General features: G+C 32.5%; 9 protein-coding genes across 16 annotated transcripts; 3 read left to right on the top strand and 6 right to left on the bottom strand.

Moving 5' to 3' along the window:
- Positions 1 to 4,668: 4,668 nt before the first annotated feature.
- LOC130629611 (TNF receptor-associated factor 5-like) lies at positions 4,669 to 10,495 on the bottom strand. The gene is made up of 7 exons (XM_057442871.1): positions 8,614 to 10,495; positions 8,452 to 8,489; positions 8,260 to 8,364; positions 7,971 to 8,135; positions 7,119 to 7,196; positions 5,693 to 5,767; positions 4,669 to 5,615 (listed from the first exon to the last, which is right to left on the bottom strand). Exons 1-7 carry the CDS (start codon positions 8,768 to 8,770, stop codon positions 5,091 to 5,093), a joined length of 1,143 nt encoding a protein of 380 aa, XP_057298854.1. The 5' UTR covers positions 8,771 to 10,495; the 3' UTR covers positions 4,669 to 5,090.
- Positions 10,496 to 10,624: 129 nt separating this feature from the next.
- LOC130629609 (TNF receptor-associated factor 3-like) lies at positions 10,625 to 22,903 on the bottom strand. The gene is made up of 9 exons (XM_057442870.1): positions 22,475 to 22,903; positions 22,134 to 22,185; positions 21,946 to 22,050; positions 21,037 to 21,201; positions 18,695 to 18,772; positions 18,459 to 18,533; positions 15,859 to 16,690; positions 14,516 to 14,649; positions 10,625 to 13,745 (listed from the first exon to the last, which is right to left on the bottom strand). The coding sequence occupies exons 1-9, from the start codon at positions 22,630 to 22,632 to the stop codon at positions 13,689 to 13,691; spliced, it is 1,656 nt and encodes a 551-aa protein (XP_057298853.1). The 5' UTR covers positions 22,633 to 22,903; the 3' UTR covers positions 10,625 to 13,688.
- A 1,256-nt stretch (positions 22,904 to 24,159) lies between these two features.
- Positions 24,160 to 37,199, bottom strand: LOC130629605 (TNF receptor-associated factor 3-like). Of its 3 annotated transcripts, XM_057442859.1 has the most exons (7): positions 36,695 to 37,184; positions 36,303 to 36,354; positions 35,327 to 35,431; positions 27,478 to 27,639; positions 27,208 to 27,285; positions 26,977 to 27,051; positions 24,160 to 26,491 (listed from the first exon to the last, which is right to left on the bottom strand). In XM_057442859.1, exons 1-7 carry the CDS (start codon positions 36,850 to 36,852, stop codon positions 25,550 to 25,552), a joined length of 1,572 nt encoding a protein of 523 aa, XP_057298842.1. In that variant the 5' UTR covers positions 36,853 to 37,184; the 3' UTR covers positions 24,160 to 25,549. The 3 variants fall into 3 exon arrangements, with proteins under 3 accessions (XP_057298842.1, XP_057298844.1, XP_057298843.1); XM_057442861.1 differs by lacking the exon at positions 27,208 to 27,285 and having other exon boundaries at positions 36,695 to 37,199; XM_057442860.1 differs by lacking the exon at positions 26,977 to 27,051 and having other exon boundaries at positions 36,695 to 37,190.
- Positions 28,832 to 34,902, top strand: LOC130629608 (uncharacterized). 2 transcript variants are annotated; one of them, XM_057442868.1, is made up of 2 exons: positions 28,832 to 29,702; positions 34,878 to 34,902. In XM_057442868.1, exons 1-2 carry the CDS (start codon positions 29,173 to 29,175, stop codon positions 34,885 to 34,887), a joined length of 540 nt encoding a protein of 179 aa, XP_057298851.1. In that variant the 5' UTR covers positions 28,832 to 29,172; the 3' UTR covers positions 34,888 to 34,902. The 2 variants fall into 2 exon arrangements, with proteins under 2 accessions (XP_057298851.1, XP_057298852.1); XM_057442869.1 differs by lacking the exon at positions 34,878 to 34,902 and adding an exon at positions 33,535 to 33,673 and having other exon boundaries at positions 28,968 to 29,702.
- Positions 31,247 to 33,462, bottom strand: LOC130629604 (uncharacterized). Its single transcript, XM_057442858.1, has 2 exons — positions 33,226 to 33,462; positions 31,247 to 33,073 (listed from the first exon to the last, which is right to left on the bottom strand). The coding sequence occupies exons 1-2, from the start codon at positions 33,460 to 33,462 to the stop codon at positions 31,247 to 31,249; spliced, it is 2,064 nt and encodes a 687-aa protein (XP_057298841.1).
- Positions 37,200 to 37,814: 615 nt separating the features above from the next.
- On the bottom strand, positions 37,815 to 44,227 carry LOC130629607 (TNF receptor-associated factor 3-like). Of its 2 annotated transcripts, XM_057442866.1 has the most exons (7): positions 43,436 to 44,227; positions 42,283 to 42,334; positions 40,731 to 40,835; positions 40,133 to 40,297; positions 39,827 to 39,904; positions 39,163 to 39,240; positions 37,815 to 38,942 (listed from the first exon to the last, which is right to left on the bottom strand). In XM_057442866.1, exons 1-7 carry the CDS (start codon positions 43,597 to 43,599, stop codon positions 38,058 to 38,060), a joined length of 1,527 nt encoding a protein of 508 aa, XP_057298849.1. In that variant the 5' UTR covers positions 43,600 to 44,227; the 3' UTR covers positions 37,815 to 38,057. The 2 variants fall into 2 exon arrangements, with proteins under 2 accessions (XP_057298849.1, XP_057298850.1); XM_057442867.1 differs by lacking the exon at positions 42,283 to 42,334 and having other exon boundaries at positions 43,436 to 43,539.
- Positions 44,228 to 44,365: 138 nt separating this feature from the next.
- Positions 44,366 to 73,351, bottom strand: LOC130629606 (TNF receptor-associated factor 3-like). Of its 4 annotated transcripts, XM_057442865.1 has the most exons (9): positions 73,190 to 73,351; positions 55,720 to 56,146; positions 53,995 to 54,176; positions 53,870 to 53,921; positions 52,922 to 53,026; positions 52,741 to 52,773; positions 50,965 to 51,039; positions 50,807 to 50,881; positions 44,366 to 50,521 (listed from the first exon to the last, which is right to left on the bottom strand). In XM_057442865.1, the coding sequence occupies exons 3-9, from the start codon at positions 54,150 to 54,152 to the stop codon at positions 49,622 to 49,624; spliced, it is 1,398 nt and encodes a 465-aa protein (XP_057298848.1). In that variant the 5' UTR covers positions 54,153 to 54,176; positions 55,720 to 56,146; positions 73,190 to 73,351; the 3' UTR covers positions 44,366 to 49,621. The 4 variants fall into 4 exon arrangements, 3 of the variants coding, with proteins under 3 accessions (XP_057298848.1, XP_057298846.1, XP_057298847.1); XR_008981992.1 differs by lacking the exons at positions 55,720 to 56,146; positions 73,190 to 73,351 and having other exon boundaries at positions 44,366 to 48,825; positions 49,043 to 50,521; positions 52,579 to 52,773; XM_057442863.1 differs by lacking the exon at positions 55,720 to 56,146 and having other exon boundaries at positions 52,579 to 52,773.
- Positions 73,352 to 77,048: 3,697 nt separating this feature from the next.
- LOC130629603 (uncharacterized) lies at positions 77,049 to 92,498 on the top strand. The gene is made up of 4 exons (XM_057442857.1): positions 77,049 to 80,720; positions 83,035 to 83,073; positions 84,182 to 86,655; positions 87,046 to 92,498. The coding sequence occupies exons 1-4, from the start codon at positions 77,540 to 77,542 to the stop codon at positions 91,624 to 91,626; spliced, it is 10,275 nt and encodes a 3,424-aa protein (XP_057298840.1). The 5' UTR covers positions 77,049 to 77,539; the 3' UTR covers positions 91,627 to 92,498.
- Positions 92,499 to 116,011: 23,513 nt separating this feature from the next.
- LOC130629602 (uncharacterized) lies at positions 116,012 to 117,059 on the top strand. The gene is made up of 2 exons (XM_057442856.1): positions 116,012 to 116,154; positions 116,591 to 117,059. Exons 1-2 carry the CDS (start codon positions 116,052 to 116,054, stop codon positions 116,797 to 116,799), a joined length of 312 nt encoding a protein of 103 aa, XP_057298839.1. The 5' UTR covers positions 116,012 to 116,051; the 3' UTR covers positions 116,800 to 117,059.
- The last annotated feature ends 5,881 nt before the right edge of the window (positions 117,060 to 122,940 follow it).

The following is a 122,940-nucleotide window of genomic DNA, read 5'->3' as shown; positions in this document are numbered from 1 at the left end:
ATTGAAGAAGTTTCCAGACAAAATATTGGCGCTAAAGTAGGGTTTTTTTCACAGTAAACTTGACATTGTTGTTGTTTCTGTCTGATGCATTGTTTTTATTGATTAAAGAAAAGACTCCGTCAGAGTACAATGAATCCAAGCTTAAGTTAGCTACAGTTACACTCGTTCATTCTCTGTGGTTGAGAGCACTGATACCTTCATGAACAACTATATGTAAACAAAAGAGTAATTGAACCGTAAATATTTATGATTAAATGCATATAGTTTCATAAATATTACTTGTTTTTATCACAAAATGATGGAAAAGGTATCGCAACAATTTCTCCTTTTCAGAAAATCAATAAGTTTACTGAATTCTTACCCAATCAGGAAAAAATATAAGATTTTTAGCACATATCTCGTGTAAATAAGCCAATCAAAATGCGAGAACCATTTCATTAATAAATGTAGAAGTAATTAAGGGATAAGGAAAGGGATTACCTTGTCTTTCCATAAAGTAAAATTGCCATATTGCAGGCCATATTTGACCAAGAATTATTTAGTTTATTAATTATGATGAAGACAAGGTTCTGTTTAAATCAAAAATTAAATCAAAAGTTTAAATCAAAAATCAAAAGTATTAGCTTCTTACTTTACGTAAAATATATCTTTTAAAGATAACAACAACAAAAAGTGCATTTCTTGCTCAAACTATTTTAAATACGATCATCTTTTTAAACAATTTCCTAATACTTACTTATCTACACCATGGACGGAAAATTAAATACAGCTAACTTAATGAAATGGTAACTCCAAGTTGCTCATCTGTTGATATAAGTTAATGTAACCCAACCATGCAAAAATTGTTATCCGAATCGTTAAATTAAAACTGATGTTGTTGTAGATAAAAATTCAAGTTGCAGTACGCAGAAAACGATTGGTCTCATCGTTGAGACTGTTTATGGTGCATTTTTTCTCTCGTAAAACGTTTTTTTTTGTACGCAGTACATCAAATCACGGTTACCCATCACATATCTATATAATGTAAACTTTCAAGTTGCACTTTTTCTTTCAATGCACCAGTAAAAACTGGCATGCTATCTCACATGTTGTTTGAACATTTTGGATGAAGTATCTAGGTTTGATGTCAAAACTGTATATCAATAAAAAAACTAGCTCCATAATAAGAAAACTATGCAACTTTCTACTCGATCACTGTGCAGTCGCACGACATAAAAATTTATTACATTGCTTTGTAGACTCAGATTTGTCTTATAGAACAATGTATTAAAATTTACTGCAGTTAAGAAAGTGAAAGATCAATACAGCATTGACGTTATACAAAAAGACAACAAACACTTTACTTCTTAAGTAATTATCATTGAAATCATTTTTTTCTTCAAAATTTGATACTCTAAAACATTGACCGTGCTAGTCTCCATTTTTTATTTCTTTATTGTATTTTGTTTTAAGTTTTTAAAAAGTTTACAGCAATTTTGTTTTTAAAGGGCTGGTCTTTAAAGGTATGGTTCAGACCACATTCTTCTTGGAAAATTTCAAGTAGAAAACTTTTTAAACCTGCGCATTATAATTATGGATGTTAGTTTTTTTGTTTTTGTTTTTTGTGACACTTTAATTTATTCCTTAATTTTCATTATCTAGACTACAAAGACTCCTTTAGATTTGATTAATTATAATGGTTCATTTATCCTAATGTCGTTCAATACGTTTCCCCAACTCAAGACTTTCGTGTGATTATTTAACTGCTTCCTTCGCCTATGATCTTTTTTTCTCATGTTCATTTTGTTTTTATTTCTGATTGAATTTATATTTACGTTTGCAAATACATTTAGTATTTACGCATTTTTCAGCATTAGAAACCATTGTAATTTATGGATGCGTGAAATATATGTAGATTACTAAAAATAATATACCAACTGGTGGCCTTGCGGTAGAGCGTTCGCCTTCTGTACGGAAGGTCTTGAGTTCAAACCCCGACGGAGTCATACCAGAGACTATAAAAGTGTGGATCGATCCTTTCTGGTTAACGTTCAGCATGAGAATAGGATGAATATATCAGGCGGTTGTCTAGTTGAGCGGTTGTTGTGCTTGCATGCCTTCCGTAGCTCAAATGGTAGCTTTAAATACACTAGGACCCCCTTTGCAGGGCCCTCATTAATAACACTTCTAATAGGAACTTAAGAGGTTATCCTGGTAGTAGTAATAATAATAGTTAATAATCATACTACACAGGTGACAGGTATATATGTTCATTTAGGCGTCCAGGCGAAAAAACTATTGACTTACTTTCTTCGAAGGAGAGGCGAACAAAATAAATAAAAATTTGTGGCAGCCAGAAAATAATTTTTAATCGAGAAAAGAAGTTATAGATTTCTTAACCCTAAAATCTAGAAGAAAACTATATAATATCTTAACTACAGCTTTACGAATTTTTTATGGTTATTGGGTAAAAAGAAATGAGTTTTAGGTGTACTTACCAATAAACTTTAAAAATAAGATTTTTGGCTTGACATAACTAAAAATATTTTTCTTACTATCGTAGTAACAACATTTTATAACCTTTGTTTAAACTTTTAAGTTAAGGGATGACCAACAACAATATTTTTTCAAGTTTAGAGTCCCTTTTCCACATCATACCACGAGCAACAAAGTCAGTTAAGCTAAGATGGCACAAACATTTAACAACAAATCAAACACGCACTCTTGTGGAGGGGTCATTTTTATTTACGAATTTTTATCTTTTTTTATCTTTTTTACTCTTAAATTTGTTCAATAAGTTAAGTAGTATAAAGTAATAAATATTTTTTTGTCACATGTTGTTCAATATTTTTGATCTTCAACTAACTTTTTCTTGTTCAATTATTTTATATGTATTGACCTGTGACTATCACAATAAGGAAAATGCATCTCATGCTTTTTAATGTCTTGCAAAAGTGTAAAAATACTGAATTATAAATAATGCAGCCCTCACTAACATGTAAACAAAACCGGACTGTTTTACAATTTGGGTCTAGTGAGTTGTCGTTTTGCAAAGTTTTACGTGAAGATTTATCGTTTCAGTGCGAAAAATGTCAATTTTTTTAACTCTACGAATATTTCAATAACAAAACGTTCTTAGTCTTTGATTCAGAAATATTTTGGTTATAAAGGGTGTAACATGTAAATTGATTTACTATGGAGCAGACCAAACTAGTAGGTCTGGTCGTTAAGTGACCGGTCGTCAGTGGCCGTGCAACTGCACGGTTTATCTTTTAAGGTGACGTCTTTCGCAGCTGACCAAAGAAATAAATAAACACTGTTTTTAGAAGGGCTTGTAAATACAAAGAAAAACTCATTATACTTCGTTATTGGTTTCTTGTTTTCAACTTGTTATTATGACTTTGCAAACTATTAAAAGAGTTCCCAACCTTCTGTCTGCCACTCTAGCAACGAAGAATAAATTTTATTTGTTTATTAAAAAATTACCCGCTTGTTGGCGTGTTTTTGTTATCAACAACGTGTTTAGTATGGCTATTGTATGAAGGAAACAAGAGGCCTTGTGACTCCAATTTGCTATAATACCACAAAGCTGGACCAAGCGACACGACCAGCATTTCAAACTCTACAAAATAAAATCAGCTACTGAAGAAATTTCTAAAACACATTTTGTATATTGACGGCCTTTCCTTACGACAAAAAGGGTTATAAAAGGTGCTATGAAACGACGCTGCTGGTTTTCGGCTGTTGGTTTCCTACATATATTTTATCTCTAATGATAGCATTAATAATAGATGAAGTGAGCTTAAAAAAATGAATTATTGTTTCGGTGAGTTATTGGAAATTGCACTGTATTATTAAATGTTCGCGGTATTTGCTGATGTTCTTAAAATTCGAAATAAAGCACAAAATTTTACTCCACTTGTTATGTGAAACCTAGTGTAAGCCGACAGCATTTCACATCGGCTTAGGCAAAAGTTAAATTTTCATGCGTATATCACTTTTAGTAAAATGGAGGTCAAATAACCTGGAAACAGGTGAAAAAAACTGTCTTCTTCTTCTGCACGGGTAAATAGGAATCACCTGGGATTAAATGTAAAGCAATTCCTAAACGCTGCTGCACTCACTTTTGTTTTAAGAGCACCCAATTTAGTTTGGAACTGTTTGGTTGATTACCTGGTTTTATTGTAATTTAGGAAAAATTACAATTAAAATGCTGTTTGTCATACTGTATTTCCGCAAACCTTTTTATGACCTCAACATAGTCCGCTAATCTTAATTGATGATATAATCGGAAGTTAAAAATTATTTTATATAGGCATTCTGAAAGTAATTACTACCGTCAAAAACTGAGCAAAGTTTATTACTATCAGGTTTGAAAATTTTTGCTTGTTATCATTATCATATCACTATTTGTAAAAATTAATACTTCTGCAAAAATGACAATATATTCACACATAGGAAGAAAAAACGCGGGTGATATATTTTATGCTTACATATTTCGTGCCAGCGAAAAATCATTCTAAAAAGTTATACCAGCGAAATCTATCCGCAAAAAGTGGAGTCATATAGTGGAGATATTGGTAGTGCTATAATTCTTGCAACGGTTATTGACATGACATAACAGCAGTAGATGGAGTCTCGATTCCACTGCAAAATACAAGAACAATTTTAAATTCAAATACAAACTAATTTGTTTAACGGTTGGTGTGTATTAATATTTAGAGGATACATAATATCATACGTTTCATGTTACACAAGTCGCACGAGTAGTTTATCTTCAATAATAAAATCTTAGATTTTTAATTCCGCAATTCTAATTTTAAATGATAGGCGATGATGTTCAAATAGCATTTGCCTTTTTTCCATTCTCTTGTTGTAAACATGATATTTCTTTTTCTTCCATTTGTCGATTTCCTTCAATACAATAAAAATTGTTCCGGGTCTTGTCTGAATAAAGCAAGTTACAAATTCATCATCAAAGACTTTAATGTACCGATAAACCCCTTTGCCGATTATCACTTAACAACCACGTTTTAACTTTATAAAAGTAATTGGCACCAACAGTATACTTAAAATCAGGTTTCATCATGTTGAATATTGCAATTAATCTACTATTCAACATACCCTTTTTGCAGATCTGCAATAAATGTTTTCATTTCATGCTTAATTGTTTCCCAAATGGAATTAAGAAGTAAAATATCCTCTTTTATAATTAATATATTCTTTTCAAATATTTTAAAAACTTCATTTTGAAGATCTTGGTAACCTTCTGTGTGATTCCTACATTTTATTGTTTCATTTAAGTGATTTTTCAACCATGCGATACTTTTGATAAAAAGGTCAAAATTGCTGTCGAAGGCTTTTAAATGAGCTTTAAATAATTTCATGAAATGGTTTGAAAATATGTCGTTCTCGTTCAATTCATTTTTTATATTGACAAAAAGTTTGGCCGTGTACCACTTTAATTTTGCTTTCTCCTTCTCTGACGCTTGTAATTTTAGATCATTGATTTCTTTCTTCATTCCCTGCATGAACTTCACAATATTGTCCTTCATTTCTTGAACTTCTTTTAATGTTAAAGATAAATGATGTTGTGACAAACTGCGACCATAGTCCAGCATATAATCTCTGGTGAACTAAAAAATTCACAATTGCCTGGCATCATTTAAAAAGCGTAGTTAATACAACGTAGAAATAATCAATACAAACATACCGTAGAATTACATCGAAACGATGAAAATTCACAGGCAACAACTTCTTTACAGCAAATATTGCGACGAACTTCCACCTATAAAAATCGAAAACAGAGGTGACGCCTTTGTCACCAATAATTGCTTCTCATTTAGAAATACTGTAAAACAAGAAAATAAAGAAGTTAGGGAATCATCTCTTAAATTAATTTGCTATTTGCGTCTGTCTGCGACAGGCAAAGTCGATTATATTTTCTACAATTTTCTTTAAAAGCGCCTATAAAAGATCTCCTAAAAGGCATGTGCTGTATTTTAAAAACCTTTTTTTAGATTTTTAATTAGCGAGAACAAATTATGTGATAAATGAATTTCATGAGCTAAAAATTTTGCTATTGCATTCTAATTTGCCATGACGAAGTTTAAAATCACAATGGAAGTAATTGCTTTGTTATAAATCAATGTAGGGGCAAAACACGGCCAATTAATATTATTGTATTTTCAAAAAAAACTCTACTTAAAAGAAAAATAAAAATGCACGAAGCTTTTCCTAACAGTGTTACATTATGAAGTGAAAGAACATTTCTAAGCTAAAAACATATATACACATCTCTGGAAATAATTAGTTTCAAATCAAAGACAGTCTCAACGGACGATCAAAATTAGGTCTCAAAGGAAACTCTGCATAAAAAAAATTGCAACAATGGACTAAATAAATAGATAAATAAATCGTAAGCGATCGTGGAATGCTATCAAAAATTCAAAAAACGGTTAACAACATGTGAAACGAAAACTTATTAATACCGTTTCTGAAAAGTAATAAACTTTTAACGTCCAGCTGGTCATTACTTAACAGCTTTTGAGTAGAAATATAAAATGCCTCAAGAATTCTTCTTTCTCTTGTGACCGTACTTGCTTTAGCAAGTATAGACCAGGTAAGTTCATGATTTGGAGTACGGGCTCTGTTTTATCATCAGAAAAATTGTGCTCCCTCCATCTGATGGTTACATTGCGTTTGGTTTCACCCATATATTGTCAATTACAGGAACAATTTCCTTTACAAATTACGTTGCTTTGTAATCAATAGTGTCTTCAAGTTTGAAAAGGGATCTTATTTTGGAAGTTAATTGTTGGCAAAAAATTTCACTAAAATTTATTCCGCAAAATAACATTATTGAATAACTTTTTTAGCTAGGTAGATTCCACAGTTTTAAACAACTAGTTTATTATAAAAATGCAGCAACTGAGTGCGTCTGCGATAAGATAAGGCGATTTAATTATTTACGATTTTTCTCAAAGACAGCTGTAAAATATACCGTATAAAACTTTTTATAAAGTTTTACCATTTTTAATTGGACAGAACAAATTAGAAGGGAATTTTTTTGAATGCTTATTTATCGTGGCGGTATTTAAACTGTTAAAAATAAACATATAAGAGATAAACATTGTTACCATTTCCCGTTCCATTGTTTCCATTGAGCATTGGTTTGAGCAAGGGACAGGATATTTCCCACATGTAGCACAATGATCCTAAATTAAGATATTCTTACAACAAATGGTAAATTGATAAAAAAAGGTAAGGAAAAAAGTCTCTACGTTCATAGAGAATGCACTTAACCCTATTCAGGCCGGGCTATTTGGGGGCTCCGAAAAGACGGGGGAAGGGCCCCTCCTTCAAAAACAATGAAGGAAACATGGTATCGTATTGGAACTTGGTACACATGCTGATGAAGTCATAGGAACATCATTGGGATAAAAAAAAAATTTGAATGACATCATTTCGTCAGCGATGACGTCATCACAAAAAATAAAGATTGAGTATATGAAAAATTTGAAAAATTAATTCAAGACATATAGTAAAAGATTATGACCCATAAACATATAAATATGTTTAAAAACCTATAAGTAATACGTAAAATGAATGAATTTCTTTTTCTTTATGATGCCACCTGTTGAAAGATGTGTCAACATGAAAATAGGTGTGACGTCATATTAAAAAAAAAATTATATTCGTGGAGCTTAATAAATCTGATGAAAAGTCAGAAAATTTTAGCCCATAATATGACGTACTTTAAAGGTTATCACCAAAAAAGTGAGAGGGGGGGCTTTTTAGCCACACCCCTCCCCCCCGACTCGAATAGGGTTAATTGTGTATTTTCTTTTATTCGAAATTATGGCATGGAGAATTGTGATTTTAACAAAAGTTTCTGATGAATTACGTCCGAAAGACATTTAAAAATCAGTTCACTTCCTTGAGAAAGTTATGTTTACGCACATAACATATAAGATGAAAGTAGAATTTACCTTTAACTCGGACATAAGGCATGTCGATGAGCAATACATACACAAAACAGTTTTGAAAGTGCATAACTCTTGATGATCAGGCAGCCTGTGACGTTCCATAGCCTCTTTGCAATTATCAAAAGTACAATTAACAAGCTGGAAATGACATTCTTTTGTAAGGTGATCCTATAAAAACACATTCGAATGCACTTCGAAGTAATTTTCCTTTCATAACATTTCCCACAAACAAAAACTAATAAAACGTGTTACACATTTGCTTACTACAGACAAAATGGGGTACAAATTCTACCTGTATGTTACTTAGTTCTCCAGTCCACGAACAACCTCTCTCGAAATAACCACACTTTACTTTTACCGACATATTTATTCTGTTAATAATAGTAGCTGGTTGTATCTATAAATAAAAAAAATACATAAAAGTAGATAAGCAGAGTGAAATTACGACAAAAATTAAGCAAATATATGTTAGAAAAATCCTTACGTTATCTATTTTTTGACGGCAACTCGGACAAATGAAATCTATAACCCGAAAAACCATGTAAAACAATTAAAAAATGTAAAAAAAAATCCCAAAGTTTTCATGTTCTCTGATTTCTGCAATAAAAAAGTATTAATTTTAAATAACTGGCAGATTGATAAGCACCTTTCTTATTCTTCAATTCCAGATCTTGTAAACAGCTGTAACACATTCCATGTCCACGTGCAAACTGCATTGCCTCCTTCATTAAGTTTAAACAAACGCAACAATATAAATCTGGTATCACTTCACCGATAACTTTATATTCATATCCACCAGACATCTTTGCTTTATTTTTCAATTTATTTTCTTTTTACTTTTATATGGTATTTTCAGCAGCAATTGGTTAAAATTGTTTGAATATCAAGAAGTAGACGGGAGAAACACAAAAGATAAAACATTTTGCCGCCAGTTGGTATATTAAATCATACATTACGACACTCCTGTATACTGGACGGTAAAAGGTTTTACATAACTTTTTACATACTTTTTCCACAACTAGTAAAAACTAATGTGCGTCAAAATATCCAAATTACAACACTTTATCTAGCAGTTGTACACTGTAAATAAATGTACTACCACTTGGATGTGGATTTTGTAATGAAATCCATTGAAAAAAGATGCAGCATTGGAAGATATCAAAACTAAGGACCTCTTTCAATTTGATTAAAAAATCTGTGTCATGCTTGCAAAAGTTTTAGCTGTACTTTAATCTGGTAGATATAGAATATTTTTACCATGATTTCATCTGAAAGTTTCTTTTTTCATTTGAGCAAACCTACTGCAATAATTATCGCTATATGTGTAGTTGCATGTTTAGAAACTGCTTAATAGATGTTTCAACCTCGCATAAATTATAATTATCAACATGGAGTCAACCAGCAACATCGCTTGATATTTTCGTTTTAACATATGAAATTAACGTATTGTATCTCAATCTTGGAAACATTTTTTGAGACGAATACAATTTTTTCTTCATTTTTCAAATATCAACAAAGGTCAATGCGCTGCAACAATTAGGCTTCTTTTGCACACACGTATGCCAGGCAGACAGCGTTAAAAATTTGGTAGTCACATTCTTTAGCAGGCCTGCAGATCGAAATAATCCACAACGGAGCTCGAAAATAGTCATGGTTTCGTGAGAGACAATTAGCACATTTCAGAAGTTCGAACTTAATCAAATAGCGTATGAAGTCCTAAGTAAGTCCACTCTGAACAATAACAAGTTCAAAATGTGAGAACCTAATATAGAAATAGCATACGGAATTACTTGTGGTGGCGAACTTCGAAATTAGCTCTCTTGTCTTAACATATATTATATATTGACAAGATTGTAGGTATAAAATTAACTGTCAGTCTGTATTATTGTTAAAGCTTCTCTGTTTTTAATTTCTTAAGGGAGCTGAGTCAGTTAGGAGGTGTCTTATATACACTTCAGCTAAAACACGTGTCGGGTTCTATCTAGTTAATGAACGTTACTTTTGTTACTAGTCGGTGGCCTGTAGATAAACCCACGCGTTCGCCCATGTGTCTTGCTACTGCGGCATTATTTTGCGTAAAAGAAAGATATATGCGGGTATTATAATATGGATAGAAGAAAAATAAATAAATAATGACCAGATTTTTTACTTTCAAAACTTACTTATATTCTGGACGCTATATTAGCTGTATAGATTTTCCTCAAATTTAAAATATACAGTTGAATAAAGTAAGAAAAACAGAGCTTGTATTTTTTTACTTGTAAGCTAGCTAAACACAAAAGGAGGAAATTCTATAGTGTTTGTTTACAATATTAAAATTCCAAATTGTGTTAACTTGCGAACCAATGAAGTCGTGGACAAAGAACATTCATACCTTGTACAATATATATCGATTCATTAAACTACCATTAAACTACCATGAATTTCTGGTTTTGGTAATCCGTTCTTTCAGTTGGATTGTAGTTTAATGGGGATATGTTAAGGCCACATTGAACGACTGGCTTGTTATGAGGTTCAAAAGATGACATTCCACTGCCATAAGCTTATGACGACTTTTGTGTAAGTTAGTCAAACACAAAATGAACAGCTTTTTTGTGGCTCCTTTAATAAATTCAATCAATGCAATAAACTCTATCAGTATGTTATTAAAAACAACATTTCATTGTTAGAAAGATTTTAATCTACACTTTCAACAAATGTGTACAGTCATTAATCACAATAGAAAAGTTTCTTTAACAATACAATCAACAAGGAAACAATTATACATATTCATATACATACATCGCAGCTAGTTTTTTATGAAAATTCCGCATTAAAAAACATTCTAAAGTGCATTCGTTTATAATGAATATTATAATACTTTCTCTGTGCAAAAAAAGAGAAGAAAATATTCACCAACAGTAACAAAAATAGCTATCCTTCTCTATACGATGCTTTTAATTAATACATTAAAAACTTTAATGAAGTGGTCCAGTGCATTTATTGGAAAGTTTTCTTCCTATTTTAACTTATTCTATTGCTACACATATCAAAAGATATAGAAAGTTTGCGTAACGTACCAAATTGAACATTATGTGTATGTGTGCAAATGAGATGTTGTAAAACATATTTGTTATTGGTTTGAGTACATAAAATTAGTACACTTTGCTGCATTAGCAACAACCACAGCAACAGGCGAAAACGGAAAGAGATAAATGAAATACTTTCTACTGGGTGATAGTGCTTACATAATTTTGAGAGGAAACTTCCTAAAGAAGATAATACTGGGATTTACTATCTGCACTTTATCGAAGTATGCTTCGAATGCTTATATAACAGTTGATTTCTTGAAAAGCTTGTTTTGTTAGTGACTTAATCCGTAGACTGAGGCGAAATACAGTCTGGAATGGAAAAATAAATATCCCTATTAAATAACAGAATTACAAGCAATCAAATTTTTTACTGGACCAATCATTAAAAAATTAGTTATTTCAAATGTTCATGATAAACACGCTATCGATAGCTAATCTTCTTCGTCTAACTTTATATTCCAATATTTTTTGTGAACAAAAAAGAACAATTTCGCATATTCACGCTAGAAGTCTTGTTTAAGCGCCAAATTAATTACATTTGTCAAAAAGATATACTGTTTTGCATCAAAATACCTGAAGTACAAAACTACGATAAGAAGTTCACTAATACGTTAAAAGACTTAAACCTCAAAATGTTAAAAAGTTTTAATGTCATTGCTTTTAATATAGCAATTAACAAACCTAAATTGAATACACAAATAGATATCAAATTAATTTTATTAAAAATGGTTTTATTTCGTAACAACGTATTGTATTGTTTCTTTTGGTCTCATCTCTCTTCTACTTACAAAATTAATTCTTTATTATTAATAACTAGTCGATAAGGCCCGTGTAAAAATTCACTTAGGCAAAAGGCCAATGAAAAATAGGTTGCTTTAGATGTTTTGTTGACGTCAGTAGTGCATATACAAAAAAAGATGTTCTTAAAATCTTACACAAAATGTCAAATGTAAAATCGCATTAAATCCTCCACACAAATCTTACACAAAATCAAAAAGAACAGCTTGCAAGGTGTAAAATCTAGTTGATAAAAAGTTACAACAACGACACTAACAACATCCACACTCACCAATACTCACAAAACCGACAGTAAGAACACCAGTTACAACACCGACAGTCACAACACGGATAATAACAATGTCAGAAATAACGCATCTAAAATATGTACATCTTATAAGTGGTTATGTTGAAAACCCTCAGTATTTTATTCTGAAGTGTCAAAAAGGAGGCCTGCAAGAGTTAGCACAAATCAACAAATATAAGTTCTTTACACATTTTAAATATTGTCTTCCCTTAAAAGATTTACAAAAATATGAAAACGCCATATAGTTTCAAAAACATCAAATTTAAATCTAGAAAAATCACTCATTGCGGTTGGATACCATCCTCTCCCACAAAAATTTACACAAAATGTAAAAATCAACCAGTTAAGAACACAAAAATTTTCCTTTTTAGTTCCGTATTGCTCTTTTTCCAACAATTTTAAACCTAAATGTGAAAAATCAATGAGTAAAGAATAAACTTGAATCAACAAAGATCATTATTTTGGAAACATTGTAAACGGTTCGTAAACAAAAGTTTACACAAAATGTAAAACAGATCGGTTTTTGAGAAACACATCTAAATCAACAAAAATAATTTCATTCAGCATGTCGTACATTACCATTACCCATCAATCTTCCACAAAAAGGTTGTGAAACACATCAAATTTAGAAAAATCAGTCATTTCCGGGCATACAGTCATCGCCCATTAGATTACAAAATCAGAAACAAAACAATAATAAATAACTTAACACACACACTTTAAATTCTATAAAATTCGTTCCACTTGTCATATTGCACGTGGTCCCCCTTATAAAGTGCACAGGCAATGTAAAAAAAAAATTATAAATGAATTTCAGCGTGACGTCATTTGTTTACTTTTTAGCGGTAAGCTCCTTGGCTCTGGCTTTTGCGTGGCAGGAAAAAAGGATTTGGTGAAGAAAGGTCTTTTACTGTGAATTTCTTCTAACGGGGACATCGTTGGGGTTATGAACTATTATCGAGTGTAGGTTGATGCCTTCTGATTTATTTGAATTCATTAAGAATGCCTTGTTTAAAGAAATGAACTGATAATTACTTTGCTTCACCTAGCACCCCAATCTTTTTCCCTGCCATGCAAATGCCAAAGCCGAAAGAGCTTACCACTGAAAATGTAAACAACAGAATTCATCTATAACCTATGGGCATAAAAATACATCCTACTATCCTGCAAAAGTTCAAGTCTTCGAACGATTTTGTAGGTAGCTAGCTAGCTTGTTACATCGTAATTCGTGCTTGTAAAAGAAGGGAAATTTGGAAACTATAGTAGTTAGATTATTAAAAAAGAGGAAAACAACAGAAGTCATAGGTTAAAGCTAGCATGGGATGGGGAGCTGGACTTGGAGGTTAACATTAGCTAGCTAACAGTAGCTAAGACACCCAGTCAAATATACTTAAACTGGGAAGACTTAGCTAAAACTAAAGCTAGCTATTTATGCTTAGTAAAACACATATAAAGAGAAACAATAGTAATGTAAAATTAATAACATTACAGTTCAACAAACCAAAGTTTTCCGTTTTTCAGTCAGCCAACAGCTTTATGTAGCATTTTGAATTTTAGGACAAAACATTAGTAGTATGCGAGAAATGCGAGTCTGCTTGCTCCACCGACATAAAAACCAAACGTCTAAAAATATCAAAGTTCTTACTATTTGTGATTTCAAATCCACTTTAAACTCTAGCCTTTGTTTTCTACTTCTAACTTTACTTTACATCTAGCTCCACTTCTCACTTCACTTTTCTACTTCTTCACTTGGTCTCTTTTCTTTTTAAATACATAGCTATGCTTTTTTAAACCACTTTTTTTCCTTTCTTCAAGGTAAAGGGATCGTTTTTCTGTGCTTTTTATGGTGGCCTTTATTTTCTACTTCTAAATTTACTTTACTTCTAGCTCCACATAGCTCAACTTTCACTTCCAACTTCACTTTTCTACTTCTTCACTTGGACTTTTTTCTTCTTAAATATGCTTTTTTGAACAACTTATTTTACTTTTTTTCAAGATCCTTCTTTTGTGGTTTTTTTTGGTGGCGTGAGGACACCATTTTTCGAAATTTAGCCGTTAAATTTATTTTAGCAAATCAAATTGAGTCGTTTTTATCACGTGATGTACAAAAAAAGTAAACCCGCTGGCAAAATGGACATTTTAAAATATAAAAGAAGGCATCTGCGCTTTGTTTTGTCTGCATTATACCTATATTTTCTGCTTTTTCTAGGCGCAAAATACGTTTTCGGTGCACACGTGTTCGTCGCACAGCGCATATGAGTAAATTAACGCCTTTCAAGAACACAAATATTTACTAATAAAAATTCATTCTTTCATAAACTTTAAATGCGCAACGTGCAACGTTATGGGGTGCCTGTTTAGTAATGATAACTAACAAGTATACAACCATTTACAATTTGATTCATCAACTTTGAAACATCTACTCTTTCCTGTGTAGCATCAATGTCGTAAATTTTCTCTTCCATTTTCGAATTGTAAATAATGAAAGACTTCACAGCAGGATTAATTTTCTTCCAATAAAGGAAGCCTAAGAAGAAAAATTTTTTTATATAAAACGTTTACTTCTAAGTTCAGTCTACATAGCATTTCAGAAGTAGAAGAAGACAGCTACAGTAACAAAAATACCAAGTCTAACTAATGTTTTGATTGACAATATAAAAACATAAAACAGGGTGCCGTAAATTACCATTCTCTGCCAAGTGTGGAAAAAAATCGGAAAAATGTACTTTAGTTAAACTTAAAAAACACAAAAAAAGTTAAGGAAAAAAGAAGAGATAAAGGTTGTTTCTCACCAATATAGATTGGTTGTCATAATATATTTAAAAGGTCTTTTAGTGTATTCTACGCCGCATTAGCTACATTCCAATGCGTAATACTTCCGCGGGCAGAAAATTTCGCGAGAAAAGAAAATTTAAAATTTCGAAATATAACTTTCACAATTAACTAAAAATAGGACAAAATAAAATACAATTTTGATTAATTTTCAGATTTTTAGACTTGCACATTTAAGTAAACTTTTATTTAAAAATCTAAGCAAATCAACCGTCTTTGTGACTTACAACCATGGAAAAAATATTCTTGCGAAAGCGAGAAATGGTATCCCTTTTCCCCTTAGTCAATATTGGAGCTGTTCTTGTGAAAATTTCGTGCAAAATCAACATTGAATAGGGGGAATTACTACTAAAACTATTTTCGGTGATATATTTTCCTCATTCTTATAGAATTAGTTTGCGGTCTCATGAAATGTGGCATAGAGAAGAGAAAATGTTTTTAATTGGTCTCGTTTTAAGATGATTACTCGACAGAAATGGATAATTATTAGAAGTGAACTTTAAAGAATTAACTTTCATTTTGCAACAGAAAAAAAAGATTATCGCGATTTTGTGTTTAGAAATGTTCCGAAGAATCGCAAAATTTCTGCCACGAAAGTTTTTACTTTAAAAGTAAAGCAGAAAAGAAATTATAACAAAAATGCTTTTTTGCCGACATTAGCAATATTGTGGTTCTTCATTTATAATTATTGTATTTATGGTGGTTTATTATTAATACCTTGCTTATATTTCGTGCATCAATACTAAATTTTGGGCTATAAATATTGATAACGTCCACAAAAACATGTGTTAGTATTACTGTTAAGTTTTCATAGTTCTTTTTATATCTTGTGTTATTTTCTTAGTTATTTTGAAGATCTATTTTCAAAATTTGTTCTCACATTTAAACATTTATCTAAACTTACCAGGTGGGCAAAATGATATAGATACATCTTCATTATCGACTAAAACTGCACCGGATAGCGGAAATCTTTTAAAGAGGTTAAGTTTGTAAAAGTGTTCTTTCCCACATGAATACTTTGTGTTTATTTCCATTGTGTTAAGCAAAGAATGAAATCTTTTATCGCATTTCAAAATTGATTCAATATGTCTTTCCTGACCTTCTTCAAATATTTTTCTAAGTACTTGATTAAACAGTTTTTCTTCATTTATCTCAAAAACAAACACATCTTTCTTCAAAACCAACATGCATTTTTTTAATTTTTTCCTAAATTGATTTGAAAACCTCTCTCTATTTGCAGTATCTTCTCTCGCTGCTATTCCTTTTAACTCATCCCTTAACCATGGCAACCCTTTGTTTATCAACCCCAAATTTTCATCAAATTCTTTTACGACATCATCAAAAGATGGCTTTAATTCCTCACACACATTTTCACTATTTATTTCTAACTTAAACAGATCTAGAAGTTTATCTGTGTACCACATCTCTTCCTTCGCAACTCTTCTTATTTCTTCCTTTCGAATACATTCAATTGTTCGGCCTGCTTCAAGGTTTTTAAGACTTATTTTTTGGATTTCAGCTGACATTTCACTAATCCTCCTTTCCGTAGTGGCCGTTTTGGTCATTTCTTCAGTTTTCATAAATTCAATTGTTCTGTTTGTTTCCAGAATTTGTATCTTTATACTTTCTTCCATGTCTTTCATTTTTACTGTCATTTCATTAACGCTCTTTAGAGTTAAAGACAAGTGATATTGAGAAGCATCCTGACCGTGTTGCAGCAGATATTTCCTGGAAGACTGATAATAAAACACATCAATAACCTCATATAGTTTAAAATTAAATTGCTGTAAAAGAATGCTGGGCGTCAATACAACTGAAATTCAATGCAAACATATGTCAGTGATATTATATGATACTTTGTTGTTTTTTTTAAAAGAAATTCAAAAAAATGTGCAATCCGCATATGCTTCTTTAAAAAAAGATTAAATATTAGTCAGTTAAAAAAAAAGGAATTTAAAAAAACGCATGGCTTTAAGTGAGGAAATCTAAACCTAGTTGGTAAAAATTTGGTAATATGGTAAGGTGTGAAAATTCATCACAAGTTGTTCTCATAAGCAGCACAGTAAATTTTAAACTTGGTATTGCATAAAAATCCATTTGACTTGCTTTATCAGATCACATTACTGAAACATTACAAGTCGATCAAAAATATTCTGCGGAAGAAACATATACGTATAGTTCGTTACTAGTTAATTGCACAAGACGTCCTGGTATGACACTCTGCCCTAAAAGTTTCTTGTTGACATTATTCCTCATATATAAAGATACTGAAAGTTGTTCAGAACCAACTGATCACACTTTCGCTCAATTTTAAAAATCGAGATGTATAGAAGTACTTCATCAATACATCCAAGGTTTGTTCTAAAATTTGGCAAACTTATCACCAATCTCCGAATCGGACAGTGAAAAAATTGATACTTTTTCACTGTCCGAGACTCATATCGTAAACAAAAACTTGTTAGATGTAAATGATTTATACAAAATGCAGGGCTACGCATTTGTGAAAAGAAACTGAGAAAATAGGTGGCGTGGCAATGTATATATCGAACAGCATAAAACTTATCAGACATTTTGAACTTGAACACAACAGAAAAACACAACTTTTACCCATGCCGAGAATAAGGCACATATTTTCCAAAAATATACAGTATTCACGGCATCAAAATAAAAATGAGGCAGAAATTCTCTATTGAATAGGGCTACTTTAGGTTAAAGCAATAAACTAGGCAGACGTAAGAATTATCTTACTTTCTAGCTAAAAACTGTGCAAGCATTAGAAGCTTATACCAAAAAATCATATCATTCAAATCTACTCTTATTGAGTAATGAAATAATTTTGCTTTTCAATACCTAGTTGCAAATTAACATCAAAAGTTGCTTCGCGTGCTTTTTTGTTGCACCTTTTTTACCTCTCGTTTTTTTAATATGTGAATTCAATTAAAGGTAAACAAACAGATACCAGTCACAGTTGAGCATGTCCAAGTCCTTGTAAGCCCAAAGATATGATTTAAACTATGTACACAAAATAAATATTTTAGAAAAACCTAGAAAATCTTCCCTTTTCGGTTTTTCCAGGCAAAATTTTAGATTTTTGTAATTAAAAAAATATGTTATAAATCATAAGGTTTCCAAAAGAATAGGTGGATGTTTCGTGTTTAAACTGAAAGCAATATCCATGTTTTCTCGAATATGTAAAAGACGTGGTTGGACAGTTTGTTATTGATGTTTGTCTTTAAATGACAATAATAGAGTTCCTTTCTCTGTTAGTTTATTAAAGCTGGGAAATACGGTATGAAAGTGGAATCTCAGACTTACAATGGTTAGAAACATTTACTTCCATTTTGGGATTGTGACTGCTTATTGTTTGAATTACAAAAGCTTTTTCTTACAGTGTCAATAACGCCCTGATCGGATAATCTTTAATTAAGACCTACACATATATTACTTATGTACTATATACTCTAACAGACAAACACACCAACAAAACCAAAACCTAAAACCTACCTCAAATTGACACCCAAATGATGAAAATTCGCAAGCAATAACTTCATTACTGCAACTTTTACGATGATCCCCCACCTAAAATATACATCACTAAACAGCTCAAAGTAACTTATAATATTTGAAATGTATGGCAAATATCAATAAAACTGCAGTTAAACCTTTACTTGACCAGTGTAAAATCATCTTCAAATAATTTCCAAAACAGCTAATTAAGTAATTTACTAAATCTGATATACCATGTTTCTTTCCATTTTTTCCAATGAACAATTGTTTGGACAAAAAACAGGATATTTCTCACAGGTGTTGTAATGATCCTAAATGAGAAAATATTCAATGAATGCAATCTTGTTGTCGAGTTGATTGCAACCTTTTATTTGTTCTTCCATATTGAAAGGTAAAAGTAAGTATTAATGTGCATCTCCATTTGACAGATTCATAAAATGTGTAAACAATACTTAATTTTACTTCTCGGTCTGCAAAAACAAAAAAAGGTAACATAGATGCACTGAATGTACACTGAATTTACAATGAGTGTACAAGAACATAGTTTCAAAAATGGATTTATAGAAACATAATACTCCTGGAAATATAACAATTGTTTTGCATGTATTACACAATCACGAATCCGTACTCCTGTGATGACTCTAAATCAATCAAAAATCAGACATACAAAAAATATATTTCTAATTAATGCCTAGCTTATTAATCATTTTATTGTCACCTAATTCTTCTGGAAACAGCAATGATTTTGTTTAACAATAAGCATAGATAAAGCTACGTAATCACACTTAAAAGATGTATCTGCAGATAGATTTATGTCTTTTCCTGCAACCTTGTGAATTTAAAACATAAGCCTCAATCGCACGCAACGCAATTTCTATCTGACCACAACTCGCAAAATACTAAAAGAAACTTTCTGCAACAAAAAAATTTTGTATAATTTGGTAAAAATGGTATGGTACACATTTTAGGCATATGCAACGTAACAAATCCCATTGCATCCGCGGGGAAAAAATGTGTCCCGGAGGTTTCATCAGAAGTTGAAAATTGGTACTTCAATGTTTTGATCCTACAAATGTTTTCTTTCAGCCACATTTAGAAAGTTTTAAAACTCTTATTGCCATGTTACAAAAAGGGCCGTCCTAATCACGTGTAGCAGTAGGTAAACAGATCGCCTTTAACTGAGCACTGAGGGGGTAAGAATTTTGGGTCAAATACAAAACAAGTAAATGAAATCATAGGAAAATGCCTTTGCCTTGTGGTCGCCAATTATGCTAAAGTAATGTTTATAACACGTTCTTCCACTTAATTCATTATGTCCAAAATTATTTAAAAATTACAGCCATTTAATCTAATGGAGGAAATTGTCAATAATGACAGAAGTCAGTTGAAGAAAAAGAATAGAAAAAGGAAATACTTCTAACTCAGGAATTATAAATCTGAATTTGATACCTTTTCAATACAGAAGTGAATAGCTGTTCTAACTCGCCGATAGTCATAGTCATGCTGGGTATATTTGGTAAAACATACTGGTATTGTTAAAACTGTGTATTCATACTAGCCACGTTCACTATTAACCATAATATAAAATTATGGTACATTACTTAACATAAAAAGTAATAAAATGTGTAGCTAGATACATTTCGAAAAAAACCCAGCTAGAACAGTTAAGAGACATATTTCCATAAGCTAGCAAGCTAAATTGGTTTATCAAAGATTTATACAACGCTGTAAAACCCTGTCTGAAAATGTAGACACATATGAAAAACAAATATTTGATAACTACAGACTAGAAGATAAAAACGTAAAAGGAGACCTCAAAATGTCTACCAGAAACTGGACTTATATATATCCAAAGTACAATCTGTACTTTTAATTTAGTGACAATCAGATACTGCTAATAGGTATATGGCATGACCCTTTGTGGCAATACAAATAACTACGGAATCACATATTAAACATAGCATTACATCCCTGAGGATATTTAAATAACAGTACAGGGGATAATACTGTGATTAAATATGCATATATGGTATTATATAGTTACAAATCTCTTAGTTTTAAAAATTAGCTTACAGCGAGTATTTTAAATATTTGATAAAAGAGAAGTGATTATAATAAGTAAGGCAACAGCCAGGTAATTTAAGTAAGCTAAAACGTTTAATTCATAAAGAATAATACAGAAACTTTAATTGATTTATTACAGTCTGAAAATTATTGATTTATTTATATACGCATTAGTATGAAAACATATAAACCCTTTCGCATTTAGTAACTATGCGATCGATGTTATTACGCGTTTATGATCACATGCATCGTGCAACTAAATACAATGGTGCTTCTGTAGGTGAAAAGAAATTGGGAAGTTGGTTATTACAATGGCAAATTTGAACTTTCCGGTTGTCAGTTAACAAAGAAAATAATATCAGGGTAACTTTTTGTCATACTTTTTAGTATTTTTTAAATGGTGATCTTAAAACAAACAACGACACACCTTAAGAGATAAGCTCATTTTATCCATCCATAACTCTAATTGAAAAAATATACAGAAATCATGTAGTGAAGCACAAAACCGTACCTCCATTTCCAATTTCAAACATGCAACCGAACAATACTCGCATGTTACAGGCTGATACAAGCATTCTTCTAGATGACCACATAGCATATGACGTTCGATTGTTTCTTTACATTGTTCAAATGTACAATTTACAAGCTGAAAATTGCACTCTCTTTGAAGGTGGTGCTAAAAAAATATTTCCACAATTGATAATTAAAAAGCTTTTTAGTAACATTTAGCGCTATTAATGATAATATTAACCTTTGGTACAGTACTTTATTCCAGGAAATATAAATTTTTGAAAATGGATTTATTGATAAAACAATAACTTACAAGGAATTAAATTAAAAAGTAGAATATAAAATTCGTTTTAAATGTTAAATTACAGTTCTTAACTCTAATTTCTTCAGAAGTTTTGTTTTACCTATCAGTAGCCTTTCTTTAAAAAGTTTATATATACTTCATTAACTAAATAATGGTGAAGGATTCCTTAGAAAAAAAGATTGATTGGTCGACAAGCCGCAGTATCACTTCACTAACTGTCATATATGTGCGAATAAAGATTATACAGAATTATTTTCATGTTTATTTTGAGCTAAAGGGATAGCGTTCTAAATCCAAAAATTGAATTGATTTAACTGTTTCATCTGAGCTATAACGCATTGATTTGCACAGAGTTAGCGACAGTTTTTATTCACTCTACACGAGTTGTGTAACATGAGTTGGGTTTTTTGAAACTATAGCGTTAAAGGAGCTGAATGGCGACCAGCTTTAATTAAAATTTTTAGAATTCGCGCTAATTTTTTGCCTTGTTAATTTCTTTGAAAAGAGTAAGTGTTTTGGAAGCAATTGAGAATAAACAATTTATAACAAGAGAAACCATAGCAAGAGAATCCTAGCACAACCTAATTCTCAACAAAGGACACCTACCGGCATATTACTGAGTTCTCCAATCCAAAGACATCCTTTCATAAAATGTTCGCACTTTACTTTGACACCTAGAACGATTCTATTGATCGTTTTAGCAGGGTTTACCTAAGAAAATGCGAAAACATGCATAATTATATGAAGCACCCATATTCGTTGAAGTGAAAATTCAGGTCTATCAGTATTCTTACACGTTCACTATGGATTTCTTGCTTACAACTTGGGCAAACAAAACCAAAACCTCTAAACAGAAAAGAGAAAGGAAGGAATATAATGAAATCAACATTGTAATTATGCTAAAGGATTATGCTTAAGATAGATATTTACACTTCTCCGTGTTGGAAGGAGTGTATGGGTTAAGACAGCTTTGTTTCCATGAAGCAAATAACTGTTTATTGGATGCATTATAGCAGGTGGTAGCACAAATAATTATAACTAGTTAATTATATTCATCAGATTTTGACACTTTCTTTTTCAAGTAAGGTTTTTTGTCAACTATCCAATGCAATTTATATCAAAATATCTAATCTACCTTTCTTTGCTGCTTGCTTCGAGATTTTGCAAACAAGTTTGACACAACGCATGTCCACATTCTAATTCCATAGCGTTCTTCAATAAATTCAAGCAAATAGGGCAAAACAAATCTTGTAATGCTTCACCCACAACTTCATATTCGTATCCACCAGACATATTTACTTATGTTTTTTGTTAGTTGATGCAGCTCTTAAAAATCAATATATTGCTTTGTCTGTTAAATTGCGAAAAAAGGTTTATACAATAAAGCTTAAAAATGTCTATTACATTATTTTATTACAACTTAGTAATAAATGTTATACATTGCACGTATTGCGTAATGTTTTTTTATATAATAGTTATGGATAAAAAGTTTTTTCTTTATTGTCAGGTCATTGCTGATGTCATCAAAATTCAAATGACAGATCTTTCCTATTGTTTTCCACGGACCGACTTTTTTTGGTATGACGACTCTCATTTTATGATCTAAGCAAAAGGAGCACTACCCATCTAGCTGCTAGGAAAGCCAAAATTAAAAATCCGTAACCTAATTTTTATGCTAAAGTTTCCTTGATGCAAACAATATATATGCAATATAAAATATCATAGAACACATTTAATATACTCATGTTGTAAGGATCATGGTCATTAGACTGGCTTGTATATTGAGGACAGATCACAACGATGTACAGGTTCTTGATCAGTCCTTTCGCATTTTTTTAATATTCAGTTAATTAACATCTTACAAAATCATCACACAAAGAATTAACCACTGACGAAGTAAATCATTTTCACAGTTAGAAAGAATTGACAAATCAGAGACACAAAATTAACAGATAATATAGAGGTAGTTGAGTGAATTATACCTATTGATGTACCTACTTTACAAAAACTGATACTATGACAACAATTGAAGTCCAAGGGAAAGGAAATTTAATACCACAGTGAATTACCTTTTCAGGGTCTTATGCATGCTTTAACATTTAATCACCGTGATTAATAACGTACGAATCAGTGGTATTAGTCGTAGTGTTACATCCTACTAGACAGCATTATTGCAAAACATCTTAGTCAATTTAAATGGCAATTTAACAAAAACAACAACAAAAGAAAAAAGAGGAAAAGATCGGCAGGTATCTGTAGGGGGGGGGGGGGGGGTGTAATAGCAAGGGGGTCGATATTTTTGGAAAAATTTAAAAACGGGGAAGGGGGGGGGGGAGTGGCTGGTAATAAATGGGACAATATCGATTTTTGTAGAAATCCATAAAATGGGGGGATGTCATTAACGGGGTATTTTGGTTAGATTTGTTTTTCTTACGCCAATTTCGAACATTTATCTCAAGTGGAGAATGTGTTCGAAATAGTTTGAGTATTATACCCTTGCATTGCAATAATAATCAAAAGAACATAGCAGTTTCTTTGTGTTTCTTTGTGATCATAATTATGAATGTTGAAACAAACATTGATTAACACTGTTATATAGACATAAGTTTTATTAAAAGACGTTGTTCCATTTTATTTCACCTGCAGAAAGTGATGTTTTTTTTCAAAATCCTTAAACGGGAGGGGTTGCTAAAAAAATTGAACTCTACAAAATCTAATCATGAAAGGCAAAAAACAATGTACACTGACCTATTTACTGAATTGTACTAGACATTCAATCATATTTGCGATCAATTTTTAAAAAACGGTTTAAAAAAAGGCTTATTTATAATAATTAATTTCTTTCAAAATAATATAACAATTTGGTTCAAAATATTTTATATTTCTCTTACGTTAACAAAAATTGAATAGTAAAAAAATAAGGCTAACAATATTATAAAATAGAATGTGAAATAAGTAAATTAATTCACGCAAAACCCTCACTATGAATGCAAAACAATCACCTAAAACGATTTTCCAGCTTTCTTAATAGCTTTCAATCAGTTTGATAAAAAGTTTAAAGACAATATGCAATGATATATAACAATGTGCGAGGAAATCATCGATTTAACCATAGAAATAGACATGTCATTAAGGTGTGCGTTAGATATTGAAAAATAGTAGCATTACTTTATCTGGAAAAACAGCTAAGATATTTTCTGCTTTGGCGTTATATACTCACATATCATAAACATACCATGCATATATAGCAACGAAGGTCTAAACATGCTTCTGTAAACAGCAGGAAACCCTCAATATAATTAAAGAAATAGACATGTCATCTCAGGCGTGAGTTAGAAATTTAAAAGTGGCAGCAAGTTGTAAACAAACACAAGACAGAACAGTGAGAATGAAAACAAAGTTGTGAACTTTATGTCAAAGCAGCTAAGATATTTTTTGCTTTGCTCTTATATAATCACATATTATCTTAAACATACCATGCATATAGCAACCACATCTAAATAACAGGTCCAACGAACTTAGTAACACCGTCACGAGAATACGAGATTTCGGAATTAGGACATCGTTTTTTTCGAAAATCAACAATAGTATGCTAATCCAGAAATCGCATATGAAGTGGAATAAGTCAAAGGTATATCTTAGTAAGTCTGTACATATATTTACACAGAAAATACCCTGTAAGATTGTATATAAAACTCTGGTAATAATAATCGGTAGTTTAAATTTTCCTTAACATAGCCATATAAAAATATAAGATGAATTTAAAACTTCGATAATAAATGTTTATAGATGCATCATTGAAACACAACAAGATGCAATCTATTTTATAACTATAAAAAAATAATAATAAGCATATTGACACAAAAATAATTTTATAAATTCTCAGACATACTGAGGTTGTTTAAAATCTTCCTATTGCAGTGCTTAGAAAATCGCTACCTTTTTCTGACTATAATACAATTTATATAGATAAAATGTCACAGATTACTGAGCAGTACCATGTTCCACAAAATATTTCTTTGGTAACCCTAACTTCTTCTTGCTTTTCCATAAGATGAACCAATATGAACAAATGTGAACTTTTGTTTTCAAGATTTCAAAGATTTTGTTATAAAAAAAATATTCAATTTTCTGCCTAAGCTATTTTTATGATCTCAGCACAAAGAAGAAAGTTATACGCCTTATGTATTTACACTTTTAAATGTCAAGTCTAATAGATTAGTTTGAACAAAACTATATCATTAACCACATAACCATTTTCTACCAAAGCACTGTAAAGGAGCTCAAATTGATGCTTCTTTGCACTCACTCTAACTGCAGTGATAGTATCTGGTGAATAATAATGACATAATGCGAAAGATTTAGCCGATACGACTCTATGCCATACCGACTGTAAATCAATGTACAACACATCATTTGATTTTACAACGGATAAAAGACCAGGAACACTTTTCTTTCCCTCTTCAACTTTTACTTTTACGAACACATCTGTCAAATCATCAAACGACATACTTGATAACATTCCGGCAAATCGTTTTTCGTAACAAACTTCAGCTTTCAGTTCATTAAGTGCTTCAAATTTCTTTTGCAATTTTGACATGTCTGCTTCATGACATTTGATTACAGCTGATCGAATTTCATTATTCATGTTTTCCGTTATATCCTCCTCTTCCGTTAATACTTCATTACATAACTCAATGATGTCAAACTTAGCAATCGAGTCTAACAAATTCTTTAATTTACTAACAGCCAGGTCTATAACATCTTCAACAGAATTTCGAAGCTCATCCAGTCTGTCATTTACAACGTTGCATTTTTTGTCAAATTTCTTTAGAAGATCTTTAATAATGGAATGGGCTGACGATATCTCTAATTCCATATCTGATCCTAACTTTTCAAAATTCACGATTCTGTGAATAGCAGAATGAACTAGCTGAACACTTTGGTTAACAATCTTTTGTTCTTTTTGTTTTTCAGACAGTATTAGTCTGTGTACTTCCTTTTTTAATCCAGCCAACTCTAAGGTTGCATTGTTCAACTTTAATTTTGTGTTACATAGTTCGTCTTTAGTGTTAACCAGCTCTTTCATTAGCAAAGCCATGTGATTGTGTGTGTGTTCATTTAAGTGCTTTTCCATATCCTTCCAATAAATCTAAATCAAAGATGCCATTTTTTATCAGGTCACAATACTTTTGGGCTTATTCATTTCTCCTTTTTAGATGCCACCAAGATTAGTGACAGTTTAAAAGAAATCAAGAAATTAACGTTGGATAGGAATGATAATTTTGTTAAGTTATGGGCAAGGATTTTTTAATTTTTAATGTCTTTGTAACAGCAACAGAAGTATGCTTATAAAAAATTGAAATCCATTGAGGGTGATGGTGCCTATTTCTTATTTATTTCCTAATGGATAATGTACTCACACGAAATTATGGTGACTAGATGTTAAGTAGATCAACAGACTCACACCCTGGATGTACTAAGCCAATATAGTTAGGTCTGAATTCGTGGAATTGCTAACAGATGATGCAAATCCACAAGCAAGGCTGTGTCTAAACACCTTTATCTGCTATTTACAACAATGACATTATATAGAGAAAATATCTTTCCCTTCGAGAAAGCGTAAAGTAGGTTTACCTCACTGGTGCACCCAAGCGTTGCAAATTGACATGGAACAATTCGATTCATACATTGAATTACATGGTCTTGCAGCTGAAGTCATATAATAAAAAATTATGTATGTAGTGTACGTCCTAAAATCTCTATTTTAAGATTACAAAATCTTACTTTACATGCATAAAGCTGTAACAATTGCAATTTTAAATTTAAGAAAGAAACAATAAAAAACAAAATACAATGATGCAAAACCTTAGATCTTTCAATCGAACCAATTGGACATGCATGCGGACAAGGTATTGGATACATTTTGCAATGATCATAGTGACTCTAAATCACAAATTTAGTTTTGTTAGACTATATTATTAATTTACCTACACTTTTGACTCCAAAGCAAAATTAAACCCATGCTAAAAGTGGTGAATGTTGTATGCGTGAAATTAGTCCATACTGTAGTTAATGCACTAATAATCAAAATTCAATGCTCAGGAGAAACTACACGACAAATAGTAATTTACTTACTACATCGTTAAAACAATACATATCTTTACAATATGCACACTCTGTCAATCTATATTCACAGGAAACTGCATGCTCAGCCATTTGATATCGGTAACATACAAAATCACAACCATTGTTTGCACATCGATCGTCCTCATATTCACACACTCCAGCTAAATGGTCCTAAAAGGGCAAGTGTATGAACATTCGTATATGCTATTGGGCATGAATTGCATCCTAGTGCGTATATCCTGTTACGTAGATTTGTGTTTAAGTAAAGTGATCCCTAGTGGTAAAAGGCTTTAGCGCAAAATGATAAACAAAGATAACAAGCTTCAAAAGTATACATTTCTTAAATCATTTATTTACCAGAATGTTAGTAAGCAGGGAAAGGGGGGGGGGGGGGGGGGGGTGATAATGTAGCCTAAGATACATGCCAAATAAAGAACTTATTTGGCATGTATCTTAGGCTTTACACTTTATAACCTCGTATAGCCATTTTTAAATACAGCGGCAGACAAAAATTGAAACTTCTTGAAAAAAACCAAACAAAATGTTATTAAATGTTTTGAAAATCTGTATCGGTATTGTCAAAACCTGCTCAGCGTATGGTCACCTCAGGTAATATTTCTTGGTAAAGATAGATAAAAACGTGTTTTTGTAATTATAAACTAATAGCTACAAAAGTTACAAAAATTTGCTCACTAACTTTAAAAATCACAAACATTTTTTAAAAGCGTGTCAGTGAAAACAGATTCTGCTAAAAAAGGTGGATAAGTTCAATGTTTTAAACAACAGTTCATCCTTCATCAGTCTGAATCTGAATCTTTTTCGCTGCTTGTATGCTGTGATCAATGTTTGTATTAAAGATGAAGTTATTTATATGTATACCAAGGAAAACATTTAAAATTTCCGACATTTACAGATTTTAAACTTAATATTTTACCAAAACTAATTTATAAATTGAAATAGATAAACATCGTAGGAACACAGTATCAGCCGTTGCTTGTATATTTTTATATATATGCTTATATCGTGACAGAAAACTTTTGAGTAATGCATTTTTTTGCAATTCTTCTGTCATGTTACTTCCTCATATTTATGACCATCATAATGGTTGCTAAAGAAGTTACACTGTACTGCATAACGCTTAATAGCTTTAATAATAGAGGATTATTAACCAATTACGTTGCTTATGCCTATTCTTTTAAACAAATTATTAATTATTATATTTCTCTATAAGGATGGCTAAATCATATGCACATATTTTCGTTTTGATTTTATTTTCTTTGGTTGATTTTCTTCATCCAACCTCGAACCCAGGGTCTGTAGCGTTTTTTGATATGAGGATGAAACGCGTACGAGGCCCTGGTACAACAGACTGAAATTCGCCCAAAATTAAGCATGCAGAGAAACGTAATGTATGCGTGACGTTTTCGATCGAAGATGGTGTTCTAGTGGCGGGAGGGTACTTTAGCCAGCGCTACCTATAGCTACACTGTAAAATTACAGAGTAAATACAACCCTTAATGGCTTTCTAGTCATTTTGTGGTGTATGATACATATAGTATTGTATAGTGGAAACAATCCACTAACTATAGGTTTTTGTGATTTTCTGGGATAGCCACTTTAAATGTTTATTATTATTCTTATTTTAAATATTATAGAATAGAATTTCTAAATTTTACATCTACGTCAAAAATAACAGATGATGCAATGGAACCCTTCGCAATTTTGGAGAAAATTCAAAGATCTCTGGAGTGTCGAAATTTTCCTGACCTTAACTTTAAACCCAAACAAGTCAAGTGCTTGGAGTCCATAGTAAGAGGACAGGATGTCATTGGGGTGTTTCCAACAGGATATGGGAAATCTTTAATTTTTCAACTGTTACCAGATGTCATGAGAAACAAAGACGAAAAATCTTCAATTGTCATTGTAATCACTTGTTTAAACGCAATTATGGAAGATCAAGTGAATTTTCTGAAAAAAGTAGGAATGACTTGCTACATCCTACGTGACTTAAATTTTGAGGAGAATGCTGTACAGACGTTGTTTGAGGATATCTGTCTGAGTGATAAAACAGAAGATGTCTTACCATCATTTGTATTGGATGGTCATTGTGACTTCCTATTTTGCCATCCAGAGGCTATATTGAGTGAGAGAGGAAGAACTTTGATGAAAACGAAAATTTATCAAAAAAATGTCAAAGCTTGTGTCATTGATGAGGCTCACTGCTTGGACACCTGGTAAGTACTACTTTATTTATATAGGTATATATATAGCTACAACTTTAAAAAAGTTAAATATTATATATATATGTATATATATATATATACAAGAATAATTTCTCTAATAAGGAAATATGCAATAATGTAATGTTAATTGCAAAATGCTAATAAAATAACAAAGACAAGAATATCTGTACAACAACTGAATAACAAAAATGTATATATATAATATAAAACAGATATAAAATTATATATAACTAACAAAATTATTATATATAACTAACAAAATGTTAATCCTAAAATATATATATATTTCTTTATCTTTAAGGGGAAAAGAATTTCGCAAAGAATTTGAAAACTTGGGAGCAATGCGAGCTTTTTTTAGAGAGGTACCTTTTATCGCACTTACAGCTACCGCAACAGAAAAAACACTGGCTAAAATAAAACATACACTTGGAATGAAAACCCCAACAATAATATCTGTTAATCCAAACAGAAAAAATGTATACATGTGCAAAGAAAAGAGAAAAGTTGGTGAAGAAGGTATTGAAAATATCATCTTGCCACTTGCAAAGGAGCTAAAATCACTAAAGAAAAGTTTTCCTCAAACTATTATATATTGTGGATTGAGGTTTTGTGGGTATATATACAAGTTAATAAAAAATGTATTAAAGGAACACATGTATGTTGAAAACATAACAAACCCTAGCAATTGTTTAATTGTGCAATTTCACGCACCACAAACAAAGTCAATGAAAAACGAAATTCTCCTTGAAGTTGCAAAAGAAGTTTCAAACATTCGCGTTATAATAGCAACTTCTGCGCTTGGTATGGGTGTTCATGCACCCTATATCGAACAAATTTTCCATATAAGTCCACCAAGTACCATCGAAGACTATATGCAGCAATTTGGACGGGCTGGTCGAAGAGGGCAAGAAGCATTGGCAAGATTGTACTATACCGGGCATGATATCAGGAGTAGGCGTTTAAAACAAAATAAAGTTGATGAACATATGGTGAATTTTTGTACTACGACACAATGCCTTCGTAAAGTATTGATGATTCACTTTGGATATCATTATCAACCCCAGGATCAATGCTGTAGCAATTGTGATTCTTCACTCTTGAAAGAACCTAAAAAAGAGGAACGTATTAAATATAGAGAAGTATCAGATGAGAGTTTAAAGAAACTATCAGATGAACTTGATAATATACTGGCAGATCACGACCAAGCCACACATGATGCAGCCATGGAGTTTTATAACATTGTGGATACAAGAAACTTGGCTGAAAAATTTTCAGAAATTATTATTAACATTGAGTATGTCAACGATGTGGAAAGCTTGTTAGAATATCAGTTGTGGGATGAATTTGTTAGTAGCAGAGTTTTTAAAGTTATTGAGAAGTATACCACACTGAAGTAATTCCATAATACACAATGTGAGGTAATGTTACTACATACATTAATCAATTTTAGTTTTCTTATATATTCTACTCTTAGCTTATTATGGAATTATTTTTTGTGTGTAAACTAACCTGTGTGTGAGATATATATACATTTTTTACATTCCAGAAACTTGCTTTTTATGCTTTGTAAGCCATTGATGGAAATGATTAGTGTCAAGGTATAACTGAGGGCTTCTTTTTATATTTCTAAATGATGGATGAAAGCGTCCAGGTGTATATTCAAATGGATCTAATTGTAGTAGATCATTGATCATTTGTAATTCATCCTCATAAGGGCTTGCGGTTGTGTGTCTTGAACTGTTTTTTGGTACATTTAGAACTTTGTCAAGGTTTTCTAGAAGTGCCTTGATTCCTGTTGTTGCTTTGCAAATTGTGCTGATAGATGTTAAGGATTTGTTTGCACCTAATCTTTTTACTACATTCTTACTAATGTTGTTGGAAATCTCTTGAGCTAAATCATCTTCAATATTTCGACCCATACCACCCGTCCAGTTACAAAAAAAGCCCCACTTGAGTTGTGCAGACAAACGTGGTGTTGATAGGCACTCTATTTGTGCTATGGACACAAACATCTCCAATGCATACTTGCTGTGTGTATTAAATGACTTGAATATGGGCATAAGCAATTTTTGATTGGTCAAATTTCTTTCACCATCACCTTCCGCTGCTGTATCTTTCAGTTGCAGTAGAATCATAGTTAGATATGACACCAACAATGCATAATTTTTTATATAATCTTCATCTTCACCTGGTTCAGGAGATTGCCCCTTCTGAAAAATGTAATTGTCAACAAAAGATCCAATGGATTCATTGTAGTAGCTCTGTATTTCAGTTGTTTCTTTGTGACACATATTTGAATTAAATTTATTCAATGTAGGGTAACTATCAATGCTGGCCATTCCAAAGTGTTTCATCAACCCTACAACAATATATGCTTTTCCAACACTTATTAATAATTCTTCGCAACCATCGTACGAATCTAAGACTTTTGTTGGAGTTACATTTCGACGGTTATATTTCTCTCTGAAGAATTTTAATGTGCCTTGTTGATTAAATGAAGTGCTGTCGTATAACATACCATAACATCCCTGTAGAAAAGATGCTTTACAGTGCCACATCACTGGTTTGAACGGAGAGCAGTGCTCAAACCTGTCAGTTGGTGTATGTGCATCTGCAAGTAGATCCTTAGCACCAGCAAACCTTACACGGGTCAATTGATCTCCCGCAAAAGGAATTTTCATTTCTCGCATAGGATCATCTTCACTTGACTGAAAATGTGCTCCAGGTTGATCAGGTCTAGATGCATCGTCTTTAGGAAAAATAGGATTTTCAACCTCCCTTTCGTTTATTCTGCCACTTTTTTTGTAGATCTCAAAAATCCAATTTTCATATGTTCTGAGGATTTTCACACAATCATCATATTTCACTTCATTAGCATCAATAATTGGTAAACTGATGATAACTGAACTTTTTGCCATTTCATATGAAAATTCATGTTGGATGTGTTTAGGTATTACCTTTTTCAAAAATTTGAACTTCGGAAGGTATTCAAAGCAAATTCTGCCAACTAAAACCATGAAATTATTTCTCAGCCTTGTTAAATCATTCCTATTCAACAGGAAAACGCAACGATTACAATCATTTAAATTACGAATTGGGGCATCATTGGACAAATGGTTAAAATCTACTCTATTAATGTAAAGATTTGAGGCAAATAAATGAATATGTTCATTTTGAAGTTCCTTGGTCATGTGGCCTTTTAATACTCGCAAATCCCAATTGTCACCAGTACCACGTAATGATTTGTTTTCCTTGACTGCATTAACTGCTTTGTCACAAAAATGTCCTCCAATCAAATTCAACAGGTATGAACGGGAGGTGTATGATAGAGCTACTCCAAGCTTGTGTAACCTTTGCTGAAGCTAAACAAGAGTAAATGGCCTAATAACATTTATACTCTGCTAGTTTTAGAAAAGGTTTGATAAGTGAAAATCATTTTTAGGACTTGTGAAATTTGGTTATTTTCTCTATGCTAAATTTTTGCCAAAGTGCTAAAAAAGATACAAAAGATTACCTTTTTACTTGCACCGCCTTCTATTAGTGAAACTGTGTTAAGTCTTTGAAAAAGTGATAGCTTTTCCCATTTAATATTCATTAGGATAGAGTATATGAAGCAAAACTTGACTTTTGCAACTTCTGGCAATCTATCGGGGCTAAGTTGTAATCCAGATGTAGCAGCAAATACATCTATTAAAAATGGCTGAGATACCTTCAACTCATTCCAAATTGCCTCAATACTAAAGTTATTCATATCTTCAAATAATGTCCCATATAAAACACTACCATTCTTTTTCTTGCATAATTCTTTTGACTTTCTTAATAGATGCTGTGATGATACATTTTTGTGAGAAGTAAATGCTGGGTATGAGAGATGAGATATTTGCGATTGTACTTGGTATTCTTAATTTAACTTTCTGATTGATATGGTCAACTTGATCTTCACTTAATAGTCTTGATTGAAATACAAATCTGTCTTTATGGTACACAGACTTATCATATTCCACTGTTGAATTCTGTGATGTGCTTCCTGCTTTTTCATAAACCAGTTGTTTTTTTGGTGACACTATAAATCAAGATAGTAAATTTGAAGAATATATATAAAATATAAAAAAGTATACATGTATATGCATAGTATATATAAAAAAGATATATGTAATTTTTAAAACATAGGTAAGAAAGAATGTATATTTTACCTCTGAGTTTCTTTGTGGTACATTTTTGTTCTGGTGACGATATTACCCTTTTCACACTGCAATTTTTCCGAAAGCTTATCTGTGCATTCCGACACAAAATCTTAAATTGTACAAAGTTTTCAATTTTTCTTTCACATTTACGACAGATTATATCATTTATGTTATCAGTTTGCACAATTGTGATACCCACAGTGCCTTGTATTTTCTCTTGAAGTTGTTTTGATGTTCCAATATTTCCAAAAATTTGACTAAATCGTTTTAAGTCAGTCTCAGCACACAGTCTACACACTTTATCACATTCACTATAAACTTTATGTGGTGTGATATTTTCTTTCCCTTTGCCTAAAAACAAAGATTTAGATTAGTTATTTTTTGTATATATATATTTCCTTTTATTTATACAGCTAGCTATACTTTATTTCCTAAAATATTTTTTAATGCTCTAGCTAGTATTCTTATCCCAAAAAATTGTCAAATAATATCCCTTGAATTGTGACATAAAAAAGATTACTTGTCATTGTTGTGCATCTTCAGGCTAGCTAACAGTATCTAGCTAGTTAGCCAGCATACATACTAAAAAAGTTGCATCTATACCAAGTTTCTGTTTACTTTTTAGCATGTGAAAACAAAAATTAAATTGCAGTTTTTTTAAAAATATAAGTATTGTGTCCCAACAAAAGGTGAGAAGTACCTGCTACTTTCGTTAGCAGGACAGATGTTCATCGCACCATTCCATTTGACTTGTCAGCTGCCTTTTTCCCATCAGTGAAACAACAAAAATAATGTTTAAAAATTTTGAACAGCACCGATAAATTTGTAACGATGCAAGGAAAGTCAAAAATAACGTGAATTAATAAATATTTTCTTCATAAACAAGTTACCAAAAAATCTGCGTAATGCTCATCGCCATATTTGTTGTTACTATAAAATACTGTGGTTGCAAAAAATACTTCTGCATTTATTATCTTTTTAGCATAATTTAAAAAAGCCGTATACGCATTCTCATTGGTTGAGTAAGTCTGTTGTACCAGGGCCTCGTACGCGTTTCATCCTCATATCAAAAAACGCTACAGGCCCTGGGTTCGAGGTTGTTCTTCATCTACAAAAAATTGTACATATGATGATTTTGTTCCACTACAAAAAACAATTTTTACATATTTCATGAGCCTTATATACATAATCTTAAAACGAACACCAACTAAAAAAAATATTTTTTAAAAACAAATGCGATAACTCGTAGAATATACCAATCACAAATCCTCGTAGTTTGATAAATTTAGTCAAGGATTTATTAAAAACGCTTTTCGCACGCTATTTCAGTTGCACTATAGAATTGAAAAATAGAGTGGATATATTGTGTTAATTAGGCAATCAAAACAGAGAAAAAAATTAACCACTTAAGTAGAAAAAAGCTCTACTAACTTCAACATTTGAAAGAGAACCAACCCAGCCACAACCGTCACGGTGATGAGCGCACTTAACTTTTACTGCTTGGATAATCCTGTTAAACATCAAGGCAGGATGTATCTATAACAGAAGTAGATGTAGACATTTTGAATGTTTACAATAAGTGGAAAATATTCTAAGCATAAAAAGTTCGAACAAACGAAACGTCGTTTAACGTTTATTTATTGGAAATTTTAAACATCTAAAATTATCACAAACTTTCATTTTCGTATGTCATTATCAAATTTGTTAACCTTTATTAACAACCCGAAATTTATTTGAAAATTAGGTTAAAAAACGTGCATAATTTGTTTTAAACTGAAAAATTTAGTCTAAAAAAAACTTGTGCAGAACTTTTTGCACCTAATGTATTATAATATAAAACAAGTCTCTAATTTTTAAATAAATCAGCTTCACACGAATGGTAGAAAATACAGAAATGCTCTAATATTCACAGTTGCTACGATTCATAAACAAGCATTAGTTTTAACAAAAAACTACAAAAAAACAAAGGACGGAAAAAGCATAAAACATATCCTAGAAGACCTTTTCACATACTAATACTTAATGATGGCCAAAAAAGATGCAAAAAAATTCATTTGATAAGGTTTATGACAACAAGGTAAGTAGATGTGAATCTTTCATGTTTATTTATGGTCATTATGTCAAAAATAAAAGAATAAAAATAGTAAAAAAAAAAAATCTCCAGTGTCCTTCGAAAATCGATTCCTCAAAACTAAAATCTGAATAGCACTCACAAAGGACAATTAAACAATTTAAACACAATGCAAAACGAATCAATAAAATATGAGATTTGTATGAGAAATACTGTGGCCGAGGAAGAGAAAAAACAACATAAGATCTTCTGAAGCTAAATTACAACATCATGTCATGAATCAGGTTTATCATTTAAACAAAAATAAAATAAAATTAATAAAAGGATGACTCCCACCTTATCTTTACTTATTTTTGCTCGACAATGCGGACACATTAGTTCAACATTTCTAAATTTTAATAAAACATATCAAGTTACAATTTAAAATTAATTTCAAAATCATGAATTTTACATTCTTGAAATAAGGTTCAATACTGCAAAGGTGTGTTACAATATAAAATACTGTCTTTTTCTAGACTTTCTCTTAAGTTTTAATTCCCGATTGGTATGCTATGCAATTAGCTCCGGTAGAACAATATTACCTAAGGAAGCAGAAAACACCCTGAACACAGCCAATTGATATTAAGATTATGAAATGCGAAAACTGATGTGAATCACAGTTGCAGCCCTAGCATCATATTTTAAGCCCTGATCCTACAAAGATTAATCTCGACAATCTAAACACTTACCTTGTGTTTGCACTCTCAGAAAGAGTACGAAAGCATGTTGCACACATTCCATGACCACACTCTAATTGCACTGGGTCTCTCATTAGTTTCATGCAGATGGCACAATAAACATCTTCAAATGGTTCACCAACCACTTCGTAATCGTAACCACCAGACATTATAATATGTTACTTATCTAAAAGGTTAATAAGAATACCTTTGTAATTATTCATTATAAAGTTATTTACCTAAGAAATCCTCTACAGCTCATCCTGGTACTGCTATCAACAAAGGTCCTGAATAGGGCGTCCCAGTGCATTTAAAGCTCCCATTTAAACTATGAAAGCCATGAAAACACAGCAATCACTTAACTAGCCAATTGAAGACATCAATTCTACTGCTATTCCGCAAAGTAAGCTGAAAGGATGGATTCACACTTTTATAGTAACATGAATTAGCAGAATTTGAACTCATAACCGTTCTGACCAGTAGCGAACACTTTACAACAAGTCTACAAGGCGTAAATATTGTAAAAGTAAATTAAGCGGCTTGGAATGAATAAATCCTTAATAATATACAAAATGGCTATTACTTATTAAACTATGTTTTAAAATATGACACTCCTTGAAAACATATTTAATTTCACCTAAGACTGGTTAAAAATCAACAAACATCTCATTTTTTTATCAATTTTCTCTCATTTGCAAATTAAGTTAAAAATAAAAAAATATATATATCTATAATATAATGCATCAAAACAACAAAAATTATTTCTTTTGATAAAAATAAATGAAGTTAAGATTTATTGCTATGTTGATTTTCAATATTGGCAAAAAGTTTTTAAAATATGAAGAAAAAAATTACTTATTATTCCAGCTATCAGCTTCTTGTGTAAATAACCTCTGTATAAAAGCATAACTTTAACTTATTAATATGATGTGCCATTAAAGAGTAATAAAAGTAGAGTTCGATCAGTCTTTTTTTTGTAAAATACCACTATTTGATACTATTTGTTAGGATTAATTAAATATATACCGTTCTAATTGATATATAGGAATGTTCTTAGGAATAGTAAGATATCAATCTAAGTTATGCATATTTATTTAGATAGATAAATAACTTTACAAATATTATCTAGATATTTTTAAAATTGTTCAAAACCCTTCTAATTTAAAAAAGAAGTTTTCACTCCACTAGGTAAAATTTCTGCATAGAATAAAAGTTGCATCTTCAACAACCAAAGATAGAATATACCTTTAACTTTCAGTAGTGCTGTCTTCTTTCTAAGACATACAAAACATTTCACCTATTGGAGGTCAGAACTAAAACCAAATGATACACACAACACTAATTTTCTATAGAACAATAATCAGATTAGATTTTACTAATGGAATAACTTTAAAAGAAATACATCATGTTCGATAAAACGTTGGGCCTTCAGTTCATCCACATTTTCATCAAAGTGAAACAAATCAACATCTTCTTCATATCTTGCTTCGATGATTTCATTAATGTTTTGTCTAAACATACCTAACCTTTTATAGTGAATACAATCCACATGTTTTTTAGCTACCTTTTGAATTCCAAAGTTAGTTGTGTCCAAAATACATGTAAAAAGGCCTTCCTCATATTCAATTTCCAAATCACACTTACAAACGGCAAATGTTTTAAAAACATAAAGCTTTTGTAAGTCCATTAATTCAAGCATTGCATGAAATCTTTCATGAGGACAAACAGTAGGTAATTTCTTTAAATTTTCTTCTAACTGCATTCGCAAATCTTCTTTGTACAAATTAAGATTCTCTGATGTCACTTCGTTAATTGTTTGCCATGAAGACAGTGGTGGAAATATTTCCTCTTTCATAGTTTCAATGTGTTCGGTAACCAAACAAGGGGGTATATCGTACAAAAAACCTGTAACAAGATCTCTAATTTTCGTTTTCTCGTGTTCAAGAAAGTCATGCAAGCTCTTTAATTCACCTTTTAATAAACAAAAATCTTGATCAAATTGGCTCACAATGTCAGCAAAGTTCACTCGACATTCATGAACATTTTTATCAATTCTTGACATTATTTTTTTTAATTTGTCAGGTTCAACAACCTTTTTTATCACACAAATAATTTTTTCAGAATACCATGTTATTTCTGCTTGAATATGTTTATCAACGTTCGCTTTTACCACTTGGAGTCTTTTGTTTTCAGACATTACAATTTCTAAGTGGTACTTTGTTGAAAGTTGTTTGTGCCTTTCCAAGAATTCACGATGAATCTAAAGGAATGTAAGAAGTTGCTCATTGGCCAGTATTCACACCAAAATAAAACGAAGTCAGAAAACATGATCCCTCATGCAATTTTGCCATTTTTATACTACTTGTTAACCCACAGCTGCTATCCTGAACTCACAGATAGAAAGTTTGGTATTATAACATGGGAACCAATTTCGTCTTTTATTATTATATGGACGTGTGAGTGTGCAATAAATTCCTTACTTGTGATTTACAGCCAGCAAATGCAAATGTACAGGGAACAATTTGATATTTACAAGTCGTATTAATGTGGTCCCTCATCTATAAAGTAACAGTAAAAAGTAATGTGAAGACTTTCCCGCAAGTAATGTAACAATAAATTTTCCCATTAAAGGATAAGATGAAAGAATGTGCCCCCTTACCCCCACAGTAGGTTTTGAATTAAAAATAATAATTCAAACTTTTTTTACAACATAGGATAAATTCATTAATTAAAAATTTTTTATATAAAATTTAATTCAAAAGAGTTCCAATATTAAATAAATTCATGATTCTAGGATTACATTCTTGACATATGGTAGTAAGTTCAAGCTTGAACAATGTTCACATTTCACATTCTCAGATTACAAATATGACATATATTATATTCAGATTAATCCTATAAGTAACAAATGTAATGCACCGGTCAGACTTGATAGTCCAATGCTTGACTTTTATCCTTAAATTTATGGCGTTAAGATTTTTTTGTTAGATAGCAGATACATATTCATCGCTAAAACCAATTGCAGATTACCAGGGTGCTTAAAAAGCCTAGTTAGAACAGGGTTGGAATATAATACCTAAACTCTAACTTTAAAAATAAAATGGCAAGTAAAGTGCAATACTTTTCATCCTGTTAGCTTCATACCTGTACACGAGGAGCTGTGTACCCAGAACAACCATTGGGACATGGTAAGATTAAAAAGTCACATAATTTAAGATGTTCCTAAACAAAACAAAAATGAAATTATTAAACACACACAAGTAAAAAGTCTGAAACAACCACTTAAGCAATTTTAAAGCTAAAAAGCCCTCAACCCTAGGCCTTACAATAAAAATAGGGTTTCTTGTAATAAATAAAATATACCTATTGAATAATTCTAAATCTAAATGTATTATTAACTAAGTTTTAAAGAGAAAGAAATGTATAAAAATCCAAAAAAAAAAACAATACCTCTAAATCTTTAAAAACGATAGGCTTTTCACAATGTCCGCAGTTGTGTAATCTGTAAAGACACTGCCGTTCATGCTCATCTAACAAACGACGCTGTAAAGCCATGTTGCAGCCTTCATAAGGGCATGTTAGCAACTCATATTCACAATTTTTTCCTAAATGATTCTAAAGAGTAACCATTGTAATAAAGGGTCAGGAGGATTTCGTCGTTTATAATCGTAAATGATGTAAAGTACAAATGTGTTTCGAATAGTTCCACAGATGTTGTCATTTTTATTCTACATATTTTGATACAATAAAATTATAAAAGTACTAAAACCTCAACAAGATAATGTCTACAAGGGAAATTCTTCAGCACAAGAACTGGAGTAGTAGCAGGTTGTCTATTTAAACTACTGCTGTGCCTGCAAAATGTTGCTTATTGTAATTTTTTACAAATATTTCATTGTTCAAACATAACCAAACGCACCAAAATTTGCGAAAAAATTTGCGGCAATAAAAAAAGGTGAAAAACATAGTAATTACATAATTAACTTTACTAATCGCATATAATTATTTCTTTTGATGAAAACTTGCCAGTTTATAGGTAGGTTAGTACCTGCACTTCGTCGACAGTTCCATTCCATTCACAACCTTTGCTAGCATGTTGACATTTAACTTTTACTGACAAGATTACTCTGTTTATCATTTTATCACAAAATACCTGCACAAAAAAATATATATATATAAAAAGTTGATTGAAAATATTTCGCATACAGAAAAGGTGAGATCCAGAATTCAGGGACTGGAGTGTGGGACCCGGACGCAACTCAAACTTTTTAATTCAATATATTATGAAAACCAGGACTATTATGAAAAACAGGACTAAGAAAGAAGACAAGTGAGTAGCAAAGAAAGCTAGCATTATTTTTCTTGCCACAGGGAAATCGCAATAGCTGAACTTTGATGTTTTCAAAGAAAGCTTAGCTAACTAGACTGGCAAGTGACAGACTTTGTATTGTGAAATTTTTGGGTTACTTCTGAACAAGCTATCCCCTTGTTCCTTAACCTACTCTCTATATACCTTGATGTTTTTATTCTGTAAAATTTAATTGTCATTTTTTTAGTCATACTCTTCCGTACTTTTCTTTAGACAACAATGCTGCCTTACTGTTTCCTAATGAGCATGATCCTGAGCAAAAATTTTAAGAAAGACCTAGTCTAGCTAGCTTAGCTTTCATTCGACTTCAGGATATTCGAATTGTGTACTCCTAATGATATTCTATAGGTAGTACTAAAAATAATCCTGCGTTTCGGTCGTCATATGAACATGGTGAAATACATTAGAATAGCTTTGTGCATCTTTTTATATATTTTTAAATGTCACAATGCAAAATGGAACACCAGGTGTCACCTTTACCATATGCGAAGATACTATTCTGCTCTTGGTAATATTCGAATTTAAAAAATTTAACCTGCGTCTCCGCAACAAGGTCCCAACCTAAAATTTCCTAGGATTCCAGGCCTCACTTTTTCCATATGCCAAAACATTCATCCAATAATTAGTAATACAGATTTTAAAACATCGAATCCATGTTACAAAATAAACAATGTTGGAAAAAGAATACGTGTAATAAGGCCATTACAAAAACAATTTTTGGAATATACCTGCTATACATAGGAAACAGAAAATTCTCAGGCAACCTATGTACATGTTATAATACATGTAATTGTGTGTTATTATGGTAAACTTTCAATGTTATAAAAATTGCAAAACTGGTAAATGCCAGGTTATTGTGCCTATATTGTGAAACACTTGATTTATAAAAGGTCGGGGAAATGGAGTTTGCAATTTCGCACTACATGTAGTGCGAAAATACAACATTTTGCTGTGGGCCTAACTCACCCGAGTTGGTCTACTATTACACATTTTTTATATTTTTTTATTGATTTCAATCTGCCTACAAGCCAAGTTATTTTTCCAAGTGGGATGGGAAATTTTTTAATTAATAACTCCGATAATCCACTGCGTTCAAGACTGAATTTTCAAACCTCTAATTTTTTAATTTTTCATCAATACAAAGTATGAGAAAGTGATGTCATTTTATTTATAGGCAACTAGGACAGTTCATCGCTTAAATTTGTCATAGTTTGTACGAATTATTGCCTACCTCATCTTTCTCTAATGTGGTCCTACAGATTGGACATTGTATGTCAACATACCTAATTCAGAAAAAAAAGGATAAAAAGAATGAATAAAAAAAGTATTTTAAACCACAAATTGTATTGCCAATAAGCCTTCCTTATAATGCACTTTTTTTTCCTTGTTGCAGTCATGGTAAAAAATAGGAGCTTCTATAGTGCACAAAATTATAAGTTAATTAGAGACCAGAAGGAACACTGGTTTATTATTCCAGTCCCAGCTTTTAAATAAATAAAGCTGGTTGCAGCATGTGGTAAACCAGCTGTATATAAACTTGCAGCATTTATTAACTTTTTATATAAGCCTGGTGTGTATCACTAGTAAAAACTGATTCATATCAACAAACACATGACGAGTGCAGTTACTGTTTAATTTATAATTTGAGAATTAACATGATTAGATGTATGGACTATGACAAACTTTAGGCAGACAAGCAATGGAAGAAAAGAAGAAGAATATAAATGTATCACATTTTGTTAAATTAAGTGTGCAAAGTTATGTAAAAAGATCAGTTTAAATAAGTGCCAGTCCATAGCCCATATTACATGAAGATTTCAACACTGATCAAGACAATGCATGATTATTTAGGTTTGAAGGTTTTTTACGGCATTATTTAGTTTTACATTAAAAAAGAAATTTATTGCCCCTATTTCCTTTGTGCAGATGTATTTTAGATTAGCATTAAGGAAATATTGAAGTTTAAAAGTATTTCGATTTCAAATCTCAGTTAGCTGTACCTACCCACTTCTAAAATGATGTTTAATAATTGCTACTAGTTTTCATGTGCAGCAGTATTACTGCAGACGGCCAGGCAGGTAGGCAGCCAACCACAAACACACAATATACAGCGTATTATTTATGCTAGATAAATAATATGAACTAAATTAATTTTTTTGATCCACTCAGTGGACAACCTGTTACCATAACAAATGTTTTTGAATCAGGAATGAAAAATTACCTGATCAAAATTAAATAAAATAAAATAAAAACTTCTTGACACAGGAACAAATTGCAACTGTGAAGTGATTTAACAAATATAAAAATTCATGAAGAAGAGCATTTCCTCTGTTCTGTAAATTTTCATTTTTTAAACTTAAAAGTACAAATTCCATGAAAAATACCTTTTTTCTGCATCTACAACAAGTTTATCAAAACAAGACTTGCACATTCCATGTCCACATGCCAATTGTAATGGATTCTTCATCAATCTCAAACATATCATGCACTTTAATTCGTTTGTTATTTCAGAAGACACCTCATAATCGTAACCTCCTTCTTCTTCCATTTTATTTATTTTTCTTTTAGACTATAATTCCATGTTAAGATATGCTACAATTCCATATAAAAACTAAGTTAATTCATAAACTATTTAAAAACAAAGATTACAATGACATCACCAACATTAGAGATTGTTGTTGATACAACAGCTTTTGGTAGTTGGTATAGCTTCACAATATGATAACAGGAGAAAAAAAAATTAGGATGAAATGTTTACGATATATATCCATGCACAAAAATTCTAACTGTAAGGACATTCTGAAAAGGTAAGCAAGATAACCCTAAATTAGCCCTTTTATCATATTAATCATCTCAAGTTCTTTTTGTATTTGATGAAAATTAGTATAAAAGAACCATATTTTTCTTATCGAACAGGACAAATATTTTGCAATCACTTCTCAATTTTCGCCAGTGACTATAAACACCCAATGCACATTCCGTGACCACACGTTAATTACATGGCATGTTTCATAAGTTTTAATTAACATATTTAACAACACTGTTATCATAGCCGCTATACACTGATGTTAATATTCATAACCTAGAATTGACCTATATGTTTAAAACAAACACAGGTACATGAGTTTAAATCCAAACATAAGGTAGTGTCTGACATTAACAAGCTTTAACTAACAGTCACTACAGAATCAGGTTTAAGGATACACACTTGATGATTATATTAAGGTCTTTTTGGATAAGTTACAAATGTGTTTTTACATCAAATATACATGAACTTAAACAACCTTTGAGGAAGCAAAGAAAGATCTAGGCAATAACAACCTGACAAAAAATCACTTATTTAAGCAAAATCACAATACAACATTATCTAAAGGATTTAAAAACTAGCAGATACAATATTACACCATAATATATCATCTACATTTGTTGGTTCTGTTTCCATATTTGGAAAGTAAACGGCTACAGTGACTGTTATGGTGATATTATCAGCCTATTTATATACAATTGTTTTTACAAGTTTAATAATTTGCAGGTTCTATTTTGTACACCTTACAACACTATTTAAAATACAAAACCATTTAAACAACTTTGACACTATGACAATAATGTATGGGATTAAATACTTTCTAAATAATAAATAGGGTTTAAAAGTTTGTCGATGATGTCATTAGTTTGCCTGTTCTGACATGTGTGTGTTAAAACAGCTTTGGACAATTTGATTAACTGCAGTTACTCTGAGGGAACAAGACTTCAGCTATTTACACCTAAGCTATTTAGCCTTAAAATTATTAGAGCAATGCAATGGTTTCATTAACTTTTTAAAAAAACAATCAACGTCAATCTGGTTTATTTCCTCAACGTGAAATCAACTGTCTTATTTGCTGATAGTTTACCTACATGCAGTTAATAAACAAAATTACAAAATTTTAAAGCTAAACTAATATTATAGATAGTACAACAACATATTGATTGGAAAACAATATCTGGATACAAAAAAATATATACATTGTAAAAGAAATATATGAAAAATAAATGTGTAAAATGTATATTTCATGAGACAAAACAAAGAATTTTTCTTGTTATGTTAAAAACTCATCTTAATGAGATTAATCATTTGTAAGATTAATTTGTGGCCCGCTTTTTGCGTTTTTTTGAATGCAATTAATTTTTTTGGAAAAAAGAAAATCTAACCATTTGAAAAAATAAACCTCTTGCGAAAATTTTAGTAACAATTCCACTAATCGCTGTAACATTTGTCCTACTTGTTTGCAAGAACTAGTCTTTACAAAATCACCGAAAAAGAAAAAATAAAACTAAAGGTAATCTAGAATGTACCTAAGTCATTATTAAAAATAATACTAATAAAAAAATATAATATGTATTTTTTAACAGAATAAAATGTCTACAGCTCAGGGAAACATTCCCTCCTCTAATTAAATGCTTTATTATTGTTAAATGACCACCTTTTTTCTGCAATGAAGCTTTGCTTGTTACCCATATTAACATGATATACGTTAGGTAAGCCTGCTGCTGTGTCTTTAACTATCTTCATTTATGGACAAAATTAGGGTTCATTACAAATCAATACAAAAACTTTTTGTTGGAATAATATTTTCATGAGGCATGAAAAGTTATTTGCAGAAAAACTTTTTAGTGACTGGTTGAACTACTAATAAAGGTAATTGCAATGTTTTGCTCAATTATTTCTGATGAAATATGAAAGAGGATTTTTTTAATGGGCATGGAGTAATAAAACAAACATATCAGGGTTATATTTCACATAAAATGCCTTCTTTAAACCAAACTGCCTCAAGTGTTTTTTGCAAGTTTATGAAAAAGTACTTTTAAAATTTCTACACTCTCTTTTGTAAAACTTGTGCAATCTTGCGAAATTGATTTTCTGAATAGGGCACAAAATTACAAAGGTTTCTCACCATAAAAATCATCCTTAAAGGTTGTGCATTTTTGTTACTTTTTGAAATAACATATTAGTGCAATGCACAACTTTTTTAGAGATTCGTATCACAATTATATGCCTAACTTTGCAATTATGCTATCACAAAACCAAGCTTTATAGAAGAATGTGAGGACGTTTTACATCGCAAATAATTGTATATTTTAAGTTATTGTAAAGTTTTAGTAGTAATTAATGCTAATTTCTAATGCTTCGTAGTTTTAACCAATAACATAATTGTCTTTTACTGTCAAAACAATTACGTGGATTTGGAAAAATAGCCTATTTTGCAAGACTGGTATGATCGTCAGGGCATGATCATTCGACATACTCTTTTTCTATGTTGCTTGAAAATTTAAGATGTATCATTGCTTCTTTATGCTAACTGTGATAAGAAAATAAGATAATTACCTTGCCATTGTCATATCGAAAAAACACATGATAAAAATATTCAAAAATCTATTCATACATGCACACCAGGTAATAAAACAAGTTAACAAAATTTGAGGAGAATTCCCATACGCTAACAAAACTTTTTCATTCAGGTCCATAAATATTTGCAAGTGTGTGTTTTTTCTTAAAGTTGGATGTAACCTGAATTTACAAAAGTTTTGCTTCCATATTCTCTCTTTACTTTTTTCTGTTTGAAATGGAAAGACATTTATAAATTGGTACTGCAAGAAACAAGTTTGTTGAAATGATGTGTCACCTCAGCAATATTTTTTCTAAATCGATATACAATAAAGGAGAATTGAAATCAAAATTGACTTTCTTGATTTTTTAGTATAATTTCATTTTATAAAAATGTTCCCAAAAATATATACAATTTTATAATTTTTTTAGGGGACATGAGGTTAGAAAGTCGTAAGCGTCACTGAAGTGCACAAAACAGAGTCGAATATTTATATTGAAAGAGTGCAGCAAGACAAAAGGATGTCTAAAACGCAGAAATATTGCTATACTTATTGTGTTCGGTTAGACTTGCCTTTCAACTAACATTTATATTTTTTGGTTGTTTTATAAAAATTATTTGTCTTTCAGACCTAATAATATTTCAATTGTGGATAGAAAATGCCAAGTTTTCTGGCATACGGTTGCTCTAATAGAAGCAGAAGAAATCCTCATGAGGTTACATATTACAGATTTTCAAATCCAGAAAAAGAACAATTATGTACTGAGAGATAGTTGGGAAATTGGGAAAGGACATACTACTAGTAACTGCAAGTTTAACAGTAAAAGTCATATTTAGCAAAGCGAAATTTCCGCTGAGCAGCAATGTTTCAACGAGGAAGAAGTGAATTATGTAACTAATAGGAAATTTGATATTTGCGGAAGTCAACTAAACAAGTTGCTAAACAGAATTGAATGAAATTTTTGTAGGAAAAACTTAATATCAGCAATATTTTAAGCGAGATGAAAGTGAATATTAACATGGGTTGCTCAAATGATCATGAACTTTTGAATTGGTCTAGTCAACACCATGTTAGAAAATCGTCTTCGTTCAACCTACTTCTATGCTCTTCAATTACTTTTCAGGTAATGGTTTCCTTATTTCCTTAAAAAAGATTCTTGTCATGCAACTTTACAAACCTCTGGTAAAAAAGGTTGGGTATCATTGGAGCTTGCTGGCTGTGAAGAGTGTCTAAAAGATCTCAAGGAGAACGAGTTTTAAGTCCACAACATCGCAACAGATAGTAATGAGCAGGTCTATATTTTTATAATAGAAATGAGTATGCTCCGCACTTTCGCTATTTTGTGTACGTCATTTTTTAGTTTTATTCAGATACCAAAGTATATAAGAGAAAACAAGTCTGATATAAATTACCAATATGACACGTCGCAATTTGAAAAAAACATCAAAATTAAACTTAGACCCTTGTTCAAAATAAAAGGGTCTGCTATTCTTAGCGATTTGATAAAATGTGTTGGTAACCATCTATTTTATTTGTGCGCAAAGTTGTTACAGAGATGCTAAGAAACTTTAAGAAATGTGGCAATCTTTACTCCATCACATTTCGAACAGGCGTATTTTCGACAAAGTGTAGAGCAAATATTCCAAGTGCAGTCATCAAAGTTATTCCAAAGAAGAATCATAAAAAAAATACATACTGAAAATTTATTGGCTTAGCGCAATCGGAGAAAGTCATTCTCAACAAAAGAAATCTGGCTGACATGCTGATGCTTGTTAATTGAAGTTTTTCATTCCTTTGTGATGATGTATGCTAACAATTGCACGGAATTTGACCTCAATGTGATGGACGCAAGATTAAAATTGGCAGCCATTGATTACAATAGCAACGTTGACTAGAAGCTAGTTGTTGTGGTCAATCCAAGGCATGGCAGTGCTATTCTAGGTGAAAAAAATGAAAGTTTCAAGTTGTGAAGCAATCTAAAGAGTGGATTACAAAAGAAGTGAAAGAGAAGTTGTACTCATTTGTCTACAGTTTATTATGGGAGCTTACAAATTTAAAGACTTCAAAAGGTTAGTGATACTGATTTTGGTTTAAAAAGTCCAAAGAATATTGCTGGTAGTGAAAGACCAGAAACTTCTACAATAGTTACAAAGAAACAAATGTTTAGTAGATTTGCAACAGGCACGTAGTAAAGTTACTTCTTTTCTTATAAATATTAACATACATCTTTACACGTTTTTATGATAAGAAACCAAACTATTACCATTCTTCATCCATTAATTTTTGAAACCTGTATTACTATTTGTTGCCAGGAAATTCTACTAATGAAATCCTTTTCCCACGTCCAAGTATAACAAAGTGATGGACCCAGGCAGAATATTAGCTATAGACAATGAATCTATAATTCCTAAATAAAAGGCGTAGCACAGTTGATAGTAATAAAATACTTTTAAACAGCTGATGAGAACCAGGTCTTTTTCTATTTCTATATCTAAAGAATTGTGTATGGTTTCGCTAATGTTTTTGTTTTTATATTCGAAAACGATAAAAACATGCATGTGCATTATTATTTATATATTATTATATACATTATTTATATTATTTATAAATACGAGTGAAACTACCTTGCATTCATTTTCTTTACTTCAGTGAATTTGCTTTTTCATCGACTGTGTCTGATGATAAAGTTTCCTGAATGGATATATGGAGGCATAATGTGTCAAAGTCGCAATGTTTTGTTATGCATCCAGGATCACGTTTAATCACTAAGTAAAGTTTCCTATTTTATGCAGCATTTACCTTCTATAAATGTTGGAATAATCGTACAAAACGTACATTTGCACTAATGCAGATTTTCTGTCCTACTTGAGTTAAACTTGTTTTTATCGTTGCTATCGTCACTGCTAGAAGAAAACTTTTTTTCTTCAGTTCTTCTTTGCTATACTCGGGCTTTCATACAAATCCACAGAAATAATCTTTATTTCTAGCAACGAATGAGCTACCTTCGCAATTATCAACCATAAAGAAAATAAGTCGCTGTCTAAGGACGCCATCACAGTCGAAACAGTCAAGTCACATTTTTAATGATATGACCTTAAAAAACTGCTAATTTACGGCTATTATAAACATTTAAGAATTTTTATGTGCACCAATACATTCAGGAAGATAAAACGCTCATTTTAAGCAAAGGTTGTTTTTCGACCTCAATTCTCCTTTAAAAGTGATATTTTTAGTAAAAAAATATTGTATTTGATCGAATTCTTAATAACCAAGTCTTCCATCGAAAAAAGATGAGCATTGCCATCCAGCTTTGCATTAACTTCCTTTCCATTAATTTTATCAATAATACTTACATCCCTTTTTGCAGGTATACCAGTTAAAACTAATATTTTATCACTTTGAACATTTGCACTTAACCAGAAATCAAAACGATTAACAGGTCTGTCTTTACAGCAATGACAGTACCCATAATTGTCAATTGTAATTTGTCCTAAATTTAATAACCTTGATGTCAGGTATAGATCCCAACCATTTAGTAAGTCTTCAATTACAATTTTTAAATTTGCACACTTTCCAAGATGAATTAAGGAAATGTTTAACATAAATTTTTCTTTAAGATCACTGTCCCACAGGCTCCAAAATGAATCCGGAATATTAGTGACTCTCCCCAATTCAAAAAAGTTAACAAACATTTTAATATCGTAGTTGCCATAATTAATAACTACATCCATTAACTTTGATTTCAAAAGAAGTTTAGATTCTTCATAGCATAAAGGTTGTGTGAAACATTCCTTATATATTTCATCTTTACTATTCGACAATCGTGCAAGGTTTTTATCATATTCTACAGTCAATTTATCCTTAAGATCCAAAAAAGGTTGCCACTGTGTTACATCCATGTTTATTCCCTTTTGATTGTTTTGTAAAATTGACAGCTCATGTTTAGTTGCAGTTACATCATTCTGGAGCTTATTTATTGCTGCAGCCTGTTTATGTTGTGTAGCAGCCAACTCATTCTCAATTCTGGATGCATAGGTGGCAACCATACTTAAATGATTATGAACATAATCGCTTAAATGACCATTCATATCTCCCAATGTTGTCTAACAATAAAAAAACAAGTTTTATTTACAAAAACGAAAAACATTAAAAAGTAAATTTCTGGTAAAAATATGACAATATGAGATACAAAATTCCTTTTAATAAGTAATTACAATACACTACATCTCCAAATCAAATTAACAAATTTAGAGCTTCGCAAAGTACATATCTCAATATTTAATATTTTAACTTTATATATACAACTGATAAGTCGCACTTTCAGAGCATGCCAGATTTAGAGTATTCTAGTATACATATCTGCGAAGGATATAACAAAATCTGCTCACCTCAACATGACAGCCATATTTCTTGAAAGTACATTCAACCAAGGAGAGTGGGCACGTTTTTAAATGAACAGGTAACTAAAACATTGGCAAAGAAATACTTCAAAAAAATTAATAAGTACGCCTTAAATAACACAAAACATTACTAAAGAAACTCTTACCTCAAAACGTGGAATTATTTCACCACAGTTATTAGGGCAGATCACTGCATATTTAGGACAAACCTTTAGATGCGCCTGTAAAATAGTTTAATTATTGATTAAAATATAAAGTTTCTGTTTCCTTTTTCATTCTTTTCTTACTTTTCTATTGCTTAGAACAGTACATACAAAATCATTAAATTTAATTGTCTTCAACACTGTGTGGGGGAGGCCTATAAAAACCATATTAGCCTGCTAATTTCGCTAACACTTTAGAACAAGTTTTGTGTGACCATTGAACAAAGTCAAAAAAGTTCTTAATGTTAGAAACTAAAACCTTGCAATTAATGTAACAAAAATCCATGACTTTACAATGAGTAGGTAATAATTAATTTTTGTGGAAATTAAATTGTACGGAAAGCCATATGAATAAATTCGGAGGGAATTAACTTTGAACCATTTGAAGAAACAAAACAAAATACTCATATTTTGTTTTGTTACTAAAAAAACTTCTATCTTTAGAGATATTTTTCTCCTGAGCTGGAAAACAACAACAAAAAGTGCAATAATTGATTTCTGTCTTATTCCTTATCAAACTTGTACTGTACATTAGTCACACAAGACTAAAGATTAACGACAAAAAATATGGACAGATAAAAACATAAAAATTGTGGCTGACTTTTCTTATTTTGCAGAAATTGTAAAGTACACAGCAAAATCTATAAAGTTCAGCTTCTGTCAATTTCCGATGAAATATTTTGAGATGACTTTTTGTTTAATAAGGAACGATATGGTGTAGTGACTCCTCATTCGTTTTTGAAAGCAGAGAGGAAATTACTTTACACTGGGAGATTCACAGCTATTATTAATTACTTTATGGCTATTGGTTCAGATTATGTGAATGCTATGCTAGGATTCCACATTGTAACTAGAAGTGCTCAGGCAAGAAGATTTTGTGAGAAGTTAAAATGTTCTTGGTGAAAACAATTTGCTGCAATGGTCTCTAATGCCATTGCACAGACTACCAACATTTTTGAATTATTGTTACGAGCTTTTTGAACATAAATGTATTATTTGCGAAAATGACAATGCCGATAAAGTGATGTCAAAATCGAGATCATGTTATTAAACTCTTCTAAAAGTCTGTCTGCGTTTTGCCATGAAAGAAAACTGAGAACATAAATTATAGAAATCAAAGGTTCAATTAACTGTTTCTGCACATGAACCGAGTTAAATGTTAAGCAATGGCCCATTTCTAGTTACAGAAGTGTGACGCTTAAAGTGCTTTCCATTCACAAGTTATATGAGATGGTCAGAACATATGTGCTCTTTTTTTTTACACACACTCATTCTGCCATAATAATATAGGCATATAATTTATAGTTCTTATTTATTTTTGGGCGTGTCATATAAAATTATCTCTGGAATAGATTATTTTAACAACATATTTTTTTGCTGACTATAACATCACTTACATCGTCATTACAGCCTAAGGAGCTTTTTAAAAAAAGGCACCATGATTTTTGTGCACAATTGCTACCTAATCAAAACATTTCAATCAAAAGATTGCTTCTAACAAGTCTGTGCACATGGGATGACAAGTTAACCTGCGCAACAAAAAGTACATGAAAATACTGAAAATATTGAAGAAATTGTTATTGTTACCCCACATTCATTGTAAACAACCAATTCACCACAATATTCGCATGGTTCCATTCTAAATTCACACTGGCTTTCATGATCAGCAAGTTTGGCTTTAATTATGTAGACAGGGCAGCTCTGCATTGTACATTTTACCTCTTGAAATGCACATTTCGATTCACAATGAGCCTACAAAATTCAAAATGCAAACATTTTCCTTATCAGTCTTAATGTGGTTAAAAAATAGTGTAAAAAGTGTAATAAATTATTCCACAAATATTTTATAAAAATCAAAATTTGTTGGTTGTTTCCTCAATTGTCATGAGCGTCAACTTACTTTCATATCTGAAATTTCACCAATCCAAGAACATCCGTCCTTCACATTTACACACTTGACTTTTATTGATAGAATAAAACGATTTACCATACCAGCAGTATGAACCTACGACAAATTGCTTCATATACTTCAATTAATTACAAATAATAATAATAATAATAATATAGCACACATCTTGATCTAACTATAACACAAAAAATACTCAATGCTTTACGGTATGAAGCTTAACTGGTGCATTAATTTCTTGCTAAACTTTTAGGGACTATTAAATTTCATACTGTACATTTGATTACTGATATGCACACCAGGGGATTTCATTAAATTTTTTAATTCGAGTAATAAACTTATCTCTTTTTTTCTGGCTCGGTAGCCATCATTGATTATACTTAAAAAGTAGTCCAGTAAAGTTTTTTTTTTTTTTATATTCTTGAAATCAAATAAAGTAAGAAGTCTACAAAATAAATTACATTTTCTTTGCTCAAAACTTTATTGTTATATTTATAAATCACGTCTCAAGTTTTTTCCAACTGCAAGTACAAATAGGTTCAATGACCCACCACCATTTTTTTAAATATTTTGATAGCAAGTTTTCAGAACGATCATTTATATATTTTTAAAATCAAGTTAGTTAATATGTACTTCTATTCACACAATTTATTCATTGTATACCATCCTCTTTTTCCTAAATATTAGTAGAAAAGGAAGGTATCTGCCACATTTCCCTTCCATTTCTATGTTTTCTAATCCAACATTACTATAGTGCAGAAAAGGTAAATTGTAACAAACAACCAGTACATTCAACAGGTAAGCAGCCAAGATTATTCGAACACTTTTTAAGGTTTTTTTGCCTGGGAGATACCAATAACATAGGTGGTAATGTGGAACCATCAAACATAGTTGCATCATATTTCTAAACCACAGGGAAACAATGGAAAGTGAAATGTTTACCTTGTCCATATCAACAGATTCGCGACAACTTGGACAAACAAACTCAACATTTCTAAAAAAAATTACATCATGCATTTATACACAGCCTTAATCAATCTTTAAAACTTTTTATAAATGGGTCTTACCGCTTGCTCGAACTTTGTGCCAATGACTGTAAACAGTAATTACACATTCCATGACCGCATGTTAACTGCATAGCATCCTTCATAAGATTCAAGCAGATAACACAATAAAAATCTTGCTTAACTTCTTCAACAATATCGTAATCATAACCACCAGACATGATGATTGATTAAATAAATATAATCTATAAATTGTATAAAATTATATAAAACAATAATTATAAAGGATTTTGTGTTTGAACGCAAACTGACCAAGTTACTAATTGTAGGGGGATCGATGTCGTTTTTTTCCTGTTTAAATTTTAAAATGCAGCTTTGACATCTTTCACACTTTAATTTTTGTTAGCCAAATCATTAAGCTTATAAATACCTTGATAGATAAAAAAAATTCCTCTAAACGAAATATACTATTATTACCAGATTGTCCTTGGTAAATGCCTATTTTGTTTGGTTCCAGGCAACTAAGACAAAAATTTTTTTCCTAAATTTTTCACTATAGACTAGCATAGTCATAATACAACATTGAAACATCAAAACTCCCAATACTTTATATATAAAATTTCCCAGATATTTAAGTTAAAATATCCTCATGCATAGTTGAAAACACAGAAACTTACAGTTATACAACCCTCCCAATCTTCATCCACATAAAAATGCAAAAAATAATTATGCTAACAGATAACGTAAAAAAAATTGAAGACCAAAGATTTTACTTATACGCCACATGCAAAACACGAAAACGTCATCTTTATCAGTTGCATTGTTTAGAAACTTGTAGGACTTAGCGACCAGTGGATTTCCAACTAACATACATTACAACTAACTAACATATACCTTAACTCCACTTTTTCAGTTAAAAAAAATGAAAAAGGCCTTAAATTATATTAAATAATATACTCTTCCAGTGAAAACTAGAAAATACAATGGTTTTATGTTAAATTTTAAAACCCTTATATCTCATTAACCGCTCATCAAAAGCACATGATCATATAATTTTCTTGATCATAAGTTTAAGATCTACACAATAGAGGCAACATGAAAACAAGATTCTAATTTATTTATTTTTTGTGGATAGATTGCTGACATCATCAAAATTCAAATGACGCTTCCTTTTTATTTTTATCCTGCCTCAGTGGATTTTTCCACAGGCTTTATCGACTAGATAACACACCCCAATATAATCCTCTAATATAAACTATATAATGTGCCAACAACAATCAAAACTAAAGTACACTATCCAGCAACCTGCATTTAAATACCTTACAAGGGTGCAGGTCTCATACAAACCAAGATTTGGTCTCTGAAAAAAACCAACAGCATTTTTCTATTAATCAGTACTGCATAATGCGCACACAATTTTCAAGAAAGAAGATTCCTTTTCTAAATGAAACTATTATAACTAAATTAATGATGCTCCAAAAGTATTAAAAATAAAACAATGCAAATAAAACCGAAAAAACTTAAACTATGATGCAAATTATTCTTCTTAAAATGTAGTATCATATATATTCCATTTAGCCCTTCAATTGGGAGGACTGTATCTGAAAAATGTCTATAAAGGGGGAGTGTGTAAGAATGTGTTAATAAATATACACTTCATTTTGTTATCTTGATTAAATTACCGAAGGCCATCGATCCTGGACAGTTTGTTCATTGTTGTTTTCAGCTTAACATAAGCAGAACAAGTGACTATTTTACCGTTTCTGGAAGTATAAGAACATTACATACTTGCCTTGATAAGTGGTTACCATGACTTCCTTGTTGCATACTTATTCTCCTCGAGAATTCAATCAAAACAATATGCAGCAATAAATCCTAAATGTTACACTTAACTTGTAACACTTGTTGATTCTTTTAACTTCATGTTAAGCGCATAACATCCGATTCCATCCATTTGGCCTCACTCTTGGCACACTAAGCATCCCATTTAGCCCATTTGGCATCCTATTTCTCCCATTTAATCTCCTTTTTAGCCCATCCATCTCTGAGTGAAATTAACTGCATCTAATGCTGAGAGAATCCATATTTGCGTTTTATTACTGCTCTTGTGCTTCACCAATAAGGCTTTCTAATAACAAGTCATAACCTTCGCTACGTTTGACAACTTGTTCGTCAAATGTTATTTCACATGGTAGCCATTATGTCTTAAACTGACCTGAGAATAATAAACCAAGGTTAAAGTTGAAAAACAGAATTCTTGGACAAATAATGTACTAATATTAGCATCAAATTGTTTGTTTTATCTCACTTGTTTCTATACTAAGAGCATTATATGTCTTTACACTATATATAACAAATTTAAAAGCACTTAGATTTGAATCTGTGTTGCTTCTTTGTCACCGAAGCACTTAGAGCAGTTGGAGCACACAGATTTTAATCTCAGGTATGAAAGAAATAACCCCTAGTTCTTTATCATACATATTTTTTTTCCGAATCTGTGTACAAAACACCTTGTTGATAATTCTTGAACTAGTTGGACTAGTTCCAATACCTCTAAAGATTTAATACCCTTACCACAATAGGAATAATTACTCAGATTATTTAGAAAGCTTTTTTTAACTTTAAAAAATGCACTCAAATTGGCATTATGTCAAATGTTTTGTTACCAATTGTAGATGTGTTGGGAATATAAGTGTTGCATGGTTTAAGTAATCTTAAATAGATATGTTTGGTTAATCACCCAGCTTTTTAATTTCCATCGAATAAGCTTCTGAGTTCCAAAAATAAATATATTAAGGCAAGAAAAGTTTGCGAAACTAAAGATTGCGAATTGGTGATACAATCATGAAATTGTGGAATTAAGAAATCCATCTCATGTCGGTCAAAGTAAATAAGATTTTATATTGATCTCAAAATGTGCACTGAATGCGATTCACAGAAAATAAAACTTTAGCACGTGTTTAAAATTGTGTATGTTTACAAAATTATGGCGAATGTGCCTCCTGTTATTAAATTAGATTGGAATGTGTTTAAAATCTCGTTTAGTCCCCTATCTTGGTCTGAAAATTTACGAGGCTAAAATGATGCTAATCTAACAAAGATATTTTGATTTCACTTCGTGCTAAATAACTACTACTGTAGCTGTATTTTTTAATCAGCTAGAACTAGTTTTGGCAGCTAGTCAACTATAAAAACAAAGCACATTTTCCACAAAGAACAATGTAATAATTGTAGATGTAATGCTAGCTAGCTATATGCAACAGGTTGGCAAACAATCAAGTTTACATTTCTTAAAAAAGCGTGGTAAGACAAATCACCTTATTAGTTAGAAGTTAGTCATTATTATAGTAGTATAGTTAGTATTTTTTAGTGATTGTTGGCAAAAAAAATCAATTAGGGTCAATAAAGTACTAAACTGCAGATTCATGTAAAAGTACATCTCATTCCATCTCTGTTTTTCTTTCTTTCTTTCTTTCTTTCTTTCTTTCTTTCTTTCTTTCTTTCTTTCTTTCTTTCTTTCTTTCTTTCTTTCTTTCTTTCTTTCTTTCTTTCTTTCTTTCTTTCTTTCTTTCTTTCTTTCTTTCTTTCTTTCTTTCTTTCTTTCTTTCTTTCTTTCTTTCTTTCTTTCTTTCTTTCTTTCTTTCTTTCTTTCTTTCTTTCTTTCTTTCTTTCTTTCTTTCTTTCTTTCTTTCTTTCTTTCTTTCTTTCTTTCTTTCTTTCTTTCTTTCTTTCTTTCTTTCTTTCTTTCTTTATTTGGAATGAATATTCTTAAAATGTTTTTAAATACGTCATCAGATGTTGCACTGATAATATTTTTATTGACCTTTTCACCTCCTGAATTTGGACAGGTCTTCAGAGTCGACAATACAAAATAATTTAATCACAGTACAACAATTCTTTAAAATCTCTTCCCTATGTTGAATATTAAAAGATTTTATAATAAATATTTATATACTGGTTGTGTGAACTTTTTGCGAATGACTGCACACAGAAATTACATATTTCGTGACTACATGCTAACTGCATCCTTCATAAGACAAAATAAAAATCTTATTTGACTTCTTCAGCAACATCGTAGTCATACCCACAAGACATTACTACCAATTAAATGTTAATAACCTAAGATATATAATTGTTAAAATTTCTTAATAAAACAGAGGATTTCCAGACTAAAAATTACCTTGTGCAGGTACCCCATGTCACAAAATCAGGTTAGGTAGAGCAATATATCATTTCAGGTGTAACATTTTTCCGAAAAATAACTTTTCAGAAACTTCAGCTGATTATAAGAACACAGGCCACAACTTGTTTTTTACCCCTCCTTGCAATAGTAGTGGCAGTGACAGTAGTTAGCGTTTTTATTTTGCATAATAGGTTCCATGAAGGTTCCAAAATTATCTTGCCAATCCGAATGCAATGCTTAAAGCCTATGTAAGAAACTAAGCAAATATATCCCTAATCTTCCTGCTAAGCAGTGATTACACCAACAAAAAATTTTAAAGAAAAATACTTGTATTCCAGCACCAAAAAAGGAAATGGTCGGAGCATTTCTAAAGAGCTGAATAATAGAAGATTAAATAACTTCAATATCCTTTCTATTACAAGACAAGTGTAAAATGTACAATTTTCAGTATAAAAAGGTGAAGTTTTCTTGAATTTGTAAAATCAAAGCCATGCTCTGTAACTACAACAACAGCTTCAAACTGGTTCAGAGTTGACATTTGGAGTCTGCTGGCAGACTAAAATTAGAATTACTTATTTTATTAAAACAACTAAACCAATACACTTTTCCATAAATTGGAAGAGTGTAAAAAAGTGAATTCAAGAAACTATCATCATTCATCATTCACGGCTTAACGTCCGTTTTCTATTCTAGCATGGGTTGGACGGGGTATATTAATGACCCTCTTCCAATCTGATCTAGACTGTGTTAGATCTAAACTCAACTTCCTCTCTATCAAGTCTGTCCTTATAACCTCCTGCCAAGTCTTTCTCGGTCTGCCTCTGGGCTTTGCCCCAGGAACTATCAAGTCTCTACACTTTCTTACCCAATTATCCTCCTCCATTCTTTCCAAGTGCCCCAGCCAATTCAATCTTCTTATCTGGATAACATCTTTAATTCTACAGAGACTTTGCCTGCTTCTTAGCTCATCTGAACTCTTTCTGTCTCTCAGACTGGCATTACACATCCACCTAACCATTCTCATATCATTCCTTTCTAAACGGTCAAGATCTTCCTGCTTCACTGCCCATGTCTCACTAACGTACAACATAACACTTCTTACACAGGCCTCATACAACCTACCTTTTACCACAATTGACAGGACTCTGCTAGTCAATAAAGGAAGTAACTCTCTAAACTTTTTCCAAGCAGAACCTATCCTGCAAGTAACACTTCTTCCAACACCCCCTTCACTGCCCAACATATCACCTAAGTAACAGAAGTTCTTAACTATCTCTAACGAGCCACTGTTGTACATCATTAAAGCTGGAAATACTTCATTCTCTATAATCTCACCTCTACAACGCTTGCATACAAACTGTATGCCAGCTCTTAACCTTCCACTAATACTACTGCACTTCTTATTGCAATGCTTGCAAGTCTGACAAAAAATTGAGTTACTACCAACCCCTTTCCTGCAAACTCCACAAGGCCACTTTCCAACTACAAGGTCACACTAGGCTGCAATGCTACTTATCATGACTTTAGACTTTGCTGTGTTTACCTTCAGCCCTTTCTCTTTTAGTCCTTTCTTCCACTTCTCACACTTTTTAACTTATTCTTCCATCGACTCTGCTATGAGAACCAAATCATCTGCATACAATAACTCCCATGGGCAACCTGTTCTGAACTCCATCGAAAGCGCTTCTAAGACTACAATAAACAACAAAGGACTAAGTACAGAACCCTGATGTACACCAACATTTACACTAAATTCATCACTAAGTGAATCGTTAATCCTGACACGACTTCTAGCATTGCTGTACATAGACTGAACCATCGTAACTAGCCACTCATCCACACCTAATTTTCTCATAGCCCACCAAATAACTTTACGTGGCACTTTATCAAAAGCTTTCTCTAAATCTACAAAGGCAAAATAGAGATTCTTTCTCTTTCCTAAATACTTTTCCTGAAGCTGTCTGAGAAAAAATATTGCATCTGTAGTGCCACGCCCTGGAACAAAACCAAATTGCATCTTATCTATATCAATTCTTTCTCTAAGTAACTTATGAATCACTCTTTCAATAACTTTCATTACTTGATCAACTAACTTCAAACCTCTATAGTTACCCCTTTCTAATGCATCACCCTTGCCCTTGAAACAATTCACTATTACACTCGACTGCCACTCACTCGGAATAGCACCATCCTTTATAATCTGGTTAGCAAGACTTGTAATAAGCTCAACTCCAAAATATCCAGATGCTTTTACCATCTCTGCAACATTACCTGATACTCCTGCAGCCTTGCCAATCTTCATTTTCCTAATAGCCTCCACTACCCATTCTGTCTTGATCTGCATGGCTGGCCCTTTTACGACATCATCATCAGACAAATTATCCTCGTCCCAATCAAACTCAGTGTTAAGCAACCTCTGATAATGATTCTTCCAAGCTACCCTTTTCTCCTCCTCTGTGCTAGCCAAAACACCTTCATCATTACGTATACACTTCTCACCTACAATATCTTGATTAGTCTTCTTCATTTGCTTTGCTATCTTGAATACCTGATTGCGCTGGTCTTCCCTTCTTAACACATCTGCAAATCTGTTTCTCTCTGCTTCTGATTTTGCCTTATACACTACTGTACGAGCCTGACGCTTAGCTTCTAAGTAAATATTTTTACTACCACCTGACTTCCACTCTTTCCAAAGTTTCCTCTTTTCCTTTATACACTGGTCAACCTCATTATTCCACCACCAGGTCTGTCTATGTCTAGCTGGTCCTTTCGTTCACCCACAGGTATCATCAGAAGCTTCTAGAAGACAATTCTTCAAAGTAGTCCAAGTACTTTCAACATTGTCACTATCACATTGACTATTGTAGGCTAACTGCTGAACTTTTGCACTAAATTGTCTTGCTACAATCTCTTCCTTCAGCTTCCAGACTTTTCGACGGGGCCTGTACTTTCCCTTGGCTTCTCTGACACTCTTCAAGATAATATCACAAACCAGCAACCTATGCTGGGAAACACACTCTTCCCCCGATATAACTTTCACGTCCTTCACCACATTCTTGTCTGACTTTCTAACCAAAAAGTAATCTATCTGTGTCTTACAACCACCTGACTCATATGTTATCAGCCTACTCTGTCTCTTACTGAATGATGTGTTGCAAACCACCATGTCCGTTGCCATTCCAAACTCAAGCAATCTCTCCCCTTCCTTATTTCTGCTCCCAAATCCATAGCCTCCATGCACACCTCTATAACCTTCAGATGACTTCCCAACATGACCATTAAAGCCCACCATGACAAGTTCAGTGTCTCCAAACTTTGATGTGACTGCTATTGACTCATCATAAAACTTATCTTTATCTTCCTCACTGAGTCCACACTGTGGAGCATAAACTGACAGAAAAGTGACAATCTTATTACCTATCAAAAACTTTATCACTATAATACGACTATTAACACGCATAACATCTATTACTTTTTCTACCCACTTCTCTGCAACGAATATGCCAACTCCTCCATATCCATCACTATTACCAATCCAAAAAAGCTTATACCTTGCCCTCCTACCTTCCACAAATCTCACTGAAGCTCCTCTCCACCTAACTTCCTGAACACAACACATATCAACAGATCTACGTTCTAACATTTCAACTACTTCACCTGCTCTACCTCTCAGAGTACCAACATTTACACTAGCCATCCTCAACCTAGTGTTATCTACCTTGTGATGTGATAGCTGGGTAACGGTCTGACGATGCTCACATCTGACATCTGTCCTACCGTGCGCGACACCTTCACTCCTTAGAGTTCCAGCCCCGTTTACGCAGTTTGTCTGATTAACTATTCTTACGGCCATTAATAAAGAGTTTTGGCATTGTTTTACAGCTGGATGCCCTTCCTAGCGCCAACCGTTCACAGACCGGACTGGGTGTTTTTTAAAGTGACACTATCACTATGTGGCATTTCATGGGACTTCCACAATCGCCCCTTTAATCTAAGGTATGGTGGAGGACATTCAACTCCTCTCTTGTCTCTTAAGGAGACCCTTCACCCAGCTAAAATACTATTATCTTTCACCAAAAATATTCAGCCTCAACAATTTCTCTTTAAATTAAAATTCATGAACAAATTAATTAGTTCTGCCGAATATAGTTAAGTCTACGTGCTTGTGAAATTGTACAGAAAGAAATAGCGTAAAAGAGAAACATTAATAACAACAAATATGGCGCATGATGTAGAAATTTTAGACGATCTTTATTATGCTACACTGCAAGAGTTTTAACTTTCGAAAGCGTTTTTAAAGTTACTTTAAAATTGTCAGACATGCTTGGTGAACCACGCAGCCATGATATGGTATGCGGAAATCTTTTTATTCCAAATACTTTTCTTTTAACAGCATTCGATGCAGCAGGGGATGCTGCATCAAATGCTGTTAGAGAAAGTTCTGCTGACTGCTGTTAAAAATTTCTGCTGACTCAGCAATTTTGGTTTTAAATTAAAATCATTTCATTATGTATTAAGGCCTATATTTTTGGGAAATAGTAAAAAAAATGGTATAAATAAAAGACTGAGTAAATAATTCAGCTATTTGGACAGCTAAAAAAGGGTTACTGCCTACGACCTTTTTCAGGAATATTTGAGTAGGTGTGCGATGATTCGCATGTGTCAAGTAACGCGTGCGATGTAAAGCGCACATGCAAAGAATGTTACGCACCGAAGTTATTTTTTTGTTGCGCATTCATTTTGCGGCAGAAAAGTGGGGGACGTTTTAAATCATGAGACCCAAACACGATGATCGAGCGTCTACTGGTATAGCGACTCTCTCAATCTTAACTTCCTTTTCTACATGTCCGAAATAGTATGCATGACTATACTGTCATTTTTATATTTATTGTTTACTTTTCAGGTCATCACAAGCAAATAGGCAAAATATGCTTTGTTTTCAAGCTAAAAAAAATCTTTAATCATGTGGCTCAAAACTTCAAAAAAATTTACACAGCGTGTGCCAAGGGGTGCGCGTGCGATCGCACGCCTCTTCTGAAAAAGACTGTTGTAGTTTCCCTTTTTTTATGAATATTCATATTATCCATACTTATAGATTTCATCAAACAGATATCTCCACAATGACACAAATAACTTTCCACTGCCCACATCGAAAACGATGAAAAATAAAAAAACATAGTCTCAAGGCCCTAGCTATCGAATTCTCTTTTAAGGGAGAATGTTGAAAACCCTTAAACGACGTGAAAGTAGACAACACGATCCCTTCAACCAATGCACTGCATTGTGTTGACAATATCGGCCTCATAGTTTTATTCAGTTGGCCTGCGGGTTAAAAATGGTGGAGTGACCAAGTAAGGTTGTATTATCATTCCCAAGAAAAACAAAAACATCAGGATTAAGTAAGAATTTGTTGATGTTTGATACTCGTCAAGGTTTGGCATCATATTTATAATTTTTTCATTTTAAAAAGTGCCAAAGAAAGTGCCGAAGAAAGTGCCGAAGTCTGCAGAGGCAATTGCCAAAGTTTTCAGTGCTTTTGACCATTGTCTTTGGCATTTTTTCTGCCGAAAGACTGCCAAAGTGATATTGAAAAATTGCGAAGTTACTTCGGCAATTATTTGCAGAAGCAAATATATTTGAAATCCGAAGACTGTTTTCTCAATTTTGTAAGTGTAATTTTAAAGTATTTTCAACTATGATACACAAAATAATTGTTAAAGAAAAAGCGTAACTTTAAGGGATCCTAGCACTGAAAGCAATGCGCTGTTTCCGATGTTCTGCGATAAATCGGGAACAAAGTTTCTTTTCAGATTCTACACTACAATGTCAAACGACTTTTCGGGTTATGCGCATGCGCATGAGAATAGTATAAATGCATGTGTTGTATCCTTGGCCAACCCTCAGTCCTTGGTCGCAGACGGACATCCACAACTGTAAAATGACCAGCTTCACGGTTTTCTTTCTTAGAAAATACGCACAAAAGATGCAATCCACATTTGGTCGTGGACACCGAGAAAATTGTTAATCCAGTTACTGGTCACAAGTCGGTCGATGGCAAGTGCAAGATCTGTGATGAGTACGAAATATGTTTTATAAAATATGTCATGCGATGTACCACTCTACCAATACCCTCCTACCAATATAAAAAGTTACTCCAATACTGTTGTTTTTTCTGTTTTAATTTATTGTTAGGAAGATGTGAAAATAAATTTAAAAAAAAAACATTTTCCCAAAATTTTCACAAGGAAAAAGTACCTCAATCCAGTTAATTACAAAGAAGTACTTAGTTGCAGTGCTTCTATGTTCGCTTTGACAAATATAAAACAACAACATGTGGAGAGTGTCCCTGCTGATTCAAGCTGGCACGAAAAACAAATTAAACTGTAGGAAGAATTAAGTGAGTAAACAAATCGAGAAAACATGAAAATAATCACTTAACTCAGACAAGCTTTTTAAATTGTCATTCTGTTTTGCTTATGGGTGCACTAACGGAACAAAAGCTCTATACATTTAATTTGCTGTAAAGATCACAAAACAGCATAACCACTTTAAATAACTGCGTTCACATGTAAGTTATTTTAAAATATTTGCTAAAATGTACTCTGTGTTATTTTAAATCCATTTTCATTTATACTTATCATATTGAATCAATTTGAACACGATGAGAGAGATTTAGAAAACAGTGTGAAGAACTTAGACGCAACCTGGAGAGTTTATGAGATTTTGGAGGGGTGGATAGACTCTACAGTCTTTAGAGACTTTAATCTTTTGTTTATCGTAATAACTTTAAAGAACTTTGCAACAGCTATGTTGCAAGTGATTTAACAAAAGCTTCGCGATAAAACAATACTGTAATTATTTTCTCATAACTACTAGTATTTTTGCTAAAACTTATTGAAAATAAAATTCCCTAGGTAGGTATTAGCAAAAGTAATGCAATTTAATAATTTGTGAACTAAGCGAGAGATTAAAATAAATCGCACAAAAACTATTGTTTTTAAAAATGTTTTTCTGCATGTTTACTTACGGATCAAATGTGCTTGGGTACAAATAATTTTTTTGACTAAGCCTCAAAATAATAGACATTAGGCGCCAAAAGGCTCACACAGTTAGGCTCAACCTACAAACAAGAGATTATGATGCTATAACATACCGGTTCCAACCAAGCTCGGATGTCAGAAAGATCCATGCATCAGATCCCCCTAAAATATCCTTAAAGGCGCGTAATCACCCTGTAGGCAACTTTTTCTCAGGTGCCTATTTTATTGTAAAACTTAAAAGATATAGATGAGAAAATATTATGCTGAAAATTTTATTGAAAACTGACAATTAGAATATGTTTAAATGTTTCATAGAGATAGCAAACTCACCCCAATTTCTCTTCTCCTACAGAACCGCCATTACATTTCATTGCACGAATCATGCAATAACAAATGCACGACAAAATCATGGTTGCTGGATTCATGCCATTACAGAAAAAATAATGTATGAAGGAGAGCATCTGTCGCTGTGTTTCCATAGTAATAGTTTTATAAATGTATCAAAAAAAGTTCTGAACATGATATATAAATCAGATAAATCAACCGAAGTTTTTGTGTTACTCTTTATTATTTAAACATTTTAACTTACTGACATCAGACTTCTTTGCAACAACGACCTCTTCTTGTAGTTGTTTCTAAAGATAGCTTTGTCTCACTAGCTGTCTTACTTTTTGATTATTTTTCTTTGTTCAAACAGTTAGTCGTTTCCTTATGGAAACATTTTCATAATTTCCCCTTTTATGCTCTAAATCTCCATAATGCTTTAACAATCTTCAACTATCAAATGTGCATTCTTCCCCGTTGGTAATAAAAAAAGAAAGAGTGCAATAAGTATTAATTATCATAATTAATAACCACAAGACAATGCTTTGATATCTTTTTTCTGTTTTGTTTTGTTTTGTCTGGTTTCCAAAAACGTTTTGTCTGATCTTCAAATACAATGGCCAAAAGAATAAAGAGAAAATTTAATCTAAGTGGAGAAAGTGACACAGATGCTTTCACCACATGCCAAAAAGAACAGCGTGAACGGAGCCTACCATAATGGCGATTTTATAGAACTCCATCTCAGTGCGCATTAAAAGTTAAGGCCGTTTGTTTACCTACGGTTTCACACAAACATTTTGCAACGTCTCGCTTATTAGACAGGAATAAGAGATCAACAAGATCGGTAAACATATATAGCGGCTGGAAAAAAACAATTCGATCTAAAAAAGCATTTCTATCGCCGCATTTCGTTCTTAAACTTTTAAAATTCGATCTAAAAAAACATTTCTATCGTCGCTTTTCGTTTATAAAAACTTTTAAAATTCTATCTAAAAAAGCATTTATATGGCCGCATTTCATTCTTAAACTTTTAAAATGCGATTTTAAAAAACATTTCTATCGCCGCTTTTCGTTTATAAACTTTTAAAATGCAATCTTAAAAAACATTTCTATCGCTGCATTCCGTTTATAAACTTTTTAACTTTGATTTAAAGCATTTCTATTGCCGCATTTCGTTCTTAAACTTTTAAAATTCGATCTAAAAAAACATTTCTATTGTCGCTTTTCGATAATAAAAACTTTTAAAATTTGATCTAAAAAAAAATTTCTATCGCCGCATTTCCTTCTTAAGCTTTAAAATGCGATATAAAAAACTTTTCTATCGCCGTTTTTCGTTCTTAAATTTTTAAAATGCGATCTAATGAAGCTTTTCTATCGCCGTTCTTAGTTCTTAAATTTTTATAATGTGATCTAAAAAAGAAAGATTAACTCTAGCTGTATACCCTAGATTATTTTGCATAAGTTAAAAAAATATAACACAAAGGAAGTATAATTATATTTAAACATCCGCAATCATTGTTGAATACACTCTTATTTTTAAAATATATTATGAAAAAGTGTTAATGGGCTCCATGGCTTCGAAATTGATATCGAGACAGATGCATCGCGAACCCTCTCGATACAATTTGAAAGTAAAAAAACGTCTATCGCGGATTGAGAATACCTTCGCGATACGCGAACTGCTATGTTAAACAACCTTTATCCATTACTGCACCTATATAATGGTATAAAAATTATTAAGAAAAAATAAAGTTTGAAGGTTTAATAGACACAGGGAAAAAAAGACCCCCTCCTACAAATGCGATCTCTTCTACAAAACTACTAATTTCTCAAGTTTGCTGTATGCTTTTGTGTGATCACAAGACATTGATCTAAAAAAGCTTTTTTAATTTTTTCATAATGTTTTTGACTTCTGGAGTTATTTAGTATTAAATTTTTTTCCACAATTTTTAACCTCTAATTGTCAGAAAACTCATCATAACTCGCGCTTTGCTCATTCTCAAGAAATTAAAAAAAAAGCTTTTTTAGATCAAACATTCCTCTCCACGGTAAGCGTGCTCTCCACCCCACATCCTTTATAGTTTTGTAAAAGAGATTTAACACGTTAGTGATACTCTCTTAAAAATTTAACACTGTGAAAAAGAGCTTTTAAGTTTCTTACAGAAATCTTATACTTCTGCATAATAATTGATCACTATGATAACAACTATTCGCAATTATACACAGTTGCGTATGGGTTAAACAAAAACAAACTCTAGAAACAAAAATCACGAAAAACCTGAACTTGAAAGGAAAAAAAGAAGTATGTTAACAGGGATGAGTGACTGTGGGTAAGTAGCTTTAAATATATCATAATTTTTTTTATTTATTTTTTATTAAAATTATTTTGTTAACTTTCTAGTTATGATGGCACACTCTTCGTTAGCAGCCTAGAAGACTATTTCTTCGAGGAAAAAAAGAGGAAAAGGAAATAAACAAATTCGTTATTTTCATTATTGTTTATGGGGAAGATGTATATACAGAAAAGAGATAGGTCCGTGTGAGGCCCAGTATGCTTACCCTAAAACAGTGTTGGACTTCATTCGAGAAGTTGCTCCAGGTGATATAACGGGAAGACGCAAATGAAGTTACAATGAAAGAATTTTGTGACAGTTTGAACATACCTTTCGTAGAAGAATAAAAACATGTATTTACAAAATATTTACAAAATATGTAAAACAAAAGACTTTATAAAATTTATTTTTGTTGTATACTCGTTCTTTATCCATTTGATGCCACTGACTGATTAAGGATGTGTAAGGTTGGATGTTTGCTAATCCCAAAAGATTGGATAAGGTATATTTCAATCTGGAATTATATGAGCAAACACTCAAACTTAAACCCAGTGACATCTCCATGGGCGAGATATACTGTTCTTTTGGACAGATATTCCAAAGAACGCTATTAAAACACTCGTTTGCGTTCTGGTTACATACATTTTTCACCCTTCTAAAAAAGTAACGTCAGCCTTCTTTTTTTTGATTAAAAGCTTTATGACAATAGGACATTTTTATTCTCTGTTAACTTGTAAACTGGTTTTGCCATGTTTTTCACGGTAATTCAACTTAGGAAGACAAAAAAGAAAAAAAATATCCTTATGGAAAATAGGAGAAAAACTTCAAAAGAATCTTTTAACTACATACAAAAATCATTTTCCTCCTTGAGTCGGCTATCATTTACAACCTTGAACATAATAGAGTAGTAAAAATAATACCCAAGATGATTACGTGTGAACAAATATCTTTATCACATAACAAAAAAGTGATTTATGAAAAAAAACTTTTCTGGGATAATAATCTATCTTAAAAACATTTTTTTTTAAAAATATGTTTGCTATCTAATCACTGAAAAAAAATTTTCTTTAAAAAAAAACCCCATATTTTCGTATACTCACGCCTTAATTTTCTTCTATTCTATTCGCCATTGTTTTTGGAGTCCAGACAAAACAAAACAGAAAGAAAAAATCACTGCATTGCCTTGTGGCTATTATGATAATTAATGCTTATCACGCTCTTTCTTTTTTATTAGCTGACCGGGATTATTGTATATTACAGCCAAAAAAACCAACGGGGGAGAATGCTCATTGTGATAGTTGAAGATAGTTGAAGCACTACAGTACCGCCTGCGTGTAACTTTACATGTACGCGAGTTTTACAACCTCATGTAACGATCTCATGTCTACATAAAGAACGTTCACATATCTTTTGTTTACACACGAACTTAATTGCTTTCTATTGTTATCGTCGTGCGCGAGTCATAACAATAAGATTTGATGAATCCTTTTGTTGTCACATGTAACATGCATGTTATTGTTTAAAAGTGTTAAAGATCATGAAGGCTATTGAAATATATTATTTTAGAAAAAAGAACGAACATAACACTTAATATTTAAAAAAAAACTAATGTTGCTACTTTTTAAAACTTTTAGTAGTAATTCTTTATCATTGAAGCATATTTTTTAACATGCAAAACTTTTAAAAGTTCTTCCTATGAAAAGCAACGTTTAACAGCGCAAACGGAAAAACCCTACTTTCAGGACTTTCCCCTTTACGATAAGATTTTGAAAACAAATTAAATTTCAATACCGAAGAAAGAAAAATCTAAAAATCTAACTTTTGACGTTCTTGACAGATCTAATTGTGAGAACATTTTGTTTTGCAATGCGAATTAAAAAAGCTTTTCTATCGCCGTTTTTCGTTCTTAAATTTTTAAAACGCGATCTAAAAAAGCGTTTCTATCGCCGCTTTTCGTTCTTAAACTTTTAAAATGCGATCTAACAAAGTTTTTTAATCGCCGCTTTTCTATAATTATTTTGCTGTGTTATAAAGTCGAGAGTATCAAAAAACAATATGTAGAAAACATTTTTTTTTTAACTTTTTATATATATACAAGTTCTCAAAAAATAAAAAAACTTAAAAAAAATACAATTATGCTGAATTAAAATCAATGTCACTTTCATTATGTTTTTTTCTGTTTAAATATTCATTCATCCTATTTTTAGCTTCACACCAAACAGCTTTCTTCCGATCCTCACTAACAGAATAAATGTTAAATAGAATATTTTTAATACATTCCACTTTAGCCACATGTAAAGGTTCTTTCGTTATCACTTGTCCGTTTTTAACAATACTTGTTCCATACACGCTGCGTCCCTGCCTTTCTGAAAACGGGAAAATCCATCGCATCAATCTTTGCGCAAAAATTTTTTCGGAATGCGAACGGTTTTTGATGTTGACAATTGCCATGTTGCTCAACATCCAATTGTTTTGCGCGGTAGTCTGGGTCGAAGTTGGAAAGAACGGCTGACGGATAAAGGGAGGATAAAAAGGATGGTTATTTCCAAAGAATGGTGGAAAGGGTTGCATAGGCAGTGCAATTGATTCTACCTTCTTTTTTTTAGGTGTCGAAGAAACAAGTTTTGTTGGCAAAGTCTTAGTTGCTGGGAGTGATGGAAGCGGTGATAATGGTGGTAGTTCTGGCGGTGGTGGTGGAGAATCAGGAAGGTCGTACATTTCGAAAGGTGGTTGTGATTTTTTTGTCGACAAGGAAACGTGCGTAGTTGTGATGCTGCTGCTTTCATACCCAGGGAAAGAAAGTTGAATTGGTGACAAAAGTGAAGTTGTGACGACTTCTTTTGCAGGGATTATGTTATTTGATGTGTCGTTGATAACTGGTGTGCTGTTAAAAGGCGCCGACACTAACGGTTGGGAACTGCTTTGTAATGCATCTCTATCAGAAGCCTTTACCATCATTTTTCTGACGTAAATAAATCACTGGCCAACACCCGCTGAAAGTCCAGACCTTAACCCAATAGAGATGCTGTGGTCTGAATTAAAACAGTATCTACGTTGGCGTGTCAAACCGTCAACGAAAGAAGAATTGGTCAATGGCATTAAATTTTTTTGGAGAAATGTTACTGTAGCAAAATGTAATAAATACATTGATCATTTATATAAGGTTATTCCAATAGTTATTGAAAGAGAAGGTCGAGCATCTGGACATTAAAACAATGTTTTTATTTTGTTTGTTCCCATTTCCCGGAGGCCCATTTTTAAATTTTTTAAAATGCGATCTAAAAAAGCTTTTATATCGCTGTTTTTCGTTTTTAAACTTTTAAAATGCGATCTAAAAAAGCTTTTCTATCGCCGTTTTTCGTTTTCAAACTTTTAAAATGGGATCTTAAAAATCTTTTCTATCAGCGTTTTTCATTTTTAAACTTTTAAAATGCGATCTAAAAAAGCTTTTCTATCGCCGTTTTTAAACTTTTAAAATACGATCTAAAAAAGCTTTTCTATCGCCGTTTTTCGTTTTTAAACTTTTAAAATGCGATCTAAAAAAGCTTTTCTATCGCCGTTTTTCGTTTTTAAACTTTTAAAATGCGATCTAAAAAGCTTTTCTATCACCTTTTTTTCGTTTTTAAACTTTTAAAATGCGATCTAAAAAAGATCTAATTGTGAGAACATTTTGTTTTGCGATGCGATCTAAAAAAGCTTTTCTATCGCCGTTTTTCGTTCTTAAATTTTTAAAACACGATCTAAAAAAGCTTTTATTTTTAAAGTTTTAAGTAAAGTGAGTAAAAACAATAAACCTTTGTTAAATTTTATTTTCGTTCGTGGATCTCTTGACGACTGTAGCAATTAAATACAACAATGGGACACACACAGTTCACATGTGCTAATTAAATTTCGCGAACAAGACATGAACTCTATTGTTTTCAACATGCAAAAATAGCTCATGTATTTAACAATAGGTTAACAATAACAACGAAAGTTCTAAGGCTACCGAAAGCTCATGCGAAGGTGATAACTATCGCGTACATGTAAAGTTACACGCAGGCGGTACTGTATGAAGATAATTAAATTTAGAGCATGAAAGGGGAAATTCTGAATATTTAGGTATTCTAATTGTGTAGATTTGATACTGTCTCCATAAGGAAACAACTAACTGTTTGAACAAAGGAAAATAATCAAAAAGTAAGACAGCTAGAGAGGCAAAGCTGTCTTCAGAAACAACAACAAGAAGTGGTCAGTGTTGCAAAGAAGTCTGATTTCAGTAAGTTAAAACGTTTAAATAATAAAGAATAACACAGAAACTTCGATTGATTTATCTGATTTATCATGTTCGGAACTTTGTTGATACATTTGTAAAAGCATTACCATGGAAACACAGCTACGGATACTCTCCCTCCTTCATTATTTTTTCTGTAATGACATGAATCCAGCAACCATGTGATCGATTTTATTATTGCATAATTCGTGCAATGAAATGCAATGGCGGTTCTGTAGGCGAAGGGAAATTGGGTTGAGTTTGTTATTTCCATGAAACATTTGAACATGTTCTGGTTGTCAGTTTTCAATAAATTTTTCTGGGTAATGTTTTCTCATGTATATCTTTTTACAATAAAATAGCGACCTCAAAAAAAGTTGCCTAAAGGGTGATTACGCGTCATTAAAGGTTTATCTGTATATACCAAATCGGATTGTATATATATACCAAATCAGATTGACTAAAACTTCAATCCACCTTACTCAACATATATGTATTTAAATATATAATCAACCAAAAAATTAAGCTTAACAAACATTATGATATGCAGGATACATTGTTTTGAGTTATATGTGCATAACCTTTGTAACCACTGCCGGCCATGCATTCCGAACACGAAAACTACGAAACAATTCTGACAGCAGCGCTAGGTTCAAAACTGGTATGTTATAGCATGATAATCACTCCCTTGAGGTAAATATATGCCAGAACAAAAATTTCTATATCCTGGGTTTGTAGCGTATAATCCGCCAACTCCGTGAAAAAAACACATTTAACGTCCTTATATCCATATCGTCAAGATATCAGCTATTTCAAACTTTTATTATTGTAGCGCTATCTGTTGCCAACTGTTCGGGGTTGAGCAACTGTCCACAGAAATAAATAAAAAAGTTTAATGTTTTCTCAGAAGTCTGCTACATTTCATTTTTGTTGTAATTTCGCAAATGGCCCAGGCACAAACAACTTATTCGAGATTATACAAAAACATATGAGGTTCGTGCAAATTCTCTTTGGGGGATCCCTGTTAGATATACAAATTCCACCGTGACGTTATTTGTTTATTTTTCAGGAACAAACTACCCAGGTTTTTAGTTACAAATGAACTGAAAATATAAAAAAGACTTACTTCGCGGCCAGTAAGCTAGTCTTTGCTGTCAGAAAACTAATCGCAGAAGGATTTTAAAATAATATAATATTTGCTAAAAGGGTAAAATATTTCTATTGAACTTTCGATTTCACATGCTTCTGCTCCTCCCTGTCGGATTTGCCGATAAAAATTTAGACGTCCAGAAAACACGTGATCAAGAATAGAGGACACAAAAAAATGAAAGTAGCGAAGACGGCTGGCTTGAATAAGCCGGACTATAGAATAAAATATTAAAAACAGTTTTATAATGTTTTATTATGATACCTAGCTTTATCAAAGATTTAACTTATTAATTCTTTTATAAAAAAGATTAAGAGATACTTTTCAATAATTTATTTATTTACCGTATCTTTTTTTTTACCGCATAAAAAACTCGTAGTGTTGGTCATTAAAATACTTTCACTAACGGTAGTTGGAGTGTGGTTTCTATATGACTTAGAGGTCTAATTTCACATAACAAAAGAGTTCGCACATGACTCGCTGATAAAATTGTTTTCGAGGAAAAACATAATCGCGAACTAAAATATAAAATAAAAAAAATCAATGCATAAAACGTTTTGAGCAAAATTAGGCCGGAAGCAGACAGTGGTACATTGCCTGTATGTAGAAACAAGGTCACAATGACGGGTTTTTTTGTCAAATGGGCGACGGAAACCAAGAAAAAAATCCACTATGTTCGCACAACCTTGTGCCCAGTGCTTCTTACTCTTGGGATTGTGATTGCGTTCTCAAGAAGCAAGCCGTGGCTGCGAAAATTAAATAAGCCACTCAATTTCCCCTCAAATAGGAAGGAAGTGTCCCAATATAAAAGAACATGTAACAGATCCCCAGGGACGAGGGTAGGGCGTCTTCTACGCGAAACTGAGCTTAATCTGGCCCAACTTAGAACACGGACTGGCTATGGATGGGACAGACCATATTTAAACACAGCGACACATCATTGGGACACATTATCCCACTGCCTCGTCAATTGGCAGAACAGAACACACTTTTGTACTAAATCAGGAATGATGTTGAGCACAATTAGACAGATTGCAGCTATTAATAAAGAGATTTAAGGCGGGTTAAACGCGAATGAACAAATTTAGACAACTTTTGACATGGAAATTTAGGGTATTTTATTTGACTTTTATTATAACGGGAATAATCAATTATTTTGGACCAATGGGTTGTGAAAATGGTTGACAAAGTGCACAATAAATATAGGATTTTTTTCAAGTTTTATGATGAAAATTCATTTGTTATATTACGTCATGTTTATTTTGCACATGCGCAGATATATGTCTTCTGTATGCACACGTGTTTGTTGGTGAGTTTTTAGTTTTTCCAATTCTGTCTGTGTGAAGTACCTTTACGTAGAAAGCAAGTTTTAAAAACAAAGTAATTTTTAAGCAAAATGTTTCCAGGGAAACTTAAGACTGGCAAATATTGTCAGACTTTGGTGTCACCCAGTCCTTCCAGAAAGGCTATGGAAATATAACTATGTAAGTCAAGCAAGAAAATGTTGTGCATATTAACAATCGCGAAGAAAAAAAATGTTTTTGCATGAAAACAAATTTTCATGAATAATTTATGAGAAGTAAGAGATCAATTTACACATCTTGTGAATATAATTCGTATTAAAGTTTTAAACCACCTTTAAATCGTTGACGATGCGTCGAGCCGAAACCAAACCAATGCGATTGAAAAAACAAAAACAAAACAATAAATGAAACAAAAATGATATGTAATTTGAGCATTATCCTTACAGGAAACAAATATATGATAGATAATATTTATGTCAAATTTTATTCGTAGTAGTTAATCTCGCTCTCATTATTAACGCAAAAAGTCAGCAGGATTCCCCTGTGTTATTACGACAATGGACACTGCAATATTTTTCTTCTGATTCATCGATTTTGATACAAGAACATTCAAAACTTCTTTAATGGCTGAAAGTTCTCAAAATTAGAATCTTACGTTTTCTAAGTAGCTTCTTTGGAATAGTTTAGCAATAAATTCCATGGTATTGATTACAATTTGTCAGCTTTATCGAGTAAAAAAGTTTCTATGAAACATTCTCAGTTTCGACATATCTTCGCTTAATTAGTGATATCATTTTGTGTAGCCAGCTTAATTAAGCATTGGTAATCCAAATTAGGTTTGAAACGTCAGCTAATTAAAAGCAGTAAGATTGACAGCGTTGTGTTCAATGACGAATTTTAACAGGTCACCCAGAAGCTCTGCGTATTTACAGGTCAGGAACTGAATGCTTTAACTTTCGGACTAAGAGCTAGAATTAATTACCTCAGAAAGTCAACAATATATCTGACCATATGGCTGGCTACACTAGATACTAGTCCAAAAATACAAAGTATACAGCTAGTTACTAACTAAACTTGTGCGAACATTAACCATTGGCTAACTAGCCTTACGAAAAAAAACCTGGCCTCGAAGCAAACGATAATTTGCCAGTCAATGCAAATCATTTTTTTTTTATTGAAAATTAGAATTTTTGACCCGTTTTACTACGGAGCGGAAAGTGTGTCGTGCTATAGCTTAAAAATTTTAAAAACATTCCCAATAGATATTTCACGTTACAAAATCCCGTAAGTTCAATCAGCACTTTCGCTCTCAACCCGCCTGTTATTCTTTATATCGTCTTGATATGAAAAACATACAAAGGCGCTATGAATGAGATTGTTATCCGAACATTTTATTCCGCATTTTGCGCAATTCACCACACACTTATTTCACATTGAGAATATTCCCGCCATAAAAGACGAATTATGTACCTATGCATACAAAGGCAGATTAAAACACCCAGCGTTTCTTAAAAAGACTTTATTAACTAGTATATTTGTGCTGTAATTTCCTAAGTGTATATAACATTTACCTGTAAATTTTGTACATATATTCAAGCCATGTTGGTCTAATGGTTATGACACTCATGCAAATGAGAGATCCAGGTTTAAATCCTGGACAGGGCATAAAAAGCATAATTACCACCAATCACAACCACCACTTTCATTGATATATCACAAAAATGCCATGTTTAGAAAAGGTGATTATACTTATTTGTCTTCCCATGTTTAAAGGAATCTTTTCAAATTTCAAGGATTCTTTTCAAAATAAGGGCCACTTAAAAATTTTCGCTTGTGAACCTAGGGGACCCTGTCCCACGCTCCGCAAACCTTTCTAAATCCATTATTTTGCATTTTGCACAATCCACGATATATTTATTTCACATTGCGAATATTCCCGCCATAAAAGAAGAATTGAGTTCCAATGCATAAAATGGCGGATAAAATACCGTCTCCATATTAATAATACCAGTTGTCTTTCTGTCCCTGCGCCATTTTATAACAGCAAATGCGATAACTCTGCTCTATGTTATAACAGCAAATGCGATAATAGGACACGCAAAACCGTGAATTATCCACGGAGTGCTGGCTAGCCTATTAAATATGGTCTGATTCCGCCTGTGCACGAGAAAAATAGTCACGCTTACTCATACACAAAATAGCAAATACGACATATTTTTATCCACTTTGTTGCGACGGGCGCGAATTCCCGTAGATTTGTCAGAACGGGTGATCCCGATATTCAAATGTGCGGAACATTTTTACTAAAGTGAGTTGTTGAGGGTGCGGTCTTTATTTTTTATAAGAAACAAATTTAATATGACAATGCTAACGTCATTGTTGTTGACATCGCTAGACGAGAAAATTTCTTATATGTTCAGAATACTTTCTCCATTTTTGACAGTAACTCTTCAAAACATTTTTTCCTTAGCAGGTAAATAACGCCTAGATATTATTTTCTTTTTAAAAAAAATATTCATAGTGTCAGATGATTTGTATTAGATGGGTTGGGTGAGATCACATAATGTTGATCTCAAATCTTTCTATAGGATATTCTTAATTCACTTTTACAAATAGCACTACATTTCTGAAAACTAAATATGACACAAAATTATGAATTTGATAAACAGTTTATTTATTGAAAATTTTGACAAACATATAGAAATCAATTGCATGTATGATTTGAATTAGGCGTATTCGTAATATACATAAAATATTAACAAGATATTCAACATTTCTGCATCGGAGAAAGTATATCTATATGTATATATTCACACGCTGATATTAAGGAAAAGTATTTCGTTAAGAACGCATGAAAAACGTTGGAAGTATCACGCAATGTAACTTGAGCAATTCTGATGTTACCATCAATGTTGTTGTTAAATTTGCAACAAAGTCAAAGTTAAAGAATGCCAGTAATGTAACAACAATGAAATTCCGGAAAAAAAATCTTTTACAACTTATCGTGTGAAAGAAAAGATAAACAATGGAAATAAATTTACAGGATTGTGCACGGATTAATGGTTTATTTCATAATATCCACCTCGGTGCTTTATATAACCGTTACAACGAGAGCATAGTGGAAAACAAAACACTATGGAATGAAGAGACTTTTAATAATGTTAACTTTGTGCAGGTCGTGTCTCCTCGCCCTTCTCCTTCTTCTTCTTCTTTTTCTTCTTCCTCGAATTATATCATTCGCGAAACCAACGCAATCCAATCACGTATGGACGTTTTAGAAATGGAGAATGGTCTCAGACTGGGATATATGTTGGATAACTTTAATGAGAATAATATCTACGTGAGATATTTGAAGAAGCAGAGAAGTTTAGGCGTGGAAAGGGTGGACGTGTATTACAAACAATCAACAATAACAGAATCAATGACAAGGTGGGCCTTGCAAGAGATAGATAATCAACACATATTAGAAGAATTCGATGCTTTTACTCATTTTGTTGTTGCGATAGAATACGGAATAACATTTTTAGTTTCTGCAGTATGCAAAGAGAGACAAAATAAAGGAACAAATTTACACGAAGAAGTAGTTGAAGTTATGGAAAATGACGAATCAAAAAATGACAACAACACGCTATTGACATGCTCACTGTATACCCCTGATTATACTTCCACCAATGAAGTCAAAATAAGTCAATTAAAGAAATTCTGGTGTTCAGTGAAAGAGCAAGTTGAAGAAGGAAGTCACAAAGCACTCTGGTTGTATTTACTGCCAAAAGAAAGGCTGCCATTTTTCCAGCAAACATCAACGAAATTATATCCCACGCTATCTGACATAACAGTGTTGAAATGCGTTAAAGCGTTAGAACATTTATATGCATTTACCGAACGATTGAAAAATCTGCATCAAATGGCCATCATTTTTCCATCACTAGCCAAAAAGCTGTGCAATGTACAGAACATTGTCACAGAATACACCACGGAAAAGTATAAGAGTTTCCACACGATGTTGGCTGACTTTTATTCTGAAAAGGTTTTGGAAGAAGCTCTATCAAGAAAAATGTGGTCTACAGAAAAACTCTGTCATTTTGTGCTTGATAAATGGTTAACCGAGAAGGAAGAAGAAGTAAAGCGTTTTCAGATCTTAACTGCACCTAGTAATTCAAGCTTTGTTGATGAAATTGAAGAATGCTTATATTCAAATAAAAGCGTTGTCATGTCAATTTCGTTTGGCGAATTGGATAAAATGTACATCTCTAGTTTACAAGATACATTGAGCACACAGTCTTTAACATCAAAAACCAAACTACCTAACCATGATTCCTGGGATCAAGATGTTGAATTTGTTGCTAAGCTGGATGAGTATACGAAAATATTTGTTAATCTAACGCAAAGTAACAAGAACGACGAAGATGTGCAGTTTTTTGTTACGACAACTGGTTCTAATACAAGAGATGTATCTGTAGATTATTTTTACCAAGGTTCTCTTGAGAATGAGTTTAAATTGCCACAGATGTTACAACTTTCTGTTGATACAGGACATAAAGACAATTCTCTGGTAATCAAGTGGGAATTAGTTGAAAGAAACAAAGATAGGGACACGGATGAAAGCGTTTCTTCCTCATCAAATGTATTGAGCAATGCAGTGGAAACGAAAATTGGTGCAAGAACAGATAACGACGACCTTAGCAAAAACGAAATGAATGATACGGCTAACAATAAAGAAAAGAGTGGACAGGAAAAGAAGGAAGATGTCGTTGAAATGTTGAAGAATAAAAAAAGTGAAGACACTGAGCTATCAAATTTGCAGGAAGCAAAAGGAAACCAGATCGTGCACACCAAGGAGGAGGAAATGGAGAATAAAAACGAAGTACAGCTTAATGATAAATTTCAGCTCAATAAAGAGAGTGAGAAAGTAGATTCGGTCAACAGTGGAGATTTTTATACTAAAATTAATGAAAATCAAAACATAATTTTAAGTGCGAGTGGAATTGCAGATGAAAATAGCTTCCTAAGTGACAACTCTTTTGAAAGAAATGAAATAAGAGATGAAAGAGGAAGTAAAATTTCTGAAGATGTTGACGCTAAAGACTTGGAAATAACAGAAAATAGAATGAAGGATATTAAGATAAATACTTTTGAAAACAATAGTGGAAGTGAATCGGTTTCATCTTTAAAATATGAAAAAAAATCTGCAGAATATAATCATGCTAAATATGGAGGGGTTGCAAGAGAAAGTAAATTTTCCGAGGATAGCAAAGCCATTCTGGAGCATTGTAGTATTGAAAACCAGGAGTGTGAAGCGACAGTAACAAAGAACAGTAAAACAAAGAAAGAAGTAATTGATGCCGAACAGAAGAGGGAAAACGAGTTTGTATGCTACAAGAAGAAAAAAGGTGAAGACAAAAATCAAGATGACCCAGTGGAAGGAGTCGATAACGAAAGTGTGAAGAAAAGTGTGAATGCAAGCGAAAACCAGAACACAATCTTGCCTAACAGTGAAAATAAAGACAAAAATGGGTTCACAGGCAACAATGAAAACAACTATGATAAAGACTCCGAAACGATAGATAAAGTTTCTATAAAAAATGAGATTTTAAAAGAAGATGGAGGGGAATACAAAGCAAAAGTTATAAAATGGAATGCAGCGGATAAAAGTGAAACTAGACCTACAGAACACAATCAAGAAGGAAATAGAAGATATGACAGCAAAATCGTGCCGAATTTTAAGAACAGTCTCGTTGAACACCTACAAACAGACACTAAAATAAAGGAAGAAGATAAGAAGAACATTGAAGCCATCAACGTCAATAACAAACAGACTGGCAATGAAGAAGAAAGCAAGAAAAAAAAAGATAGTTCTAGTGAAGATAAACATATCGACGATTTGATTAATGAAGGAGAAGTTAAAATTACTAATCAAGATGTTAGAAATAAAGTCCACTCAACAAACCTTGCAAATCAAGATATGTTAAATGAAAAATTCCTCAAGTATAAAGTGACAGTTCGTTCTTTAAAAAGTGATTCGGTTGTAGTTGAACGAGTATTCTCACACGAAGAAGAAAAAACGTGTATTGTAAACAAGGTGGTAGATGGCGAAATATATGAAGTAATTGTGGAAAGTATGCTTGGAAAGTTTGGTTTGAAAGGCTGTGTCATTGAAAAGGGCATTTGCACCCAAAAATCCGACATGCCAGTGGAATCGGATTCTTGTAAGTTAATTCTTTCCTTTAAACAGTTTATTACACTTCCCGTAATAATTTTTGTTGGTCAACCAATCATGACTAAAATAAACGTGATTTTACCTATTAAATTGTAACAAGGCACGGAAGTTCTCTGTGCCAATCACTAATTATAGTTATTCTTTTCACGCTTAATTTATGTCGTTTTCTTTTACGGGTTGGTGTTGGCTTTCTATTGTTTAAATTACTAATTGTAAGCCTGTGGAAAATCCGCGGGAATTCAATCGTCAGTAAATTCACAGAAATTTTCCTTCAGTACTCAAAACCATCTTATGTTCAGAGACAGACAGACCCATCCTCGTCCCAAGGGTATTTTGTCATTTTGATATGAGAAAAGACAACGAAAAATACCCTGGTATCGTTGAGTCAGTTTTGTCAATATATCGCCAGATTATGCGAACGCGTCATACGTTAATTTATGCGACTAACAATGGGGGAACTTTAGAGGGCAGAATTTTGTGTTAGCTAGAGCTAAAGAAAATTATCGTCTCACGAATAAAACATACAAGAAAAATTATCTCGGTAACTGCAATAAGCGTCTTTCAAGTCTTTAATAGTTCATTGTTAGGTTTTAAATCAAATCTATGAAAAAGGTTTTTATTTTTGTGGCGTTTTGAACCATAAAAAAAGGATTTAAAAGGAAGGATATATGTAGACAGCTTTAGATATCATAAAAGCTTGCCTTAGTGATTCTGACATTCTGTTATGTAAAACAGCAGAACCATTAAGGGATATTTTTTTGCAAGAAATAATTTTTGAAATACTTTAAAGCTTTTACGAGAACTGATTTCTTTGCGAATATAAAAAGCTTTACTCTTGTTTAAAATACCTCCTTAATCTGAATACACGTATCAGTATAAGTACTGAATGGAAAGGAACAGAACAATTTCTGAGCATGCAATGTTTACGTCCATGAATAGAAAATGTTCTTGTCTACTAATTTCTGTATAAAAAATGCACAATACAGTATTATAAAATGGAAGATATAATCAAAAAAAAAATTTTCTTTTCCCGTCCATTTCATGCCATAGAATTTTCCTAAAGTGGAAATTAGCTGTTAAGGTGCCCGGTAAAGTGAGCTATAATGAGTTATAAACATATATGCTATGAGCTATAAATACTTCTTGCTATATTGCTATATATAGCTTGTTTTTATGTTAGTTAGATAAATTTGAGTCAAAATATATTTCCACTATTATCATAGTTTACAGGGAACATTGAGAAACAATTTTTGACAGTATATCAATTTTGACAAATATACATGTGCAAGAAACATGAGCAATTCTCATGACTGAAATTGTCAGAAATAATAAAAATATGTGCCATGCTTGATTGGTCAGGGTTCCAAATCTTTTTTTTTCAAAACAAAATGTGAGAGATTTGAGGACTTTTTTGAGAAGATTTGTGTCATTTTTGAGGAGATTTTGTTAACAAAATTAAGGAGATTTGAGACGAAAACCAAATTTTTTTAAAAAAATGAGGACATTTGAGGAGATCTTTTAAAATCAGCGTCTTCTCAAGCTGCGAGTGGGTTGATTTTACCTGCCTCCGCATGAAGACGGTTAAGGTATTATTGAAATTCATAGATTTCTCAGAGACGCTAAGATTTCCCCTTGTTTTATTTTTCATGAATAAATTCATTAATTTAAGTAAATAGTTGATATAGATAAATTAATGAAAATAAGGTCCCCAGAAATTCACATATTTGTAGGTTTATTCTTGTGCATCTGATTTCAAACAAACATGTTGCTATTGCATTTTACGGAGGAATAAAGTCTCTAATGTCTCAACCTATCGTAATTTGCAAATGTTGAAAAAGTTGAGCTAGCTTATAGCTAGCTAAATGTAAACAAAGGACCAAGCTATAATACATTAAGAAAGCTTTTACCAGCACGTCTGGAGTAGGTTTTTTCATCGCCTACTACATGCCTAGCATATTAACAACCTTGTTTTAGCTAGCTTAGCTAGCTAAAAACACTTTCTAAAAGTCAGAGCTGTTTTTTTATTATTACTTTGGTATAAATTCTAAATTCCACGCTATTGTATTAAATTTTGATGTTTCTACTTATAGATGTTTCTTTACTGTACCCTTTTGGTAAATGTTATTTCACTTTTGTCAGCATTACATAGTGAAAGCTATCCGATAAGAATTAAGGACAATCCCCCCCCTGCCAATATTGTTTCACGCGTAGCTGAAAGTTTTAAAAAGAAAGTAGATGTTTCTATTATTACTTATATTTTTACTGTGGTTGCTTTTTTAATAAACATTTTCTTTAACTTTCAGTAATGGAAGAACAAGATACGGGAAAAACTAAAATACCAGGCAAGTAAACTATTGGTAACATAATTATGTCCACTTACTCCCACGCCACGCCAAATCGCTTGTCGCTGCTTGCAACTAGCTTTTTGTGTCAAATACAGGCAAATACCATGTTCAATCACCGTATAAAATAATTGCGTCTGAAGCTCTTCGGTTTGGCGCTTTTGGGAAATGTGATAATCGGGCATGGATTGAGCGGCGAAAAGGGGAGGGGGAGGTGATTCCGTCTCCTTCATAACTTTTGATAGGTCCACCCCAAATGCACTGTACTTATATGAGATACTATATTGCATATACAGTGGGCTTTCGCCAGCATGACTATTCTCTATCTCTACTTCTCTCAATCTCGAACCGAAATCTTGGTCACTTGCAACTTTCCTCTCTCTATATCGAATTTTTTTTTTTGATATCTAAGGGTTCATCTACCCAGCAAATAAAACACAAAAGTTCGTAAATTAAAAACTTCAATGCAACCAAAACATTTGAAATTTGGATACAAAAAAAACATTAGACTTCGTTTTGCTAGATTGTCAAGAACGGCTATATGAAAACCAAAGACTGAAACCTCTCATGCATTAGAAATTACAGATGTTTATAAATATGTTTAACATTATCTTATGTATAATATTTCATAAGTATAAGAAAACGTGAAGTTTTTTGCACTTTTAATAGGCCTTTGTTAACAAAAAGTCAATCTGTATCAGAATTTTCTCTATCTCAAACAAATGATTTGGTCCCTTGCGAGTTCAAGATAAAGAGAATCCACTGTAGTATGTCATAAAAGTAACAAAATGGTAGCAATATAGTTTTTCTTTTACGTCATCTGATGCAGGGAAACAAAGGCTGCAAAGTCCGGTTTTTCTGCCACAGTTAGCTAGCTGCTGCAAACATCGTGGTTTCTCTTTAACATGGTCTTATTTGTGGCCAGGATTTTTTAGTTTTATGTGCGTCGCTTTGAAAGCTAATGGGGTTTGTTAGTTCATTTAAAGCTAATAGAACAATTCACGAATTCTTGTAAACATTTTGCCATTAGAACGCATTCGCAAATTTTAGGTGTAATCTTCTATACCTTTTTTTAATTCTTAGTTTACACTCTGGATTTTTATTTTAGTTAAATTGGAATCTGGAACCAGGGAGCGCTTCGAGAGGACGGAATATCGGATAGGTGCTGCATCTGCAAGCAAGGAAAGGCCACAACAAACAACAATGCCCCCTATTGAGAAAGGGGACGACGTCCCACTCAAGGAATGCTTATTAATCAATGGTTTTCTTTCTAATTCACGCTTGGGTTCGCTTTACGATCGACGTAAAGATACTATCGTCTACGGTTTAGCTTTATGGGAAGAAGAAAGTTTAAAGAACGAAGGATTTGTTGCAGTTCGAAAGACTCCTTCACAAGATTGGAAGTTTGAATTAGAAAACTCCGTGTCCAACAAGATGAACAATCTGAATATTGAGGGAGGATTGAAATTAAGTGTTATGAGTGGTTTACTTGATCTTCAGGGTAGTGGAAAGTACATCAATGAGGGTACGACCTATGAAGATGTTGCTGCAGTTAGTTTAATTTACAAGCAAACGACAGTTACCAAAGAATTAACACCAAAAGCATTTGAAAATCTTGACTATGCAAAGATTCTATCAGATGATAACTTCACACATATCGTGGTTGCGATACAGTATGGAGGAAACTGTGCAATGCTTCTCGAGAAGAAATTAAACAGCGGAGAGAAAGTGGACAATATAGGTGGCGATTTGAAGGCGTATATTAAAGGTGGTATAATTGGTGGAGACGCAAGTGTGGACCATGAAAGCAAGGTACAAAAATACAAACAAGAAGTGACTTGCACAGTAAGAAGTGATATTGATATTGATGGAGTAGTTGACGATTTAGAAAGCGCAAAAGAGCTTTACCATTCTCTACCACAAAAGATGAAAAACGTCGAAGGCGTTCCAGTGTGGGTGTGGTTACTACCAAAAGACAGGATACCCCATGAAAATGTTAAAAAGGCCACTGTGCGAGAGATATCAGATGAACTGGTGACAAAAACAATAGACGCCGTGGAATCGTTTGCGAAGATTATCAGTAAAACGCAACAATTATATTCTCTTGCTAAAGATTTTCCTGTGGTTCAGAATAAGGTAAAGTCTTTTCAGAATTGTGTACAAAGATACAAAACACAGTTTCAAGAGAAAGTACTAAAAAAGCTAATAGTCAGTATTAGAAGCAAGGAAGAAGACGAGACAAGACTAGGTACTATGCTTGCAGATCTAAACAAATCCTCGTTTGGTCAGAAAAGTTTGGAAGATTGGTATGAAATGGCAAGAACAGAATTTAATTTGCTACAAATGTACAAATCTTGTATCACCATAGATAATATTGAAATAGTTAGTAAGGCTGAGTGTGAAAAGATATGTATAACGAATACAGTATGCGTGACTTTAACAATCCAAGTATGCAAAGAAGATGATCAACTGATATTAAAGATGACAAATGAGTTGGATGAACGAAAAGAGAATAACCGGAACACAATGTCAGCAACATTGTTGTGGTTCTTAGATTCAGACTTCCTACAAAAAATGCGAAGAAATATTATTGCGTTTCGAGACTTTTCCATGGCTAATAAGGATAATAATAGCGTTAAGTTTATTGCTCAGATTATACCAGCTTATGAAACAATGGACATTTATGTCAATGTTGTTGACACTGGAAATCGAAGTGACAAGTTTATCCCGCCAACAAAACCGAAAAACGTGGTTATATCTGATAAAACTCACACAAGTTTAACATTGCATTGGGAAAGTCCATTAGAGGGACGCGCGTCTGTAACAAATTACCAAATCAGTTACACAGAATCTAAAGCAAAAAAAGAAGAATTTCGAGTGTATCGTGAACTTGAAGTATTTGAGAAGGAGATTATAATTACGAATTTAAAACCAGCTACTGAGTATCTCTTAAAAATTCGCACGAAATGCTGCAAATTAGATTTGTATGGTCCAGTTGAAGAGATTAAAGGAATCACATATCCATATGGCGCTCCCGCCAACATTGCCTTTGAGCTGACGCACAAAAGAATCGCTACATTGTCATGGGCCAATCCACTCGGTGTTGAAAATTGTAGCTGTATGTATCAAATTGAGCTTAGTCAAAATTCCCAAAATAATATCATCAGTACCAGAAGAACATCGGAGAACAAGTTTTGCTATGAAAAATTATTATTCGACAAAACGTACATATTTAGAGTAAAGATGTATGCTTGTGATGAAGAAGTTTCATGTTGGTCGCATGAATTTGAATTTGCAACGGAACCTTGCCCCCCTCCGTTGATATCAGAGTTAAAAATCCAAAATCAAACAGTTCAATTGATGATTAAGGAGGAAGAAGTCTACAAGAATCAAGTGACACGATATAGTATGCGTGTGAAGGGAGAAGACTTTCCTATGGAATCTGAAGATGACCAATTTAAATTCTGTGTAGCTATATCTACCCTTGAAGCTGGATGGCATAAGATTTGTGTGAAAGCGATAACAGACTATGGCCAAAGTGGATGGAGCAAAGAAAGAAGAGTTAAAAAAGAAACAGAACAGGTAAGCTACCGTGAATTGATTTTTTATGTTACTTTATTGTCAGAAATCTCAGCAGATTTCATAGAAATTTATTTTCGCGGATAACAATAATTTTCACTAAAATCAAAGAAAATCAGAGTTAGAAATGCATTTTCAAGTACAAGCTATTTAAACACTATTTAGCAATATAAAACTTTTTCAAATTTTCACGGAATAATATTTCGTACTTCGAAACTTTTAAAATTTTACGGGATTTAATTTTGCAAATGTTTGACAAAAAAACCCACGAAACTGCGAAATTTTCTTTCTGCAGAAAAAGTGGCTGACAATGAATTATGTGCTCTGTTTGTTCATTCCTTTTTGACTTCTCACAATTCTTCTTTCAATAATGTTTTCGTGCGTATTTATTAGAAAGGGGACGATAATACAGATGGCTTCCATCTTATAAAGTCCACCAAACAATCACTGCAGGAAGATATTCAATGGGCACTTAAGCGTCTTAACGTCATAACAGAAGAAAAGATCTTTTCAACGTATCCGAAAGAGAAGAGGAAAGCATTGCTACGGATTATACAATCTTTAATGAAAGGCGACTGTAGGCCATTAAACGAAACTCTAAAATGGCGGGAAAACAGATGCATGCAAATAGCAAGACATAATGCCACAGAATTGAAGTTTAATATCATCACTGCACTTAACATATGCGCCAGGCAAACATTTATCAAGCAGTTATTGTTAGCTGAAATGGCTGTGCCAGTATTTTTTCATAGCTCTGGATTAAAATGTGCAGATCTCTCCCTTGGTCATACACAGCTAAACGAATGGGAACTTTTAAATTCCGTTATCAGATTAACACAAGAGAGACGGCCTTTAGTATCTGCAGTAAGGCTAGGTGTGTTAAAGGCGTCCAAAACTTTAATTTGTAATGATATTCTGGGCATAGATAGCAGCACTAAGAAAGGTTTTTTCAAAAAGACTGATGGCAGTGATGAATATTATGAACAACATGGATTCGTGGAAGGTGTTTGGTATCGCACAACGGAAAGTTACGACGATCAATTCAAACATTCATTTGGTGTCCTTAACTTAAGAGGAGACGCCATAACTCATTCTGCAGCATTCTTTGTTTTGGCTAAAACTTCAGAAATTACAATCATATTTCTAAGTGATGACGTTCTGTTAAATAAAGGATACGAGAACCTTCTTGAAGATTTGTCTGAAGAGCTTATCGAATCAAAAAGCAAAATCAACGCTATCATCGTTACCGACAAGAAAACTACCATAGGTGAGGCTAAAAATGCTATTACAAAGTACAAGGGGGTGTTTTTAAAAGTTAGTTTTTTATCTGCTGAAGGGAAAACGTATGTACAAGAATTGCGAAACACTATCAATGAAATGTTGCACGAGGTAGGTGGTATTGGAAAATCCTTAACTGAGCGTTTTGATGAATCTTTGTTAGAATCGAAAGACTATACTTGGTCTGATGTTGCTCTTAGCAAAGCCACCCATACTGTTGAAATGTTGCTAAAACCAAATGAAAAAGATGCTGCGGCCTTCAATATGGAGACCACATTTCCACTGCAATCTTTTTTTAAACAGTCGTCCAAGCTAGTGCGTTTAAGACATAGAAGTACCAAGTTTTCTTATGAGGAAGCTAAGACAAGACGTAATGGCTCTTTGTTAGCTGTTGGTACTGGTATGGAGCTGTGCTTAAATTTCTTACAGGAAAAACGCGATATTGATGAAGTCATCTTGTACTTAAGAGAGATAGATTACCATTTAACAACTGAATCCTTGCATAATAAAGAGATTCAAAGTTCACTCACCATCAACAATATACTGCAAGAGGTAGCAAGACATCACGAAGTTCTTTTTGACGTCAAGTTCTCTGAAGCCACACAAGAAGGATCTACTCTACCAGAGACGGCTGCAGCAATGATGATTAAAGGTGTACCTATTGAATTAATTGACTCTGCCACCAAATCAATACATACCAATTGGATAAGAGATACTCTATCTTGTGTCACTGAGAAGCTTAAGAAGAAATTGAGCATACGACATGATCCTAACGTGTTTATTGTCAGTAGGATAAGCTGCCAAAGAAAGATTAGTGATGGTTTGTTTCATAAATTATTCGGTGCAGCTCTGGAAATCCCTCTTCGTAAATATGAAGGTAGCGTAATGCGTCTCCTCCCCATCAATATTAGCGGCTTTCCTTGTGATGCCATACTTTTAATTGATGCAGAGCCCATTGCACACCACGCCGACGAAATTCACGATGAGTATCATAACGAATTGATGGCATTCTTTGTCCTCCTTTCTGATATTTGCATCATTCACCACCCAAAGAACGGTTTGGATATTTTAAAAGATAATCTAGAAGTTGCCACTCTTACAATGTTAAAACTTAATCTAGCATGCACGGAGACAAAGTTGATGTTTGTTACAGAAAAGGACGCCTCCTGTGAGAAGAAGAAGGAAATGCAGAACATGGTTTCCCAGTTGGAAAGTTGCTGGAAGAGATTTCCTTACATCATTCATAACAGAAGTCTGTTACACAGCATGTTTTCGTTTGATCCTGACGAAGATATTTTTACGATTAGTACACAATTAGGTAGAGTGGTTTGCTCGGAAGTACATGATCAGTGCGCAAGGTTAAGAGATAACCTATTGAGAAACGTAAAGAATAGACAATCTAAGAATACTTTCAGCTCTTTGGGCCACAACATAACAAATATATGGAATGGGGTAATGAAGGAAAATGTAACGATTCAGTTCAGAAATCATGATGAGATTTCCGTTTATTACGAAATAGAAAGTGATATGCAGGCATGGAAATCTAGCTTGGCAAATAACGTCAATGTTCTATTGAATGATGCATTCAAAATTAAACTTGGGGTAGATAAAATCAATATGAATGCAATAAAAAGTCAAAATCAACAGATGCATAACAAAATTAAAGAAAAAGCAGGAAAATACTTTCAACTGTATCGGGCGCGTCTATCACGTTTGCTGGCTGCAAAAAATATCTATAACAAATTAAACGCAAGTTTTCGAAATAAAATTCTGCAATGTTTTGAAGAGTTTTGCAACACACTCTTAGCTGACTATCTAACACCATTAGAAGTGCAGTTCAATCTCTATAAAAATGAAATGGCCTGGAGAGAATCTGTCAATGAATCTTTGACATTCGAGTTACAAAAAATGGCTGATGCATTTGTTAAAGAAAACAACAGTGATTCATTAGAAAGAAAAGAAATAGACAGAAAATTTGAAGCAATTTGGCAGCAAAAGACGGAATGCTTCCAACCATGTCATTGCGGTGATGCGCAACTTCACAATGTATCAGTCGGTTTTTGCAATTACTTACGGGAGAAATTTCTTTACAACCAATATTACTTCGAGATTTCGGAAAGGTTTGGAGAAAATTTAACAAACCCATTCAAGAAAGAATGGATCGACTACACCTTGGTAAAATATAACCAGCGTGAAAGCTATGTTTTGGAAAAAGTAGTGAAGATCTTACTTCCGAAGTCAAGATTCAATCTAGCAGTAAAAGATTGCGTTCTAAGAAACAAAGTAAATTTTTTAATTAATGAAACCATAAAATACCTGATTAACGAGAAGTTACAAGCGCAAGAAGATGATGAATGTAGCATGAAAATGCAGAAGATGGATATTCCTTTCTCATGTCCGCATCTTTGCCGTCATTTTATCGACGAAGCTTTGGTAAGTTTCAGAAATCATTACAAAGAATTGAAATATGAATCTGAATTTCAACTGACTGGTGCCTTGGAGATGATCTTCTGTTTCCACGCAGCTTCTGTCGCTGCTAAATATTTTGAAAAAGCAAAGTCTGGTTTTCTGCATGCCACTAGTATGAAAATGCTTGCTGAAGAAGAAAAAATATTTTTCAAAAATGTGTTCGAGGAGCAAATAACCTATGAAAGATTAAAGGTATCGGTCAAACTTAAAATCGTATCAGATACGTTTGAGGCAGCTTATGATAATGCTATTAAAGATCTGTGCAGTTCAACTGGTACTCATTCTCTTGCTGGTGAAGTGTTGATGAGGTACATCCCAAACAAAGAGACTGTCCATGGCCTGGTACTGCTTGATGTCCTAGACGCAATACAAGATCTGAATCACACAGATGGAGACGAATTTCAAATGGTGTTTGACTATTTTAATGAGCCGCGGAAAGCGTTTATGAAGAAGATTACTGCCATAGTTAAAACAAATGTAGGATCGATGGAGAAGGAAGTAAAAGACCGATTTTATAGAAATATTCGAGAATCTATTCTTGCTATGTCAAAGTGGTCTACTAACGATAATGAATTACATGAAGGGCATGGCTTAGATTTTATGAAGGATATAGCTCGCTTAAAAGTACACGACAGAACCCAATGTATTGAAGAATTAGAAAGCTGTATAAATGACCAACTTAATACTGTTTTGGAAAGCAAAATGGAGAAAGAGAATATGGAGGACTGTGAAAAGAAATTACTGGAAACAATATATCGCTTCTTATTTAAATGCAACCAGTTGTGTCCATTCTGTAAATTACCATGCGACAGTGATCACACATACGACGACCCAAGACATTTCTCCCGCGCTCACCGCCCGCAAGGATTCGGACATGTTTATGTTTTAAAAACACACGAATTTAGCTTAGACATTTGCAGCAATCTTGTCGCGTCGGAGAAATACTACAGAGGCGGTAAAAGTGATAAGAAAATCAAGTATAAGAACTATCATAAACTTGGTGAGCCATACTCCAGCTGGAACATAACAGAAAGTAATATGAATTCAATTCTATGGAAACACATAACACATAAGGTCATGTGCAGAATTGGGAATTTTTTCTTTGATGTAAAACCAGCTGATACATCATCTTGGGGGTGCATAACAACGAAAGAGGCCCAGGACGAAGTAAAGAAACTGTATTATGTTACCAATGCACAAAAACGTAATGGAACCTACATGCCGTAATCAAGTAACAACATTAAATTGATTCGAATGAAATCTATATATATACAAGTTGTTTACATATGTCAATCAGCCTTTTTATCTTAATGATAATTGTAAAAATGTTGTCTAACCCACCTGCTATGAGTTTCTGAAAGAAAATTAAAACCTTTAAAGGACTTCAGACAGCAATAACAACAGGAGGAAATTTATTTAATCTTCAAATTCAATTATCCAACATTCTTATCCGTCCTAGTCTAATTCGTACTTTAAGCGCTCTCTCTCTCTCTCTCTCTTTGTAATATGTTTTTTTGAAACAAAAATTGAAACAAAATTATAAATGGCAAATCCGAACTTACAATGGAGGTGGTCCTACTTTTGACGTCACTTTTTATAGTTAAATCCTTGATTTTCCCAATTTAGTAAATTGTTCTTATAAAAGTGTTTTTACAGTATTTTCGGCGTTTTATTTGAAAGTTTTTTCGTTTAAGTAAAGTCAATAAATTTATCATGAGTTCAAATATGTATGAACATCTGGACTTGGTGGGTCTCTTTCCAAAAGAGGATGTCAACTCTGGGAGAGCGGTTAAAAGCAAAGTTGACATTGGTTGACGGAAGGCGGGAGAAGGAGGCTAAATACTTAAATTATTATCTTACTAGTCGATAAGGCCCGTGGAAAAATCCACTCAGGCAGAAGGACAATGGAAAAGTAGGTTGTTTTAGATTTTTGCTGACGTCAGCAGTGCAATTACAAAAATATTTGGCGAAATTTAGTTTATTCGTTGCCTGTACTATGCAGATGTTAAAACGCTGACCAAGAAAATGTATATGATCATATCTTTTTGATAAGCAGTTAATGAGACATAAGGGTTTTAACATTTTGCTGATGTCAGCAATGGCCAGTCAAACCCCCCCAATTTTTTTTTTAGAAATTGTATACCTGCTGCCCTCATTGTATAGGTCTTGAAACGCTTATCAAGAAAATGTATAGGATCGCGTATTTTTGACAAACGGTTGCAGAGATATTAGGATTTGAAGGTTTTTCGATGACGTCATCAACCCGTCCATTCCGAAACGGATTCGGGGACCCAGGTTTGGGAAAATTACCCAAATTGGTCCTAGTTGGTCCCTAGTTACCCACGCGGTGAAAAATCATTGACGTCACCACCTCGTTTCCAAGTTATTTGGCCTTAAAGTTTTAGGTGCACTGTAATGGCTTCATTAATTTAATATAGGATATTGACGTTAAAGTAGTGTTATTTTCGTCGCGTCGTAACGTCAGAAAATTTAACATATTAGACATGCATTTTTCGGCAACATCAAAGGAAAATTAAGACATCCACTTTGCCTGTCACAGACACACAGACAGACACACCTAGCGTATTATTATTATCTTATATGTACATAAAAAGACGATTGATAGAATGTATATATATTTTTTGTGAATAATCTGTATGATAATCTGCAGATGAACAGAACTTGCTTGTTAGTTGTGAGAAAGGTGGACGTACTTATCACATGTTTTAATAATTGTTTTGTGCGTTAAGATGTGTGTTTATTAAATTTAAATTTTAAAAACATTGAAATATCGCACTAATTTAAGCCGGATTTCCACTTAGAAATAAAACGTATCGCAAGGCAATGCATAATTTCAGTTTCAACGATTGGTGCAAAAGACAACTATTCTTAATTATTTTTTTGTTTGTTTACTTTTTAATACGTATATTACAAAAAATTGAATCCTACCTTTCACTTATCAACACATATATAGCAAAAGATAACGCCTGTCTATTGAGATTAGATACGATATGGGCAGCATATTTTATACTCGACTCACTGTCACGTATCGCTAATCGTTGATAAAATAGACACTTGTTCAGTTAAAGTTTTTACCTTCCAGTTAGTATAATTGCACCCAAATTCAGAGCTTGCTGTAACTGCAACCTATATCTGAAACTTTATTTGTCTTTGTTTTTTTTGCCGACATTTTGTGTTAACATTCACAATGTCGTGAAAACAAGCCAAGCTTTTTACACCGAAAAATTGGGCTAAAATTAGCGAGTTAGTTTTTTCAACTAAGACTACATTTAAGAAATTGAGGAAGTTCTAATTGCATTTGCAAATGGTCGATTTCATAGCAGAAAAAGGGCGGGAAATCTAAAAGTAAACACAACTAGCTGTAATGCTCGTCGAAACAACTTATATATACACCACAAAGGAATCTGTGGTAATATCTCTATGTTTAAAAATGATAACAAATTTACAGCAAGAACAATAAATTGCTATTCTTTCCGGAAACAATTCCACAAACTCGACATACGCGCATCAATACCTATGAACAAAAACTGAACTTTGTTTAATAACAAAACTAATTGTACTTAATTTCATTCAAACGGCGGGAAAAATAAGTTAAATGGATAAAACAGCGAATAAAAGTTAAGTGATTTATTTCTATTTTTATAAAGGCAGTTTCCTTTGCACAAAAATACAAAACCTAAGTCATTCATTTGTTTTAATTGGTAAATCAAGGAATAAATGCTTTTTTTTATTATCACCAGTAGTTTCACCCGCCAGCTCGATGATAATTATGGTATATTCACTCGCTTACTCGTAAATTTGCTTCTGTAGTGTAAAACGGAAAGCTGGGATTTCATTTATATGCTTTATGTTCACATCTCTCATTGCTTTACTTGTGTGAATCCAAGCGTTACGAATCATTCACGCTTAAACAATGGAATTTAGTTACCGTTCTAGAGAAATAAAATTTGCATTGTAATCAAATAAACAAGCAACAGTAATAACAATAACAATAACAATAACAACAACAGAAGTCTTGTCGTCGGTTTGTATTTTCTTGCACATACTGAGCAATATGGATAATAAAAGGGACTTTTCTTTTGCTTTTCGAAACGTTGAAAGTAAGGATATTTACAAACAAACTTTAACATTATTTATAACTTTTTCATTCTGTTCAAACGGGAAATCCACAACGCTGATTGGCTGAAAAGCCTTCACAAAGGGCTTTATACCACACAGTTCAATTCTCAAAGCAACCAAAATAGTGGTTATATTTGTAAACAAATAACACTACTGGAGAAACAGTAAAACATAGCTAGCTAGTCACATACAGACAGCTAGACTCAAAATCTAGTTAGCTAAAAAAAATCCAATATCTCGAATCACTCCGTCAAACAACAAGAAATGTTGATATTGTAAATTCACTGCGTTCTTTGTATAAGCATTCATCAGCACAATGACAAGAAGCAAAATGGCGTCGAATTTCTGCGATAGCCTGGGTAAAAAGTCTCCAACCCAATAGGGTTAAACTACAACAATAACAATAGCTAGCCTAATGAAAACGTCGAAAACGGAGAAAGCACTGTCGAAAACACCAAAGCCATTCTGTTCGCTCTACATTAAGCACATTTACCAATTGTTTCGACAAATAACTCAAATTTATGATCAATAAAGTTAAGTGAAGTATATTTGGTAAAATCGGCGTTCTTCTATTACTTATAGTTCCATAAAGGGAGATTTTCACGAAGCGAATTAAACTGCGAATTCGACGGAAAATTGTATCTGAGCATGCCCAGTTTTGTTTGTTTTGATTTTGCATCGCAATATTCGCTTCGCTGAAAAGTAGAAACAGTTCCTACTTTTTCGCGGCTAAAGGTTTCGCTGCTAGTTTTTGACCAATCAGAACGCGGTTAACTAATGTAAACAATGAATTTAGCGCCCAATTTATTTTGTCGTGAAAATTAAAAAGGGAATTCGCCATCGAATTCGCCGTCGAATTCGCCGTTCAATTCGCTACGTGAAAATCCCCCTTAATAAGAAGGTTATTATTATTATTAATTTTTCAGTGTTTTCGATCCCCCGTAAGCTTATTAGAACGAAAAGATTACTGTTTTCAACAATTTTCTTTTATTGTTCTTTATAATGTTTGCAGCTTTTAGATTCACAAGGAAGGTTTTAAAAGATATTAACACCTTGCCACATAAAATGATTTAAATTTGTTCCGAAGAATCGGAAACACGTAACTTTTGTAGTTTCGAAAACACCACCGATGGGACAACGTATTTCCGCATTTCGTGACGCACAGGTTGCTAATTTATAATAAATAGTATCAAATATGATGTTAAGTTTGTTTCGAAACTTCAAAAACATTCGAAACGTGATCTCTTATCTCGCAGTTTCGGATTTATTATTGATGCGTTGTGATTCGTTCCCGAATTTTGTTTCATAAGTTACTAACTTGTATAACTTTCTTTAATTTGTTATGAAGAAATCATAACATTCGAAACATATTTTCTCATCTCGCACTTTCCAAAATATTATCGATTGGTGCTACTTGTTTCCGCATTTAATATCGCACACATGATTAGTGCAACCCACTAAAGGTATAAAAGGACTCGGTGTTGATCATTCAGTCAATCTCATTGAAGATTGATAACTGACAGTTCTCTTTGGTGATCATTATTATCAGTATTTGGTTTTGTGATGGCTTGCTTTTTCTTCTTACTGGCAGTAGCGGTAACGTTCTGTAGTGTTCACTCTCTACTGATAACAAAAGATTTTGTTGGATACTTGAGGCAGTTTGATGGTAAGCCTCATATTTTAATCTCATTCTCTGAAGCCTATGTTCCGGTAGTAATATAATTTAACTAAAAAAATTCATCTTTTTTTGCATTTAACATGACTTTGGACATACTTGAAAGGGATGAAACAACGGAGTTTCAGTTCCGAAGATATTGAATTAGTGCAAACTTAGCCAGCTATCAAGCTAACATTACAACCATTAGTGCAAATTCAAAAACTCTGTTATCTCTTATAAAAAATATATGCAAAAAATCACATATGAAAATATGCATGTTCACTCAAACCAACATAACCGTGTTCACACTAACCCTTTTAATATAGGTTTTCTTTGGAAAAAATACAACCAAATTGTGGAACAACATAGTAGAATAGTGCTCAGTAGTTTTGTGTCTCTAGAATTTTTTTGAATTTTAAACAATCCCGTTGTTTTTAATTTTTAGGACCATGTTTGGATTTCTCTCCGAATTCTGACTTCTGTAAATTAGCTGCAACGAAAGTACACATCTGCAAAAAGTATAAAGAATCAGCAAGAGCACACTGCAGAGGTACATGTCAACTTTGTGGTAAGAATATATTAATATTATCCATAGTTTTAAAGTTTTATTTCTTTAACTTTCTACAACATTGTGTCTGGGGTTCCTCCCCATGAATTTCAATGCTGATAAAAGAAAGAAGATTTAAGAAAGAATTAATTGTTTGTACGTCTTCTGATTAAAACTTAGTTATTTCAGTGTTGATTATAAAACCATACTGGATAACTTGGTCCTTTCCATAAAAGAAGTCCTTTTCATATTTTTCTTGCTAGTCGTGCTAGTTTCGTTTACATCGTTTTGTGCTGAATATGATATATACTTCAGCATTTTTACACATTAGCCAAGCAAGTGACCAAAATTTGAAAACAATTCTAAAGGGCTTTCTCTTTATTGTGATGTCACACGTCTCTGTTACACACTTTTTATTGAAAATAATTAAGAAAAAAATTTAAGTTCAAAACAGCAAAACTGTTAGTTCAATAGTATGACAAAAAACATATTTGTTTAACCTTGTGCAGAACAAATTTGTGTAAAAAAGGTGAAATGTTTTCTTCTCAACATTGCTCGTTCGATTGTTAAATGTTTCTGGCCTGTTAATTTAATAATTTTGATGCCAAACTAAACGCTCGAAGATTGGGTATGTTGTGGTATAGCGATAGAAATCACGAAAAAAATATTATTATTGGCAATTGTTAACCGTCTGGATAAATAAATCTGTTTTTTAATTCTTAAATATTTTGAAAAATTGACAGTTATTACAATTTTAGCTTCGAGTTTCTTTCAGACGGTCCAAAGAAAAAAGTAAATCTGTGTTGCCTAGCAACAGTGCTGTTAGCGATTACTTACGGGTTTGTAAAAATCGACAATTATCTTTCAATGATTTCACTATTTTCGCTCACGGGAATAATTTTTTTGACCTCGAATTAAAAGAGAGTCTGTTCATTATGCGTGATATACTCATTTTAAATTAGAACATACGTTCTATGCCGCTATTGTTATTCGACAAAACATAACTTTACAATTAATATATTCTTATATATATTATATTGAAATCCATATTATATAATTTCATTACTTAAGTCTTGATAATAGGTGTTCACACCCTAAACACGTCAAAATTAATTTCATTTTTATTCTCCAGTTCAGTTCTAACTAAAACCAACTGGTCTCAAGATCATGCTGACTTGTTTAGCGTTCCAAATTAACAAACAAATCCTTTCATAGCTCACTTGCAAAATAATTGTAAGCGGTGTAAATAACATTAGACCAAACCATTATCAACTGAACTCAGACAAAATCTTGCTTTTTATGTTTGTAAATGGACAGAAATACAGAGAATTCAAAATTGATTACTTTAAAGTTGTTAAAAAATGGAATAAAAAGCTATAAGATTTTTGTTTTAAACATAACGCTAGTTATAATTTTCAGAAATATATATTTTTTAGCTCCGAAGGAATTACCACCTCTACCTGACTGTGCGTTCACAAAATTCGGTTGTTGTTGGGATAACACAACTGCTGCAGTAGCTCCTACCGACGGTGCAAATTCTGGATGCAAAAGTAAGGGGAACTTTTCTGATTATTTTTTTATGAAATGTTACGATCAATGCAAATTTAACTAAGCTAGTAGATAAGTTAAATCTCAAGTTACGAGAGGCAATCAATGAGTGTGACTAAACAAATTAAGATATACAGCAGAATCTAACATTTCTAAAGTGTTATCAAATTCGGCTTTACGTTTTATAATCCACATTTTTCTCCTAAGGTAAGCAATTATGCTGGCAGGACCTTTTTATGTGTGCAGATCATGAGGCGGGCTGGCTCGGCAAATCTACTTGACTCACTTGCCGGGCCGGCCTCTAATTTGTGTTGACATTAAAAAAAACTACCTCTGAAGGCGGGCTGGCTCTGAATAATAAAAACATGAAATAATGCCGAGTAAAAGAAATAATTTTCATAACAAAAGAATTTGATTACGTGAGCATAATTAAACCATTTCTCTTAGCCGAGCCAATCTGCTTTGTTACTGTTTACATGGAACTTTTTTCAGTTCACTTGCGGAAATCTGGGGTAATATAGGCGAGATCTAGGCAAGCGGCCCAACCCGCCTCTCCATATCAACAAAATTTAAAATTCCATCAAGAATACCACTTAGACGGATCTCGGCAAACCGGCTTCCATATACAATACGTTGATGCCATAATCAACTAACTTTTTTATTCCCGAAATCTCTGCAACCTGTACATATACTTGATCAATGTTTTAAGCTTTATATAAAGGTGTCTAAAAATGTCTTTGCATAAAGATTGCTTGATTCTTTTTTTTTATTGTCCATCTGCATAATTGGATTTTTCCACTGACCTTACAACAGAGAAGCCCTGTGTCCTTCTTTGAGCTATCTCTGAAAAGTTGAATAAAAAACGTTTGTTTTGGTTAATTTCATCACAGTTTATAAAGATGACACTTCCGGAAAAAGCCGTACGTTTTGCCATAGCTTTAAATCCGATTGTCACGACTGGGTGCTCGGACAGGGTAATATCATGAGAATATATTGTGCTGAGTCATGTGGCGTTCCTAGTGGTAAGTGCTTATAATTTATTATAAATACCAGCAGTAACCTACATGAATGAACAATCTAAGGGTTAGATCTTTTACTTGCTGTGCATATTTGACAGAGATTTAAGAAAATGTTTAAGTGAATTGCGGGTTTTCCGTAGCGTAAACAAAGATCTCCTCTACATGAATCTTATTGCTAACATTGCAAAATTCACCAAATAAATAGTTATTTTTTAGACTTAAGAGTTATGTCTTTGTTGGTTATAAGAAAGTGAATAATTTGAAATATAATTGACAACAGTCTATAACCAACTAATAACCAACTAATAACCAACTAATGATCAGCCAATAACCAACAAATAACCAACTAATAGCTAACTAATTAATTGTTTGACCAATTCTGTAGACTACAACTTAAATATGAATTCGTGCGAGGATGATCCCCACCTTGGCCACTTTTGCAAATATTGGAAAGATGATGGGAAATGTGAAATAGAAGAAAAGAAGATGAAAGTGTTATGTGCCAAGACGTGCAATTCATGTATGTTGTTAGACTTTCATTACAGTTTCAAACGACCTTTATCTACACAAAGGTTGAGGCTGAATGTTGTGTGTTTGTTAAGATTCGTTCCTCATTCGCAAGACCGTTCATTTTTTTATACTTAACTAAAAAAACTACATTTCAATTTCGTTATTGTATTTACTTCTAATGTAATAATTTTTGCCAAGCGTTGTGAATAGATTTCCGGCATAGACGGAAAGTATGGAGATTAGCCGGTATCCAGAAGCATTTTATTCGTGCAGATTAATGGTATACTGCATATTTATGTACTTCTACTTTCTAACATTTATTTTAGGTTCGGAAAAGTAAGAAGAACAGACAATTTTATTGTTTCATTGACAATTCCATTAATTACTACTGATTACTACTGTTTCTGTACAATTACTGTACAATTTCCAATTGAAATCAAAATTAACTAACAAGTAACGTAAACATCTGTACTATAAGAAGGGTGTAAAGCGGCTATGGAAAATATAAATTGGCAATAATCTTTTCTAAAAAAACATTCTAAATGGAAAGAACTTTTGAAACCATGCACTATCAATTTTGGTCATTTTAATCGCACCACTCGGAATTTTAATAATGTAAATGTTTATCTAAATTATGCTCTTGACACATGCGAAAATTGAATCAACCAATTTAACATTTCAAAATGTTCAAGGTATAGCATAGGTGTTCATATATTATCTGTCATATAAATTGGATCGTGTAGGAAGGTCTGAATAGAATACTGCACTTAAATACAAAACACAATTAAATCTCAAGTTACGAGAGGCAATCAATGAGTGTGACTAAACAAATTAAGATATACAGCAGAATCTAACATTTCTAAAGTGTTATCAAATTCGGCTTTACGTTTTATAATCCACATTTTTCTCCTAAGGTAAGCAATTATGCTGGCAGGACCTTTTTATGTGTGCAGATCATGAGGCGGGCTGGCTCGGCAAATCTACTTGACTCACTTGCCGGGCCGGCCTCTAATTTGTGTTGACATTAAAAAAAACTACCTCTGAAGGCGGGCTGGCTCTGAATAATAAAAACATGAAATAATGCCGAGTAAAAGAAATAATTTTCATAACAAAAGAATTTGATTACGTGAGCATAATTAAACCATTTCTCTTAGCCGAGCCAATCTGCTTTGTTACTGTTTACATGGAACTTTTTTCAGTTCACTTGCGGAAATCTGGGGTAATATAGGCGAGATCTAGGCAAGCGGCCCAACCCGCCTCTCCATATCAACAAAATTTAAAATTCCATCAAGAATACCACTTAGACGGATCTCGGCAAACCGGCTTCCATATACAATACGTTGATGCCATAATCAACTAACTTTTTTATTCCCGAAATCTCTGCAACCTGTACATATACTTGATCAATGTTTTAAGCTTTATATAAAGGTGTCTAAAAATGTCTTTGCATACAGATTGCTTGATTCTTTTTTTTTATTGTCCATCTGCATAATTGGATTTTTCCACTGACCTTACAACAGAGAAGCCCTGTGTCCTTCTTTGAGCTATCTCTGAAAAGTTGAATAAAAAACGTTTGTTTTGGTTAATTTCATCACAGTTTATAAAGATGACACTTCCGAAAAAGCCGTACGTTTTGCCATAGCTTTAAATCCGATTGTCACGACTGGGTGCTCGGACAGGGTAATATCATGAGAATATATTGTGCTGAGTCATGTGGCGTTCCTAGTGGTAAGTGCTTATAATTTATTATAAATACCAGCAGTAACCTACATGAATGAACAATCTAAGGGTTAGATCTTTTACTTGCTGTGCATATTTGACAGAGATTTAAGAAAATGTTTAAGTGAATTGCGGGTTTTCCGTAGCGTAAACAAAGATCTCCTCTACATGAATCTTATTGCTAACATTGCAAAATTCACCAAATAAATAGTTATTTTTTAGACTTAAGAGTTATGTCTTTGTTGGTTATAAGAAAGTGAATAATTTGAAATATAATTGACAACAGTCTATAACCAACTAATAACCAACTAATAACCAACTAATGATCAGCCAATAACCAACAAATAACCAACTAATAGCTAACTAATTAATTGTTTGACCAATTCTGTAGACTACAACTTAAATATGAATTCGTGCGAGGATGATCCCCACCTTGGCCACTTTTGCAAATATTGGAAAGATGATGGGAAATGTGAAATAGAAGAAAAGAAGATGAAAGTGTTATGTGCCAAGACGTGCAATTCATGTATGTAAGCATTTTATTCGTGCAGATTAATGGTATACTGCATATTTATGTACTTCTACTTTCTAACATTTATTTTAGGTTCGGAAAAGTAAGAAGAACAGACAATTTTATTGTTTCATTGACAATTCCATTAATTACTACTGATTACTACTGTTCATTATTGATCATTATTGATCATTATTGATCATTATTGATCATTATTGATCATTATTGATCATTATTGATCATTATTGATCATTATTGATCATTATTGATCATTATTGATCATTATTGATCATTATTGATCATTATTGATCATTATTGATTACAGTTTAAGAGGGAAATCATAGCTTCGAAAGTAAGTTAAATTTGCTCTGTAAGATCCGAAAATCTAATGCTAACTGTTACAATTGGCTAATCGGAACGTCTTGCTTTATACTAATCTTTTTAAAAATGATATGATTTCCTTTATCTATTACTTAAACATATTATGTAACTGCATGAAGTAATAATAGATTGTAACATGAAACATGAAATATACTTTTTCTCTTTACATCTTACCATATCATTTGTGTTAAATAACTGTTTACTTATTTTCTTGCATTTCGCGCTGATCTAAGCTCAAGCACTGTGAGAAGTGTGAGCACTTGTGAAAACTTTGGTCGTAAACGCTGTACAATTTCCAATTGAAATCAAAATTAACTAACAAGTAACGTAAACATCTGTACTATAAGAAGGGTGTAAAGCGGCTATGGAAAATATAAATTGGCAATAATCTTTTCTAAAAAAACATTCTAAATGGAAAGAACTTTTGAAACCATGCACTATCAATTTTGGTCATTTTAATCGCACCACTCGGAATTTTAATAATGTAAATGTTTATCTAAATTATGCTCTTGACACATGCGAAAATTGAATCAACCAATTTAACATTTCAAAATGTTCAAGGTATAGCATAGGTGTTCATATATTATCTGTCATATAAATTGGATCGTGTAGGAAGGTCTGAATAGAATACTGCACTTAAATACAAAACACAATTACAAAGAAACACCGGCCGGCGGAAAATTACTATGCGACAGTGATCACACATACGACGACCCAAGACATTTCTCCCGCGCTCACCGCCCGCAAGGATTCGGACATGTTTATGTTTTAAAAACACACGAATTCAGCTTAGACATTTGCAGCAATCTTGTCGCGTCGGAGAAATACTACAGAGGCGGTAAAAGTGATAAGAAAATCAAGTATAAGAACTATCATAAACTTGGTGAGCCATACTCCAGCTGGAACATAACAGAAAGTAATATGAATTCAATTCTATGGAAACACATAACACATAAGGTCATGTGCAGAATTGGGAATTTTTTCTTTGATGTAAAACCAGCTGATACATCATCTTGGGGGTGCATAACAACGAAAGAGGCACAGGACGAAGTAAAGAAACTGTATTATGTTACCAATGCACAAAAACGTAATGGAACCTACATGCCGTAATCAAGTAACAACATTAAATTGATTCGAATGAAATCTATATATATACAAGTTGTTTACATATGTCAATCAGCCTTTTTATCTTAATGATAATTGTAAAAATGTTGTCTAACCCACCTGCTATGAGTTTCTGAAAGAAAATTAAAACCTTTAAAGGACTTCAGACAGCAATAACAACAGGAGGAAATTTATTTAATCTTCAAATTCAATTATCCAACATTCTTATCCGTCCTAGTCTAATTCGTACTTTAAGCGCTCTCTCTCTCTCTCTCTCTCTTTGTAATATGTTTTTTTGAAACAAAAATTGAAAGAAAATTATAAATGGCAATTCCGAACTTACAATGGAGGTGGTCCTACTTTTGACGTCACTTTTTATAGTTAAATCCTTGATTTTCCAAATTTAGTAAATTGTTCTTATAAAAGTGTTTTTACAGTATTTTCGGCGTTTTATTTGAAAGTTTTTTCGTTTAAGTAAAGTCAATAAATTTATCATGAGTTCAAATATGTATGAACATCTCGACTTGGTGGGTCTTTTTCCAAAAGAGGATGTCAACTCTGGGAGAGCGGTTAAAAGCAAAGTTGACATTGGTTGACGGAAGGCGGGAGAAGGAGGCTAAATACTTAAATTATTATCTTATATGTACATAAAAAGACGATTGATAGAATGTATATATTTTTGTGAATAATCTGTATGATAATCTGCAGATGAACAGAGTTTGCTTGTTAGTTGTGAGAAAGGTGGACGTACTTATCACATGTTTTAATAATTGTTTTGTGCGTTAAGATGTGTGTTTATTAAATTTAAATTTTAAAAACATTGAAATATCGCACTAATTTAAGCCGGATTTCCACTTAGAAATACAACGTATCGCAAGACAATGCATAATTTCAGTTTCAACGATTGGTGCAAAAGACAACTATTCTTAATTATTTTTTTGTTTGTTTACTTTTTAATACGTATATTACAAAAAAATTGAATTCTACCTTTCACTTATCAATACATATATAGCAAAAGATAACGCCTGTCTATTGAGATTAGATACGATATGGGCAGCATATTTTATACTCGACTCACTGTCACGTATCGCTAATCGTTGATAAAATAGACACTTGTTCAGTTAAAGTTTTTACCTTCCAGTTAGTATAATTGCACCCAAATTCAGAGCTTGCGGTAACTGCAACCGATATCTGAAACTTCATTTGTCTTTTTTTTTTTGCTGACATTTTGTTGATGTCGTGAAAACAAGCCAAGCTTTTTACACCGAAAAATTGGGCTAAAATTAGCGAGTTAGTTTTTTCAACTAAGACTACATTTAGACTACATTGGTCGATTTCATAGCAGAAAAAGGGCGGGAAATCTAAAATTAAACACAACTAGCTGTAATGCTCGTCGAAACAACTTATATATACACCACAAAGGAATCTGTGGTAATATCTTTATGTTTAAAAATAATAACAAATTTACAACAAAAACAACAAACTGCAATTTTTTCCGGAAACAATTCCACAAACTCGACATACGCGCATCAATATCTATGAACAAAAACTGAACTTTGTTTAATAACAAAACTAATTGTACTTAATTTCATTCAAACGGCGGAAAAAATAAGTTTAATGGATAAAACAGCGAATAAAAGTTAAGTGTTTTATTTCTATATTTTTAAAGCCAGTTTCCTTTGCACAAAAATACAAAACCTATGTCATTCACTTGTTTTAATTGGTAAATCAAAGAATAAATGCTTTTTTTATTATCACCAGTAGTTTTACCCGCCAGCTCGATGATAATTATGGTATATTCACTCGCTTACTCGTAAATTTGCTTCTGTAGTGTAAAACGGAAAGCTGGGATTTCATTTATATGCTTTATGTTCACATCTCTCATTGCTTTACTTGTGTGAATCCAAGCGTTACGAATCATTCACGCTTAAACAATGGAATTTAGTTACCGTTCTAGAGAAATAAAATTTGCATTGTAATCAAATAAACAAGCAACAGTAATAACAATAACAATAACAACAACAGAAGTCTTGTCGTCGGTTTGTATTTCTTGCACATACTGAGCAATATGGATAATAAAAGGGACTTTTCTTTTGCTTTTCGAAACGTTGAAAGTAAGGATATTTACAAACAAACTTTAACATTATTTATAACTTTTTCATTCTGTTCAAACGGGAAATCCACAACGCTGATTGGCTGAAAAGCCTTCACAAAGGGCTTTATACCGCACAGTTCAATTCTCAAAGCAACCAAAATAGTGGTTATATTTGTAAAAAAATAACACTACTGGAGAAACAGTAAAATATAGCTAGCTAGTCACATACAGACTGCTAGACTCAAAATCTAGTTAGCTAAAAAAAATCCAATATCTCGAATCACTCCGTCAAACAACAAGAAATGTTGATATTGTAAATTCACTGCGTTCTTTGTATAAGCATTCATCAGCACAATGACAAGAAGCAAAATGGCGTCGAATTTCTGCGATAGCCTGGGTAAAAAGTCTCCAACCCAATAGGGTTAAACTACAACAATAACAATAGCTAGCCTAATGAAGACGTCGAAAACGGAGAAAGCACTGTCGAAAACACCAAAACCATTCTGTTAGCTCTACATCAAGCACATTTACCAATTGTTTCGACAAATAACTCAAATTTATGATCAATAAAGTTAAGTAAAGTATATTTGGTAAAATCGGCGTTCTTCTATTACTTATAGGTCCATAAAGGGAGATTTTCACGAAGCGAATTAAACTGCGAATTCGACGGCAAATTGTATCTGAGCATGCCCAGTTTTGTTTGTTTTGATTTTGCATCGCAATATTCGCTTCGCTGAAAAGTAGAAACAGTTCCTACTTTTTCGCGGCTAAAGGTTTCGCTGCTAGTTTTTGACCAATCAGAACGCGGTTAACTAATGTAAACAATGAATTTAGCGCCCAATTTATTTTGTCGTGAAAATTAAAAAGGGAATTCGCCATCGAATTCGCCGTCGAATTCGCCGTTCAATTCGCTACGTGAGAATCCCCCTTAATAAGAAGGTTATTATTATTATTAATTTTTCAGTGTTTTCGATCCCCCGTAAGCTTATTAGAACGAAAAGATTACTGTTTTCAACAATTTCCTTTTATTGTTGTTTATAATGTTTGCAGCTTTTAGATTCACAAGGAAGGTTTTAAAAGATATTAACACCTTGCCACATAAAATGATTTAAATTTGTTCCGAAGAATCGGAAACACGTAACTTTTGTAGTTTCGAAAACACCACCGATGGGGCAACGTATTTCCGCATTTCGTGACGCACAGGTTGCTAATTTATAATAAATAGTATCAAATATGATGTTAAGTTTGTTTCGAAACTTCAAAAACATTCGAAACGTGATCTCTTATCTCGCAGTTTCGGATTTATTATTGATGCGTTGTGATTCGTTCCCGAATTTTGTTTCATAAGTTACTAACTTGTATAACTTTCTTTAATTTGTTATGAAGAAATCATAACATTCGAAACATATTTTCTCATCTCGCACTTTCCAAAATATTATCGATTGGTGCTACTTGTTTCCGCATTTAAGATCGCACACATGATTAGTGCAACCCACTAAAGGTATAAAAGGACTCGGTGTTGATCATTCAGTCAATCTCATTGAAGATTGATAACTGACAGTTCTCTTTGGTGATCATTATTATCAGTATTTGGTTTTGTGATGGCTTGCTTTTTCTTCTTACTGGCAGTAGCGGTAACGTTCCGTAGTGTTCACTCTCAACTGATAACAAAAGATTTTGTTGGATACTTGAGGCAGTTTGATGGTAAGCTTCATATTTTAATCTCATTCTCTGAAGCCTATGTTTCTGTAGTAATATAATTTAACTAAAAAAATTCATTTTTTTTTGCATTTAACATGACTTTGGACATACTTGAAAGGGATGAAACAACGGAGTTTCAGTTCCGAAGATATTGAATTAGTGCAAACTTAGCCAGCTATCAAGCTAACATTACAACCATTAGTGCAAATTCAAAAACTCTGTTATCTCTTATAAAAAATATATGCAAAAAATCACATATGAAAATATACATGTTCACTCAAACCAACATAACCGTGTTCACACTAACCCTTTTAATATAGGTTTTCTTTGGAAAAAATACAACCAAATTGTGGAACAACATAGTAGAATAGTGCTCAGTAGTTTTGTGTCTCTAGAATTTTTTTGAATTTTAAACAATCCCGTTGTTTTTAATTTTTAGGACCATGTTTGGATTTCTCTCCGAATTCTGACTTCTGTAAATTAGCTGCAACGAAAGTACACATCTGCAAAAAGTATAAAGAATCAGCAAGAGCACACTGCAGAGGTACATGTCAACTTTGTGGTAAGAATATATTAATATTATCCATAGTTTTAAAGTTTTATTTCTTTAACTTTTTACAACATTGTGTCTGGGGTTCCTCCCCATGAATTTCAATGCTGATAAAAGAAAGAAGATTTAAGAAAGAATTAATTGTTTGTACGTCTTCTGATTAAAACTTAGTTATTTCAGTGTTGATTATAAAACCATACTGGATAACTTGGTCCTTTCCATAAAAGAAGTCCTTTTCATATTTTTCTTGCTAGTCGTGCTAGTTTCGTTTACATCGTTTTGTGCTGAATATGATATATACTTCAGCATTTTTACACATTAGCCAAGCAAGTGACCAAAATTTGAAAACAATTCTAAAGGGCTTTCTCTTTATTGTGATGTCACACGTCTCTGTTACACACTTTTTATTGAAAATAATTAAGAAAAAAACAAAACAGCAAAACTGTTAGTTCAATAGTATGACAAAAAACATATTTGTTTAACCTTGTGCAGAACAAATTTGTGTAAAAAAGGTGAAATGTTTTCTTCTCAACATTGCTCGTTCGATTGTTAAATGTTTCTGGCCTGTTAATTTAATAATTTTGATGCCAAACTAATCGCTCGAAGATTGGGTATGTTGTGGTATAGCGATAGAAATCACGAAAAAAAATATTAATATTGGCAATTGTTAACCGTCTGGATAAATAAATCTGTTTTTTAATTCTTACATATTTTGAAAAATTGACAGTTATTACAATTTTAGCTTCGAGTTTCTTTCAGACGGTCCAAAGAAAAAAGTAAATCTGTGTTGCCTAGCAACAGTGCTGTTAGCGATTACTTACGGGTTTGTAAAAATCGACAATTATCTTTCGATGATTTCACTATTTTCGCTCACGGGAATAATTTTTTTGACCTCGAAATAATTGTAAGCGGTGTAAATAACATTAGACCAAACCATTATCAACTGAACTCAGATAAAATCTTGCTTTTTATGTTTGTAAATGGACAGAAATACAGAGAATTCAAAATTGATTACTTTAAAGTTGTTAAAAAATGGAATAAAAAGCTATAAGATTTTTGTTTTAAACATAACGCTAGTTATAATTTTAAGAAATATATATTTTTTAGCTCCGAAGGAATTACCACCTCTACCTGACTGTGCGTTCACAAAATTCGGTTGTTGTTGGGATAACGCAACTGCTGCAGTAGCTCCTACCGACGGTGCAAATTCTGGATGCAAAAGTAAGGGGAACTTTTCTGATTATTTTTTTATGAAATGTTACGATCAATGCAAATTTAACTAAGCTAGTAGATAAGTTAAATCTCAAGTTACGAGAGGCAATCAATGAGTGTGACTAAACAAATTAAGATATACAGCAGAATCTAACATTTCTAAAGTGTTATCAAATTCGGCTTTACGTTTTATAATCCACATTTTTCTCCTAAGGTAAGCAATTATGCTGGCAGGACCTTTTTATGTGTGCAGATCATGAGGCGGGCTGGCTCGGCAAATCTACTTGACTCACTTGCCGGGCCGGCCTCTAATTTGTGTTGACATTAAAAAAAACTACCTCTGAAGGCGGGCGGGCTGGCTCTGAATAATAAAAACATGAAATAATGCCGAGTAAAAGAAATAATTTTCATAACAAAAGAATTTGATTACGTGAGCATAATTAAACCATTTCTCTTAGCCGAGCCAATCTGCTTTGTTACTGTTTACATGGAACTTTTTTCAGTTCACTTGCGGAAATCTGGGGTAATATAGGCGAGATCTAGGCAAGCGGCCCAACCCGCCTCTCCATATCAACAAAATTTAAAATTCCATCAAGAATACCACTTAGACGGATCTCGGCAAACCGGCTTCCATATACAATACGTTGATGCCATAATCAACTAACTTTTTTATTCCCGAAATCTCTGCAACCTGTACATATACTTGATCAATGTTTTAAGCTTTATATAAAGGTGTCTAAAAATGTCTTTGCATAAAGATTGCTTGATTCTTTTTTTTTATTGTCCATCTGCATAATTGGATTTTTCCACTGACCTTACAACAGAGAAGCCCTGTGTCCTTCTTTGAGCTATCTCTGAAAAGTTGAATAAAAAACGTTTGTTTTGGTTAATTTCATCACAGTTTATAAAGATGACACTTCCGGAAAAAGCCGTACGTTTTGCCATAGCTTTAAATCCGATTGTCACGACTGGGTGCTCGGACAGGGTAATATCATGAGAATATATTGTGCTGAGTCATGTGGCGTTCCTAGTGGTAAGTGCTTATAATTTATTATAAATACCAGCAGTAACCTACATGAATGAACAATCTAAGGGTTAGATCTTTTACTTGCTGTGCATATTTGACAGAGATTTAAGAAAATGTTTAAGTGAATTGCGGGTTTTCCGTAGCGTAAACAAAGATCTCCTCTACATGAATCTTATTGCTAACATTGCAAAATTCACCAAATAAATAGTTATTTTTTAGACTTAAGAGTTATGTCTTTGTTGGTTATAAGAAAGTGAATAATTTGAAATATAATTGACAACAGTCTATAACCAACTAATAACCAACTAATAACCAACTAATGATCAGCCAATAACCAACAAATAACCAACTAATAGCTAACTAATTAATTGTTTGACCAATTCTGTAGACTACAACTTAAATATGAATTCGTGCGAGGATGATCCCCACCTTGGCCACTTTTGCAAATATTGGAAAGATGATGGGAAATGTGAAATAGAAGAAAAGAAGATGAAAGTGTTATGTGCCAAGACGTGCAATTCATGTATGTTGTTAGACTTTCATTACAGTTTCAAACGACCTTTATCTACACAAAGGTTGAGGCTGAATGTTGTGTGTTTGTTAAGATTCGTTCCTCATTCGCAAGACCGTTCATTTTTTTATACTTAACTAAAAAATCTACATTTCAATTTCGTTATTGTATTTACTTCTAATGTAATAATTTCTGCCAAGCGTTGTGAATAGATTTCCGGCATAGACGGAAAGTATGGAGATTAGCCGGTATCCAGAAGCATTTTATTCGTGCAGATTAATGGTATACTGCATATTTATGTACTTCTACTTTCTAACATTTATTTTAGGTTCGGAAAAGTAAGAAGAACAGACAATTTTATTGTTTCATTGACAATTCCATTAATTACTACTGATTACTACTGTTCATTATTGATCATTATTGATCATTATTGATCATTATTGATCATTATTGATCATTATTGATCATTATTGATCATTATTGATCATTATTGATCATTATTGATCATTATTGATTACAGTTTAAGAGGGAAATCATAGCTTCGAAAATAAGTTAAATTTGCTCTGTAAGATCCGAAAATCTAATGCTAACTGTTAAAATTAGCTAATCGGAACGTCTTGCTTTATACTAATCTTTTTAAAAATGATATGATTTCCTTTATCTATTACTTAAACATATTATGTAACTGCATGAAGTAATAATAGATTGTAACATGAAACATGAAATATACTTTTTCTCTTTACATCTTACCATATCATTTGTGTTAAATAACTGTTTAATTATTTTCTTGCATTTCGCGCTGATCTAAGCTCAAGCACTGTGAGAAGTGTGAGCACTTGTGAAAACTTTGGTCGTAAACGCTGTACAATTTCCAATTGAAATCAAAATTAACTAACAAGTAACGTAAACATCTGTACTATAAGAAGGGTGTAAAGCGGCTATGGAAAATATAAATTGGCAATGATCTTTTCTAAAAAAACATTCTAAATGGAAAGAACTTTTGAAACCATGCACTATCAATTTTGGTCATTTTAATCGCACCACTCGGAATTTTAATAATGTAAATGTTTATCTAAATTATGCTCTTGACACATGCGAAAATTGAATCAACCAATTTAACATTTCAAAATGTTCAAGGTATAGCATAGGTGTTCATATATTATCTGTCATATAAATTGGATCGTGTAGGAAGGTCTGAATAGAATACTGCACTTAAATACAAAACACAATTACAAAGAAACACCGGCCGGCGGAAAATTACTATGCGACAGTGATCACACATACGACGACCCAAGACATTTCTCCCGCGCTCACCACCCGCAAGGATTCGGACATGTTTATGTTTTAAAAACACACGAATTCAGCTTAGACATTTGCAGCAATCTTGTCGCGTCGGAGAAATACTACAGAGGCGGTAAAAGTGATAAGAAAATCAAGTATAAGAACTATCATAAACTTGGTGAGCCATACTCCAGCTGGAACATAACAGAAAGTAATATGAATTCAATTCTATGGAAACACATAACACATAAGGTCATGTGCAGAATTGGGAATTTTTTCTTTGATGTAAAACCAGCTGATACATCATCTTGGGGGTGCATAACAACGAAAGAGGCACAAGACGAAGTAAAGAAACTGTATTATGTTACCAATGCACAAAAACGGAATGGAACCTACATGCCGTAATCAAGTAACAACATTAAATTGATTCGAATGAAATCTATATATATACAAGTTGTTTACATATGTCAATCAGCCTTTTTATCTTAATGATAATTGTAAAAATGTTGTCTAACCCACCTGCTATGAGTTTCTGAAAGAAAATTAAAACCTTTAAAGGACTTCAGACAGCAATAACAACAGGAGGAAATTTATTTAATCTTCAAATTCAATTATCCAACATTCTTATCCGTCCTAGTCTAATTCGTACTTTAAGCGCTCTCTCTCTCTCTCTCTCTCTTTGTAATATGTTTTTTTTGAAACAAAAATTGAAAGAAAATTATAAATGGCAATTCCGAACTTACAATGGAGGTGGTCCTACTTTTGACGTCACTTTTTATAGTTAAATCCTTGATTTTCCCAATTTAGTAAATTGTTCTTATAAAAGTGTTTTTACAGTATTTTCGGCGTTTTATTTGAAAGTTTTTTCGTTTAAGTAAAGTCAATAAATTTATCATGAGTTCAAATATGTATGAACATCTCGACTTGGTGGGTCTCTTTCCAAAAGAGGATGTCAACTCTGGGAGAGCGGTTAAAAGCAAAGTTGACATTGGTTGACGGAAGGCGGGAGAAGGAGGCTAAATACTTAATTATTATCTTATATGTACATAAAAAGACGATTGATTGAATGTATATATATTTTTTGTGAATAATCTGTATGATAATCTGCAGATGAACAGAATTTGCTTGTTAGTTGTGAGAAAGGTGGACGTACTTATCACATGTTTTAATAATTCTTTTGTGCGTTAAGATGTGTGTTTATTAAATTTAAATTTTAAAAACATTGAAATATCGCACTAATTTAAGCCGGATTTCCACTTAGAAATACAACGTATCGCAAGGCAATGCATAATTTCAGTTTCAACGATTGGTGCAAAAGACAACTATTCTTAATTATTTTTTTGTTTGTTTACTTTTTAATACGTATATTACAAAAAAATTGAATCCTACCTTTCACTTATCGACACATATATACCAAAAGATCACGCTTGTCTATTGAGATTAGATACGATATGGGCAGCATATTTTATACTCGCCTCACTGTCACGTATCGCTAATCGTTGATAAAATAGATACTTGTTCAGTCAAAGTTGTCACCTTCCAGTTAGTAGAATTGCACCCAAACTCAGAGCTTGCGGTAACTGCAACCTTTATCTGAAACTTCATTTGTTATTGTTTTTTTGCCGACATTTTGTGTTAACATTCACGATATCGTGAAGACAAGCCAAGCTTTTTACACCGAAAAATTGGGCTAAAATTAGCGAGTTAGTTTTTTCAACTAAGACTACATTTAAGAAATTGAGGAAGTTCTAATTGCATTCGCAAATGGTCGATTTCATAGCAGAAAAAGGGCGGGAAATCTAAAAGTAAACACAACTAGCTGTAATGCTCGTCGAAACAACTTATATATACACCACAAAGGAATCTGTGGTAATATCTCTATGTTTAAAAATAATAACAAATTTACAGCAAAAACAATAAATTGCTATTCTTTCCGGAAACAGTTCCAAAAACTCGACATACGCGCATCAATATCTATGAACAAGAACTGAACTTCGTTTAATAACAAAACTAATTGTACTTAATTTCATTCAAACGGCGGGAAAAATAAGTTAAATGGATAAAACAGCGAATAAAAGTTAAGTGTTTTATTTCTATATTTTTAAAGCCAGTTTCCTTTGCACAAAAATACAAAACCTAAGTCATTCATTTGTTTTAATTGGTAAATCAAAAAATAAATGCTTTTTTTATTATCACCAGTAGTTTTACCCGCCAGCTCGATGATAATTATGGTATATTCACTCGCTTACTCGTAAATTTGCTTCTGTAGTGTAAAACGGAAAGCTGGGATTTCATTTATATGCTTTATGTTCACATCTCTCATTGCTTTACTTGTGTGAATCCAAGCGTTACGAATCATTCACGCTTAAACAATGGAATTTAGTTACCGTTCTAGAGAAATAAGATTTGCATTGTAATCAAATAAACAAGCAACAGGAATAACAATAACAATAACAACAACAGAAGTCTTGTCGTGGGTTTGTATTTTCTTGCACATACTGAGCAATATGGATAATAAAAGGGACTTTTCTTTTGCTTTTCGAAATGTTGAAAGTAAGGATATTTACAAACAAACTTTAGCATTATTTATAACTTTTTCATTCTGTTCAAACGGGAAATCCACAACGCTGATTGGCTGAAAAGCCTTCACAAAGGGCTTTATACCGCACAGTTCAATTCTCAAAGCAACCAAAATGGTGGTTATATTTGTAAACAAATAACACTACTGGAGAAACAGTAAATCATAGCTAGCTAGTCACATACAGACAGCTAGACTCAAAATCTAGTTAGCTAAAAAAAATCCAATATCTCGAATCACTCCGTCAGAAAAACAACAAGAAATGTTGATATTGTAAATTCACTGCGTTTTTTGTATAAGAATTCATCAGCACAATGACAAGAAGCAAAATGGCGTCGAATTTCTGCGATAGCCTGGGTAAAAAGTCTCCAACCCAATAGGGTTAAACTACAACAATAACAATAGCTAGCCTAATGAAGACGTCGAAAACGGAGAAAGCACTGTCGAAAACACCAAAGCCATTCTGTTAGCTCTACATCAAGCACATTTACCAATTGTTTCGACAAATAACTCAAATTTATGATCAATAAAGTTAAGTGAAGTATATTTGGTAAAATCGGCGTTCTTCTATTACTTATAGGTCCATAAAGGGAGATTTTCACGAAGCGAATTAAACTGCGAATTCGACGGCAAATTGTATCTGAGCATGCCCAGTTTTGTTTGTTTTGATTTTGCATCGCAATATTCGCTTCGCTGAAAAGTAGAAACAGTTCCTACTTTTTCGCGGCTAAAGGTTTCGCTGCTAGTTTTTGACCAATCAGAACGCGGTTAACTAATGTAAACAATGAATTTAGCGCCCAATTTATTTTGTCGTGAAAATTAAAAAGGGAATTCGCCATCGAATTCGCCGTCGAATTCGCCGTTCAATTCGCTACGTGAAAATCCCCCTTAATAAGAAGATTATTATTATTATTAATTTTTCAGTGTTTTCGATCCCCCGTAAGCTTATTAGAACGAAAAGATTACTGTTTTCAACAATTTTCTTTTATTGTTGTTTATAATGTTTGCAGCTTTTAGATTCACAAGGAAGGTTTTAAAAGATATTAACACCTTGCCACATAAAATGATTTAAATTTGTTCCGAAGAATCGGAAACACGTAACTTTTGTAGTTTCGAAAACACCACCGATGGGACAACGTATTTCCGCATTTCGTGACGCACAGGTTGCTAATTTATAATAAATAGTATCAAATATGATGTTAAGTTTGTTTCGAAACTTCAAAAACATTCGAAACGTGATCTCTTATCTCGCAGTTTCGGATTTATTATTGATGCGTTGTGATTCGTTCCCGAATTTTGTTTCATAAGTTACTAACTTGTATAACTTTCTTTAATTTGTTATGAAGAAATCATAACATTCGAAACATATTTTCTCATCTCGCACTTTCCAAAATATTATCGATTGGTGCTACTTGTTTCCGCATTTAATATCGCACACATGATTAGTGCAACCCACTAAAGGTATAAAAGGACTCGGTGTTGATCATTCAGTCAATCTCATTGAAGATTGATAACTGACAGTTCTCTTTGGTGATCATTATTATCAGTATTTGGTTTTGTGATGGCTTGCTTTTTCTTCTTACTGGCAGTAGCGGTAACGTTCTGTAGTGTTCACTCTCAACTGATAACAAAAGATTTTGTTGGATACTTGAGGCAGTTTGATGGTAAGCCTCATATTTTAATCTCATTCTCTGAAGCCTATGTTCCTGTAGTAATATAATTTAACTAAAAAAATTCATCTTTTTTTGCATTTAACATGACTTTGGACATACTTGAAAGGGATGAAACAACGGAGTTTCAGTTCCGAAGATATTGAATTAGTGCAAACTTAGCCAGCTATCAAGCTAACATTACAACCATTAGTGCAAATTCAAAAACTCTGTTATCTCTTATAAAAAATATATGCAAAAAATCACATATGAAAATATACATGTTCACTCAAACCAACATAACCGTGTTCACACTAACCCTTTTAATATAGGTTTTCTTTGGAAAAAATACAACCAAATTGTGGAACAACATAGTAGAATAGTGCTCAGTAGTTTTGTGTCTCTAGATTTTTTTTGAATTTTAAACAATCCCGTTGTTTTTAATTTTTAGGACCATGTTTGGATTTCTCTCCGAATTCTGACTTCTGTAAATTAGCTGCAACGAAAGTACACATTTGCAAAAAGTATAAAGAATCAGCAAGAGCACACTGCAGAGGTACATGTCAACTTTGTGGTAAGAATATATTAATATTATCCATAGTTTTAAAGTTTTATTTCTTTAACTTTCTACAACATTGTGTCTGGGGTTCCTCCCCATGAATTTCAATGCTGATAAAAGAAAGAAGATTTAAGAAAGAATTAATTGTTTGTACGTCTTCTGATTAAAACTTAGTTATTTCAGTGTTGATTATAAAACCAGACTGGATAACTTGGTCCTTTCCATAAAAGAAGTCCTTTTCATATTTTTCTTGCTAGTCGTGCTAGTTTCGTTTACATCGTTTTGTGCTGAATATGATATATACTTCAGCATTTTTACACATTAGCCAAGCAAGTGACCAAAATTTGAAAACAATTCTAAAGGGCTTTCTCTTTATTGTGATGTCACACGTCTCTGTTACACATTTTTTATTGAAAATAATTAAGAAAAAAATTTAAGTTCAAAACAGCAAAACTGTTAGTTCAATAGTATGACAAAAAACATATTTGTTTAACCTTGTGCAGAACAAATTTGTGTAAAAAAGGTGAAATGTTTTCTTCTCAACATTGCTCGTTCGATTGTTAAATGTTTCTGGCCTGTTAATTTAATAATTTTGATGCCAAACTAATCGCACGAAGATTGATTATGTTGTGGTATAGCGATAGAAATCACGAAAAAAATATTATTATTGGCAACTGTTAACCGTCTGGATAAATGAATCTGTTTTTTAATTCTTAAATATTTTGAAAAATTGACAGTTATTACAATTTTAGCTTCGAGTTTCTTTCAGACGGTCCAAAGAAAAAAGTAAATCTGTGTTGCCTAGCAACAGTGCTGTTAGCGATTACTTACGGGTTTGTAAAAATCGACAATTATCTTTCGATGATTTCACTATTTTCGCTCACGGGAATAATTTTTTTGACCTCGAATTAAAAGAGAGTCTGTTCATTATGCGTGATATACTCATTTTAAATTAGAACATACGTTCTATGCCGCTATTGTTATTCGAAAAAACATAACTTTACAATTAATATATTCTTATATATATTATATTGAAATCCATATTATATAATTTCATTACTTAAGTCTTGATAATAGGTGTTCACACCCTAAACACGTCAAAATTAATTTCATTTTTATTCTCCAGTTCAGTTCTAACTAAAACCAACTGGTCTCAAGATCATGCTGACTTGTTTAGCGTTCCAAATTAACAAACAAATCCTTTCATAGCTCACTTGCAAAATAATTGTAAGCGGTGTAAATAACATTAGACCAAACCATTATCAACTGAACTCAGATAAAATCTTGCTTTTTATGTTTGTAAATGGACAGAAATACAGAGAATTCAAAATTGATTACTTTAAAGTTGTTAAAAATGGAATAAAAAGCTATAAGATTTTTGTTTTAAACATAACCCTAGTTATAATTTTAAGAAATATATATTTTTTAGCTCCGAAGGAATTACCACCTCTACCTGACTGTGCGTTCACAAAATTCGGTTGTTGTTGGGATAACACAACTGCTGCAGTAGCTCCTACCGACGGTGCAAATTCTGGATGCAAAAGTAAGGGGAACTTTTCTGATTATTTTTTTATGAAATGTTACGATCAATGCAAATTTAACTAAGCTAGTAGATAAGTTAAATCTCAAGTTACGAGAGGCAATCAATGAGTGTGACTAAACAAATTAAGATATACAGCAGAATCTAACATTTCTAAAGTGTTATCAAATTCGACTTTACGTTTTATAATCCACATTTTTCTCCTAAGGTAAGCAATTATGCTGGCAGGACCTTTTTATGTGTGCAGATCATGAGGCGGGCTGGCTCGGCAAATCTACTTGACTCACTTGCCGGGCCGGCCTCTAATTTGTGTTGACATTAAAAAAAACTACCTCTGAAGGCGGGCTGGCTCTGAATAATAAAAACATGAAATAATGCCGAGTAAAAGAAATAATTTTCATAACAAAAGAATTTGATTACGTGAGCATAATTAAACCATTTCTCTTAGCCGAGCCAATCTGCTTTGTTACTGTTTACATGGAACTTTTTTCAGTTCGCTTGCGGAAATCTGGGGTAATATAGGCGAGATCTAGGCAAGCGGCCCAACCCGCCTCTCCATATCAACAAAATTTAAAATTCCATCAAGAATACCACTTAGCCGGATCTCGGCAAACCGGCTTCCATATACAATACGTTGATGCCATAATCAACTAACTTTTTTATTCCCGAAATCTCTGCAACCTGTACATATACTTGATCAATGTTTTAAGCTTTATATAAAGGTGTCTAAAAATGTCTTTGCATGCAGATCGCTTGATTCTTTTTTTTTATTGTCCATCTGCATAATTGGATTTTTCCACTGACCTTACAACAGAGAAGCCCTGTGTCCTTCTTTGAGCTATCTCAGAAAAGTTGAATAAAAAACGTTTGTTTTGGTTAATTTCATCACAGTTTATAAAGATGACACTTCCGGAAAAAGCCGTACGTTTTGCCATAGCTTTAAATCCGATTGTCACGACTGGGTGCTCAAACAGGGTAATATCATGAGAATATATTGTGCTGAGTCATGTGGCGTTCCTAGTGGTAAGTGCTTATAATTTATTATAAATACCAGCAGTAACCTACATGAATGAACAATTTAAGGGTTAGATCTTTTACTTGCTGTGCATATTTGACAGAGATTTAAGAAAATGTTTAAGTGAATTGCGGGTTTTCCGTAGCGTAAACAAAGATCTCCTCTACATGAATCTTATTGCTAACATTGCAAAATTCACCAAATAAATAGTTATTTTTTAGACTTAAGAGTTATGTCTTTGTTGGTTATAAGAAAGTGAATAATTTGAAATATAATTGACAACAGTCTATAACCAACTAATAACCAACTAATAACCAACTAATTATCAGCCAATAACCAACAAATAACCAACTAATAGCTAACTAATTATTTGTTTGACCAATTCTGTAGACTACAACTTAAATATGAATTCGTGCGAGGATGATCCCCACCTTGGCCACTTTTGCAAATATTGGAAAGATGATGGGAAATGTGAAATAGAAGAAAAGAAGATGAAAGTGTTATGTGCCAAGACGTGCAATTCATGTATGTTGTTAGACTTTCATTACAGTTTCAAACGACCTTTATCTACACAAAGGTTGAGGCTGAATGTTGTGTGTTTGTTAAGATTCGTTCCTCATTCGCAAGACCGTTCATTTTTTTATACTTAACTAAAAAATCTACATTTCAATTTCGTTATTGTATTTACTTCTAATGTAATAATTTTTGCCAAGCGTTGTGAATAGATTTCCGGCATAGACGGAAAGTATGGAGATTAGCCGGTATCCAGAAGCATTTTATTCGTGCAGATTAATGGTATACTGCATATTTATGTACTTCTACTTTCTAACATTTATTTTAGGTTCGGAAAAGTAAGAAGAACAGACAATTTTATTGTTTCATTGACAATTCCATTAATTACTACTGATTACTACTGTTCATTATTGATCATTATTGATCATTATTGATCATTATTGATCATTATTGATCATTATTGATCATTATTGATCATTATTGATCATTATTGATCATTATTGATCATTATTGATCATTATTGATCATTATTGATCATTATTGATCATTATTGATCATTATTGATCATTATTGATTACAGTTTAAGAGGGAAATCATAGCTTCGAAAGTAAGTTAAATTTGCTCTGTAAGATCCGAAAATCTAATGCTAACTGTTACAATTGGCTAATCGGAACGTCTTGCTTTATACTAATCTTTTTAAAAATGATATGATTTCCTTTATCTATTACTTAAACATATTATGTAACTGCATGAAGTAATAATAGATTGTAACATGAAACATGAAATATACTTTTTCTCTTTACATCTTACCATATCATTTGTGTTAAATAACTGTTTAATTATTTTCTTGCATTTCGCGCTGATCTAAGCTCAAGCACTGTGAGAAGTGTGAGCACTTGTGAAAACTTTGGTCGTAAACGCTGTACAATTTCCAATTGAAATCAAAATTAACTAACAAGTAACGTAAACATCTGTACTATAAGAAGGGTGTAAAGCGGCTATGGAAAATATAAATTGGTAATAATCTTTTCTAAAAAAACATTCTAAATGGAAAGAACTTTTGAAACCATGCACTATCAATTTTGGTCATTTTAATCGCACCAGTCGGAATTTTAATAATGTAAATGTTTATCTAAATTATGCTCTTGACACATGCGAAAATTGAATCAACCAATTTAACATTTCAAAATGTTCAAGGTATAGCATAGGTGTTCATATATTATCTGTCATATAAATTGGATCGTGTAGGAAGGTCTGAATAGAATACTGCACTTAAATACAAAACACAATTACAAAGAAACACCGGCCGGCGGAAAATTACTATGCGACAGTGATCACACATACGACGACCCAAGACATTTCTCCCGCGCTTACCACCCGCAAGGATTCGGACATGTTTATGTTTTAAAAACACACGAATTCAGCTTAGACATTTGTAGCAATCTTGTCGCGTCGGAGAAATACTACAGAGGCGGTAAAAGTGATAAGAAAATCAAGTATAAGAACTATCATAAACTTGGTGAGCCATACTCCAGCTGGAACATAATAGAAAGTAATATGAATTCAATTCTATGGAAACACATAACACATAAGGTCATGTGCAGAATTGGGAATTTTTTCTTTGATGTAAAACCAGCTGATACATCATCTTGGGGGTGCATAACAACGAAAGAGGCACAAGACGAAGTAAAGAAACTGTATTATGTTACCAATGCACAAAAACGGAATGGAACCTACATGCCGTAATCAAGTAACAACATTAAATTGATTCGAATGAAATCTATATATATACAAGTTGTTTACATATGTCAATCAGCCTTTTTATCTTAATGATAATTGTAAAAATGTTGTCTAACCCACCTGCTATGAGTTTCTGAAAGAAAATTAAAACCTTTAAAGGACTTCAGACAGCAATAACAACAGGAGGAAATTTATTTAATCTTCAAATTCAATTATCCAACATTCTTATTCGTCCTAGTCTAATTCGTACTTTTACGCTCTCTCTCTCTCTCTCTCTTTGTAATATGTTTTTTTGAAACAAAAATTGAAAGAAAATTATAAATGGCAATTCCGAACTTACAATGGAGGTGGTCCTACTTTTGACGTCACTTTTTATAGTTAAATCCTTGATTTTCCCAATTTAGTAAATTGTTCTTATAAAAGTGTTTTTACAGTATTTTCGGCGTTTTATTTGAAAGTTTTTTCGTTTAAGTAAAGTCAATAAATTTATCATGAGTTCAAATATGTATGAACATCTCGACTTGGTGGGTCTCTTTCCAAAAGAGGATGTCAACTCTGGGGGAGCGGTTAAAAGCAAAGTTGACATTGGTTGACGGAAGGCGGGAGAAAGAGACTAAATACTTAAATTATTATCTTATATGTACATAAAAAGACGATTGATAGAATGTATATATATTTTTTGTGAATAATCTGTATGATAATCTGCAGATGAACAGAATTTGCTTGTTAGTTGTGAGAAAGGTGGACGTACTTATCACATGTTTTAATAATTGTTTTGTGCGTTAAGATGTGTGTTTATTAAATTTAAATTTTAAAAACATTGAAATATCGCACTAATTTAAGCCGGATTTCCACTTAGAAATACAACGTATCGCAAGGCAATGCATAATTTCAGTTTCAACGATTGGTGCAAAAGACAACTATTCTTAATTATTTTTTTGTTTGTTTTCTTTTTAATACGTATATTACAAAAAATTAAATCCTACCTTTCACTTATCGACACATATATACCAAAAGATCACGCTTGTCTATTGAGATTAGATACGATATGGGCAGCATATTTTATACTCGCCTCACTGTCACGTATCGCTAATCGTTGATAAAATAGATATTTGTTCAGTTAAAGTTTTCACCTTCCAGTTAGTATAATAGCAAAATTCAGAGCTTGCGGTAACTGCAACCTATATCTGAAACTTCATTTGTCTTTGTTTTTTTGCCGACATTTTGTGTTAACATTCACGATGTCGTGAAAACAAGCCAAGCTTTTTACACCGAAAAATTGGGCTAAAATTAGCGAGTTAGTTTTTTCAACTAAGACTACATTTAAGAAATTGAGGAAGTTCTAATTGCATTCGCAAATGGTCGATTTCATAGCAGAAAAAGGGCGGGAAATCTAAAAGTAAACACAACTAGCAGTAATGCTCGTCGAAACAA

Source organism: Hydractinia symbiolongicarpus, chromosome 2, assembly GCF_029227915.1.
Source record: "Hydractinia symbiolongicarpus strain clone_291-10 chromosome 2, HSymV2.1, whole genome shotgun sequence".
In the NCBI taxonomy this organism is placed as follows: Eukaryota; Metazoa; Cnidaria; class Hydrozoa; order Anthoathecata; family Hydractiniidae; genus Hydractinia; species Hydractinia symbiolongicarpus.
The sequence above is the reverse complement of the archived record's forward strand: the minus strand, read 5'-3'. Positions and strand labels throughout refer to the sequence as shown.

Bases quoted from the DNA above. Each gene is read 5' to 3' on its own strand.
- LOC130629611 (XM_057442871.1), bottom strand. From the start codon at position 8,770: ATGTCTGGTGGATATGAATATAAAGTTATCGGTGAAGTGATACCAGAT. The intron at 8,136-8,259 runs GTAGAATTTGTA...GTGTTTTTATAG, and splicing joins GAGAACTAAGTAACATACAG to GATCACCTTACAAAAGAATG. The intron at 7,197-7,970 runs GTAAATTCTACT...ATCTTAATTTAG, and splicing joins GCCTTATGTCCGAGTTAAAG to GATCATTGTGCTACATGTGG.
- LOC130629609 (XM_057442870.1), bottom strand. From the start codon at position 22,632: ATGTCTGGTGGATACGAATATGAAGTTGTGGGTGAAGCATTACAAGAT. The intron at 18,773-21,036 runs GTACGGTTTTGT...TTTCTCATTTAG, and splicing joins GTTTGAAATTGGAAATGGAG to GATCATTACAACACCTGTGA. The intron at 18,534-18,694 runs GTATATCAGATT...TGTATATTTTAG, and splicing joins AAAAAATGGAAAGAAACATG to GTGGGGGATCATCGTAAAAG.
- LOC130629608 (XM_057442868.1), top strand. From the start codon at position 29,173: ATGGAACCCTTCGCAATTTTGGAGAAAATTCAAAGATCTCTGGAGTGT.
- LOC130629604 (XM_057442858.1), bottom strand. From the start codon at position 33,462: ATGAATAACTTTAGTATTGAGGCAATTTGGAATGAGTTGAAGGTATCT. The intron at 33,074-33,225 runs GTAATCTTTTGT...ACTCTTGTTTAG, and splicing joins AAGGCGGTGCAAGTAAAAAG to CTTCAGCAAAGGTTACACAA.
- LOC130629605 (XM_057442859.1), bottom strand. From the start codon at position 36,852: ATGTCTGGTGGTTACGATTACGAAGTGGTTGGTGAACCATTTGAAGAT. The intron at 27,640-35,326 runs GTTAGTAGAGCT...TTGCCCTTTTAG, and splicing joins GTTCTCTTTCAAATGTTGAA to GACCATTTAGCTGGAGTGTG. The intron at 26,492-26,976 runs GTAAACCTACTT...TCTTTGATTTAG, and splicing joins CGCTTGGGTGCACCAGTGAG to ATTTATTGGAAGGATATGGA.
- LOC130629607 (XM_057442866.1), bottom strand. From the start codon at position 43,599: ATGGAAGAAGAAGGAGGTTACGATTATGAGGTGTCTTCTGAAATAACA. The intron at 42,335-43,435 runs GTATTTTTCATG...TTTCTGAATTAG, and splicing joins GTTGTAGATGCAGAAAAAAG to GTATGTTGACATACAATGTC. The intron at 39,241-39,826 runs GTATGAAGCTAA...GTTACTTTATAG, and splicing joins ACACAGCTCCTCGTGTACAG to ATGAGGGACCACATTAATAC.
- LOC130629606 (XM_057442863.1), bottom strand. From the start codon at position 54,152: ATGTCTGGTGGTTATGATTACGATATTGTTGAAGAAGTTAAGCAAGAT. The intron at 53,922-53,994 runs GTAAGACCCATT...AATTTTTTTTAG, and splicing joins GCACAAAGTTCGAGCAAGCG to AAATGTTGAGTTTGTTTGTC. The intron at 53,027-53,869 runs GTAAACATTTCA...AATTTGTCGTAG, and splicing joins AATCTGTTGATATGGACAAG to GTTCATACTGCTGGTATGGT.
- LOC130629603 (XM_057442857.1), top strand. From the start codon at position 77,540: ATGGAAATAAATTTACAGGATTGTGCACGGATTAATGGTTTATTTCAT. The intron at 83,074-84,181 runs GCAAGTAAACTA...TTTTTATTTTAG, and splicing joins GGGAAAAACTAAAATACCAG to TTAAATTGGAATCTGGAACC. The intron at 86,656-87,045 runs GTAAGCTACCGT...CGTATTTATTAG, and splicing joins TTAAAAAAGAAACAGAACAG to AAAGGGGACGATAATACAGA.
- LOC130629602 (XM_057442856.1), top strand. From the start codon at position 116,052: ATGGCTTGCTTTTTCTTCTTACTGGCAGTAGCGGTAACGTTCTGTAGT. The intron at 116,155-116,590 runs GTAAGCCTCATA...TTTAATTTTTAG, and splicing joins ATACTTGAGGCAGTTTGATG to GACCATGTTTGGATTTCTCT.